Below are 124749 nucleotides of genomic sequence, written 5' to 3'. Positions count from 1 at the left end.
TCCCTCTTCTGTGTGTGTGTGTAATGCAGTAACTTGATTTATTCTATATTACTGTAACTTGATTTATTCTATATTACTGTAACTTGATTTATTCTACATTACTGTAGCTTGATTTATTCTGTATTACATCAATTTGATTTATTCTATATTACAGTAACTTGATTTATTCTATATTACATCAATTTGATTTATTCTATATTACAGCAATTTGATTTATTCTATATTACTGTAATTTGATTTATTCTATATTACAGTAACTTGATTTATTCTATATTACATCAATTTGATGATTCTATATTACTGTAACTTGATTTATTCTATATTACTGTAATTTGATGTATTCTATATTACTGTAATTTGATTTATTCTATATTACTGTAACTTGATTTATTCTATATTACTGTAATTTGATTTATTCTATATTACTGTAATTTGATTTATTCTATATTACTGTAATTTGATTTATTGTATATTACTGTAATTTGATTTATTCTATATTACAGTAACTGGATTTATTCTCTATTACAGTAACTGGATTTATTCCATATTACAGTAACTGGATTTATTCTCTATTACTGTAACTTGATGTATTCTATATTACTTTATTAAAACAGTGTTGTATCTGTCTCTCTATAACTGATGTCATTGGTGTTTTCTATATTTCTGATGAATATTCCCTGTGTGTTTGGATGTATTAAACTCCGTGAGATAGAGCAGTCTTTACTGATGCTGAGTATAACATGACTAATTTTACTGGGAACAAAATTGCACACGCGTACGTCCTCGTCTCTCTCTGAGTTAAAGAGATCCATCTTGGCTATTACAGTCAATTATGTCTGCAGTTCCCATGGCAACATATACCGTGTCTACATAAAACAGTTACACCTCACTGTGTGTCTGTCATCTCTGTTTCTGGTCTGTAACTATAATCTAATCAGACTTCTCTAAAAGATAGAAAACATGTTTACTGTCTATCTGTCTCTCTTTGTCTTTTTCTGAACTCTCTGAGAGGTAGAGAAAGAGGGAGAGAGAAAGGTTAGAGAAAGAGAGAGGGAGAAAGAGGGAGAGGGAATAAGAGAGTTAAAGAAAGAGGGAATAAGAGGGGTAGAGAAAGAGGGAGAGTATGGGAAAGTAGGAGAGAGGTAGAGAAAGAGGGAATAAGAAATGTAGAAAAAGTTAAGTAGAGGAAGGGAAAGAGGGAATAAGTAGGGTAGAGAAAGAAAGCGAGGTAAAGAAAGAGGGGTAGAGAAAAAGAGGGAGAGTGGTAGAGAAAGAGAATGAGAGAGAGAGAGAGAGAGAAAGACAGAGACAGGTAGAGGGAGAGAGGTAGAGAATGAGAGAGAGAGCGGTAGAGAAAGAGGGAGAGAAAGAGGTAGTGAAAGGGGGAGAGAGAGTTAAAGAAAGAGTGACTAGAGAAAGGAAGAGATAGAGAAAGGTGGAGAGCGAGAGGTAATGAAAGACGGAGAGAGGTAGGGAGAGGTAGAGAAAGATGGAGAGAGGTAGAGAAAGAGGAAGAGAGAGAGGTAGGAACAACTGGTCTAAAGCAAGAGAAGAGTCCATCAGAGAGAGAGAGGAAGAGAGATATGGACAAGAGGTAAAGGGAAGCATTGAATGTGGAAATTGAGATAAAGTGGTTGCAAAGGAGGAAGAGTGATATTTATGGATCAGCTCAGAGGTTGAATGGACTTAAAACCCCTAAAGAATACACACTGTGTGCGCACAGTTCTGCAGCATCAAACCTTTTCCCTCCCTGGTCTTTACCTCTCTGCTCATCTATCCATCAGCTGTGTGTGGATGGCTGCAGATGTGACATCAGACTCTGGAGGATTAATTCAGTTCAGAAATGTTTTTGTCTCCCTGTTGTCTCTCTTTCTGCTCCTCTGTTCATTAGTAGCAGTGTTGTGCTTCTGCTATTTACATGTTGTTAAACTGGCCATTTTTCCAGTGTGAGTTAGTGGTGCCTACATTTTCTTTCTTGTCCCCTTTGGGAATTGAACCCACAACCCTGGTATTGCAAGCTCTACCAACTGAGCCACTTGTCACACTCACTCTCACTGTTATAGACTCAGGGGTTAAAGTTCTCCGTCACTGCACGGATTTCTAGATTCTGGAGAGGTTGTTTTTGAGGGGATACAAATCCATGCCTTGCTGCTAGTTTCCTTTGTGCCCTTATTCTGAATATACTGTATAATGAACAAAAATAGAACCGCAACATACAACAATTTCAAAGATTTTACCGAGTTACAGTTCATATAAAGAAATCAGTCAATTGAAATAAATTCATTAGGCCCTAATCAATGGATTTCACATGACTGGGAATACAGATATGCATCTGTTGGTCACAGATACCTTAAACAAAAGGTAGGGGCGTGGATCAGAAAACCAGTCAGTATCTGGGGTGACCACCATTTGCCTCATGCAGCGCGACACATCTCCTTCACATAGAGTTGATCAGACTGTTGATTGTGACCTGTGGAATGTTGTCCCACTCCTCTTCAAAGGCTGTGTGAAGTTGCTGGATATTGGCTGGAACTGGAACACGCTGCCGTACATGTAGATCCTGAGCATCCCAAACATGCTCATTGTATGACATGTCTGGTGAGTATGGAGGCCATGGAAGAACTGGGACATTTTCAACTTCCAGGGAATTGTGTACATCATACTGAAACATGAGTTGATGGCGGTGGATGAGTGGCATGACAATGGGCCTCAGGATCTCATCACGGCTGTCACGTCCTGACCAGTAAAGGGGTTATTTGTTATTGTAGTTGTGGCAGGAGGTGTTTGTTTTATGTGGTTCGGGGTTTGTTGGGATATGTTCTTATGTAAGAGGGGTATTTGTTTTATGTGTTCCGGGGTTTTTGGGTATTGTTCTGGTTTTGTATTTCTATGGTTTTCTATGTTGTGTATTTCTTTGTTGGCCTGGTATGGCTCTCAATCAGGAACAGCTGTACATCGTTGTTGCTGATTGGGAGTCATACTTAGGTAGCCCTTTTGTCACCTGTGGTTTGTGGGAAGTTGTTTTTGCATAGCTGTGTGTGTAGCCTGTAATACCGTGCGTTAGTACGTTTTCTTGTTTTGTTACGTGTCTCAATAAAAGTTAAAATGAGCTCTCAACCCACTGCACCTTGGTCTACTCCGTACGACACTCGTTACAACGGTATCTCTGTCCATTCAAATTGCCATAGATAAAATACAATCTGTTCAAAACGTTGACATCCACAAACCGCTCGCCCACACGACACAAAACACGCGATCTGCGGTTGTGAGGCCGGTTGGACGTACTGCTAAATTCTCTAAAACAAAGTTGGAGGCGGCTAATGGTAAAGAAATGAACATTCAATTCTCTGGCAACAGCTCTGGGGGACATTCCTGCAGTCAGCATGCCAATTGCACGCTCCCTTAAAACTTGGCATTGTGTTGTGACAAAACTGCACATTTTAGAGTGGCCTTTTATTGTCCCAAGCACAAGGTGCACCTGTGTAATAATCATGTGGTTGAATCAGCTTCTTGATATGCCACACCTGTCAGGTGGATGGATGATCTTGTCAAATGAGAAATGCTCACTAACAGGGATGTAAGAAAATTTGTGCAAAACATTTGAGAGAAATCAGCTTTTTGAATGTATGGAACATTTCTGGGATCTTTTATTTCAGCTCATGAAACATGGGACCAACACTTTACATGTAGTGTTTATATATGTCAGTGTAGTACCCTAATTATAATGCCCTTTGATTGTTTATTTTTATTCATTCCCCATAACATATATCACCAGTAGTAAATGTACCGTTCAACCCGGTCATTTGGTTACATTCATTTCTGTTACCCCATGTATTAATTACAGTAATTTACCATTCTCATTCTGGGAGTGTGGAAAGGTTTTCAGAGATCACAACCTGCTACACTTGTGAGAAACAAGTTTTGGTTCTTCTGTCCTGTTAATGTTGAGGGAGTGCACTCGCCTGAGCATGCATAGAAGTGTACGTACAATATATACAAAAGTATGTGGACACCCCTTAAAAGGAGTAGATTTGTCTATTTCAGCAACACCCGTTGCTGACAGATGTGTAAAATCAAGCTGACAGCCATGTAGAATGGCCTTACTGAAGAGCTGTGACTTTCAATGTGGCACCGTCATATGATGTCACCTTTCCAACAAGTCAGTTCGTCAAATTTCTGCCCTGCTAGAGCTGCCCCCGGTAGAGCTGCCCCGGTAGAGCTGCCCTGCTAGAGCTGCCCCCGGTAGAGCTGCCCCGGTAGAGCTGCCCTGCTAGAGCTGCCCCGGTAGAGCTGCCCTGCTAGAGCTGCCCCCGGTAGAGCTGCCCCGGTAGAGCTGCCCCGGTAGAGCTGCCCCCGGTCAACTGTAAGTGCTGTTATAGTGAAGTGGAAACGTCTAGGAGCAACAACAGCTCAGCCACGAAGGGGTAGTCCACACAAACTCACAGAACGGGACCGCCGAGGGCTGGAGCGCGTAGCATGTAAAATCGTCTTTCCTCGGTTGCAACACTCACTACTGAGTTCCAAAGAACTTGACTGGCCTGCACAGAGGCCTGACCTCAACCCCATTGAACACATTTTGGATGAATTGGAACGCTGACTGCGAGCAAGGCCTAATCACCCAACATCAGTGCCCGACCTCACTAATGCTCTTGTGGCTGAATGGAAGCAAGTCCCCACAGCAATGTTCCAACATCTAGTGGAAAGCCTTCCCAGAACAGTAGAGGCTGTTATAGCAGTAATGTTCCAACATCTAGTGGAAAGCCTTCCCAGAACAGTAGAGGCTGTTATAGCAGTAATGTTCCAACATCTAGTGGAAAGCCTTCCCAGAACAGTAGAGGCTGTTATAGCAGCAAAGGGGGACCAACTCCATATTAATACCCATGATTTTGAATGAGATGTTCGAAGAGCAGGTGTCCACATACTTTTGGCCATGTAGTGAACCTGGCCTGCTGCGGCCAAATGTTGGAAAGTGCCCATTTGGGCACATGTTCGATTTCGGATTGTCTTAACTCACCACATCCACCACTAGTCAGCTGAGCTTCTCAGTCATTTTTTCTTCACCTCACACAGTAAGTCAATGAAGTCTGTTTTTTTTAGTTCCTCACAGTAGGCCTATTTCAAAAATCTTTCCAACAATCTCCCCCTTCATAATCAGCAAGCCTCGGAGTGAAAGAGCAAAATATCTGATGATCACATATCATCATTGGGGCGGCAGGTAGCCGAAAAGGTTGCATGATTGAATCCCCGTGCTGACAAGGTACAAATCTGTCGTTCTGCCCCTGAACAAGGCAGTTAACCCACTGTTCCTAGGCAGTCATTGAAAATAAGAATTTATTCTGAACTGACTAGTTAAATAAAGGTTAAATTAAAAATATATATATATCCAGTGGAAATGTTATAAAATACCTGAACACTTTACCCGCACAAACACAGCTGTCTGTCCAAGCTCACAGGCTGGCAGCGGTGGCCGCTGATTGACTGAATACCCGAGGCGCAAGATGGTGGGAGGTGTCAACAAAGCAGAATGACAGAAATATGATGCCAACTTTTTGAAGTATCGGTAGTTTCTTTGAGAAGATATATAAAGCAGTTTGAACAACAGCATAAATACAGTTATTTTAAAACCGCGTGACTGCTGTACAAGCTGCCACTGTTTTGAACAGATATTTAACATGAGCAGCCAGCTCACAAACGAACGAGTGCACCGGGGATAATGCAACAAGCACACAGATGCAATGAGTGAAAACACATGATCTAACTGGGGATAGCTAGCCTGTTAGGGCTAGGGGGCAGTATTGACACGGCTGGATAAAAAACATACCCGATTTAATCTGGTTACCACTCCTACCCAGTAACTAGAATATGCATATACTTATTGCATATGGATAGAAAACACCCTAAAGTTTCTAAAACTGTTTGAATGGTGTCTGTGAGTATAACAGAACTCAAATGGCAGGTCAAAACCTGAGAGATTCCTTTACAGGAAGTGGCCTGTCTGACCATTTCTTGAACTTCTTTTCCATCTCTATCTTTTACTAAGGATCTCTGCTCTAACGTGACACTTCCCACGTCTTCCATAGGCTCTCAGAGCCCGGGAAAAAACAGAATGTCGTCATTCCAGCCCCAGGCTGAAACACATTATCGCCTTTCTCAAGTGGCCGATCAAGGGACTCTGGGCTTATGCGCTTGACCCGACCGCCCCCGCCTTTGTGATTTTTTCCTCTGTTTGCCGAAAAGGAGATTCCCTGTCGGAATATTATCGCTTTTCTACGAGAAAAATGGCGTAAAAATTGATTTTAAACAGCGGTTGACATGCTTCGAAGTACGGTAATGGAATATTTAGAATTTTATTGTCACGAATTGCGCCATGCGCGCGACACTTCTTTACCATTTCGGATAGTGTCTGGAACGCACGAACAAAACGCCGCTATTCGGATATAACGATGGATTATTTTGGACCAAACCAACATTTGTTATTGAAGTAGCAGTCCTGGGAGTGCATTCTGACGAAGACAACAAAAGGTAATCAAACTTTTATAATAGTAAATATGATTATGGTGAGTGCTAAACTTGCCGGGTGTCTAAATAGCGAGCCCGTGATGCCTGGGCTATGTACTTAGAATATTGCAAAATGTGCTTTCACCAAAAAGCTATTTTAAAATCGGACATATCGAGTGCATAGAGGAGGTCTGTATCTATAATTCTTAAAATAATTGTTATGCTTTTTGTGAACGTTTATCGTGAGTAATTTAGTAAAATGTTAGCGAATTCCCCGGAAGTTTGCGGGGGTATGCTAGTTCTGAACGTCACATGCTAATGTAAAAAGCTGTTTTTTTATATAAATATGAACTTGATTGAACAAAACATGCATGTATTGTATAACATAATGTCCTAGGGTTGTCATCTGATGAAGATCATCAAAGGTGAGTGCTGCATTTAGCTGTCTTCTGGGTTTTGGTGACATTATATGCTGGCTTGAAAAATGGGTGTCTGATTATTTCTGGCTTGGTACTCTGCTGACATAATCTAATGTTTTGCTTTCGTTGTAAAGCCTTTTTGAAATCGGACAGTGTGGTTAGATTAACGAGAGTCTTGTCTTTAAATAGCTGTAAAATAGTCATATGTTTGAGAAATTGAAGTAATAGGATTTTTAAGGTTTTGAAAATCGCGCCACAGGCTTAAAGTGGCTGTTGAGTAGGTGGGACGCAAGCGTCCCACCTAGCCCATAGAGGCTAGCTAACATAATGTCATAAAGCATGTGCTATCCAGGTAACGTTCATTCTGAAATAACTTCATATTTAGGAGTTAGTAAGTATTGAGTTTTGAAAGACTTAATTGGAATGGGAGCTAACTAGCTAGCAAGCTACCAGCTAGCTGCTTATCAAAGGTAGATAACACTGACTACTTGCTCTGCAATGGCAAAGCATAGGCCTAGCATCCCTGCTCAAACCCCTTTAGCTCATAGTGAACCTCGAAGATTTCAAATAGTTTATGTGGTGCTTCTCTCTTAAAAACAGTTTTCAGTTGGTTCATTCAACTGACTTGGCTACTCTTATACAATTCTAAATAGCCAACATACTAAAAAAAAAACATTTGTAAACAGGCATTAATTATCATCTTATCACATACATACATTTTCATCATTTTTCAACATATCCCCAAAACAGCAACTTTAAAATCAAATCAAATCCTATTGTATTTGTCACGTGTGCGAATACAACATGGGGAGAGCTTACAGTGAACTATTTACTAAAATAAACTGAAGTAAAATAATAAAAATGTAACAAAATAATAATTAAGGAGCAACAATACATTAACAGCAGCGCGGCTATATACAGGGAGTACCGGTACAGAGTCAATGTGCGGGGGCACTGGTTAGTCGAGTTAATTGAGGTAATATGTACATGTAGGTAGAGGTAAAGTGACTATGCATGGATAATACATCACTGGGGCTAAGCTGCCTGCCATCCAGGACCTCTACACCAGGCAGTGTCAGAGGAAGGCCCTAACAATTGTCAAAGACCCACCCCAGTCATAGACTGTTCTCTCTACTACCGCACGGCAAGCGGTACCGGAGTGCCAAGTCTAGGACAAAAAGGCTTCTCAACAGTTTTTACACCCAAGTCATAAGACTCCTGAACAGGTAATCAAATGGCTACCCAGACTATTTGCATTGTGTGTGTAACCCCAACCCCCAACGCCCACCTCTATTGGGCCACACCAACCAGTGCTCCCGCACATTGGCTAACCGGGCTATCTGCATTGTGTCCCACCACCCACCAACCCCTCTTTTTACGCTACTGCTACTCTCTGTTCATCATATCTGCAGTCACTTTAACCATATCTACATGTACATACTACCTCAATCAGCCTGACTAACTGGTGTCTGTATGTAGCCTCACTACTTTTATAGCCTAGCTACTGTATATAGCCTCTCTACTGTATATAGCCTCTCTACTGTATATAGCCTCGCTACTGTATATAGCCTCGCTACTGTATATAGCCTGTCTTTTTACTGTTGTTTTATTTCTTTACTTACCTATTGTTCACCTAACACCTTTTTTGCACTATTGGTTAGAGCCTGTAAGTAAGCATTTCACTGTAAGGTCTACACCTGTTGTATATCGGGCCACTTGACAAATAAACTTTGATTTGATTCGATAATAAACAGAGAGTAGCAGCAGTGTACAAATGGTGGTGGGGGGACAATGCAAATAGTACGGGTAGCGATTTGATTAGCTTGTTCACACGTTTTACAGCTTGGGGGTAGAATTAAGAAGCCTTTTGGACCTAGACTTGGCACTCCCGTACCGCTTGCCGTGTGGTAGCAGATGGAACAGTCTATGACTAGGGTGGCTGGAGTCTTTGGCAATTTCTAGGGCCTTCCTCTGACACAGCCTAGTATAGAGGTCCTGGATGGCGGGAAGCTTGGCCTCAGTGATGTACTGGGCCATACGCACTACCCTCTGTAGTGCTTTGCAGTCGGAGGCCGAACAGTTGCCATACCAGGCGGTGATGCAACCAGTCAGGATGCTCTTGATGGTGCAGCTGTAGAACCTTTTGAGGATCTCAGGACCCATGCCAAATCTTTTTAGTTTCCTGAGGGGGAATAGGCTTTGTCGTGCCCTCTTCACGACTGTCTTGGAGTGTTTGGACCATTCTAGTTTGTTGTTGATGTGGACACCAAGGAACTTGAAGCTCTCAACCTGCTCCACTACAGCCCCGTCGATGAGAATGGGGGCGTACTCGGTCCTCCTTTTCCTGTAGTCCACAATCATCTCCTTTGTCTTGATCACGTTGAGGGAGAGGTTGTTGTCCTGGCACCACACGGCCAGGTCTCTGACCTCCTCCCTATAGGCTGTCTCATCGTTGTCAGTGATTAGGCCTACCACTGTTGTGTCGTCGGTACACTTAATGATGGTGTTGGAGTTGTGCTTGGCCACACATTCGTGGGTGAACAGGGGGTACAGGAGGGGACGAAGCACACACCCCTAATGGGCCCCTGTGTTGAGGCTCAGCATGGCAGATGTGTTGTTACCTACCCTTACCACCTGGGGGCGGCCCGTCATAAGGTCCAGGATCAAGTTGCAGAGGGACGTGTTTAGTCCCAGGGTCCTTAGCTTAGTGATGAGCTTTGAGGGCACTATGGTGTTGAATGCTGAGGTGGGAAAGGGCAGTGTGGAGTGCAATAGAGATTGCATCATCTCTGCATCTGTTGGGGGGCAGTATACAAATTGGAGTGGGTCTAGGGTTTCTGGGATAATGGTGTTGATGTTATCCATGACCAGCCTTTCAAAGCACGTCATGGCTACAGACGTGAGTGCTACAGGTTGGTAGTCATTTAAGCATGTTACTTTGGTGTTCTTGGGCACAGGGACTATGGTGGTCAGGAACAGGTTGAAAATGTCAGTGAAGACACTTGCCAGTTGGTCAGCGGGTGCTTGGAGTACACGTCCTGGTAATCCGTCTGGCCCTGCGGCCTTGTGAATGTTGACTGTTAAAAGGTCTTCCTCGGCTACAGAGAGCATGATCACACAGTCATCTGGAACAGCTGATGCTCTCATGCACGCTTCAGTGTTGCTTGCCTCAAAGCGAGCATAGAAGTGATTTAGCTCGTCTCGTCGTGTCACTGGGCAGCTTACGGCTGTGCATCCCTTAGTAGTCCATAATAGTTTGCAAGCCCTGCCACATGCGACGAGCGTCAGAGCTGGTGTAGCATGATTCAATCTTAGTCCTGTATTGATGCTTTGCTTGTTTGATGGTTCGTCGTAGGGAATAGCGGGATTTCTTATAAGCATCCTTGTTAGAGTCCCGCTCCTTGAAAGCAGCAGCTCTACCATTTAGCTCAGTGCGGATGTTGCCTGTAATCCATGGCTTCTGGTTGGGGTATGTACGTACGGTCACTGTGGGGACAATGTCATCGATGCACTTATTGATGAACCTCGTGACTGATGTGGGGTACTCCTCAATGCAATCGCGGAACATATTCCAGTTTGTGACAACAAAACAGTCCTGTAGCTTAGCATCTGCGTCATCTGACCACTTCCATATTGAGCGAGTTACTGGTACTTCATTTGACCACTTTTTAATTGATCTAATCGCTGGTGCTTCCTGCTTTAATTTTAGCTGTAAGCAGGAAACAGGAGGACAGAGTTATGGTCAGATTTGCCAAATGGAGGGCGAGTTAGCGCTTTGTACGCATCTCTGTGTGTGGAGTAAAGCTGGTCTATAGTTTTTTTTCCCCTTCTGGTAGTCAAGGAGTAAACGGATAAAAATTTCCCTGCATTAAAGTCCCCGGCCACTAGGAGCACCACCTCTGGATGAGCATTTTCCTGTTTGCTTATGGCCGTATACAGCTCGTTGAGTGCCGTCTTAGTGCCAACATCGGTTTGTGGTGGTATACAGACAGCTACGAAAAGAGCTTGAGCTTGTCATGAGATACATGATCAAAACCAATATTAGATTTTGTGCACAAGTTGTTATTTACAAATATACACAGACCGCAACCCCTTGTCTTACCGGATGCAGCTGTTCTATCTTGCCGATGTACCGAAAACCCAGCCAGCTGTATGTTATCCATGTCGTCATTCAGCCAAAACTCTGAAAAATACAATCTTATCAAATTTTATTGGTCACATACACATGGTTAGCAGATGTTATTGCGAATGTAGCGAAATGCTTGGAACATGTCGGACGCATAATATATTCGTTTTAATGTCCCGTTGGTAGGATAGTCTTGATCGGCGCTCATCCATTTTGTTATCCAATGATTGCACATTGGCTAATAGGACTGATGGTAGAGAGGGATTACTCACTCTCCGTCAGATCCTAACAATGCACCCCGATCTACGTCCCAGATATCTCCGTCTCTTCTTCATGCGAATGACAGGGATTTGGGCCTTGTCGGGTGTCTGAAGTAAATCCTTCTCGTCCGTCTCGTTAAAGAAAAAATCTTTGTCCAACACGAGGTGGGTAATCGCTGTCCTGATATCCAGAAGCTCTTTTCGGTCATTAGAGATGGTGGCAGAAATATTATGTACAAAACAAGCTACAAATAACACAAAAAAACACAATTTGTTAGAAGCCCGTAAAACGGCAGTCATCTCCTTCGGCGCTATCAATAACAATGTTCCCCTTTGTTTACATTCTGTGTGAACGTTCATTGGTCCTATCACCATGACGACAGGCTAGCTTGACTGGAGCTAACTTTAGCCAACGTTAGCTTCTATGCTAATGGTTTTTATAAGTTCATGAAAATATCAAAACATCATAAAAAAAATTACAATAATTATATCATTACACTCTGCTTAACTTCGTGTTTCATATCCCATGCTGTATAACTCGCTCACCGTGATGATAACATTTTAAATATTTATTTATCTGGTGCTTCTCTCTTCAGTTTTTAGTTGGCTTGGCTCCCTCATTCAACTGACTCTCTGACTAGGCAGGCTAGCGCGAGAGCCAACTAGTATGAGAGCGTGTAAAGCTACCACTAGAGTGAGAGGCTCCCACTGCAGACCGAAACAAGCACAGCACCCCTTGACTATAAATACTGTAAATAATAAATAATGATTACAAAATGCCAAAGATTAAGCTACCATGCAGTGCATTCGGAAAGTATTCAGACCCCTTGACTTTTTCCACATTTTGTTACATTATGGCCTTATTCAAAAATTGATTAATTTGTTTTTCTTCCTCATTTAAAACATTTTTTATTTCACCTTTATTTAACCAGGTATGCCAGTTGAGAAGAAGTTCTCATTTACAGTAGCAGGATAGATAGATAGATAGATAGATAGATAGATAGATAGATAGATAGATAGATAGATAGATAGATAGATAGATAGATAGATAGATAGATAGATAGATAGATAGATAGATAGATAGATAGATAGATAGATAGATAGATAGATAGATAGATAGATAGATAGATAGATGATAGATAGATAGATAGATAGATAGATAGATAGATAGATAGATAGATAGATAGATAGGTAGATAGATAGATAGATAGATAGATAGATAGATAGATAGATAGATAGATAGATAGATAGATAGATAGATAGATAGATAGATAGATAGATAGATAGATAGATAGATAGATAGATAGATAGATAGATAGATAGATAGATAGATAGATAGATAGATAGATAGATAGATAGATAGATAGATAGATAGATAGATAGATAGATAGATTAGATAGATAGATAGATAGATAGATAGATAGATAGATAGATAGATAGATAGATAGATAGATAGATAAACAGGAGTAATAGTTGCAGGATAGATGGATACAGTTGAAGTCGGAAGTTTACATATACTTTAGCCAAATACATTTAAACGTCGTTTTTCACAATTCCTGACATTTAATCCGAGTACAAATTCCCTGTCTTAGGTCAGTTAGGATCACCACTTTATTTTAAGAATGTGAAATGGCAGAATAATAGTAGAGAGAATGATTTATTTCAGCTTTTATTTCTTTCGTCACATTCCCAGTGGATCAGACGTTTACATACACTCAATTAGTATTTGGTAGCATTGCCTTTACATTGTTTAAATTGGGTCAAACATTTCGGGTAGGTTCCCACAAGCTTCCCACAATACGTTGGTTGAATTTTGGCCTATTCCTCCTGACAGAGCTGGAGTAACTGAGTCAGGTTTGTAGGCCTCCTTGCTCGCACACGCTTTTTCAGTTCTGCCCACACATTTTCTATAGGATTGAGGTCAGGGCTTTGTGATGGCCACTCCAATACCTTGACTGCCACAATTTTGCAAGAATGCTTGTGGTCATTGTCCATTTGGAAGACCAATTTGCTACCAAGCTTTAACTTCCTGACTGACGTCTTGAGATGTTGCTTCAATATATCCACATAATTTTCCTGCCTCATGATGCCATCTATTTTGTGAAGTGCACCAGTCCCTCCTGCAGCAAAGCACCCTCACAACATGATGCTGCCACCCCCGTGCTTCACGATTGGGATTGTGTTCTTCGGCTTGCAAGCGTCCCCCCTTTTTCCTCCAAACATAATGATGGTCATTACGGCCAAACAGTTCTATTTTTGTTTCATCAGACCAGAGGACATTTCTCCAAAAAGTACAATCTTTGTGTCCAAATGTGCAGTTGCAAACCGTGGTCTGGCTTTTTTATGGCGGTTTTGGAGCAGTGGCTTCTTCCTTGCTGAGCGGCCTTTCAGGTTATGTCAATATAGGATTCGTTTTACTGTGGATATAGATACTTTTATACCTGTTTCCTCCAACATCTTCACAAGGTCCTTTGCTGTTGTTCTTGGAATTGATTTGCACTTTTCGCACCAAAGTACGTTCATCTCTAGGAGACAGAACGCATCTCCTTCCTGAGCGGTATGACGGCTGCTTGGTCCCATGGTGTTTCTACTTGCGTACTATTGTTTGTACAGATGGCCGTGGTTCCTTCAGGTGTTGGGAAATTGCCCCCATAGATGAACAAGACTTGTGGAGGTCAACACATTTTTTTTCTGAGGTCTTGGCGGATTTATTTTGATTTTCCCATGATTTTAACTTCTATGGTCCCACCCTAGTCAGCAGCCAGTGGAATCGCATGGTGCGAAATACAAATACCTCAAAAATGCTATAACTTCAATTTCTCAAACATATGACTATTTTACACCATTTTAAAGACGAGACTCTCGTTAATCTAACCACATTGTCCGATTTCAAAAAGGCTTTACAATGAAAGCAAAACATTAGATTATGTCAGCAGAGTACCCAGCCAGAAATAATCAGACACCCATTTTTCATGAGCATATAATGTCACATAAACCCAAACCACAGCTAAATGCAGCACTAACCTTTGATGATCTTCATCAGATGACAACCCTAGGACATTATGTTATACAATACATGCATGTTTTGTTCAATCAAGTTCATATTTATATCAAAAACCAGCTTTTTACATTAGCATGTGACTAGCATGTGACTAGCATTCCCACCGAACACTGCCGGTGAATTTACTAAATTACTCACGATAAACGTTCACAAAAAGCATAACAATTATTTTAAGAATTATAGATACATTACTCCTCTATGCACTCGATATGTCCGATTTTAAAATAGCTTTTCGGATGAAGCACATTTTGCAATATTCTGAGTAGATAGCCCGGCATCACGGGCTAGCTATTTAGACACCCGGCAAGTTTAGCCTTCACCAAAATCCCATTTACTATAACAAAAATGGTCTTACCTTTCCTGTTCTTCGTCAGAATGCACTCCCAGGACTGCTACTTCAATAACAAATGTTGGTTTGGTCCAAAATAATCCATCGTTATATCCGAATAGCGGCGTTTTGTTCGTGCGTTCCAGACACTATCCGAAATGGTAAAGAAGTGTCGCGCGCATGGCGCAATTCGTGACAAGAAAAATCTAAATATTCCATTACCGTACTTCGAAGCATGTCAACCGCTGTTTAAAATAAATTTTTATGCCATTTTTCTCGTAAAAAAGCGATAATATTCCGACCGGGAATGTCCATTTAGCTAAACAGAGGAAAGTAAACAAAGCTTTCGGTCGACGCGGGCACGAGCCTGAGTCTCACAGTACTGTAACCAGCCACTACCCAAACGCGCTACTTTGTTTCAGCCAGAGCCTGCAAAGCCACGATTCAACTTTTTGCCGCCTTCTGAGACCCTATGGGAGCCGTAGGAAGTGTCACGGGACAGCTAAGATCCTCACTCTTCAATAAACAGAGACAAGAAGAACGACACCTTGTCAGACAGGCCACTTCCTGCATGAAATCTTCTCAGGTTTTTGCCTGCCATATGAGTTCTGTTATACTCACAGACACCATTCAAACAGTTTTAGAAACTTTAGGGTGTTTTCTATCCAAAGCCAATAATTATATGCATATTGTAGTTACCGGGCAGGAGTAGTAACCAGATTAAATCGGGTACGTTTTTTATCCGGCCGTGTCAATACTGCCCCCTAGCCTTAACAGGTTAAGAATTACAGATACAGAACTCCTTTATGCAATCGTGGTGTCAGATTTTAAAATAGCTTTTCGGCGAAAGCACATTTTGCAATATTCTCAGTACATAGCTCAGCCATCACGGCTAGCTATTTTGACACCCACCAAGTTTGGGGCTCACTAAACTCAGAATTACTATTAGAAAAATTGGATTACCTTTGCTGTTCTTCATCAGAATCCACTCCCAGGACTTCTACTTCAACAACAAATGTTGTTTTGGTTTCAAATAATCCATAGTTATATTCAAATAGCTCCGTTTTGTTTGTGCGTTCAGGTCACTATCCGAAGGGTGACGCGCGAGCGTACTTCGTGACAAAAAAAATCTAAATATTCCATTACCGTACTTAGAAGCATGTCAAACGCTGTTTAAAATCAATTTTTATGCGATTTTTCTCGTAAAATAGCGATAATATTCCAACCGGGCAACGTTGTATTCATTCAAAGGCTGAGAGAAAAAAATGGAGTAGTCTCGTGAACGCGTATCTCAATCTCACTGTCCCCAGGCACTCACAAACTCTCCTGTTGTTCTTCCCCCAGAGACAGCAGACACCCCATTCCACTTTCTGGCGGCTTTAGAGAGCCAATGGAAGCCTTTGAAAATGTCACGTTACAGCACAGATGCTGTATTTTTGATAGAGATGCAACAGAAGGACAACAAATTGTCAGACAGGGCACTTCCTGTATGGAATCTTCTCAGGTTTTGGCCTGCCATATGAGTTCTGTTATACTCACAGACACCATTCAAACAGTTTTAGAAACTTTAGAGTGTTTTCTAACCAAATCTACTAATTATATGCATATTCTCGTTTCTGGGCAAGAGTAGTAACCAGTTTAAATCGGGTATGTTTTTTATCCGGCCGTGCAAATACTGCCCCCTATCCCCAACAGGTTTTAAGCAAAGAGGCACTGAGTTTGAAGGTAGGCCTTGAAATACATCCACAGGTACACCTCCAATTGACTCAAATGATGTCAATTAGCCTATCAGAAGCTTCTAAAGCCATGACATAATTTTCTGGAATTTTCCAAGCTGTTTAACTTTTGACCCACTGGAATAGTAATACAGTGAATTATAAGTGAAATATAATATGTCTGTAAACAATTTTTGGAAAAATTACTTGTGTCATGCACAAAGTAGATGTCCTAACCGACTTGCCAAAACTATAGTTTAACAATAAATTGTAGAGTGGATGACAAACAAGTTTTAATGACTCCAAACTAAGTGTATGGAAACTTCCGACTTCAACTCTATATTTAATTATTTCCACCTTTATTTAACCAGGTAGGCCAGTTGAGAATAACATCTCATTTCTAACTGCGACCTGGCCAAGATAAAGCAAAGCAGTGTGACAAAAACAACAACCCAGAGTTACACAACTGTAGATATTAATATATACATGTCAGCAGGAGTACTAGTGACCAGTAGCAGGATAAATAGATGGATACTAATGGTAATATATACATTTCAACAGGAGGAATAGTGGCCAGTAGCAGGATAAATAGATAGATACTAACATATACATGTAAACAGGAGGAATAGTGACCAGTAGCAGGATAAATAGATAGATACTAATATATACATGTAAACAGGAGGAATAGTGACCAGTAGCAGGAAAAATAGATAGATATTAATGGTAATTAATGGTAAACATGAGTAATAGCGGCCAGTACAGGATAAATAGATAGATACTAATGGTAATATATATCTATGTAAACATGAGTAATAGTGGACAGTGCAGGATAAATAGATAGATACTAATTGTAATGACAATAAATAATCATTGAACAGCAGCGTAATGGAGTACTAAATCTAATCAATACTCTTTGTAGCAGCAGCGTAGGTTTTTGTCTGAGTGGGTAGAGACCTGTGGATGGGCAAAGAGTCAGTGTGGATAGTCTGTGGGAGAGGGAGAGCAGTAGTTTTTAGCCATATAACAGTCTTATGGCCAGGGGATAGAAGCTGTTTAGAAGTCTGTTTGTGAGAGCCTTGATGCACCAGTACCACATGCCGGATGGGATCATGGAGAACAGTCCTTGTCTCGGGTATTCAACAGGGTAGATGCAAATTGACAACCCCATGCTTCAGCCCATGTATTTATAGACAATATGTTGCATCAGTTATTGGGCTCATATTTTAAATATAATTTTAGACGTGGTCAGCATCATTTTATTTTCATTCATTTTGGAGTAGAATGTCAATCTAAAAAGTCACCAGAACTGAGCTTCTCAGTCCTTCTACATAAAACAAATTATACCGGTGAGGACCGCGGACCCCTTAAGTAAGAGGACTGGAATTGCGCAAACTTACAGTTTAATACATGTACAAAATGATCCTCTTTCCCTAAAAGCAAGATGGTCATGACTTTCTGACATTAAAGAGGGGTTTAACTTGGCCCCAGACAATCCATCTGAGATTAGGTTCAGTCATGGGATTTTCTTTTGCTTTAACAAATCAAATCAAAGTTTATTGGTTGCATACTGTCCTGTTTGTCGTATGATGAAGACCAAGGTGCAGCGTGTGTATCGTTCCACATTTTATTTTAACTGTGAAACTATGCAAGACACACAAATAAACTCATAAACAAAACAACAAACCGTGACGAAGAGGTGCAACATACACTTACTCAAAACAATCTCCCACAAACCCAGGTGGGAAAAACATCTAGTTAAATATGATCCCCAATTAGAGACAACAATGACCAGCTGCCTCTAATTGGAGATCATCCCCCCCAAAAAACATAGAAAAACATAAACTAGAACCACACAACATAGAAAAAACTAGACAAAACCCTCTGTCACGCCCTGACCTACTCTACCATAGAAAATAAAAGCTTTCTATGGTCAGGACGTGACACATACACAGTTTAGCAGATGTTATAGCGGTGCAGTGAAATGCTAGCTCCTATCAAACCTCTGGCCTGCTCGCCTCCCTACCTCTGAGGAAGCACAGTTCCCGCTCAGCCCAGTCAAAACTGTTCGCTGCTCTGGCACCCCAATGGTGGAACAAGCTCCCTCACGACGCCAGGACAGCGGAGTCAATCACCACCTTCCGGAGACACCTGAAACCCCACCTCTTTAAGGAACACCTGGGATAGGGTAAAGTAATCCTTCTAACCCCCCCCTAAAAGATTTAGATGCACTATTGTAAAGTGGTTGTTCCACTGGATATTATAAGGTGAATGCACCAATTTGTAAGTCGCTCTGGATAAGAGCGTCTGCTAAATGACTTAAATGTAAAAATGACTTAAATGTAAATGTAAAATGTCAAACAATTAAAATGTAAAGAAAAATAAATACAAAAAGGCAAGAACGGCAGGACGAATCCAATTAACAACCCAAATAGCACTGTCGCAGTAACAAAATGCAATCACTGGGAAATTATACAAGATAAACTAAGAATAATATGTACAGCAGTAGATATATTAGAGTAAGCTATGTCAAGAATCCAGTATATAAATAAATATGCAATGTGTATGAACAGTGTAACTAAAATCACATTTATAGTAGTAGAAATATTATGACGGGATCCAGTATGTAAATACACAGTGTGAAATGGGAAGTGTCCTGTGCTTTAGTGTCTCGATAACATGGGACAGCAGCGTTGCCTGTTAGTGTGTGTTTGTGAGTATAAGGTTTTTTGCAGACGTTTACTGACACAGGCCATATACACATGTCACATAACGTTAGCTAACGAGCAGCTACCTAATGTTAACTAGTTAAACAAAAATGAACAAAGTGCCAACAATGAACAAAGTGCCAACAATGAACAAAGTGCCAACAATGCCTAACATTAGGCTCTAAATAAAAAAGCAAACAGCTCTGGAAAATGAATAATAGCATCCGCTAGGGAGCCAGTCAGCTAACATTAGCTAGCTAGCTAACAGTACACTTTAGCTGAAGCTTAAGACATATAAGCTTAAGACATAAGACATATAGCTAACTAGCTTGGTAAACAATGACCCTAGCTAGTTAAACAACGTTTAAGATCACACACGTCACACAACGTTAGCTAACGAGCCAGCCAACTAACGTTAGCTAGTTAAACAACAATGAACAAAGTGCCAGCAATGAACAAAGTGCCAACAATGAACAAAGTGGCAACAATGCCTAACATTAGGCCAACAATGCCTAACAATGCATAACATTAGGCCAACAATGCCTAACAATGCCTAACATTAGGCCAACAATGCCTAACAATGCCTAAGAATGCCACAGTGCTGGGAGTTAACCAACCAGGTCCAATGTTAGCTAGCTAACATTAGGCTCTAACTAGAACAGCAAATGGCTCTGGGAAACAAATAATAACGTCAGCTAGGGAGCCAGCCAGCTAATCGTAGCTAGCTAGATAACAGTACACTTTAGCTTGAAATGAAACCCCTTTCTTTCAAAATGTAGATACGTGTAATATCTGAAAATGTAACTATCTATCTTGCCTGTATACATCATCACATATGATGGACACGTCTCCCTGTCAGGAATGCCATACCACGGTTGCCCTTAATTTGAAGATGTAATCCGGAGACAGGTGTTTTCTCCATCTCTTTAGCTATCAGACTCTAATTCCACTGATTTCAAAACTTGATCCTCCAGAAAGTGGAGGATGCAGCTCCATGACACAAAACATTTTTTTTAAATGTTCGACAAGATTACAAACACAGACTGACAAAATCAAATAGACAGAAGCCTTCAGTATGGCAGACTAATCCAAACTCCTCTCTCGGCATGTCCAGCCCACTCACTATCTCAGCCAATCATGGCTAGTGGGAAGGTTGCTGACTTTTTCTGTGGCTTAACCAACAAGGCTCGTAATTTAACAATTGTATTCATATTTACAGACGGCATACACGTTTGTTATTAAGGCACATGAAAATTCACATGTTCGAGAAGGCATTTCTGCCAACAACAAAAAAACGCATTTTGATAAAAAATTTAAAAAACGTTCAAACGACTCTCCTGTGAAGTCGTGACTTGCGACATACACCTAGTTTTCTGAATCGGATCACATATGGTCATACATTTGGCAGGAGGTTAGGAAGTGCAGCTCAGTTTCAACCGCATTTTGTGTGCAGTGTGCACATAGCCTGTGTTCTCTTGAGAGCCAGGTCTGCCTATGGCGGCCTTTCTCAATAGCAAAGCCCACTGAGTCTGTACATAGTCAAAGCTTTCCTTAAGTTTGGGTCAGTCACAGTGGTCAGGTATACTCTGTTTAGGGCCAAATAGCATTCTAGTTTGTTCTGTTTAAAAAAAATATATATATTTTCAATGTGTCAAGTCATGATTTGTTTGGGGCTAATTGTGTTACTCTCTCTCTCTTCTCTCTCTTCTCTCTCTCTTCTCTCTCTCTCTTCTCTCTCTCTGCTCTCTCTTCGCTCTCTCTTCTCTCTCTGCTCTCTCTTCTCTCTCTCTTCTCTCTCTCCTTCTCTCTCTTCTCTCTCTCTTCTCTCTCTCTTCTCTCTCTCTTCTCTCTCGTCTCTCTCTCTTCTCTCTCTCTTCTCTCAGTCTTCTCTCAGTCTTCTCTCTCTCTTCTCTCTCTTCTCTCTCTCTTCTCTCTCTCTTCTCTCTGTGTGTGTCACCGTAGCACCAGGAGCCATCACCATGGGAACCAGGGCTTGTCAAAGAAGAAGTGATCTGTCTGGTTACTATGGAAACAGCTAAATACATTCCAACAGTAAACATACAGTACAGTTGCATTCAGAGTGACCAGAGGAGCTAAATATCAGAACCAAACCGAGCGATGAGAGAGGAAAACACAATCTGATTACATTCAGTTACTTTTGGATTACTTTCCCTTTAAGAGGCATTAGAAGAAGACAAAAGGAGCCATCAAATGCATTTTTGTGTGTCATCATACTAGACTCTGACTTGTTCTCTCTCAGGTGGAACAAATTTAACCAATTTAATTTAATTTAATTTATACGTGTGACTTTTTTCAATGACTAATTGAATGTCAGATTTTTTTTGACACAATCATTCTTTTGAATTTAAAAGTAATCGAATAAGTAATCATCTACTTTTTGAAAAGTCTCTGTAATCTGATTGTAATATTTTAGCTGGTAACTGACTGGCGCTCCCACTGACTGCCTGAAATAAATGATATTCGGAGTTTGAGTCTCTGCATTACCAGCGAGGCGAGAGAGAGGCGGGGCACGGGAAGCTGTGACACCAAGAGGTGCATCAGTAACGGAATCACTGTTTACCAGCCAGCCGGTAATTAGTGATGTCAGTTTGTTAGAGCGTGAGGACAACGGAGAGGAGCGGCCAGTGGAAGAGAGAGTGGCGTGGAGCCACCGGGGTGATAGTGGGGCAGTGGAGCGTGAGGAGGCGATGACAAAGCCTTCACCGCTGCAGCGCGACCTAACCGGATAACATCACCTACACACACCGGGAAATCTTTTTTTCGCCTAGTCTTACCGAGCCTGCACTCTCTGGGCCAGTGCTACTGGATTACCGAGTTACCGAGCTAAACAGGCGGTTTTATCTGTCTTGGCTACACCCAGAGACGGGCTGGATGAGGTGGGAGATGTGAGGGTCCACTGCGCCCACTCTGGGTTATAACGTCACCATCTAGCTGCTTTAAAGGATAGGCTATCGCTTCTCTTGGCTGCTTTCACTGGATCTCTGTTGCCTTCATTTACCCATGTAGGTTAGTTCGAGTTCTGTCGTCTATCTATGGAGCTGTCGCTATATAAGTGCCATTATCTCCCGGTATCTGCTGCTCTCTAGGCTACTGTGTCTACTGTCTGCTGCACCCAACCTGTAGAGAGAGGGAGAGTTGGGGGAGAAAAGGTAGAGAGTTGGGGGAGAGAGAGGAAGTGGGGGGGGGGGGGAAGATAGAGCAAGTTGGGGGAAGAGGGAAATAGAGGGGTAAATATATATATATAGAGAGAGACAGAGACAGAGATCTGCAGGTTATTTATCTGTTGGAGCTACAGTCTGCCGCCAGGGGCTCTGATGAGTGAAGCCCTGAGAAGGAGCTGTCTGACCAGGGAGAACTAGGCTGTCCTCCTGTCTGTCTGTCTGTCCTCCTTCCTGTCTGTCTGTCCTCCTTCCTGTCTGTCTGGCTGTCTGTCTGTCTACCGGAGAACACTGGGACAGTAGTGCCTGTGGACCCGATGCTGTGTGCACCTGATGGTCGGCGTGCCCACTGTTTCCTCTCGCTGGTGGGAGAGGCTCAAGACGCTGTGGCCAGAGCGCGCTAGGAGGATGCTGCGCCAGGTGTGTTTGTGAGAGAGAGAAGGATGTTTATGTGTGTGTGAGAGAGAGAAATTATGTTAATGTGTTTGTGTGTGTTTGTGAGAGAGAGAAGGATGTTTGTGTGTGTTTGTGAGAGAGAGAGAAGGATGTTTGTGTGTGTGTGTGAGAGAGAGAGAAATGATGTTCATGTGTGTGTGTGTGTGTATCTATGTGTGTGTGTGTGTGTGTGTGTGTGTGTGTGTGTGTGTGTGTGTGTGTGTGATTCAGGTGTTGCAAGCAGGCCTGAGGAGCTCCTTCCAGGCTCTGGGTCGGTTTGTGGCGAGCCACCCAGTATTCTTCGCTTCCGCCCCCGTACTGGTGTCTGTCCTGCTGGGGGCCAGCTTCAGGTAACAGACACCCCTACAGACACACAACTCAATGTTAGATGTTTTTATTCAGAAAAAGAAGCCACATGGTGTGAAGGGCCGCAGCATGTTTATTGGTGCAGGCCTGTAGCAGACTCCTCCTCCATGATGACATGTTGATTGGTGCAGGCCTGTAGCAGACTCCTCCTCCATGATGACATGTTGATTGGTGCAGGCCTGTAGCAGACTCCTCCTCCATGGTGACATGTTGATTGGTGCAGGCCTGTAGCAGACTCCTCCTCCATGGTGACATGTTGATTGGTGCAGGCCTGTAGCAGACTCCTCCTCCATGGTGACATGTTGATTGGTGCAGGCCTGTAGCAGACTCCTCCTCCATGATGACATGTTGATTGGTGCAGGCCTGTAGCAGACTCCTCCTCCATGGTGACATGTTGATTGGTGCAGGCCTGTAGCAGACTCCTCCTCCATGGTGACATGTTGATTGGTGCAGGCCTGTAGCAGACTCCTCCTCCATGATGACATGTTGATTGGTGCAGGCCTGTAGCAGACTCCTCCTCCATGATGACATGTTGATTGGTGCAGGCCTGTAGCAGACTCCTCCTCCATGTTGATTGGTGCAGGCCTGTAGCAGACTCCTCCATGTTGATTGGTGCAGGCCTGTAGCAGACTCCTCCTCCATGATGACATGTTGATTGGTGCAGGCCTGTAGCAGACTCCTCCTCCATGGTGACATGTTGATTGGTGCAGGCCTGTAGCAGACTCCTCCTCCATGGTGACATGTTGATTGGTGCAGGTCTGTAGCAGACTCCTCCTCCATGGTGACATGTTGATTGGTGCAGGCCTGTAGCAGACTCCTCCTCCATGATGACATGTTGATTGGTGCAGGCCTGTAGCAGACTCCTCCTCCATGATGACATGTTGATTGGTGCAAGTCTGTAGCAGACTCCTCCTCCATGATGACATGTTGATTGGTGCAAGTCTGTAGCAGACTCCTCCATGGTGACATTTTGCACAAAGTTATTCTGCTACTGTATGTTTGTGTGTGCGCGTGTGTGCGTTTCAGTCGGTACAGAGTGGAAGGTAACGTGGAGTCGCTCCTGGTTCCTAAACACAGTCTGGCGAAGATAGAAGGAAACCTGGTGGACTCCCTGTTTCCTGTAAACAGGTCTGTTATCTACTATTATTGTCTAATAGCTCTGTTTCTACTAGTATCTACTGTTATCTACTATTATCTACATATCTACTAGAATCTACTATTATCTACTAGAATCTACTATTATATAATATTATCTACTAGAATCTACTATTATCTACATATCTACTAGAATCTACTATTATCTACTGTTATCTACATATCTACATATTATCTACTGTTATCTACATATCTACATATTATCTACTGTTATCTACATATCTACTAGAATCTACTATTATCTACTATTATCTACATATCTACTAGTATCTACTATTATCTACTGTTATCTACATATCTACATATTATCTACTGTTATCTACTATTATCTACATATCTACTAGAATCTACTATTATCTACTGTTATCTACATATCTACATATTATCTACTGTTATCTACTATAATCTACTTTTATCGACTATTATCTACACATCTACTAGAATCTACTATTATATAATATTATCTACTAGAATCTACTATTATCTACTGTTATCTACTATAATCTACTATTATCTACTATTATCTACATATCTACTAGAATCTACTATTATATAATATTATCTACTAGAATCTACTATTATCTACTGTTATCTACTAGAATCTACTATTATCTACATATATACTAGAATCTACTATTATCTACTGTTATCTACTAGAATCTACTATTATCTACATATCTACTAGAATCTACTATTATCTACATATCTACTAGAATCTACTATTATATAATATTATCTACTATTATCTACTATTATCTACTAGAATCTACTATTATCTACATATCTACTAGAATCTACTATTATCTAATATTATCTGCTAGAAGCTACTATTATATAATATTATCTACTAGAATCTACTATTATCTACTGTTATCTACTATTACTGTCTAATAGCTCTGTCTCTACTATTATCTACATATCTACTAGTATCTACTGTTATCTACGATTACTGTTTAATAGTGCTGTCTCTACTATTATCTACTATTAGTCTCATAGCCTGTTTCTACTATTATCTACTATTATCTACATATCTACTATTATCTACACATCTGCTATTATCTACTATTATCTACATATCTACTATTATCTACTATTATTTACTGTTATCTACATATCTACTATTATCTACATATCTTCTATTATCTGCTGTTATCTACTGTTATCTACATATCTACTATTATCTACTGTTATCTAAATATCTACAATTATCTACTGTTATCTATATATCTACAATTATCTACATATCTACTGTTGTCTACATATTATCTACTATTATCTACACTTTATCTACATATCTAATATTATCTACATATTATCTACTATTATCTACATTTTATCTACATATCTAATATTATCTACATATTATCTACTATTATCTACATTTTATCTACATATTATCTACTATTATCTACATATTATCTACTGTTATCTACATATTATCTACATATCTACTTTTGTCTACATATTATCTACATATCTACTTTTATCTACATATTATCTACATATTATCTACTATTATCTACATTTCTACTTTTATCTACATATTATCTACATATTATCTACTATTATCTACATATCTACTATTATCTACTATTATCTACATATTATCTACTTATTATCTACATATTATATACTATTATCTACATATTATATACTATTATCTACATATTATCTACATATTATCTACATGTTATCTTCTATTATCTACTATTATCTACATATTATCTTCTATTATCTACTTATTATCTACATATTATCTTCTATTATCTACTTATTATCTACATATTATCTACATGTTATCTTCTATTATCTACATATTATCTTCAATTATCTACATAGTATCTACATATGATCTACTATCATCTACATGTTATCTACAGATTGTATACTATTATATACCATTATCTACGTATTATCTACATATTATCTACTCTTATCTACATATTGTATACTTATATATACCGTTATCTACTATTATCTACATATTATCTACATATTATCTATATATCTACTATTATCTACATATTATCTTCTATCATCTACATATTATCTACTGTTTTCTACATATTATCTATTATTATCTACATATTATCTATTATTACCTACATATTATCTACTATTATCTACATATTATCTACTATTATCTACATATTATCTATTATTATCTACATATTATCTACTATTATCTACATATTATCTACTATTATCTACATATTATCTATTATTACCTACATATTATCTACTATTATCTACTGTTATCTACATATTATCTATATATCTACTATTATCTACTGTTATCTACTATTATCTACATATTATCTACATATTATCTTTTATTATCTACATATTATCTACTATTATCTACTATTATCTACTATTATCTACATATCTACTTTTATCTACATATTATCTACTATTATCTACATATTATCTTCTATTATCCACTTATTATCTACATATTATCTACTATTATCTTCTATTATCTTCTATTATCTACTTATTATCTACATATTATCTACTATTATCTACATATTATCTTCTATTATCTACTTATTATCTACATATCATCTACTGTTGTCTACATATTATATACTATTATCTACATATTATCTACTGTTATCTACATATTATCTACTATTATCTACATATCTACTTTTATCTACATTATCTAAATATCTACTATTATCTACTGTTATCTACATATTATCTACATATTATCTACATATTATCTACCTATTTTCTATTAACTCTGCGGCCCATGGGAGACTCGACACTCGCAAGGCATAGGAGATCGGCGAGGCAGTCTGGCCACCCTTCATCTATCCGAGAAGATCCAATTGCCACCCTCTGATCTGTTTCACCTGTTCTTGTGATTGTCTCCACCCCTCCAGGTGTCGCTAATTTTCCCCAGTGTATTTATCCCTGTGTTTCCTGTCTCTCTGTGCCAGTTCATCTTGTATGTTTAGTCAAGTCAACCTGCGTGTTTTTCCCATACTCCTTTTGCTATTCTCCTTTTTCTAGTCCTCCTGGTTTTGACCCTTGCCTGTTTCTGGACTCTGTACCCACCTGCCTGACCATTCTGCCTGCCTTGACTACAAGCCTTTCTGCCACTGTACCTCCTGGACTCTGATCTGGTTTTGACCTTTTGCCTGTCCACGACCATTCTCTTGCCTACCCCTTTAGATTATTAAACATTGTAAGACTTCAACCATCTGCCTCCTGTGTCTACATCTGGGTCTCGCCTTGTGCTTTGATACCAATCCAACTATCAAGGAACTTTGCCCCGCTTGAGATGGACCTATCAGCCCCCTTAGCCCCCTCTTCGTTCCACATCAGATTCCATCACGTTGGCAGCTCGATGGTGAGATATATTGGCCTGCCTACAATCTGTGGACCGACCAAGGTCCGCTATCACCCAAGAGCCAGTGCCCACAACATCAACTCCCTCCTGTCCACGGTTCTGGCCAACCACTCCAATATTGAAACCATTGTCACTCACGAATGTTTAACCTTAGTTTTAGGCGATCTGAGGGAGGACTACAATTTTTTTTTTTACATCTTTGCTAGCACAGTGAAGAGAATAATTTTCTCTAGCTCTGAAATTTTAAGCTGACTCGTTGCCCTAAACAAGTACCTGAAAAAACTTTTTGTGACAACTTTGATTTGCTGTGGAAGCTACCAGCACTTTTTAAAAGAGACTGGATTTACCCTAACCGCAGGGTTCCAGGATTATTTCCAGCAACATCGCAAACTGTTTTAGAGACTGACTGACAGGGTCTGGTAGTGCTCCAGTCCCAGCAACATCAAACTGTTTTAGAGACTGACAGACAGGGTCTGGTAGTGCTCCAGTCCCAGCAACATCAAACTGTTTTAGAGACTGACAGACAGGGTCTGGTAGTGCTCCAGTCCCAGCAACATCAAACTGTTTTAGAGACTGACAGACAGGGTCTGGTAGTGCTCCAGTCCCAGCAACATCAAACTGTTTTAGAGACTGACAGACAGGGTCTGGTAGTGCTCCTACCCAGCAACATCAAACTGTTTTAGAGACTGACAGACAGGGTCTGGTAGTGCTCCAGTCCCAGCAACATCAAACTGTTTTAGAGACTGACAGACAGGGTCTGGTAGTGCTCCAGTCCCAGCAACATCAAACTGTTTTAGAGACTGACAGACAGGGTCTGGTAGGTCTCCAGTCCCAGCAACATCAAACTGTTTTAGAGACTGACAGACAGGGTCTGGTAGTGCTCCAGTCCTCCCTGTCAGAATAACCAACAGAGGACTTGAAAACCATATAAATTCCTTTAGGAATGGCACTATGGTTATTGTGAGTAACCTAATGTGTGGTCTTATAACACCGCGTTCTTGTGAGTTTATACAAACTGTCATCTCCTACTATTCTGATACATTGAAGACTGTCAGAAAAAGTGGTTGTAGCATTAATAATTTGGTTGTTATTCGATTGGTTACCTCAATCCAGACGGGTTAGGGTTAGGACCTGGTAATTACCAAGGGGTTAGGGTTAGGGTTAGGACCTGGTAATTACCAAGGGGTTAGGGTTAGGACCTGGTAATTACCAAGGGGTTAGGGTTAGGACCTGGTAATTACCAAGTGGTTAGGGTTAGGACCTGGTAATTACCAAGGGGTTAGGGTTAGGACCTGGTAATTACCAAGGGGTTAGGGTTAGGACCTGGTAATTACCAAGGGGTTAGGGTTAGGACCTGGTAATTACCAAGGGGTTAGGGTTAGGACCTGGTTATTACCAAGGGGTTAGGGTTAGGACCTGGTAATTACCAAGGGGTTAGGGTTAGGACCTGGTAATTACCAAGGGGTTAGGGTTAGGACCTGGTAATTACCAAGGGGTTAGGGTTAGGACCTGGTAATTACCAAGGGGTTAGGGTTAGGACCTGGTAATTACCAAGGGGTTAGGGTTAGGACCTGGTAATTACCAAGGGGTTAGGGTTAGGACCTGGTAATTACCAAGGGGTTAGGGTTAGGACCTGGTAATTACCAAGGGGTTAGGGTTAGGACCTGGTAATTACCAAGGGGTTAGGGTTAGGACCTGGTAATTACCAAGGGGTTAGGGTTAGGACCTGGTTATTACCAAGGGGTTAGGGTTAGGACCTGGTTATTACCAAGGGGTTAGGGTTAGGACCTGGTAATTACCAAGGGGTTAGGGTTAGGACCTGGTAATTACCAAGGGGTTAGGGTTAGGACCTGGTAATTACCAAGGGGTTAGGGTTAGGACCTGGTAATTACCAAGGGGTTAGGGTTAGGACCTGGTAATTACCAAGGGGTTAGGGTTAGGACCTGGTAATTACCAAGGGGTTAGGGTTAGGACCTGGTAATTACCAAGGGGTTAGGGTTAGGACCTGGTTATTACCAAGGGGTTAGGGTTAGGACCTGGTAATTACCAAGGGGTTAGGGTTAGGACCCGGTAATTACCAAGGGGTTAGGGTTAGGACCCGGTAATTACCAAGGGGTTAGGGTTAGGACCTGGTAATTACCAAGGGGTTAGGGTTAGGACCTCGTAATTACCAAGGGGTTAGGGTTAGGACCTGGTAATTACCAAGGGGTTAGGGTTAGGACCTGGTAATTACCAAGGGGTTAGGGTTAGGACCTGGTAATTACCAAGGGGTTAGGGTTAGGACCTGGTAATTACCAAGGGGTTAGGGTTAGGGTTAGGGTTAGGACCTGGTAATTACCAAGGGGTTAGGGTTAGGACCTGGTAATTACCAAGGGGTTAGGGTTAGGGTTAGGACCTGGTAATTACCAAGGGGTTAGGGTTAGGACCTGGTAATTACCAAGGGGTTAGGGTTAGGACCTGGTAATTACCAAGGGGTTAGGGTTAGGACCTGGTAATTACCAAGGGGTTAGGGTTAGGACCTGGTAATTACCAAGGGGTTAGGGTTAGGACCTGGTAATTACCAAGGGGTTAGGGTTAGGACCTGGTTATTACCAAGGGGTTAGGGTTAGGACCTGGTAATTACCAAGGGGTTAGGGTTAGGACCTGGTTATTACCAAGGGGTTAGGGTTAGGACCTGGTTATTACCAAGGGGTTAGGGTTAGGACCTGGTAATTACCAAGGGGTTAGGGTTAGGACCTGGTTATTACCAAGGGGTTAGGGTTAGGACCTGGTTATTACCAAGGGGTTAGGGTTAGGACCTGGTAATTACCAAGGGGTTAGGGTTAGGACCTGGTAATTACCAAGGGGTTAGGGTTAGGACCTGGTAATTACCAAGGGGTTAGGTTTAGGACCTGGTAATTACCAAGGGGTTAGGGTTAGGACCTGGTAATTACCAAGGGGTTAGGGTTAGGACCTGGTAATTACCAAGGGGTTAGGGTTAGGACCTGGTTATTACCAAGGGGTTAGGGTTAGGACCTGGTAATTACCAAGGGGTTAGGGTTAGGACCTGGTAATTACCAAGGGGTTAGGGTTAGGACCTGGTTATTACCAAGGGGTTAGGGTTAGGACCTGGTAATTACCAAGGGGTTAGGGTTAGGACCCGGTAATTACCAAGGGGTTAGGGTTAGGACCCGGTAATTACCAAGGGGTTAGGGTTAGGACCTGGTAATTACCAAGGGGTTAGGGTTAGGACCTCGTAATTACCAAGGGGTTAGGGTTAGGACCTGGTAATTACCAAGGGGTTAGGGTTAGGACCTGGTAATTACCAAGGTCCAGGAGAGGGGGGTTGGCCTCCGGTCCAGGAGAGGGGGGTGGCCTCTCCGGTCCAGGAGAGGGGGGTTGGCCTCCGGTCCAGGAGAGGGGGGTTGGCCTCCGGTCCAGGAGAGGGGGGTGGCCTCTCCGGTCCAGGAGAGGTGGGTTGGCCTCCGGTCCAGGAGAGGGGGGTTGGCCTCCGGTCCAGGAGAGGGGGGTGGCCTCCGGTCCAGGCGAGGGGGGGGTGGCCTCTCCGGTCCAGGAGAGGGGGGTTGGCCTCCGGTCCAGGAGAGGGGGGTGGCCTCCGGTCCAGGCGAGGGGGGGGTGGCCTCTCCGGTCCAGGAGAGGGGGGTTGGCCTCCGGTCCAGGAGAGGGGGGTGGCCTCTCCGGTCCAGGCGAGGGGGGGTGGCCTCTCCGGTCCAGGCGAGGGGGGGGTGGCCTCTCCGGTCCAGGAGAGGGGGGTTGGCCTCCGGTCCAGGAGAGGGGGGTGGCCTCTCTGGTCCAAGAGAGGGGGGTGGCCTCTCCGGTCCAGGCGAGGGGGGTGGCCTCTCCGGTCCAAGAGAGGGGGGTGGCCTCTCCGGTCCAGGCGAGGGGGGGGTGGCCTCTCCGGTCCAGGAGAGGGGGGTTGGCCTCCGGTCCAGGAGAGGGGGGTGGCCTCTCTGGTCCAAGAGAGGGGGGTGGCCTCTCCGGTCCAGGCGAGGGGGGTGGCCTCTCCGGTCCAAGAGAGGGGGGTGGCCTCTCCGGTCCAGGCGAGGGGGGGGTGGCCTCTCCGGTCCAGGCGAGGGGGGTGGCCTCTCTGGTCCAAGAGAGGGGGGTGGCCTCTCCGGTCCAGGCGAGGGGGGGGTGGCCTCTCCGGTCCAGGAGAGGGGGGTTGGCCTCCGGTCCAGGAGAGGGGGGTGGCCTCTCTGGTCCAGGAGAGGGGGGTTGGCCTCCGGTCCAGGAGAGGGGGGTGGCCTCTCTGGTCCAAGAGAGGGGGGTGGCCTCTCCGGTCCAGGCGAGGGGGGTGGCCTCTCCGGTCCAGGCGAGGGGGATGGCCTCTCTGGTCCAAGAGAGGGGGGTTGGCCTCCGGTCCAGGAGAGGGGGGTTGGCCTCCGGTCCAGGAGAGGGGGGTGGCCTCTCTGGTCCAAGAGAGGGGGGTTGGCCTCCGGTCCAGGAGAGGGGGGTTGGCCTCCGGTCCAGGAGAGGGGGGTGGCCTCCGGTCCAGGAGAGGTGGGTTGGCCTCCGGTCCAGGAGAGGGGGGTTGGCCTCCGGTCCAGGAGAGGGGGGTTGGCCTCCGGTCCAGGAGAGGTGGGTTGGCCTCCGGTCCAGGAGAGGGGGGTTGGCCTCCGGTCCAGGAGAGGGGGGTGGCCTCTCCGGTCCAGGAGAGGGGGTTGGCCTCCGGTCCAGGAGAGGGGGGTGGCCTCCGGTCCAGGCGAGGGGGGGGTGGCCTCCGGTCCAGGAGAGGGGGGTGGCCTCCGGTCCAGGCGAGGGGGGGGTGGCCTCTCCGGTCCAGGAGAGGGGGTGGCCTCTCCGGTCCAGGAGAGGGGGGGTGGCCTCTCCGGTCCAGGCGAGGGGGGGGTGGCCTCTCCGGTCCAGGAGAGGGGGGTTGGCCTCCGGTCCAGGAGAGGGGGGTGGCCTCTCTGGTCCAAGAGAGGGGGGTTGGCCTCTCTGGTCCAAGAGAGGGGGGTGGGGGGGTGGCCTCTCCGGTGCAGGTAAAAATCCTAGGTGTCATTTTAGATTCGGAACTCAATTTCGAATCACACGTTAGGAATGTGACCAAAATAGCTTTTGACCAACTGAGGAACGTTGCCAAGGTGCGGCCGTTTCTCTCTCAGGCTGATACAGAGACTCATCCATGCTTTTATTACAAGCAGGCTTGACTACTGTAATGCTCTCCTGTCTGGTCAACCCAAGAAAGCCATTGGTCAACTGCAAAACATACAGAATGCTGCAGCACGGGTACTGACCAAGACCAGACGGAGAGAACACATTACACCAGTTTAATGGTCTCTGCACTGGCTGCCTGTCAGTTTTAGAATTAATTTTAAGATTCTTCTATTGGTTTTTAAATCAATCCATGATCGTGCAGCCCAATACATATCAGACATGCTTTTAAGTTATGTACCCAGTAGGTCCCTCATGTCCTCTGGCACTGGCCTTTTAACTATCCCAAAGCCCAGGACCAGGAGGCATGGAGAGACAGCCTTTTAACTATCCCAAAGCCCAGGACCAAGAGGCATGGAGAGACAGCCTTTTAACTATCCCAAAGCCCAGGACCAAGAGGCATGGAGAGAGCAGCCTTTTAACTATCCCAAAGCCCAGGACCAAGAGGCATGGAGAGACAGCCTTTTAACTATCCCAAAGCCCAGGACCAAGAGGCATGGAGAGAGCAGCCTTTTAACTATCCCAAAGCCCAGGACCAAGAGGCATGGAGAGACAGCCTTTTAACTATCCCAAAGCCCAGGACCAAGAGGCATGGAGAGACAGCCTTTTAACTATCCCAAAGCCCAGGACCAAGAGGCATGGAGAGAGCAGCCTTTTAACTATCCCAAAGCCCAGGACCAAGAGGCATGGAGAGAGCAGCCTTTTAACTATCCCAGCCTAGGACCAAGAGGCATGGAGAGACAGTTATTATGCCCCCAGCCTGTGGAATAGCCTGCCAGAGAACCTGAGAGGTGCCGAAACTGTGGACATATTTAAAAGAGATCTTTTAAATATTTTTAGCTTTGCTTTTCCTTAGGTGCTGTTTAGTCATTCAGTTCTTATTGTTATTCTTTTGTTTTTTATCCTCGTGTGTTTGCTGTGTAGTAAATATGAATGTTTTTTTTAATTAGTTTTTCCCAATGAAGCACATAGCAATGCATTCCATGTCTGAAATGTGCTGTACTAATGAAGCTTTATTTAACCATTCCAAACACAAAGACTGGGAAAATAAACAAAAATCCAAAACACAGCAGAATAGAAAGTGGACAGCACCACATGGGAGGAGACAGTCCTTATTGTAATATACAGTGCATTTGGAAAGTATTCAGACCCCTTTCCAAGCCTGTAGCGTCATACCCAAGAAGACTAGAGGCTGTAATCGCTGCCAAAGGTGCTTCAACAAAGTACTGAGTAAAGGGTCTGAACAATTATGTAAATGTAATATTTCACACCACCCCCCAAAAAAATTACATTTCCAAAAATGTATAAATCGTGTTTTTGCTTTGTCATTATGGGGTATTGTGTGTAGATTGATGAGGGATAAAACACGATTTAATCCATTTTAGAATAAGGCTGTAACATAATAAAATGTGGAAAAAGTCAAGGGGTCTGAATACTTTCCCCGAATGCACTGCAATATATATTTTAGTAATGGTGGACTGAAAGGTCTGTTTGTGTGTTTGTTGCCAACAGATCTAAACACACCCTGTACTCTGACCTGCAGACTCCTGGCCGTTACGGCCGAGTTATAGTCACCTCTAGGAGAGGCAGCATCCTGGACCCTCTACACACAGACCTAGTACTCAAGGTAACGCTGTGCGTGTGTGTGTGTGTGTGTGTGTGTGTGTGTGTGTGTGTGTGTGTGTGTGTGTGTGTGTGTGTGTGTGTGTGTGTGTGTGTGTGTGTGTGTGTGTGTGTGTGTGTGTGTGTGTGTGTGTTGGTCGGAGAACGATATAGCGGCCTATTTTATGTTTGCTTAACACACTCTTCTCTCAGTGTAAAAACCACACAGCACAGGGCCAGCCAGATGAGCAGTCAGTCAGTCAGCCAGGCCAGGCAGTGTATATATAGTCTGAACCAGTCAGTCAGTCAGCCAGGCCAGGCAGTGTATATATAGTCTGAACCAGTCAGTCAGTCAGCCAGGCCAGGCAGTGTATATATAGTCTGAACCAGTCAGTCAGTCAGCCAGGCCAGGCAGTGTATATATAGTCTGAACCAGTCAGTCAGTCAGCCAGGCCAGGCAGTGTATATATAGTCTGAACCAGTCACTCAGTCAGCCAGGCCAGGCAGTGTATATATAGTCTGAACCAGTCAGTCAGTCAGCCAGGCCAGGCAGTGTATATATAGTCTGAACCAGTCAGTCAGTCAGCCAGGCCAGGCAGTGTATATATAGTCTGAACCAGTCACTCAGTCAGCCAAGCCAAATCAAATCAAATTTTATTGGTCACATACACGTGAATAGCAGATGTTATTGTGGGTGTAATGAAATGCTTGTGCTTCTAGCTCCCACAGTGCCATAATGTCTAACAAGTAATATCTAACAAATTACACCCAATACATATACCCAATACCCACACATCTGAGTAGGAATGAATTAAGACTATATACATATCGACAAATGATGTCAGAGCAGAACGGACTAAGATACCCGTAGAATAGTATGGAAAACAGTATATACAAATGAGATGAGCAATGCGAGATCTGTAAACATTATTAAGTGACTAAGATACTGTAGAATAGTAGGTATATATAAGCCAGGAGGTATATATAGTCTGAACCAGTCAGTCAGTCAGTCAGGAGGTATATATAGTCTGAACCAGTCAGTCAGCCAGGAGGTCTATATAGTCTGAACCAGTCAGTCAGCCAGGAGGTCTATATAGTCTGAACCAGTCAGTCAGCCAGGAGGTATATATAGTCTGAACCAGTCAGTCAGTCAGCCAGGAGGTATATATAGTCTGAACCAGTCAGCCAGGCCAGGAGGTATATATAGTCTGAACCAGTCAGCCAGGCCAGGAGGTATATATAGTCTGAACCAGTCAGTCAGGAGGTATATATAGTCTGAACCAGTCAGTCAGTCAGCCAGGAGGTATATATAGTCTGAACCAGTCAGTTAGTCAGAAGGTATATATAGTCTGAACCAGTCAGTCAGGAGGTATATATAGTCTGAACCAGTCAGTCAGCCAGGAGGTATATATAGTCTGAACCAGTCAGTCAGGAGGTATATATATAGTCTGAACCAGTCAGTCAGTCAGGAGGTATATATAGTCTGAACCAGTCAGTCAGCCAGGAGGTATATATAGTCTGAACCAGTCAGTCAGTCAGCCAGGAGGTATATATAGTCTGAACCAGTCAGTCAGTCAGCCAGGAGGTATATATAGTCTGAACCAGTCAGTCAGTCAGCCAGGAGGTATATATAGTCTGAACCAGTCAGTCAGGAGGTATATATAGTCTGAACCAGTCAGTCAGGAGGTATATATAGTCTGAACCAGTCAGTCAGCCAGGAGGTATATATAGTCTGAACCAGTCAGCCAGGAGGTATATAGTCTGAACCAGTCAGTCAGCCAGGAGGTATAAATAGTCTGAACCAGTCAGTCAGTCAGGAGGTATATATAGTCTGAACCAGTCAGTCAGCCAGGAGGTATATATAGTCTGAACCAGTCAGTCAGTCAGGAGGTATATATAGTCTGAACCAGTCAGTCAGGAGGTATATATAGTCTGAACCAGTCAGCCAGGCCAGGAGGTATATATAGTCTGAACCAGTCAGTCAGCCAGCCAGGAGGTATATATAGTCTGAACCAGTCAGTCAGCCAGGAGGTATATATAGTCTGAACCAGTCAGTCAGGCAGGAGGTATATATAGTCTGAACCAGTCAGTCAGCCAGCCAGGAGGTATATATAGTCTGAACCAGTCAGTCAGCCAGGAGGTATATATAGTCTGAACCAGTCAGCCAGGAGGTATATATAGTCTGAACCAGACAGTCAGCCAGGAGGTATATATAGTCTGAACCAGTCAGTCAGCCAGGAGGTATATATAGTCTGAACTAGTCAGCCAGGAGGTATATAGTCTGAACCAGTCAGTCAGCCAGGAGGTATATATAGTCTGAACCAGTCAGTCAGCCAGGAGGTATATATAGTCTGAACCAGACAGTCAGCCAGGAGGTATATATAGTCTGAACCAGTCAGTCAGCCAGGAGGTATATATAGTCTGAACCAGTCAGTCAGCCAGGAGGTATATATAGTCTGAACCAGTCAGTCAGCCAGGAGGTATATATAGTCTGAACCAGTCAGTCAGTCAGCCAGGAGGTATATATAGTCTGAACCAGTCAGTCAGTCAGCCAGGAGGTATATATAGTCTGAACCAGTCAGTCAGTCAGCCAGGAGGTATATATAGTCTGAACCAGTCAGTCAGTCAGCCAGGAGGTCTATATAGTCTGAACCAGTCAGTCAGTCAGCCAGGAGGTATATATAGTCTGAACCAGTCAGTCAGTCAGCCAGGAGGTATATATAGTCTGAACCAGTCAGTCAGTCAGCCAGGAGGTATATATAGTCTGAACTTGTCAGTCAGGAGGTATATATAGTCTGAACCAGTCAGTCAGGAGGTATATATAGTCTGAACCAGTCAGTCAGCCAGGAGGTATATATAGTCTGAACCAGTCAGCCAGGAGGTATATAGTCTGAACCAGTCAGTCAGCCAGGAGGTATAAATAGTCTGAACCAGTCAGTCAGTCAGGAGGTATATATAGTCTGAACCAGTCAGTCAGCCAGGAGGTATATATAGTCTGAACCAGTCAGTCAGTCAGGAGGTATATATAGTCTGAACCAGTCAGTCAGGAGGTATATATAGTCTGAACCAGTCAGCCAGGCCAGGAGGTATATATAGTCTGAACCAGTCAGTCAGCCAGCCAGGAGGTATATATAGTCTGAACCAGTCAGTCAGCCAGGAGGTATATATAGTCTGAACCAGTCAGTCAGGCAGGAGGTATATATAGTCTGAACCAGTCAGTCAGCCAGCCAGGAGGTATATATAGTCTGAACCAGTCAGTCAGCCAGGAGGTATATATAGTCTGAACCAGTCAGCCAGGAGGTATATATAGTCTGAACCAGTCAGCCAGGCCAGGAGGTATATATAGTCTGAACCAGTCAGCCAGGCCAGGAGGTATATATAGTCTGAACCAGTCAGTCAGCCAGGAGGTATATATAGTCTGAACCAGTCAGTCAGCCAGGAGGTATATATAGTCTGAACCAGTCAGTCAGCCAGGAGGTATATATAGTCTGAACCAGTCAGTCAGGAGGTATATATAGTCTGAACCTGTCAGGCACTGTACAACATTCTTGAGATTGTGATTTTTTCTGAATGGGTCGTAAGGGAGATAAAGAACAGAACACGTACAAATAGAGTTGTGTTTGATTATTATTCCGTTTCTAAAAAATCCACAACAAGCCGAAGATCACCATGCGCAATGCCAAGCGTCGGCTGGAGTGATGGAAACACGTTCTCTGGAGTGATGAATCACACTTCACCATCTGGCAGTCTGACGGACGAATCTAGGCCCGAATGCATAGTGCCAAATGTAAAGTTTGGTGGGGGAGGAATAATGGTCTGGGGCTGTTTTTCGGTCTAGGTCCCTTAATTCCGGTGAAGGGAAATCTTAACGCTACAGCAAACAATTACATTTTAGTTGATTCTTTGTTTCCAACTTTGTGGCAACAATTTCCTGTTTCAGCATGACAATGCCCCCGTGCACAAAGCAAGGTCCATACAGAAACGGTTTGTCGAGATCGGTGTGGAAGAACTTCACTGGCCTGCACAGAGCCCTGACCTCAACACCTTTGGAATGAATAGGAGCACCGACTGCAAGCCAGGCCTAATCGCCCAACATCAGTGCCCGACCTCACTAATGCTCTTGGGACTGAATGGAAGCAAATCCCCACAGCAATGTTCATTGTCAGCTTGGGGATTCGATCTTGCAACCTTTCGGTTACTAGTCCAACGCTCTAACCACTAGGCTACCTGCCACCCCAAAAGTGGAAAGCCTTCCCAGAAGAGTGGAGGCTGTTATAGCAGCAAAGGTGGGACCAACTACATATTAATACCCATGACTTTGGAATGAGATGTTCGACGACCATGTTTCCACATACTTTTGGTCATGTAGTGAGCTTCATTCTATACCTAGAGGACTCCTGATATCTCCAGGAGTAATAAGTATAATTAATTTTGTCTTAATCTGTTGTGGTCTAGTTCTGTGTTTTGCTAGCTAGGGCCATCTACTTTAAGTGTTTCCTGTTTTCCCAGTAGCCTACTTAGTGTGAACTGCTGACTGATCATCATTTGCAGTTAGTTGTTGACACATCAACCATAATGAAGGAGCAGGGCAATTTGTTACTGTTGTTTTGTTGGTAATCAGAGGCTGTATTGGAGGGGTAGTGGTTTCACCTCTCCTTGTCAATCAGTAATTAGTACAAGGAGGTGTGCTCTCCACCTCTGCTAGGCAATTAGGAAGTAGTGTTAGTACTACAGTCTCCCCTGGTTTCTCAGCGGTAGCTGTAAGAACCGTTCGTGTCAGTGGCGGTTTTGTCGCAAAACTAAGACCGCTGGTGAAACAGACTGTTCTGCCAAGTTTTTGGAGGAAAGAACGAAATGAAGGCTCTCACTTGCGAATCTTACCTAGTTATTTGCAGATTATCTAATTTTGCTCTTTTGTAACTTTGTCAACTATGTGTGTGTTTTCTATACCTCTTTGCACCTCTCCCTGTAGGCTTTACAGACGCTCCCCACCCCTTGGCTGCAACCCTTCTAGTTTAGTGTACCCTGCGCACACAACACGTGGAATTCTGGGTCTCAGGCAGCTTTTGGAAGTGCCGATCTGCGTTCAAGAACGCCAAGTTCATCTCAGCCTATGCTGCCCTTCAGTCCCTTGACTTTTTTGCCCAGACGGAGACATGGATCTCCCAGAGAACACTGCTTCTCCAGCTGCTCTTTTTTCACCTGACTATGTTTTCTCTCATATTCTAAGAGTATCTGGTCGTCACGGTGGTGGCACCGGTCTACTCATTTCTCCTAAGTGGAGTTGTTCGCTCTCTTACCTGTCCATCTCCTCATTTGAATTCCATGCTATCACTGTCACTTGCCCACTCAAGCTTAACATTATTGTCATCTATCATTCACCAGGTGCCCTTGGAGAGTTCCTCAATGAGCTTGACACCTTGATAAGCTCATTTCCTGACGATGGCGCACTACTCTTCATACTTGCGACTTCAACCTTCTGACATCTGCCTTAGATTAACTCTCTCTTTCCCCTCCTTGCCTCTTTTGACCTCACCCTTTCCCAATCCCCTCCAACTCACAAGCACAGCAAGGACAGCACACTCAACAAGCACAGCACTTACACGAATGACTTATGATTGGCTGAGAGAAATTGATGATAAAATTATTCTGGGAGCTGTCTTGTTAGACTTCAGTGAAGCTTTTGAACTTTATTGATCATAGTCTACTACTGGAAAAACATGTGTGTTATGGCTTTACACGCCCTGCTATAATGTGGATAAAGAGTTACTTGTCTAACAGAACAGAGGGTGTTCTTTTATGGAAGCCTATCAAATATAATCCAGTTAGGATCAGGAATTCCCCAGGGCAGCTGTTTAGGCCCCTTGCTTTTTTCAATTTTTACTAACGACATGCCACTGACTTTGAGTAAAGAGTTTCTATGTATGCGGATGACTCAACACTATACACGTCAGCTACCACAGCAACTGAAAGGACTGCAACAATCAACAAAGAGCTGAAGTTAGTTTCAGAGTGGGTGGCAAGGAATAAGTTAGGCCTAAATATTTCTGAAACTAAAAGCATTGTATTTGGAACAAAACACTTACTAAACATTAAACCTCAACTAAATCTTGTAATAAATAATGTGGAAATTGAGCAAGTTGAGATGACTAAACTGCTTGGAGTGACACTATATTGTAAACTGTCATAGTCAAAACGTATTGATGCAGTAGTAGCTAAGATGGGGAGAAGTCAGTCTATAATAAAGTGATGCTCTGCCTTCTTAACATCACTATCAACAAGGCAGGTCCTACAGGCCCTAGTTTTGTTGCACCTTGACTACTGTTCAGTCGTGTGCCACAAAAAAGGACTTAGGAAAATTGCAATTGGCTCAGGACAGGGCAGCAGGGCTGGCCCTTGGATGTACACAGAGAGCTAACATTAATAATATGCATGTTAATCTCTCCTGGCTGAAAGTGGAGGAGAGATTGACTTCATCACTACTTTTATTTATGAGAGGTATTGACCTGTTGAATGCACTGAGCTGTCTGTCTAAACTACTGACACACAGCTCGGACACCCATGCATACCCCACAAGACATGCCACCAGAGGTCTCTTCACAGTCCCCAATTCCAGAACAGACTATGGGAGGCGCACAGTACTACATAGAGCCATGACTACATGGAACTCTATTCCACATCAAGTAACTGACACAAGCAGTAGAATCAGATTGAAAAAACAGATACAAAAAAAACACCTTATGGAACAACGGGGACTGTGAAGCAACACAAACATTGGCACTGACACATGCATACACACACACTGCGTTCATTTTGCTGGACCCCAGGAAGGGGATCCATAATATATACAAATACAAGGCAGGCAATAGGCTTGACCTCATCTCTACTAGAGGCTGGTCTCCTACTAATCTCACTGCAACCGCCCCTCAGGTCTCTACTTTATTTCCTTTTCTGTCTCCCTTTTCTCCAACCCTAACTACTCAGCCCCTACCCTGATGTTAGTCATGCGGTGTTGCAATCTTCACTCTCTCTCCCCCACCACTCTCTTCTCCTCTATCCTATCATCTCTCCCTTCTGCTAAATCCTTCTCCCTCCAGCCTCCTGATTCGGCCTCATCAACCCTACTCTCCTCCCTTTCCGCATCCTATAACTCGCACTGTCCTCTTTCCACACGGCCGGCTTCGCCCTCCTCTCTTGCCTCGTGGCTGAGTGACTCATTGCGAGCTTACAGAACAGTTGAGGAAAACTAAACTTCCGGAGGACCTAGAATCCTTTCATTCCCTCCTCTCTACCTTCTCTTCTTTTGTATAGGCTGCTAAAGCCACTTTCTACCACTCTAAATCTCAAACTTCTGCCTCTAACCCTAGGAAACCTTCTCCTCCCTCCTTAATCCTCCACCCCCTCCTTCCTCCCTCTCTGGACAACTTTGTCAACCACTTTGAAAAAAAGTTGACATCCGCTACTCATTCACTCTGCCTATTGAGTCCACTGGTCTCCCTCACATAGCACTACCCTACGCCTTGACCTCTTTCTCCCCTCTCTCTCCAGATGACATTCTGCGACTAATGAGGTCTGGCCGCCCGACAACCTGCCCGCTCGACCTCATCCCTTCTCCAGACCATCTCTGGAGACCTTCTCCCATTCCTCACTTCACTCATCAATTCATCCCTGACCACTGGCTGCGTCCTCTGACTTCAAAATGGCCTGAGTTGCTCCCCTCCTCAAGAAACCAACACTCGACTCCTCTGACGTCCAAAACTATAGACCTGTAACCCTTCTTTCTTTTCTTTCCAAAACACTTGCGTGTGCTCTTGGTGATCAACTCTCTCGTTATCTCTCTCAGAACAATATTCTTGACCCTAACCAGTCAGGCTTCAAAATGGGTCACTCAACTGAGACTGCTCTCTGTCATGGAGGCTCTCCACACTGCCAAAGCTGACTCTTTCTCCTCTGTTCTCATCCTCCTAGATCTATCCACTGTCTTCGACACCCTGAACCATCAAATCCTCCCCACTCAGGGCTGGGCATCTCAGGCTCTGCACAGTCTTGGAGTGCATCCTACCTGACAGGCTGCTCTGACCAGGTGATGTGGAGAGGACTACTGGTGTCCCCCAGGGCTACTGGTTGTCCCCTCCTCTTCTCTCTATACACCAAGTCATCCGGCTCTGTCATACATGGTCTCTCTTATCATTGCTATGGGGATGCCACTGAACTACTTTTCTCCTTCCCCCCCTTCTGACACCCAGGTGGCGACACGCATCTCTGCGTGCCTGGCAGATATCTCAACTTGGATGTAGGTCCACCACCTCAAGCTCAACAAGACAGAACTGCTCTTCCTCCCAGGGAAGGCCTGCCCGCTCAAAGACCTCTCCATCACAGTTGACAACTCCAGTGTCGCTCTCCCAGAGTAAAAATAACCTTGGCGTGACCCTGGACAACACCCTGTCATTCTCTGTAAACATCAAAGCAGTGACCCGCTCCTGCAGGTTAATGCTCTACAACATCCATAGAGTACGACCCTATCTCACACAGGAAGCGGCGCAGGTCCTAATCCAGGCACTTGTCCTCTCCCGACACGACCACTGTAACTCTTTGTTGGCTGGGCTCCCCACTTGTGCCATTAAACCCCTGCAACTTATCCAGAACGCTGTAGCCCGCCTGGTTTTAAACCTTCCCAAGTTCTCTCATGTCACCCCACTCATCTGCACACTCCACTGGCTTCCAATCGAAGCTCACATCCACTACAAGACAATGGTGCTTACCTACGGAACAGCAAGTGGAACTGCCCCTCCCTATCTTCAGGCTGTGCTCAAACCCTACACCCCAACCCAAGCACTTCATTCTACCACCTCGGGTCTCTTGGCAATATTGCCCAGTCCAAGCTCTTCTCTCTTCTAGCACCCCAATGGTGGAACCAGCTTCCCCCTGAAGCTTGAACAGTGGAGTCCCTGCCCATCTTCCGAAAGCATCTGAAACCCTACCTTCAAACAATATCTTAACCTCTTACATCTAGATGTGCCGCTAGCGGAACGCCTCGCCAATATCCAATGATAGAGCGTGGCGCGAATTACAAACACCTCAGAAATCCAAAAACTTCAATTTTTCAAACATATGACTATTTTACACCATTTTAAAGACAAGACTCTCCTTTATCTAACCACATTGTCCGATTTCAAAAAGGCTTTACAACGAAAGCAAAACATTAGATTATGTCAGGAGAGTACCCAGCCAGAAATAATCACACACCCATTTTTCAAGCTAGCATATAATGTCACAAAAACCAAAATGATCTTCATCAGATGACACTCCTAGGACATTATGTTATACAATACATGCATGTTTTGTTCAATCAAGTTCATATTTATATCAAAAACCAGCATTTTACATTAGCATGTGACGTTCAGAACTAGCATACCCACCGAAAACTTCCGGTGAATTGACTAAATTACTCACGATAAACGTTCACAGGGCACTTCCTATATGGAATCTTCTCAGGTTTTGGCCTGCCATATGAGTTCTGTTATACTCACAGACACCATTCAAACAGTTTTAGAAACTTTAGGGTGTTTTCTATCCAAATCAAATAATTATATGCATATTCTAGTTTCTGGGCAGGAGTAATAACCAGATTAAATCAGTTACGTTTTTTATCCGGCCGTGAAAATACTGCCCCCTATCCTAAACAGGTTAAATAATCCTCCTCCCCTCCATTTAACCAGCACTTGACCCCTTCCATCCAGAGGTTGCTCTCCTAGTTGCCAGGGACTTTATTGCAGGGAAACTTAAATCAGTTTTACCTAATTTCTATCAGCATGTTAAATGTGCAACCAGAGGTAAAAAACTCTAGACCACCTTTACTCCACACACAGACACGTGTACAAAGCTCTCCCTCGCCCTCCATTTGGTAAATCTGACCACAATTCTATCCTCCTGATTCCTACTTACAAGCAAAAATGTAAGCTGGAAGCACCAGCGACTCGGTCTATAAAAAAGTGGTCAGATGAAGCAGATGCTAAACTACAGGACTGTTTTGCTATCACAGACTGGAATATGTTCCGGGATTCTTCCGATGGCATTGAGGAGTACATCACATCAGTCACTGGCTTTATCAATAAGTGCATTGAGCACGTCGTCCCCACAGTGACCGTACGTGCATACCCCAACCAGAAGCCATGGATAACAGGCAACATTCACACTAAGCTAAAGGGTAAAGCTACCGCTTTCAAGGAGTGGGACTCTAACCCGGAAGCTTATAAGAAATCCCACTATGCCCTCCGATGAACTGTCAAAGAGGTAAAGCGTCAATACAGAACTAAGATCGAATCGTACTCCACCGGCTCCGACGCTCGTTTGATGTGGCAGAGCTTGCAAACTATCAGACTACAAAGGGAAGCACAGCCACGAGAGCTGCCAAGTGACAGGAGCCTACCAGACGAGCTAAGTAACTTCTATGCTCGCTTCAAGGCAAGTAACACTTTAACATGCATGAGAGCATCAGCTGTTCCAGACGACTGTGTGATAACGCTCTCCGCAGCTGATGTGAGTAAGAACTTTAAACAGGTCAACATTCACAAGTCCGCAGGGCCAGACGGCTTACCAGGACGTGTACTCAGAGCATGCGCTGACCAACTGGCAAGTGTCTTCACTGACATTTTCAACCTCTCCCTGTCTGAGTCTGTAATGAAACATGTTCAAGCAGACCAAAATAGTGCCTGTGCCCAAGAACACTAAGGTAACCTGCCTAAATGACTACTGACCCGTAGCACTCACATCTGTAGCCATGAAATGCTTTGAAAGGCTGGTCATGGCTCACATCAACACCATCATCCCAGAAACCCTAGACCCACTCCAATTTGCATACCGCCCCAACAGATCCACAGATGATGAAATCTGTATTGCCTCCACACTGCCCTTTCACACCTGGACAAAAGGAATACCTATGTGAGAATGCTATTCATTGACTACAGCTCAGCTCATCACAGTCCCCTCAAAGCTCATCACTAAGCTAAGGACCCTGGGACTAAACACCTCCCTCTGCATCTGGATCCTGGACTTCCTGACAGGCCGACCCCCAGGTGGTAAGAGTAGGTAACAACACATCTGCCACGCTGATCCTCAACACGGGGGCCCCTCAGGGGTGCGTGCTCAGTCGCCTCCTGTACTCCCTGTTCACTCATGACTGCATGGCCAGGCACAACTCCAACACCATCATTAATTTTGGCGATGACACAGCAGTGGTAGGTCTGATCACCGACAACGATGAGACGGCCTATAGGGAGGAGGTCAGAGACCTGACTGTGTGGTGCAATTATAACAACCACTCCCTCAAGACAAAATAGGTGATTGTGGACTACAGGAAACGGAGGACCAAGCACGCCCCCATTCTCTTCGACGAGGCTGCAGTGGAGCAGGTTGAGAGCTAAAGTGCTTTGGCGTCCACATCACCAACAATCTAATATGGTCCAAGCACACCAAGACAGGCGTGAAGAGGGCACGACAAAACCTATTCCCCCTCAGGAGACTGAAAAGATTTGACATGGGTCCTCAGATGCTCAAAAGTTTTTACAGCTGCGCCATCGAGAGCATCCTGATGGGTTGCATCACTACCTGGTATGGCAACTGCTCGGCTTCCGACCGCAAGGCACTACAGAGGGTATTGCGTACGGCCCAGTACATCACCGGGGCCAAGCTTCCTGCCATCCAGTACCTCTATACCAGGCGGTGTCAGACGAATGCCATAAACATTGTTAGACTCCAGCCACCCCAGTCATAGACTGTTCTCTCTGCTACCGCAAGCGGTACCAGATCGCCAAGTCTAGGTCAAAGAGGCTTTTAAATAGCTTCTACCCCCAAGCCATACGACTCCTGAACAGCTAATCAAATGGCTACCCAGACTATTTGCATTGCCCCCCCCCCTCTTCTACGCTGCTGCTACTCTGTTATTATCTATGCATAGTCACTTTAACTCTACCTACATGTACATATTACCTCGACACCGGTACCCCCTGTATATATCCCCGCTATTGTTATTTACTGCTGCTCTTTAATTATTTATTCTTATCTCTTACCTTTTTGTAGGTATGTTCATAAATCTCTATTGTTGGTTAAGGGCTTGTAAGTAAGCATTTCACTGTAAGGTCTACACCTGTTGTATTTGGCGCATGTGACAAATAACATTTGATTTGATTTATATCCAGTCAGTAACAACACATTGTTTACAAATTTGATCAATATTAGGTTTTAAAGCTCTGTTGTTGAGGGTGAGGTATGGTATGTAATGGGTAGTCTAGTGACCATACACAAGCGCTGGTAGATGCAGCATTCCAAGGTGTGTGATAACTCCGCCCACACACTGTGAATGGCATCGCTGTTTCCTAGTAACTAACCACGCACATGATCCCTATTGTCTTCTTGCAATGGAAACAGAACAGAATGCTTCCTAATCTGTGGATACTTCTCCCAATACAGTGTTTATACTGTATTATTGGACATATACAAACAGTATTATTATAGGAACATAATTATATACATACAGGTACATATGGCAGTAGGTAGATTATAGTATAGGTGCATACAGTGCATTCAGAAAGTATTCAGCCCCCTTCCCTTTTTTCAATTTTTTTTACAGCCATGTTATAAAATGTATTAAATACTTTTTTTTCCCTCATCAATCTACAAACAATACCCCATAATGACAGAGCGAAAACAGTTTTTCAGAAATGTTTGCATATATATATTTTTTTAATTAACAGAAATACCTTAAGTATTCTGACACTTTGCTATGAGACTCAAAATTGAGCTCAGGTGCATTCTGTTTCCATTGATCATCCTTGAGATGTTTCTACAACTTGATTGGAGTCCACCTGTGATAAATTCAATTGATTGGAAATGATTTGGAAAGACACACACCTGTCTATATAAGGTCTCACTTTTGACAGTGCATGTCAGAGAAAAAAAAACAAGCCATGAGGTCGAAGGAATTGTCCGTAGAGCTCAGAGACAGGATTGTGTCGAGGCACAGATCTGGGGAAGGGTACCAAAACATTTCTGCAGCATTGAAGGTCCCCAAGAACACAGTGGCCTCGATAATTCTTAAATCAAAGAAGTTTGGAACCCCCAAGACTCTCCCTAGAGCTGGCTGCCCGGCCAAACTGAGCAATCGGGGGAGAAGGGCCTTGGTCAGGGAGGTGACCAAGAACCCAATGGTCACTCTGACAGAGCTCTAGTGTTCCTCCGTGGAGATGGGAGAACCTTCCAGAAGGACAACCTTCTCTGCAGCACTCCACCAATTAGGCCTTTATGGTAGAGTAGCCAGACGGTAGCCACTCCTCAGTAAAAGGCACATGACAGCCTGCTTGGAGATTGCCAAAAGGCACCTAAAAGACTCTGACCATGAGAAACAAGATTCTCTGGTCTGATGAAACCAAGATTGAACTGTTTGGCCTGAATGCCAAGTGTCACGTGCTGGAGGAAACCTGGCACCATCCGTACGGTGAAGTCATGGTGGTGGCAGCATCATGCTGTGGGGATGTTTTTCAGCAGCAGGGACTGGGAGACAAGTCAGGAATGAGGGAAAGATGAATGGAGCAAAGTACAGAGATCCTCGATGAAAACCTGCTCCAGAATGCTCGGGACCTCAGAATGGGGCGACGGTTCACCTTCCAGCAGGACAACGACCCTAAGCACACAGCCAAGACAATGCAGGAGCGGCTTTGGGACAAGTCTCTGAATGTCCTTGAGTTTCCTAGCCAGAGCCCAGACTTGAACCTGATCGAACATCTCTGGAGAGATCTGAAAATAGCTGTGCTGCGACACTCCCCATTCAACCTGACAGAGCTTGAGAGGATCTGCAGAGAAGAATGGGAGAAATCCCCAAAATACAGGTGTGCTAAGCTTGTAGCGTCATACCAAATAAGACTTGAGGCTGTAATCGCTGCCAAAGGTGCTTCAACAAAGTACTGAGTAAAGGGTCTGAATACTTAAGTAAATGTGATATTTCAGTTTTAATAAAGGTGTACACATTTCTAAAAACCTGTTTTTGCTTTGTCATTATGGGGTATTGTGATGTCATTATGAGGTATTGTGATGCCATTATGGGGTATTGTGATGTCATTATGGGGTATTGTGTGTAGATTAATGATGGGAAAATAACGATTTAATACATTTTAGAGTTATGCTGTGACATAACAAAATGTGGAGAAAGTCAAGGGGTCTGAATATTCTCTGAATGCACTGTATATTATATGCATACAGGTACTTCCATGTTCCAAAATAACAGGCTTGTTTCCTGTGTAAAGGCAGTGACATCGCTACTGATTGAATGGATTGGTAAAGAGAAACACAGAAATAAAGAATTCTCTCTCTCTTCAGCTCCATCGTGCTGTCGTTCAGCTCCAGGTTCCAGTGTTGGGCTTCAACTACTCTTTCTCCCACCTCTGTCTTCTCGACGACAAGAATACCTGCATCATCGATGACATCATCCGAGCCCTGGAGGACAGCCAATCAGCGCGCTTCGCTAACCGTTCTTCCCTTCCTCTGCGCTACCCAATCACACGTCTGGCTGACGGGCGGATGGCCTACATTGGTCACCAGTTAGGAGGGGTGTGTACTGTATATTTTCATTGGTCACCAGTTAGGATGAGTGTGTACTGTGTATTTTCATTGGTCACCAGTTAGGATGGGTGTGTACTGTGTATTTTCATTGGTCACCTGTTAGGATGAGTGTGTACTGTGTATTTTCATTGGTCACCAGTTAGGATGAGTGTGTACTGTGTATTTTCATTGGTCACCAGTTAGGATGGGTGTGTACTGTGTATTTTCATTGGTCACCTGTTAGGATGAGTGTGTACTGTGTATTTTCATTGGTCACCAGTTAGGATGAGTGTGTACTGTGTATTTTCATTGGTCACCTGTTAGGATGACTGTGTACTGTGTATTTTCATTGGTCACCTGTTAGGATGAGTGTGTACTGTGTATTTTCATTGGTCACCTGTTAGGATGAGTGTGTACTGTGTATTTTCATTGGTCACCTGTTAGGATGAGTGTGTACTGTGTATTTTCATTGGTCACCTGTTAGGATGAGTGTGTATTGCTTCTGATTTGAGATTAGAGTTGTACAATTCTGGCAACTTTCCCCAAAGTTCCCAGGTTTTCCTCAAATCCAAGTTGGAAGATTTCTAGAATCAGAAGGGAATGAGCAGGAAATAAGTCTTCCAACCAGGATTTCTGGACAATTCGAGGGGTATCTTTACAAAGAAAGATACTCAGGGTTTTCTAAAGCTAACCAGCTTCAGTTAACTTCACATTCCATCCAAGTACTACACCGGTGGATATGGCTCGTCCTCCTGCCTCTAACTCTAGCAGGCTTGTAACTTTGCCTTCATGTCACACATGGCTATTCGAACGCTCTTCATGGACACTATGCTGAAACATCAATCCATGGCTGAGTCAGTGCCACATTTTAATTTGTGCTGAAATCAAAATGAAAGAAAATGATCTTGCAAATTCAGCAGGTTATTGAGTGAAATAGACTTTTAGAAGTGCTTTTATTTTAGTACTTGTTGTTATTGCCGTCTTAGGAGTGGGGAAAAAGGTGCTTGTGCATTGATAAGCACACCAATCACTCCTATCTGTGGAACAGCTTGTTGCGTTGTGGCCATAGACATATAATCCATAGAAGGGTTTTGGAACCTCTAAACCTGAGAATTTAACTGTTAAACTCATGGGTTCACTAGTAATATCTGCCAGTCCTGGCTTGAATGGGAACTGGTGTCTATGGTTACGGCTGTTAGTTTGCCTTTAACAAATGTGAAAATATAATTGCGAGAAAAACATTCAGTTTGGAAAGCAAATGTTGTCCTTACTTAATGTGTCATGTGATACATATTTTAATGACTTTTTTTACACACAAAAAAAAACATTTGATTAGTAAAATATTGAATCAGTAGTCTTCCTCAAATGAAGGGGATGATGACACAATCATTGCTAGAGGGAGAGAATCTAATTTCATTGGTCCTCAACTCGTGGCTCAGACACTTACAGTAATTCAGGATAAATGGAGTTAGCCCTGAGTTAGCCCTGAGTTAGCCCTGAGTTAGCTCTGAGTTAGCCCTGAGTTAGCCCTGAGTTAGCTCTGTGTTAGCTCTGAGTTAGCCCTGAGTTAGCCCTGAGTTAGCCCTGAGTTAGCTCTGAGTTAACCCTGAATTAGCCCTGAATTAGCCCTGAGTTAGCTCTGTGTTAGCTCTGAGTTAGCCCTGAATTAGCCCTGAGTTAGCCCTGAATTAGCCCTGAGTTAGCTCTGAGTTAACCCTGAATTAGCCCTGAATTAGCCCTGAGTTAGCCCTGAGTTAGCCTGCACCCGAGCAGGATAGTTCTGAATGACTTGTTGCCATAGAAATGTACCTGGCTCTCTCCTCAGTTACCTCGCTAACTCCTCAAACCTGTTTCTTAGGATATCCCTTTTTGGGAAAGTTTATATGAATTTTGCAACCTATAAACGCAGCCTTTCTTCTGCGAACAACCCTTTACTGGCCCTTACTACCGCCCTCAGGTGACCTTTCCCTTCTTTAGACGCAGCCTTTCTTCTTTTCCAGGTGCAGGCGTGGGGGGCGGGGCCTGCAGTACAGGGTCCAGGGGGTGTGTCTGGTCGAGGCCAGGGAGTCCGGAGCGCTAGGGCTCTGCAGCTGACCTACTACCTGCAGGCTCGCGGCGCCCTGACGGACAGGGTGGCTAGCCAATGGGAGCAGGCGTTCTGTGGCGAGCTGGGCCAGTTTGGAGCGGGACACCCTGAACTGAGCTTATACCCCTTCACTTCATCCTCTCTAAGGTGTGTGTGTGCATATGTGTGTGTGTGTGTGTGTCTCTCTCTCTTCTCGCTACCCCTCTAACTCAGCCCTCTCTCCCCCCAGGACAGACTTCCAGGCGTCGTCAGTGCTGGCTCGGCGCCCCCTGCTGGCCAGTGTATGTGTGTGTTTGGTGTTAGCCGTGGGCTGTTGTTCAATGAGGGACTGTGTGAGAGCTAAACCCTGGCTAGGGCTTTTGGCTCTGCTGTCTATCGCTCTTTCTGGTCTCACTGCTGCTGGCATCCTTAACCTGACTGGAACCACTTACAACTCAACCTACCTGGGGGTACCATTCATACTGCTGGGTGAGTTATAATTACCTGTCTACCAGGGGGTACCATTCATACTGCTGGGTGAGTTATAATTACCTATCTACCTGGGGGTACCATTCATACTGCTGGGTGAGTTATGACTACCTATCTACCTGGGGGTACCATTCATACTGCTGGGTGAGTTATGACTACCTATCTACCTGGGGGTACCATTCATGGTGCTGGGTGAGTTATAATTACCTATCTACCTGGGGGTACCATTCATACTGCTGGGTGAGTTATAATTACCTATCTACCTGGGGGTACCATTCATACTGCTGGGTGAGTTATAATTACCTGTCTACCAGGGGGTACCATTCATGGTGCTGGGTGAGTTATAATTACCTATCTACCTGGGGGTACCATTCATACTGCTGGGTGAGTTATGACTACCTATCTACCTGGGGGTACCATTCATACTGCTGGGTGAGTTATGACTACCTATCTACCTGGGGGTACCATTCATACTGCTGGGTGAGTTATAATTACCTATCTACCTGGGGGTACCATTCATACTGCTGGGTGAGTTATAATTACCTATCTACCTGGGGGTACCATTCATACTGCTGGGTGAGTTATAATTACCTGTCTACCAGGGGGTACCATTCATGGTGCTGGGTGAGTTATAATTACCTATCTACCTGGGGGTACCATTCATAGTGCTCCACCACTCTAACTGTTCTTAAACGCTAGTAAAACTAAATGCATGCTTTTCAACCGATCGTTGCCCGCACCCGCCCGCCCGACTAGCATCACTACTCTGGACGGTTCTGACTTAGAATATGTGGACAACTACAAATACCTATGTGTCTGGCTAGACCGTAAACTCTCCTTCCAGACTCACAATAAGCATCTCCAATCCAAAATTAAATCTAGAATTGGCTTCCTATTTCGCAACAAAGCCTCCTTCACTCACGCTGCCAAACATACCCTCGTAAAACTGACTATCCTACCGATCCTTGACTTCGGCGATGTCATTTACAAAATAGCCTCCAACACTCTACTCAGCAAATTGGATGTAGTCTATCACAGTGCCATCTGTTTTGTCACCAAAGCCCCATATACTACCCACCACTGCGACCTGTATGCAAACCCACTGGCTCCAGGTCATCTAGAAGTCTTTGCTAGGTAAAGCCCCACCTTATCTCAGCTCACTGGTCACCATAGCATCACCCACCCGTAGCACGCGCTCCAGCAGGTATATTTCACTGGTCATCCCCAAAGCCAGCTCCTCCTTTGGCCGCCTTTCCTTACAGTTCTCTGCTGCCAATGACTGGAACGAATTGTAAAAATCACTGAAGCTGGAGTCTTATATCTCCCTCACTAACTTTAAGCATCAGCTGTCAGAGCAGCTTACCGATCACTGTACCAGTACACAGCCCATCTGTAAATAGCCCATACAACTACCTCATCCCCATATTGTTATTTATTTTTGCTCTTTTGCACCCCAGTATCTCTACTTGCACATCATCATCTGCACATCTATCACTCAAATGTTAATGCTAAATTGTAATTATTTCGCCACTATGGCCTATTTATTGCCCTACCTCCCTAATCTTGCTACATTTGCACACACTGTACATAGACTTTTCTATTGTGTTATTGACTGTACGTTTGTTTATGTGTAACTCTGTGTTGTTGTTTTTGTCGCACTGCTTTGCTTCATCTTGGCCAGGTCGCAGTTGTAAATGAGAACTTGTTCTCAACTGGCCTACCTGGTTAAATAAAGGTGAAATAAAAACAACATATATATATATGTTATAAATATATATAAATATATATATATATATATATATATATATATTTATAACTCACTTTATTTATATATATATATAGTGCTGGGTGAGTTATAACTACCTACCTACCTGGGGGTACTCTCTCTATCTATCTATCTATCTATCTATCTATCTATCTATCTATCTATCTATCTATCTATCTATCTATCTATCTATCTATCTATCTATCTATCTATCTATCTATCTATCTATCTATCTATCTATCTATCTATCTATCTATCTATCTATCTATCTATCTATCTATCTATCTATCTATCTATCTATCTATCTATCTATCTATCTATCTATCTATCTATCTATCTATCTATCTATCTGAACTCAGGATAAGACCCAAATGCAGACAGCTAGAGTCACAGATCTGTATTGACCCAAACAGGGGGCAGGCAAAAGACATGTCAAAGGAAGGCAGAGGTCTGTAATCCAGGGCAGAGTCAATAAGGTATTGAACAGCAGGCAGGCTCGGGGTCAGGACAGTCAGAGGTTTGTAAACTGGTCAGAGTCAGGGAGATACAGAATGGCAGGCAGGCTCAGCGTCAGGGCAGGAAGAATAGTCAGAACCGGGGAAACTAGGAAACATAACTTGAGAAAGCAGGGAGATGGGAAAACAAGCTGGCAAGACCTGACAAGACGAACTGGCAACAGAGAACACACGTATAAATACACAGTGGATAATGAGGAAGATGGGCGACACCTGGAGGGGGTGGAGACCAGCACAAAGACAAACAGATCAGGGTGTAACACTCTCTCATCATCTCTCTCTCCTCATCTCTCTCTCTCCATCTCTCTCTCTATCTCTCTCTCCTCATCTCTCTCTATCTCTCTCTCTCCTCTCCTCATCTCTCTCTCTCTCCATCTCTCTCTCTCCTCATCTCTCTCTTCTCATCTCTCTCCTCTCTCTCTCTCTCTCTCTCTCTCCTCATCTCTCTCTCTCTTCATCTCTCTCTCTGCATCTCTCTCTCTCTCTCTCTCTCTCTCCTCATCTCTCTCTTCTCATCTCTCTCTCTCTCTCTCCCTCATCTCTCTATCTCTCTCTCTCTCCTCCATCTCTCTCTCTCTCCTCATCTCTCCCTCTCTCTATCTCTCTCTCTCCCTCATCTCTCTCTCTCTCCTCATCTCTCTCTCTCTCCTCATCTCTCTCTCTCTCCTCATCTCTCTCTCCCTTATCTCTCTCTCTCTCCTAATCTCTCCTCTCCTCATCTCTCTCTCTCTCCTCATCTCTCCTCTCTCTCCTCATCTCTCTCTCTCCTCATCTCTCTCTCTCCTCCTCATCTCTCTCTCTCTCTCTCTCTCTCTCCTCTCCCTCATCCTCTCTCTCTCTCTCTCTCTCCCTCTCTCTCTCTCTCCTCATCTCTTTCTCCTCATCTCTCTCTCTCTCCTCATCTCTCTCTCCTCATTTCTCTCTCTCCTTATCTCTCTTTCTCTCTCCTCATCTCTATTTTTTTACGTTCTTTTCCCAGACCCCACTTAAGCTGTTGGTGTGTGTCATTACTCTCTCTCTTTCTCTTTCTCTCTCTCTCTCTATTTCTCTCTCTCTCTCTTTCTCTCTCTCCGTATGTCCTCTGTTATTTCAGTCCCAACAGCAGCGCTCCTCCCACACATGACACTAATTACAGTGAGCATGTGCTTGTATATGTGTGTTTGTGCGTGCGTGTGTGTGTGTCTCAAACATAGACTGTATTCCTGATAAATATAGAGACAGACAGAGGATGTTTAGTTTTTGTCTAACCCTATGAATACATTGTGACGATGGAAGCTTCCAGTCCCTTCCACCCCTGAGCACCTCCCTACAAACACTTACTGTACTGCTTTACAATACACAGCTCTTAGAGAGAGGGCGAGGTTCAGACTACAGTAAATCTAAGACCCTGGCAGTCTACTTCCCCACTACTCTCCCTTTCGTCCACCTCTCTTCTCCCTTGCTCCCCTGTCTCTCTCTGATTTTTATCCAAAGTGACAGTAGTGTGTGCATAAATTTTCATATGGGTGGCTCCAGTGGGAATCAAATCCACAATATTGTCTTTCCAAGCAGCTTGGGCTACCGACTGAGCCACACAGGATAATGTCTGCTAGGATGGTCAGAGACAGGATAATGTCTGATAGGATGGTCAGAGACAGGATAATGTCTGATAGGATATTCAGAGACAGGATAATGTCTGCTAGGATGGTCACAGACAGGATAATGTCTGATAGGATGGTCAGAGACAGGATAATGTCTGATAGGAGGGTCAGAGACAGGATAATGTCTGCTAGGATGGTCAGAGACAGGATAATGTCTGATAGGATGGTCAGAGACAGGATAATGTCTGATAGGATGGTCAGAGACAGGATAATGTCTGCTAAGATGGTCAGATACAGGATAATGTCTGATAGGATGGTCAGAGACAGGATAATGTCTGCTAGGATGGTCAGAGACAGGATAATGTCTGCTAGGATGGTCAGAGACAGGATAATGTCTTATAGGATGGTCAGAGACAGGATAATGTCTGATAGGAGGGTCAGAGACAGGATAATGTCTGCTAGGAGGGTCAGAGACAGGATAATGTCTGCTAGGATGGTCAGAGACAGGATAATGTCTGCTAGGATGGTCAGAGACAGGATAATGTCTGCTAGGATGGTCAGAGACAGGATAATGTCTGATAGGATGGTCAGAGACAGGATAATGTCTGATAGGCCACCTAGATTTGTAGTAGTAAAAAACATTATCATAATCCTACACACACACACACACACACACGCACACACACACACACACACACACACACACACACACACACACACACACACACACACACACACACAGAGAGAGAGAAGAGATTATCTCAGAGCTTCACAGAAGGAGGGGGTCAGTGTCACTGATGAGTCACAGGTGCCATGGCAACCACAGAGGTGAAAGCCATCTGCCCCCCCCACACCTCCCCCAGCACACACACAGTAGCAGTGCGTGGGTAAAATCACTGGGGAAGCCAAGCCAGGATAAAAGCCATATGTGACCGACGGTGCTCGATTCGGTCTTATGTAGGAACATTTCAAATTGTGTTTTTTTTTTTACATTGGATAACAGTAGAGACTCCGCTACAAAATGGTATATCATACTCTACAGTTGAGGAACAATGGGAAAGTAATTCTGCTTTGAAAGTTGATGAACTTCTCACCCCACTTTTGAGAAAATGGCCCCTTGAATATTTGGGACACCTTCTGGAGAGCTCTTCTTTGTCTACACCCATTCAGCATTGTTCACACTCTCTTAAGAGCCCCTCATCTCTTTAAGGATTCACATGTGAGGCCATGTACTAAACAGAGTAAGGTAGTGTAGTAAACAACCAAAGATTTCAAGACTAAAAGTGGGGAAAGTAGTAGAAAAAATACACTCTATCTAGTCCTTGGCCTATATCCTAATCTGACTTGGTGCATGTAATTTTCTTCTTCACATACCGTCTCTGGTAAACACACACTATATCAAATGAAATCAATGTTTATTTGTCACATGCACAGGATACAGAAGGTGTAAACGGTACAGTACATTGGTTACTTGCATATTTGCATAGTAGCAATATCAGAAATAGTAAGTGTCCAGATAAATATTGTATAAATATTGTATTATTATTAGGTGACTCTTACCCGACGCACTTGTCTAAATTGATGGCTATAACCACGCCGCAGCCACATCTAGCTGTTGTCTAGACATCTACACATGTTCATCAAATGCAATAGATGGCCATAATCACCCCCAGACACACCTGGCTAACTTGATGGGTCATGTCGTCATCTGGTGAAGAATCTTTTGTTTAGACATGTAGCTAGCTAGCTAGCTAAACAATGAGCCTAAAGGTGCTTTCAAAACAACAGGGAACTTGAAAAAATATGAGGTCAAATCATGGCGTCAGTGATCTTCAGGTCGGAAAGTCTGGGCTCTTGAAAGAGGCCGAGTTCCCAAGTTGGAATTCCGAGTTGAATGACAGTTAAAACGATTTTTCCTAGTTGGAGTTCCAAGTTGTCTTCAACGCATCAACAACCCATATACTACTAGCAATACAAACTGATTGTAATAGCTAGTCACCATGCTTGAATCTGCAGGTAGCTAAAGCTAACCAACTAGGTTCAATGTTAGCTAGCTAGGCAACATTTGGCTATAATTCTGCACTTTGATTGGAAATATGCGGAGGGAATCGAAAAGAGAACACTGTTGTGTAAAACACCTGACTACGGATTACATCTTCAAATTAAGGGCAACCACGGCAACCATGGCATCCATTTTTACATTTACATTTTAGTCATTTAGCAGACGCTCTTATCCAGAGCGACTTACAGTAGTGAATGCAAACATTTCATACATTTTTTTCCCGTACTTTTTTTCGCATCCGTGACTCCGTGACAGAGAGGGAGAAGCGTACACCCATGTATATGTGTAAGAGAATCTAGCTAGCTAAATTTTCTGATATTATACGTTTCTAATTCTGTCAGAAAGCTGTTTGCAAATGGATTTCTGAGATACAAACAATATTACTACACAGATCATACACGTAACGTTAGCTAGCGAGCCAGCCTGCTAACTTTAGATAGCTAGCTAAAAGTACGCTTTAACTTTCAAATAAAAATACTTTCTGACAAAATTAGAAACTTATAATATTTGAATGTAGCTAGCTTTACTCTCTTACCCATATACATGGACGAATGCTTCTCCCTCTCTGTCATGGTTGCCTTTAGTTTGAAGATGTAATCCGTAGTCAGGTGTTTTATACAACAGCCTTCTGTGTGTTCTCTTTTCGACTCCCTCTGCATATTTGCAATCAAACTGCAGAATTTTCTCCATCTCCTTAGCTATCATACTCTGCTTCCACCAGGCATTCCACTGACTTCTAAACTCGGTGTCACGTGGGCTCCCTCTCTGGCCTCCAGGCCACCAGGCTACTCGTTATGGCGCACACCTGTCACCATCATTAAGCTCATCTGCGCATAATGACACTCACCTGGACTCCATCACCTCCTTGATTACCTGCCCTTTATATGTCACTCCCTTTGGTTCCTTCCCTAGTCGTCATTGTTTCAGTTTCATGTCTGTGCGTTGTTCGTGTTTCTTGTTTTGTATTATGTTTTAATTTATTTATTAAACGATTCACTCCCTGAACTTGCTTCCTGACTCCCAGCGCACACATTACACTCGGTCAACTGCTTCCGTGACAAGAATGTTGATCGTTGTTTCAGAAGACTCTACCATGTCTGGTTCTATGAATTCTTTTGGGATCTAAATCAGGGATTTCCTCATAGTCTGATTCATTTTCAGAGTCAGCGAGAGTCAGCACAATCGGTGCTCCAGAAAGCGCCTTATTAACAACACTTTGGCGGTTCTTCGTGATTTCTTTCAAAAAAGACATCATGTTATATTATCTACACATATTGAGCAGCTCATGTTATAGACAGAAGCATGTTACATGCCAGACCAAGCTGAACTTATCTCTCGGCATGTCCAGCCCATCCATTATCTCAGCCAATCATGGCTAGCGGGAAGCTTCCTGACTTTTTCCGTGGCTAAACCAACTAGGCTCGTAATTGTATAATTTCATTCATATTTACGCATGGCATACGAGTTTGTTATTAAGGCACATGAAAGTTCATATGTTCCTGAAGGCAATTTGATAAAAAATTTATGTTTACGTTCAAATGCCTCTCCTGTGACGCACGACATACGCCTAGTTTCCTGAAACGAGTCACATAGTAAAACAATGTGTTGTGATAATTGTGTTGTTTGCTCAATAAGCTGTTAGCTCATATGCCTTGGGACCGTGTAACACTACATTACCAAAAGTATTTGGACACCTGCTCGTCAAACATCTCACTCCAAAATCATGGACATTAATATGGAGTTGGTCCCCCATTTGCTGCTATAGCCTCCGCTCTTCTGAGAAGGATTTCCACTAGATGTTGGAACATTGCTGCGGGGATTTGCTTCCATTCAGCCACAAGAGCATTAGTGAGGTTGGGCACAGATGTTGGGCGATTAGGCCTGGCTCGAAGTCGGCGCTCCTATTCATTCCAAAGGTGTTCAATGGGCTTGAGTTCAGGGCTCTTTACAGGCCAGTCAAGTTCTTCCACACCGACTTTGACAAACCATTTCTGTATCGACCTCAATTTGTGCACAGGGGCATTGTCATGATGAAACAGGAAAGGGCCTTCCCCAAACTGTTGCCAAAAAGTTGGAAGCACAGAATCATCTACAATGTCATTGTATGCTGTAGCAGTAAGATTTCCCTTCACTGGAACTAAGGGGCCTAGCCCGAACCATGAAAAACAGCCCCAGACCATTATTCCTCCTCCACCAAACATTACAGTTGGCACTATGCAGCTGGGGAGGTAGTGTTCTCCTGGCATCCGCCAAACCCAGATTCATCTTTCAGACTGGCAGATGGTGAAGTGTGATTAATCATTCCAGAGAACGCGTTTCCACTGCTCCAGAGTCCAATGGCGGCGAGCTTTATACCACTCCAGCCGATGCTTGGCATTGCGCATGGTGATCTTTGGCTTGTGTGTGGTTGCTCGGCCATGGAAACCCTTTTTATGAAGCTCCCAACGAACCGTTTGTGTGCTCACGTTGCTTCCAGAGGCAGTTTGGATCTCGTTAGTGAGTGTTGCAACCGAGGACAGTACTCGGAGGTCTCGTTCTGTGGATTTGTGTGGCCTACCACGTTGTGGCTGAGCCGTTGTTGCTCCTAGATGTTTCCACTTCACAATAACAGCACTTACAATTGACCGGGGCATCTCTAGCAGGGCAGAAATGTGAAGAACTGACTTGTTGGAAAGGTGGCATCCTATGACGGTTCCACATTGGAAGTCACTGAGCTCTTCAGTAAGGCCATTCTACTGCCAATGTTTGTCTATGGAGATTGCATGGCTGTGTGCTTGATTTTATACACCTGTCAGCAACGGGTGTGGCTGAAATAGCAAAATCCACTAATTTGAAGGGCTGTCCACATACTTTTGTATATATTGTGTACATCCTATCAAACCTGTTGTCTGGTTTGTTTGGCTTGCTTGCTAACTATTAGCCAAGCAAGCAAGCAAGGAAGTTAAGAATTTAGCTAGCTAGTCTGTTATGCTAGCGATGACGCTAACAGCTAGCTAACAGCTAGCCAGCTAGCTAACCACTTTGTGCAGCTCAACCTGCACTATCAGCTCCAATATAAATAACATGAGCAAAGTTCAACTGCCTCACCTAAAGCCTATTATTGTGGGAAGCTGCTATAGACCACCAAGTGCTAACAGTATCTGGATAATATGTGTGAATGCTTGATAATGTATGTGATATCAACAGAGAAGTATATTTTCTGGGTGATTTAAATATTGACTGGCTCTCATCAAGCTGCCCACTACAGAAAAAACTTCAAACTGTTACCAGTGCCTGCAACCTGGTTCAGGTTATCAGTCAACCTACCAGGGTAGTTACAAACAGCACAGGAATGAAATCATCAACATGTATTGATCACATCTTTACTAATGTTGCAGAAATGTTCTTTAAAGCACTATCCAAAACCATAGGATGTAGTGATCACAATATAGTAGCCATATCTAGGAAAACCAAAGTTCCAAAAGGCTGGGCCTAATATAGTGTATAAGAGGTCATACAATACGTTTTGTAGTGATTCATATGTTGATGATATTATTATTCATATGTAAATAATATGTGCTGGTCTGTGGTGTGTAATGAGGAGCAACCAGACGCTGCACTTGACACATTTATGAAATTGCTTATTCCAATTACTAATAAGCACGAACCCATTAAGAAAATGACTGTAAAAACTGTTAAATCCCAGTGGATTGATGAGGAATTGAAAAAGTGTGTGGTTGAGAGGGATGAGGCAAAAGGTATGGCAAATAAGTCTGCCATACCTTTTGGCAAACGTATGGCAAATACAAAAATCATGTGACTGAAGTAAATAATGAACAATAAACTATACTATGAAACAAAGATAAATTATAGAAAGAATGATAGTTAAAAGCTTTGAGGCACCTTAAATTTAATTTTTGGGAAAAAAGCCAACTCGGCTCCTTCATTCATTAAATCAGATGGTTCATTCATCACTAAACCCACTGATATTGCAAACTACTTTAATTACTTTTTCATTGGCAAGATAAACAAACTTAGGGATGACATGCCAGCAACAAACGCTGACACTACACATCCAAGTATATCTGACCAAATTATGAAAGACAAGAATTGTACTTTTGAATTCTGTAAAGTCAGTGTGGAAGAGGTGAAAAACGTATTGTTGTCTAGCAACAATGACAAGCCACCGGGGTCTGACAATCTGGATGGAAAATTAGGATAATAGTGGACAAGGTTGCCACTCCTATTTACTGGCTCAAATAACCAACCAATCAGTCTGTTACCAACCCTTAGTAAACTTTTGGAAAAAATGGTGTTTGACCAGACACAATGCTGTTTCACAGTAAACAAATTGACAACAGACTTTCAGCATGCTCATAGGGAAGGACACTCAACAAGCACAGCACTTACACAAATGACTGATGATTGGCTGAGAGAAATTGATGATAAAATGATTGGGGGGGGGACTGTCTTGTTAGTCTTCAGTGCAGCTTTTGACATTATCGATCATAGTGTCACGACTTCCGCCGAAGTCGGTTCCTCTCCTTGTTTGGGCAGCGATCGGCGGTCGACGTCACCGGTCTTCTAGCCATCGCCAATCCACCTTTCATTTTCCATTTGTTTTGTCTTGTTTTCCCACACACCTGGTTTACATTCCCTCATTACTTGTCGTGTATATAACCCTCTGTTCCCCCCATGTCTGTGTGTGGAATTGTTTGTTGTAAAGTGTATGTGCACTTCTGACTGGTTCGCGACTGGTATTTTGTACCCATATTTTGTTGTTCTGGATGCCGTTGGTTTTGCATACTAAACTGCTCCGGTTATTACCCAGTTCTGCTCTCCTGCGCCTGACTTCCCTGCAGCCAGTTACGCACCCCTTACAGAATTCCACACCCGAATATGGAGTCAGCAAGAGCAGGTGCCCCTGGTATATATATTACACATAGTCTGCTGCTGGAAAAACATGTGTTATGGCTTTACATCCCCTGCTATAATATGGATAAAGAGTTACTTCTTTAACAGAACACAGAGGGTGTTCTTTAATGGAAGCCTCTCAAACATAATCCAGGTAGAATCAGGAATTCCCCAGGGTAGCTGTTTAGGCCCCCTTGCTTTTTTCTATCTTTACTAATGACATGCTTTGAGTAAAGCAAGTGTGTCTGTGTGCGGATGACTCAACACTATACACGTCAACTACTACAGCGACTGAAATGACTGCAACACTTAACAAAGAGCTGCAGTTAGTTTCGGAATGGGTAGCAAGGAATAAGAGAGTCCTAAATATTTCCAAAACTGACTGCATTGTATTTGGGACAAATCATTCACTAAACACTAAACCTCAACTACGTCTCGTAATGAAAAATGTGGAAATTGAGTAAGTTGAGATGACTAAACTGCTTGGAGTAACCCTGGATTGTAAACTGTCATAGTCAAAACGTATTGATGCAGTAGTAGCTAAGATGGGGAGAAGTCAGTCTATAATAAAGTGATGCTCTGCCTTCTTAACATCACTATCAACAAGGCAGGTCCTACAGGCCCTTGTTCTTGTTGCACTATGACTAGTGGTCATTCGGGGGGATTAGGTTCCACAAAGATGGATTTGGGAAAATTGCAGTTGGATCAGAACAGGGCAGCACGGCTGGCCCTTAAAAGTACACGGAGAGCTAACATTAATGACATGCATGTCAATCTCTCATGGCTCAAAGTGGAAGAGAGATTGACTTCATCATTACTTGTTCTTGTTTTTGTAAGAAGTGTTGACAAGCTGAATGTACCGAGCTGTCTAAAATACTGGTACACAGCTCGGACACTCATGCATACCCCACAAGACATGCCACCAGCGGTCTCTTCACAGTCCCCAAGTCCAGAACAGACTATGGGAGGAGCACAGTACTACATAGAGCCATGACTACATGGAACTCTATTCCACATCAGGTAACTGATGCAAGCAGTAGAATCAGATTTAAAAAGCAGGCACAAATACACCTTATGGATCAACAGGGACTGTGAAGAGACACACACGAAGGTGCAGATACATGCATACAAAATCAAATCTAACTGTATTTGTCACGTGCCGAATACAGCAAGGTAATCTGTACATGTTGTTGGGGGGGGGGGGGATTTACTATGCATAGGTAACAAACAAACATCTAGTAGCAGCTGTGTACAAAAGTTAGGGGGGGGTCAATGTAAATTGTCCGGTGGCAATTTTATGAATTGTTCAGCAGTCTTATGGCTTAGGGGTAGAAGCTGTTGAGGAGCCTTTTGGACCTAGACTTGGCGCTCCGGTACCGCTTGCCATGTGGTAGCAGAGAAAATAGTATATAACATGGTTGACTGAAGTCTCTGACAATTTTCGAGGCTTACCTCTGACACTGGATGGCAGGAAGCTTGGCCTCAGTGATGTACTGGGCCATTCGCACTACCCTCTGTAGTGCCTTACGGTCAGATGCCGAGCAGTTGCCATACCAGGCGGTGATGCAACCGGTCAGGATGCTCTCGATGGTGCAGCTGTAGAACCTTTTGAGGATCTGGGGACCCATGCCAAATCTTTTCAGTCTCTTGAGGGGGAAATGTTTTTGTTGTCCTGGCACCACACTGCCAGTTCTCTGACCTCCTCCCTATAGGCCGTCTCATTGTTGATGGTGATCTGGCCTACCACTGTTGTGTCATCAGCAAACTTAATGATGGTGTTGGAGTTGTGTTTGGCCACGCAGTCGTGGGTGAACAGGGAGTACAGGAGGGGACTAAGTACACACCCCTGAGGGGCCCCAGTGTTAAGGATCAGCATGGCAGACGTGTTGTTGCCTATTCTTACCACCTGGGGTCGGCCCGTCAGGAAGTCCAGGATCCAGTTGCAGAGGGAGGTGTTTAGTCCCGGAGTCCTTTTCTTAGTGATGAGCTTCATGGGCACTATGGTGTTGAACGCTGAGCTGTAGTCAATGAACAGCATTCTCACATAGGTGTTCCTTTTGTCCAGGTGAGAAAGGGCAGTGTGGAGTGCGATTGAGATTGCATCATCTGTGGATCTGGTGGGGCGGTATGCGGATTGGAGTGGGTCTAAGGTGTCCGGGAGGATGCTGTTGATGGGAGCCGTGACCAGCCTTTCAAAGCACTTCATGGCTCCCGACGTGAGTGCTATGGGGCGGTTATTATTTAAGCAGGTTACCTTCGCTTCCTTGGGCATAGGGACTATGGTGGTCTGCTTGAAACATGTAGGTAGTACAGACTCAGTCAGGGAGAGGTTGAAAATGTCAGTGAAGACACTTGCCAGTTGGTCAGCGCATGCTTTGAGTACACGTCCTGGTAATCCGTCTGACCCAGCGGCTTTGTGAATGTTGACCTGTTTAAAGGTTTTGTTCACATCGGCTACCAAGAGCATTATCAGACAGTCATCCAGATCAGCTGGTGCTCTCGTGCATGCTTCAGTGTTGCTTGCCTCGAAGTGAGCATAAAGGGCATTTAGCTCATCTGGTAGGATCACGTCACTGGGCAGCTCGCATCTGGGCTTGTCTTTGTAGTCCTTAATAGTTTTCAAACCCTGCCACATCCGACGAGCATCAGAGCCAGTGTAGTAGGATTCAATCTTAATCCTGTTTTGACGCTTTGCTTGTTTGATGGTTTGTCTGAAGGCATAGCGGGATTTCTTATAAACATCCACTGTGGGGACGACGTCATCGATGCACTTATTGATGAAGCCGATGACTGAGGTGGTGTACTCCTCAATGCCATTGGATGAATCCCGGAACATATTCCTGTCTGTGCTGCAAAATAGTCCTGTAGTGTAGCATCCGCTTCATCTGACCACTTCCATATTGAGAGAGCCACTGGTACTTCCTGCTTTAGTTTTTGCTTGTAAGCAGGAATCAGGAGGATAGAATTATGGTCAGATTTGCCAAATGGAGGGCGGGGGAGAGCTTTGTATGCATCTCTGTGTGTGGAGTATAGGTGGTCTAGGATTTTTCTCTCCCCTGGTTGCACATGTGACATGCTGGTAAAGATTTGGTAAAACTGATTAAAATTTGCCTGCATTAAAGTCCCCGGCCACTAGGAGCGCCGCTTCTGGGTGAGAATTTTCTTCTTTGCTTAATCACACATTGTGATATTGTTGCATGGTGGTATTGGCAGCAGCTAATGGGGATCCCTAATAAATACAAATACAAATACCTGGCTAAAATGCTTGCTCGCTAGGCTAACTTCCTTTCATGGGAAACGTCGAGCCAGCTAGCTAACATTAGTCTACTACATCTAGCTACATATTGAACTTTCATCCTCTCATAGCAGGTACACAATTTTTATGAATGGTTGGATCAGAGTCCCCGTTATAATCATTGGCCAGTACGGAGAATTAAGGAAAACCACGAGTCCAAATCCATAGCTCCATTCATTACCAATTTAGGAAAGGTACGATTTTAGCTAGCTAGACACTGTAGGACAACGATACAACGAGATGCAACAATTCACGTTTTTTCTGTCAATGACGTTTTGCTTTTGATGTGATCTGATTGGTGTGAAGCCAAATCCAAACTGGCTTCCTTTAAAAACATTTTTTGCTGCACAAGGACAATTCACAGTTAAACTTACCCAGTTTAGCTCAACGCTGATTCGCTATTCTTTTAGTTTTTTTAATTATGTAGGCCAAATGCTCGCTGGCTTGTCTTGCTATTGAATTCAATGCTACAGGTGGCAACAATGTCATACTCTTTTTGACCAGACAGCATCAGATATTTGGGCTACACTTTCTGAAAGGGAGGAGTGCTGTTTTGCTCGCTCAGATGCTTTATACAGTGACATACAATCAGCCTCTTGCGAATTGAAGGAAAATTTAGAATTGCAGAGAGACGAAAGATACATGTTAAAAAGGAAATGTTAAATACATTTTATTTTTATTTGCTAACATTTTTGGGGAAGTCTGGCTTTCTTTGGCATCCAGGAATACACAAAACACATTTATTTCTATGTGTGTGTCTGTCTCCAGGTCACGGACTGTTTGGCACATTTGAGATGCTATCGTCATGGAGAAGGACACGTGAGGACCAACATGTTAAGGAGCGTGTAGCTAGCGTATTCTCTGATGTCATGCTGCGTTACTCAGGAGCTACACTGCTACATCAGGTCAGTCTGTGTGTGTGTGTGTGTGTGTGTGTGTGTGTGTGTATGTTTGTCTTTGTGTTTGTCTAGCCATGCTGTGACACTCTAAAGCCTTGAATTCAATCTGGGTTGGGCTGGCCTTGGTGGGCTGGCCTTGGGGTTCTAGATGGCCTTGATGGTCTGGCTGGCCTTGGGATTCTAGATGGCCTTGGGGTTCAGATGGCCTTGGGGTCTAGATGGTCTTGGTGGTTTGGCTGGCCTTGGGGTTCTAGATGGCCTTGTGGGTTTAGATGGCCTTGTGGGTTTAGATGGCCTTGTGGGTTTAGATGGCCTTGTAGGTTTAGATGGCCTTGGGGTTCTAGCTGGCCTTGATGGTCTGGCTGGCCTTGGGATTCTAGATGGCCTTGGTGGTTTGGCTGGCCTTGGGGTCTAGATGGCCTTGATGGTCTGGCTGGCCTTGGGATTCTAGATGGCCTTGGGGTTCAGATGGCCTTGGGGTCTAGATGGTCTTGATGGTTTGGCTGGCCTTGGGGTTCCAGATGGCCTTGGGGTTTTAGATGGCCTTGTAGGTTTAGATGGCCTTGGGGTCTAGATGGTCTTGGTGGTTTGGCTGGCCTTGGGGTTCTAGATGGCCTTGTGGGTTTAGATGGCCTTGTGGGTATAGATGGCCTTGTGGGTTTAGATGGCCTTGTAGGTTTAGCTGGCCTTGATGGTCTAGCTGGCCTTGATGGTCTAGCTGGCCTTGGGGGTCTAGCTGGCCTTGATGGTCTGGCTCGAATTGCGTTTAGAAATGATGTCATGTTAATAGGTAGACATTACTGTGCAGCTTAACTAACTAATTAGCTCCACTAATGTTGCTCGCTGTAACTAATGTTACCCCCATCCTCCTGCCACTGCCAACTAGCCAAATGTTTAGCTTGCTGGCTAGATAGCTAGAACTGGACCATCGTGTGCTGAAGCGTATAGCTCATAGAAATCGTCTGTCCTCGGTTGCAGCACTCACTACCAAGTTCCAAACTGCCTCTGATGTAAAGATAGCCGCCATTGAACTCTTGAGCAGTGGAAACGCTTCTTTGGAGTGATGAATCATGCTTCACCATCTGGCAGTGCGATGGACAAATCTGGGTTTGGCGAATGCCAGGAGAACTGTACCTGCCCCAATGCATATTGCCAACTGTAAAGTTTTGTGGAGGAGGAATAATGGTCTGTGGCAGTTTTTCATGGTTCGGGCTAGACCCCTTAGTTCCAGTGAAGGGAAATCTAAACGCTACAGCATTCTAGACGATTATGTGCTTCCAACTTAGTGGCAACAGTTTGGGGAAGGCCCTTTCCTGTTTCATGACAATGCCCCAGTGCACAAAGCAAGGTCCATACAGCATACAGAAACGGTTTGTCGAGATCGGTGTGGAAGAACTTCACTGGCCTGCACAGAGCCCTGACCTCAACCCCATCAAACACCTTTGGGATGAATTGGAACGCTGACTGTGAGGCCAGGCTTAATCGCCCAACATCAGTACCCGACCTGACTAATGCTCTTTCGCTGAATGGAAGCAAGTCCCTGCGGCAGTGTTCCAACATCTAGTGGAACGCTTTCCCTGTCACGTCCTGACCAGTATAAGGGTTATTTGTTATTGTAGTTTGGTCAGGACGTGGCAGAGGGTATTTTGTTTATGTGGTTCGGGGTGGTGTTTTATGTAGTAGGGTGTTTGATCTATTATTTCCGGGTTTTTGGGGTTATGTTCTAGGTTTGTATTTCTATGTGGTCTCTAGTCTTTTGTATTTCTATGTCTAGTTTATTGGTGTTGGACTCTCAATTGGAGGCAGGTGTTTTCTAGTTGCCTCTGATTGAGAGTCCTATATATGGGTATGTGTTTGGTTAAGTGTTTGTGGGAGATTGTTTCTTGTTTTGCCTGTGTGAGCCTGACAAGACTGTTTTGTTGTTCGTGCGTTCTTCGTTTTGTTATTTTGGTGTTTTCTTTATTTAAAATAAATAACAAGATGAGCATCCACATTCCTGCTGCGTTTTGGTCCTCAATTCCCGACGACAACCGTTACATTCCCAGAAGAGTGGAATCTGTTATAAACTCAGCAAAAAAAGAAACATCCCTTTTTCAGGACCCTGTCTTTCCAAGATAATTCCTAAAAATACAAATAACTTCACAGATGTTCATTGTGAAGGGTTTAAACACTGTTTCCCATGCTTGTTCAATGAACCATAAACAATTAATAAACATGCACCTGTGGAACGGTCGTTAAGACACTAACAGTTTACAGACGGTGGGCAATTATAGTCACAGTTATGAAAACATAGGACACTAAAGAGACCTTTCTACTGACTGAAAAACACCAAAACAAAGATGCCTAGGGTCCTTGCTCATCTGCGTGAATGTGCCTTAGGCATGCTGCAAGGAGGCATGAGGACTGCAGATGTGACCAGGGCAATATATTGCAATGTCCGTACTGTGAGACGCCTAAGACAGCGCTACAGGGAGACAGGACGGACAGCTGATCGTCCTCACAGTGGCAGACCATGTGTAACAACACCTGCACAGGATCGGTACATCCGAACATCACACCTGCAGGACAGGTACAGGATGGCAACAACAACTGCCCAAGTTACACCAGGAATGCACAATCCCTCCATCAGTGCTCAGACTGTCCACAATAGGCTGAGAGAGGCTGGACTGAGGGCTTGTAGGCCTGTTGTAAGGCCTGTTGCCGGTGATGTCACCAGACATCACCGGCAACAACGTCGCCTATGGGCACAAACCCACCGTCACTGGACCAGACAGGACTGGCAAAAAGTGCTCTTCACTGACGAGTCACGGTTTTGTCTCACCAGGGGTGATGGTCGGATTTGCGTTTATCGTCAAAGGAATGAGCGTTACACCGAGGCCAGTGCTCTGGAGCGGGATCGATTTGGAGGTGGAGGGTCCGTCATGGTCTGGGGCGGTGTGTCACAGCATCATCGGAATGAGCTTGTTGTCATTGCAGGCAATCGCAACGCTGTGCGTTACAGGGAAGACATCCTCCTTCCTCATGTGGTACCCTTCCTGCAGGCTCATCCTGACATGACCCTCCAGCATGACAATGCAACCAGCCATACTGCTCGTTCTGTGATACAGTGAGAAGCTTCCTCTTGAGTGGACAGCTTGATGATAACCAGTCAATATTCAGGTCCCCAAGAAAGTAGACCTCTCTGTTTACATCACATACACTATTAAGCATTTCACACATGTTATTTAGATACTGACTGTTAGAACTTGATTGCCTATAGCAACACCCCAAAAGAAAAGGCTTTAGATGTGCCAAGTGAACCTGCAACCAAAACACTTCAATAACACTTGACATTTTCAGCCCTTTCCTGGGTAGCTTATCAGAGATACACAGTTGAAGTCGGAAGTTTACATACACTTAGGTTGGAGTCAATAAAACTCGTTTCTCAACCACTCCATAAATGTATTGTTGACAAACTATAGTTTTGGCAAGTCGTTAAGGACATCTACTTTGTGCATGACACAAGTAATTTTTCTACAATTGTTTACAGACAGATTATTTCACTTATAATTCAATGTATCACAATTCCAGTGGGTCAGAAGTTTACATAAACAAAGTTGACTGTGCCTTTAAACAGCTTGGAAAATTCCAGAAAATTATGTCATGGCTTTAGAAGCTTCTGAGTGGCTAATTGACATCATTTGAGTCAATTGGAGGTGTACCTGTGGATATATTTCAAGGTCTACCTTTAACCTCAGTGCCTCTTGCTTGACATCATGGGAAAATCAAAAGAAATCAGCCAAGACCACAGAAAAATAATTTTAGATCTCCACAAGTCTGGTTCATCCTTGGGAGCAATTTCCAAATGCCTGCAGGTACCACGTTAATCTCTACAAACAATAGTAAGCAAGTATAAACACCATGGGACCACGCAGCCGTCATACCGCTCAGGAAGGAGACGCATTCTGTCTCCAACAGATGAACGTACTTTGGTGCGAAAAGTGCAAATCAATCCCAGAACAACAGCAACGGACCTTGTGATGCTGGAGGAAACAGGTACAAAAGCATCTATATCCACAGTAAAACGAGTCCTATATCGACATAACCTGAAAGGCCGCTCAGCATGGAAGATGCAACTGCTCCAAAACCGCCATAAAAAAGCCAGACTACGGTTTGCAACTGCACATGGGGACAAAGATCTTACTTTTTGGAGAAATGTTCTCTGGTCTGATCAAACAAAAAAAAGGGGGAAGCTTGCAAGCCGAAGAACACCATCCCAACCGTGAAGCAGGGGGTGGCAGCATCATGTTGTGGGGGTGCTTTGCTGCAGGAGGGACTGGTGCACTTCACAAAATAGATGGCATCATGAGGAAAGAAAATTATGTGGATATATTGAGGCAACATCTCAAGACATCAGTCAGGAAGTTAAAGCTTGGTCGCAAATGGGTCTTCCAAATGGACAATGACCCCAAGCATACTTCCAAAGTTGTGGCAAAATGTCTTAAGGACAACAAAGTCAAGGTATTGGAGTGGCCATCACAAAGCCCTGACCTCAATCCTATAGAAAATGTGTGGGCAGAACTGAAAAAGTGTGTGCGAGCAAGGAGGCCTACACACCTGACTCAGTTACACCAGCTCTGTCATTAGGAATGGGCCAAAATTCACCCAACATATTGTGGGAAGCTTGTGGAAGGCTACCCGAAACGTTTGACCCAAGTTAAACAATTGAAAGGCAATGCTACCAAATACTAATTTAGTGTATGTAAACTTCTGACCCACTGGGAATGTGATGAAAGAAATAAAAGCTGAAATAAATCATTCTCTCTACTATTATTGACATTTCACATTCTGAAAATAAAGTGGTGATCCTAACTGACCTAAAACAGGGAATTTTTACAAGGATTAAATGTCAGGAACTGTGAAAAACTGAGTTTAAATGTATTTGGCTAAGGTGTATGTAAACTTCCGACTTCAACTGTACATAATATGGAAATGAGCAAACAAAGCACGAGAAAAAAATATACATTTTACATCTATTCATCCGTTGGTGTGTGTGTGTGCTGCGGGGTTGAAGCTACGAACCCATAGTTTTGGCTCTCTCATCTCTTCCAGGCTTTTGAGGGGGAGCAGGGACAATGAGCTTGTCATCGCAGATGTAAGCAAAGTCCCCACGCGCTCTGGTAGCTTTCATGTCTGGGATCAGTTCTTTCCTCTTCTGGCGCCCAGCTTCAGGATGGTCCTCGTTGAGGAAGATATACCTTCCTCTCACGTTTTTGGCTTTTTCCAGAACAGCTACCTAGTCAGCTCGGCCATTCTTTTTTTAGTTGACTCCACCAGTATTTTGACAAAATACTTGAAGCTATTTTTTGGTTGTAACAATTGCTTGTAGAACTATTTTTGTTTATTTAAAAGATCCCTCACCTGTGATTGACACCACTGTCCTTAACGGTACTCCCGCCGGCTTTGGTCTTTGTCATGGTAGCAATGTAGGTTACGCTGTTACTCCTCATAGTGCCAGAAAGTTCAGGTCGCAGGGAAGATTGAAAACAACAACGACAACAAACTGCAGGGATCTATACAGCCACAGGCCCGTGACAATCCACTGTCCCAGCCACAATGGCTAACTGTGTCGCGGGCTGCGTTCAAGCCCTCAAGAAAACCCTGCTAGGCTAGCTGCTACGCCAAACGGTTCCTCAGACCCGGCATTGGTAGGCAGGATCACTGGATAGATGATAGAGGTCCCAGCAACTGATGCCAATCGTGTCGCGGGATCCAAACTGAAGAGGTAGCTAACTAGTAACCAAACTTTTTCAATAGACTTTAAAAACTTTCCAAAACAACAAACCGAGCTCTCCCTTGTTCGGTGTGTGGTGGAAATTCAACACCAGGGACACCTGAAGTCAATATTAAACAAATCACTCTCTATTATCAGTTACCTGGAGAGGTTATAACAAACTCTGCACACTCAGTACAGGTCAGAAGTTCCTCCAGGGCGGTCCCTTGAGTTATATTATATTCTGTTTACACAGACAAGCTATATTTGCTTGATTTACATTATTAATTATTCATCATTAACATTGGTTCCTGCATGACTGACCAATACCTCACAAGGCTTCATCTCTCCAAGCTGAGACCTTGAAACTGAGATTCCCTGTTTGGTTCCCAGACCAATGTTCTTGGTATACTGCCAAATTGCTTATACAGTGATTGTGAGGATTCCTCCCATGTGCAATCAATCAGTCACTTGCATGAACCCAGCCAAGTTGGTTGTTAGAAAAGCAGCATTTATGCTAAACATATGATCTGTGTACAATCTGATACACAAAGACATTTTCCCTCACACACTTTCAACAGGAAGTGAACAGCGATGACAGAAACGGGGAGGCTTTCACAGAAGAAGGGAGACATACTTTTGGTCATGTAGTTAAGGGAGCTAGCTTTCAATAATGTATGAATATGACCCGACTAGCTAAAATACCTGCTAGCTAATGTTAGCTCGCTAGCATTTGAGGGCTGATAACCAAACAACATGACTGCCTCTGTTCTCATGAAAGTTTGTGTAGTGCAAAAATAAATTAAGGATCCAGCTATGGTGGTACTTCCTGTCATATCTGGTTACTGCAGTGCTGCTTGTCCATGTGCTAGCTAACCTCAACAAACTCAGGCAGGCTAAAAGGAACAAACCCAGACATGTCAGCATTCAGCAGTGATCAGCTAGCTGGTGGTTGCATACAGTAGTAACAGCGTCACCAGCCCAAATCTAATCAGGCTAGCCCCAGTTGTGAAACTTGTCTGCGCTGGCCCGGGTTTCCTCCGACCCAACTGGAATTTTGCCCTGACTTAAAGTGCCAATGGAAACGGTGTGTGTGTGTGTGTGTGTGTGGTGTGTGTGGTGGTGTGTGTGTGTGTGTGTGTGTGTGTGTGTGTGTGTGTGTGTGTGTGTGTGTGTGTGTGTGTTGTGTGTGTGTGGTGTGTGGTGTGTGGTGTGTGTGTGTGTGTGTGTGTTCCCAGGTGTCTCTGGGTCTGGCTGCGTCTCCTCTGACCAACCTGGAGGCTGTCCGGCTGTTCTGTCGCTGCGCTGCGTTGGGCGTAACCGTTGGTTACCTTTACACCTTGTCCTTCTACGCCACCTGTCTGGTTGCCACGGGTTACCTGGAGACAGGGTACAGACACGGGTGTTTCTGTCGCCGAGTCCCCAAGAAGGGAGCGCTGGACACCAAGCCACGCTGGTACCGCTGTCTCATGTACACACACTACCAGGACGAGACACACTCACAAACTCACTCACACACACCCAACTCTACACACACACACACGCCTAATGCTGCGCATGCCTACACACATACAGCGAATCCTGCACACACACACGCTCACACACACACTCCCAACACTACACACACACATGATCATACACCTAACACTACGCACGCTCACACACACACTCCCAACACTACACACACACATGCTCACACACACGTTCCAAATACGCACACCCCAACCACCATCTCTGAACTGCGACCCCAGGACTCACACTTGTTGCTAGGCTGCGTGCAGCGTTGCTATGGAGACTGGATCACCAACACCTATGTGAAGCCCTTCATGGTTCTGCTCTACCTCGTATACATCTCCTTTGGCCTGATGGGCTTCCTACAGGTAACACACACACACACACACACACACACACACACACACACACACACACAAACTACTAATCCACTGACTACTAACTCTACTAACTCTACTGGCTACTAACTCCAATGACTACTAACTCTACTGACTACTAACTCCACTGACTACTAATTCTACTAACTCTACTGGCTACTAACTCCACTGACTACTAATTCTACTAACTCTACTGGCTACTAACTCCACTGACTACTAATTCTACTAACTCTACTGGCTACTAACTCCACTGACTACTAATTCTACTAACTCTACTGGCTACTAACTCTACTGACTACTAACTCTATTGACTACTAACTCTACTGACTACTAACTCTATTGACTACTAACTCTACTGACTACTAACTCCACTGGCTACTAACTCCACTGGCTACTAACTCTACTGACTACTAACTCTACTGACTACTAACTCTATTGACTACTAATTCTACTAACTCTACTGACTACTAACTCTACTGGCTACTAACTCTACTGACTACTAACTCTACTGACTACTAACTCCACTGACTACTAACTCTACTAACTCTACTGACTACTAACTCTACTGAATACTAACTCTACTGACTACTAACTCTACTAACTCTACTAACTCTACTGACTACTAACTCTATTGACTACTAACTCTACTAACTCTACTGACTACTAACTCTACTGGCTACTAACTCTACTGACTACTAATTCCACTGACTACTAACTCTACTGACTACTAACTCTACTGACTACTAACTCTACTGACTACTAACTCCACTGAGTACTAACTCCATTGACTACTAACTCCATTGACTACTAACTCTACTGACTACTAACTCCACTGACTACTAACTCTACTGACTACTAATTCTACTAACTCTACTGACTATTAACTCTACTAACTCCACTTACTACTAACTCTACTGACTACTAACTCTACTGACTACTAAATCTACTGACTACTAACTCTACTAACTCCACTGGCTACTAACTCCACTGGCTACTAACTCCACTTACTACTAACTCTACTGACTACTAATTCTACTGACTACTAACTCTACTAACTCTACTGGCTACTAACTCCACTGACTACTAACTCTACTGACTACTAACTCCACTGACTACTAACTCTACTGACTACTAATTCTACTAACTACTGACTACTAACTCTACTGACTACTAACTCTACTGACTACTAACTCCACTGACTACTAACTCCACTGACTACTAACTCTACTGACTACTAACTCCACTGACTACTAATTCTACTGACTACTAATTCCACTGACTACTAATTCCACTGACTACTAACTCTACTGGCTACTAACTCTACTGACTCTACTGACTACTAACTCTACTGACTACTAACTCTACTGACTACTAACTCTACTGGCTACTAACTCCACTGACTACTAACTCTACTGACTACTAACTCTACTGACTACTAACTCTACTAACTCTATTGACTACTAACTCTACCGACTACTAACTCTACTAACTCTACTGGCTACTAACTCCAATGACTACTAACTCTACTGACTACTAACTCTACTGACTACTAACTCTACTGACTACTAACTCTGCTGACTACTAACTCTACTGACTACTAACTCTACTAACTCCACTGACTACTAACTCCATTGACTACTAACTCTGCTGACTACTAACTCCACTGACTACTAACTCCATTGACTACTAACTCTGCTGACTACTAACTCTACTGACTACTAATTCCACTGACTACTAACTCTACTGACTACTAACTCTACTGACTACTAACTCTACTGACTACTAACTCCACTGAGTACTAACTCCATTGACTACTAACTCCATTGACTACTAACTCTACTGACTACTAACTCTACTGACTACTAACTCCACTGACTACTAACTCTACTGACTACTAATTCTACTAACTCTACTGACTATTAACTCTACTAACTCCACTTACTACTAACTCTACTGACTACTAACTCTACTGACTACTAAATCTACTGACTACTAACTCTACTAACTCCACTGGCTACTAACTCCACTTACTACTAACTCTACTGACTACTAATTCTACTGACTACTAACTCTACTAACTCTACTGGCTACTAACTCCACTGACTACTAACTCTACTGACTACTAACTCCACTGACTACTAACTCTACTGACTACTAATTCTACTAACTACTGACTACTAACTCTACTGACTACTAACTCTACTGACTACTAACTCCACTGACTACTAACTCTACTGACTACTAACTCTACTGACTACTAACTCCACTGACTACTAACTCTACTCCGACTACTAATTCCACTGACTACTAATTCCACTGACTACTAATTCCACTGACTACTAACGTCTACTCGGCTACCAACTCTACTGACTCAACTGACTACTAACTCTACTGACTACTAATTCTACTAACTCCACTTACTACTAACTCTACTGACTACTAACTCTACTGACTACTAACTCCACTGACTCCACTGGCTACTAACTCCACTGACTACTAACTCTACTGACTACTAATTCTACTAACTCCACTGACTACTAACTCCCTGACTCCCCGACTACTAACTCTACTAACTCTACTGGTTACTAACTCCACTGACTACTAACTCTACTGACTACTAACTCCACTGACTACTAACTCTACTGACTACTAACTCCACTGACTACTAACTCCACTGACTACTAACTCCACTGACTACTAATTCTACTAACTCTACTGGCTACTAACTCTACTGACTACTAACTCTATTGACTACTAACTCCACTGACTACTAACTCCTGACTCCCCGACTACTAACTCCACTGACAACTAATTCTAGTAACTCTACTGACTACTAACTCTCCTGACTACTTACTAACTCTACTAACTCTACTGGCTACTAACTCTACTGAATACTAACTCTACTGACTACTAACTCTACTGACTACTAACTCTACTAACTCCACTGACTACTAATGTTAATAATTCTACTAACTCTAAGCCCTAACAGTTATAGAATATATCTGATATATGACATCATGTGTGTTGCAGGTGAGCCAGGGCTCGGAGCCCAGTTCTCTGGTTGCTATGGATACAGGGACATTGCTGTATGCTCGCGCCCAGCAGCGCTACTTCTCCTCCTATTCTCCTGTGATTGGCTTCTATGTCTATGAGAGCGCCCCCTATTGGAACACCTCGGTACAGCGAGACCTGCTGGAGTACGCTAAAGGTACTGACCTCCAACCCTAACTCTAACCCGAACCCTGCTGGAGTAGCTAAAGGTACTGACCTCTGAACTCCAACCCTAACTCTAACCCGAACCCTGCTGGAGTAGCTAAAGGCACTGACCTCTGAACTCCAACCCTAACTCTAACCCTAACCCTGCTGGAGTAGCTAAAGGCACTGACCTCTGAACTCCAACCCTAACTCTAACCCGAACCCTGCTGGAGTAGCTAAAGGTACTGACCTCTGAACTCCAACCCTAACTCTAACCCTAACCCTGCTAGAGTAGCTAAAGGTACTGACCTCTGAACTCCAACCCTAACTCTAACCCTAACCCTGCTAGAGTAGCTAAAGGTACTGACCTCTGAACTCCAACCCTAACTCTAACCCTAACCCTGCTAGAGTAGCTAAAGGCACTGACCTCTGACCTTTAACCCTAACCGCAGGTTTTCAAAACTTGGTTCTGGTGCCCCCCCTGTGTGCACGTTTGGTTTTTTGCCCCCAGCACTACACAGCTGATTCAAATGATCAACTCATCATCCATCTTTCATTATTTGAATCAGCTGTGTAGAGCTAGAGCACGTGCACCCAGGGGGGCCCCAGGACCGAGTTTGGAAAACACTACCCTAAAACTAACCCTGCTTGAGCACGCTAAAGGTGTACTGAGCTCTGACCCTGACGGAGAACCTTAAAAGTACTAACCCTAAAGGCCATGATACACTGGCAATTTGTTGTGGCAATATTACCAGGCAATGTTGCTGGCAACGAGATGGGGTATGAGACAGCGGAGCAGTGATGGGCAACAAGTAACATGGACATGAAGAATAGATTTCATATAAAGCATAGATCAATTTAATGAAATGTCCCATATATTAATGTACGCCTTCAGGAAGTATTCACACCCCTGGACTTATCACACATTGTGTTACAGCCTCAATTCAAAGTGGATTAAATTTATAAAAAATCTCACCCATCTAAACACAATACCCCATAATGAAAAAGTGAAACATGTTTTTAGACAATTTAGCAAATTTATTGAAAATGAAATACAGAAATATCAAATGTACATATGTATTCAAACCCCTTTGCTCTGCAACTCAGGGGTATCCAATTTCCTTTGACCATCCATGAGATGGTCAACTACAACTTGATTGGAGCCCACCTGTGGCCAATTCAACTGTTTGGACATGATTTAGAAAGACACACATCTGTCTGTATAAGGTCCCACAGTTGACAGTGCAGAAACTATACCATGAAGTCCAAGGAACTGTCCGTAGATCTCTGAGATTGAATTGTGATGTGACATATATTTGGGGAATGGTATAAAACAATTTCTAGTGTTGAAAGTTTCCAAGAGCATAGTGGTCTCCATCATTGGGAAACTACCTAGACTCTGCCTAGAGCTGGCCGTCCGACCAAACTGGGCAAGAAGGGAGGTTACCAAGCACCCAATGACCACACTGACGTAACTACAGAGCTTATTGGCTGAGATGGGAGAACCTGCCAGAAGGACAACAATCTCTACAGCTCTTCACCAATCAGTCCTTTATGGTAGAGTGGCCAGACGGAACTATTTGGCCTGATTGGTGGAGTGCTCCATCTCCACAGAGGAACTCTAGAGCTCTGTCAGAGTGACCATCGGGTTCTTGGTCGCCACTGTGATTTTGGGGTCCATCAATGCTGCAGGCGTTTTTTGCTACCCTTCCCCAGATCTGTGCCTCGACACAATCCTGTCTCGGAGCTCTACGGGCAATTCCTTCGACGTCATGGCTTTGTTTTTGCACAGTCAATTGAATTTACCACAGGTGGACTCCAATCAAGTTGTAGAAACATCTCAAGGATGATCCATGGAAACAGGATGCACCTGAGCTCAATTTCTAGTCTCATAGCAAAGGTTTTCAATTTTGAATACATTTGCTGAAATTTCTAAAAACCTGTTTTCGCTTTTTCATTATGGGTTATTGTGTGTAGATTGAAGAGGAATTTATTGGATTTTATACATTTTAGAATAAGGCTGTAATGTAACAAAATGTGGAAAAAGTCAAAGGGTCTGAAAACTTTCCAAACGCGCTGAATGTGGTTGCTTCAAGTTGTGCGTTTACAGTCTTTTATGTATTGCCTTGGTATTTCCCTCCAATTCCAATGGTAGTGTGTTTATAGTCTTTTATGTATTGCCTTGGTATTTCCCTCCAATTCCAATGGTAGTGTGTTTATAGTCTTTTATGTATTGCCTTGGTATTTCCCTCCAATTCCAATGGTAGTGTGTTTATAGTTTGTTCAAAAGCTTACAGAAACCAAAAATATAGACCTGTCCCATTTTTGAAAAATTCTAATCAAAAGCCTAAACAACATTAAACAACATCTTGTTTTAAACAGGCTGTGTCTAAACACACTCACAGTGTATAATATTAAAACAATACAGTCTATGAAGGGTTTTACACACATCCAAACATTTCACAGTAGCTGGCAAAGATCCAATATAAAGAGAGAGAGAGAGAGATGTCCAGTGTTTTACTGCTCCTTATTAGGCCTGTTTTATAAACCTAATCAGAACCATCGATCAGATCAGATTCACACATCTCCATATGTCGCATTGCAAGCCCTCCACGGATGATGTCACCGGTAAACCAGGAAGGTGAATTATTCTAATAAGTTTGATTGTAATAAAATTTAACAAAAAACAAGCAATCCATTTTTATTAAACAACAACAACAGCAATGAATACATGTAAAATGTAATGATATCATACAATCGCAAGGGTAAAAATGATATGCATTGCTGTGGAACCAGCCTTCATTATAGTAGGCCTAAGGAAGGGCTTGTGTTTTGAACATATGAAACGGAAAACAATCCATTTTTACAGGTTACAGATAACTACTAACCACGAGGTTGACCGGTATTCCCCGAGGTTCTCTGGGTTCATGATGGGCATGGACAGGTAGCCTACATCATGGAGGGGATTTACAGGCATCCAAAACGGGACCTGCGTGGCTAAAATAATGTGGGCCTAATAAAGCTTAGGTGATTAAGATTTATTTCCAAGTGGTCTCAGGAGCCAAAACCTTTATCGACAGTCTTGACTACTTCGCATTGGGCAGGCAAACAAATCAACTTCATTGAGAGGAGGGGAGGCAATGCTTGGTTTTGAACCAAATAAAATAAAATGAGGAAAAACATTTGTTTTTTTATGTTTCTAAATAGGCAGTATACAGGCACCAAAAGCACTTTAGGCTGCTGTTGTCCCATGTTCATATGGGCAGTGTGCGTCACCGAGTTTCCACTGTCAGAATTCATGACATAACCAACTGCGTTACCACTAAAACCAGCTTTTGGTTGTTCTTAACCTCTTATGGCTAGGGGGCAGTATTTTCACGGCTGGATAAAAAACGTACCCGATTTAATCTGGTTACTAATCCTACCCAGTAACTAGAATATGCATATACTTATTATATATGGATAGAAAACACCCTAAAGTTTCTAAAACTGTTTGAATGGTGTCTGTGAGTATAACAGAACTCAAATGGCAGGTCAAAACCTGATAGATTCCTTTACAGGAAGTGGCCTGTCTGACCATTTCTGGAACTTCTTTGCCATCTCTATCTTTTACTAAGGATCTCTGCTCTAACGTGACACTTCCTACGTCGTCCATAGGCGCTCAGAGCCCGGGAAAAACCTGAATGTCGTCATCCCAGCCCCAGGCTGAAACAAATTATCGCCTTTCTCAAGTGGCCGATCGAGGGACTGTGGGCTTAGGCGCGTGACCTGGCCGCCCCCGTCTTTGTGATTTTTTCCTCTGTTTGCCGAAAAGGAGATTCCCGGTCGGAATATTATCGCTTTTCTACGAGAAAAATGGCATAAAAATTGATTTTAAACAGCGGTTGACATGCTTCGAAGTACGGTAATGGAATATTTAGAATTTTTTTGTCACGAATTGCGCCATGCGCACGACCCTTCTTTACCATTTCGGATAGTGTCTGGAACGCACGAACAAAACGCCGCTATTCGGATATAACGATGGATTATTTTGGACCAAACCAACATTTGTTATTGAAGTAGCAGTCCTGGGAGTGCATTCTGACGAAGACAACAAAGGTAATGAAACTTTTGTAATAGTAAATCGGAGTTTGATCAGGGCTAAACTTGGTCGGTGTCTAAATGGCTAGCCGTGATGGCTGGGCTATCTACTGAGAATATTGCAAAATGTGCTTTCACCGAAAAGCTATTTTAAAATCGGACATATCGAGTGCATAGAGGAGTTCTGTATCTATAATTCTTAAAATAATTGTTATGTTTTTTTGTGAACGTTTATCGTGAGTAATTTAGTAAATTCACCGGATGTTTGCGGGGGTATGCTAGTTCTGAACGTCACATGCTAATGTAAAAAGCAGTTTTTTGATATAAATATGAACTTGATTGAACAAAACATGCATGCATTGTATAACATAATGTCCTAGGGATGTCATCTGATGAAGATCATCAAAGGTTAGTGTTGCATTTAGCTGTGGTTTTGTTTTTTGTGACATTATATGCTAGCTTGAAAAATGGGTGTCTGATTATTTCTGGCTTGGTACTCTGCTGACATAATCTAATGTTTTGCTTTCGCTGTAAAGCCTTTTTGAAATCGGACAGTGTGGTTAGATAAAGGAGAGTCTTGTCTTTAAAATGCTGTGAAATAGTCATATGTTTGAAAAATTGAAGTTTTTGTATTTTTGAGGAATTTGTCATTCGCGCCACGCCCATCATTGGATATTGGAGCAGGTGTTCCGCTAGCGGAACGTCTAGATGTAAGAGGTTAAATATCCCCATCAGCGCTGCCTGAAATTAGCACTTTGGATGATGTTTTTAAGGACACACATCAAATATTTCCATCCCACCGATGAGAGCACAAGCGAGCTAATATAAGACAGGTAAGTTACCGAACCTGGCGTTGGGGTTGGAAAATGACAGGGCGCCAGCTTTTACATGACAAAATTGCAAACTAACGTGCGTTTGACACTTTGCCCCTTAAAGCCCAGATTTCAATCGCATTGAAAATCTGTGGAAAGTTTTGACGATTGCTATTCACCACCACTCCACATCTAACTTAACGGAACTAACCCTAACCCTAACCCTAACCCTAACCCTTAACGGAACTAACCCTAACCCTAACCCTAACCCTTAACGGAACTGCAAGGAAGAGTGGGAGAATATTCCCAAATCCAGATGTGCAAAGCTGATACAGACATACCCAAGACGACTCAGAGCTGATACAGACATACCCAAGATGACTCAGAGCTGATACAGACATACCCAAGACGACTCAGAGCTGATACAGACATACCCAAGACGACTCAGAGCTGATACAGACATACCCAAGACGACTCAGAGCTGATACAGACATACCCAAGACGACTCAGAGCTGATACAGACATACCCAAGACGACTCAGAGCTGATACAGACATACCCAAGACGACTCAGAGCTGATACAGACATAGCCAAGACAGCTCAGAGCTGATACAGACATACCCAAGACGACTCAGAGCTGATACAGACATACCCAAGACGACTCAGAGCTGATACAGACATACCCAAGACAACTCAGAGCTGATACAGACATACCCAAGACGACTCAGAGCTGATACAGACATACCCAGGACGACTCAGAGCTGATACAGACATACCCAGGACGACTCAGAGCTGATACAGACATACCCAAGACGACTCAGAGCTGATACAGACATACCCAAGACGACTCAGAGCTGATACAGACATACCCAGGATGACTCAGAGCTGATACAGACATACCCAAGACAGCTCAGAGCTGATACAGACATACCCAAGACGACTCAGAGCTGATACAGACATACCCAAGACGACTCAGAGCTGATACAGACATACCCAAGACGACTCAGAGCTGATACAGACATACCCAAGACGACTCAGAGCTATAATCTCCACCAAAGGTGCTTCTAGAAAGTATTGATTCAGGGGTGTGAATACTTAGATAAATTAGATTTCTGTATTTAATCTATTTTGTGTTTAGCCTTTTTCGCACATCATGTCCAAATCATCCAATAGTATCTGCAATTGATTGTGAAGCTCAACAAAGTCACTTATAGATGTTTTGTACATGATGTGGGAAAAATGCTAATATTGATCCCATGACTTGAATGGGATTTGTGCCACAAATGCTAAAACGTTAGCATGTGGAAACAGTGCCAGGGAAACTAACTAAACCAAAGCATTGACTGCTGTCATACCTTCCATAGACTGCTTACAGGGTAAGTAAATCAGTATGTCATTTTGTAGTTTGGGTGAAATATCCCTTTAATATAGGCTTCGATTAGCAGGCTGATCGTTTAGCAGGCTGATCGATTAGCAGGCTGATCGTGTAGCAGGCTGATCGATTAGCATGCTGATCGTTTAGCAGGCTGATCGTTTAGCAGGCTGATTGTGTAGCAGGCTGATCGTTTAGCAGGCTGATCGTGTAGCAGGCTGATCGTTTAGCAGGCTGATCGTTTAGCAGGCTGATCGTGTAGCAGGCTGATCGTGTAGCAGGCTGATCGTGTAGCAGGCTGATCGTGTAGCAGGCTGATCGTGTAGCAGGCTGATTGTTTAGCAGGCTGATCGTTTAGCAGGCTGATCGATTAGCATGGGCACTACAGTGTATATGTCTGGCAGTTAAACATGACAAACTGAACACACTGTGTATATACTAACATATTGTGATCAAATATGGCAGTGAGGCAACATATGAGACATTAATGACCAACATTTCACTCCAAAACCAGAGATGATTTTAGGTTTTAGGTATTTTCTCTCGCTTCATCTAAAAAATGGCCGCCATGTTTTCCGAAATATTTTAAAACGGCTAGACTGATCACAGGACCGAGATCTAAGCTCTGATTGGAGGAATATAGAAAATTACCCACTAGGTGGCGCTGCCAATCAAAACTCCCCAGATTATTATTTTAAATGTTCGTCTTCCAAAATTTCCAGTGTATCACCATGGCTTTAACCCTATTTCTTCAAAGCTAATGGTCTTCTTTAAATCTCTTTTAAACCCTATTCCCTCAAAGCTAATGGTCTTATTTAAATCTCTTTTAAAAACACATTATCAGGAACTTGCTTTCGATTGATTGTTTTGATCAAGTGATTTAAAGTAATCAAATAAATCAACAATCAAATCAAATGCAGTTTTATTTGTCAGTTGATGCAACAGGTAGAACTGACCGTGAAATGTTACTTACAATCCCTTAACCAACAAAGCGGAGTTTAAAAAAAAAATAAGCTAAAAGAAAAATAATAACACAATAAAATAACAATAACGCGGCTATATACAAGGGGTACCGGTACCGAGTCAGTGTGCAGGGGTACGAGGTAATTGAGGTAATATGTACATGTAGGTAGGGGTAAAGTGACTATGCATAGATAATAAACAGAAAGTAGCATGACCCAGAAATCCTATGTCACCACCTGGTATAGGAGGTCCTGGATGGCAGGGTGCTTGGCCCCAGTGATGTACTGGGCCGTACACACTGTCCTCTGTAGCTCCTTGTGGTTGGATGCCGAGCAGTTGCCGTACCAGGCTGTGTTGCAACCAGTCAGGATGCTCTCGATGGTGTAGCTGTAGAACTAGTATTATATTGTATGAAAAGTGCTGTATAAATATTACTATTGGTATATTAATATAATTGTTATTATTGTTGAAGGGTTCCAGCGAATCAGCTGGTTGGAAAGCTACCTGGATTACCTGACAGAACGGAACCTCTCCACTACCAGCCAATCCCGTGATAGCTTTACGCGGATGCTCCGCCTCTCCTTCCTTCGCCAGCCGCAATTCGCTCATTTTGCCGATGACATCATCTTCGCTGAGCGCGATGAAGGGGAGGAGCCAGAGATGGCAGCGTCACGTGTCTTCCTGGTTGCCAAGACAACGGAGAACAAGAGGGAGGAGATGTCCGTCCTATTGGACACGCTGAGACGTCTGTCTCTGACATCACGCGTCCGCTTTCTCATCTTCAACCCCTCCTTCGTCTACCTGGACAGGTGGGACGGGAGTGTGTGTGTGTGTGTGTGTGTGTGTGTGTGTGTGTGTGTGGTGTGTGTGTGTGTGTGTGTGTGTGTGTGTGTGTGTGTGTGTGTGTGTGTGTGTGTGTTTGTGTGAGAGGAGAGAGTCTCAACTGATCTTTCTGTCTCTCCTCCTCTTTCCCTCTCCCCCTCTGTACCTGTCTTTCTCTCTCTCCTCCTCTCTCCCTCCCCCACTTGTCTTTCTATCTCTCTCTCTCCTCCTCTTTCACTCCCCCCTTTCTACCTGTCTTTCTGTTTCTCTCCTCCTCTTTCTCTCTCCCCCCACCTGTCTTTCTGCCTCTCTCTCCTCCTCTCCCCCGCACCTGTCTTTCTGTCTCTCTCTCCTCCTCTGTCCCTCCCCCCCTCTACCATCTTTCTGTCTCTCACCTCCTCTTTCCCTCCCCCTCTCTACCTGTCTTTCCCTCTCCCCCTCTACCTAACTCTCCTCCTCTCCCCATCTCTACCTGTATTTCTGTCTCTCTCCCTCTCTTTCCCTCTCTCCCCCTCTCTCTACCTGTCTCCCCCTATTCCCCCTCTTCCTTTCTCCTCCTCTTTAACTCTCCCCCACCTTTCTACCTCTCTCCTCCTCTTTCCCTCCCCCCTCTCTACCTCTCTCTCCTCTTTACTTCTCCCCCCTCTCTCTCCTCCTATTTCCCCCTCTCTTTCCTGCTCTTTCCCTCTCTTCCCACTCTACCACTCTCTCCTCTTTCCCTCTCCCCCCTCTCTACCTCTCTCTCCTCCTCTTTCCCTCCCCCTCTCTACCCCACTCTCTACCTGTCTCCCCTCCTATTGCCCCCTCTCTACCTCTCTCTCCTCCTCTTTCCCTCCCCCTCTCTACCCCACTCTCTACCTGTCTCCCCTCCTATTGCCCCCTCTCTACCTCTCTCTCCTCCTCATTCCCTCCCCCTCTCTGCCTGTCTTTTTGTCTCTCTCTCCTCTTCTTTCCCCCCCTCTCTGTCTCTCGCTGCTCCTCTTTCCCTCTCCCCCTCTCTACCTCTCTCTCTCCTCCCCTCCCCCTCTCTACCTTTCTTTGTCTCTCGCCTCCCCTTCCCCTCTACCTGTCTTTCTGTCTGTCTCTCCTCCTCCCACCCCTCTCTACCTCTCTCTCCTCTTCTTTCCCTCTACCCCCTCTCTACCTGTCTTTCTGTATCTCTTTCCTCCTTTATCTCTCTCCCCCTCTACCTGTCGTTCTACCTCTCTCTTTCCCTCCCCCCTCTCCTCCTCTTTCCCTCTCCCCCTCCCCCTCTACCTCTCTCTCCTCCTCTTCACCTAACCCCCTCTCTACCTCTCTCTCTTCTTTCCCTCTCCCCTCTCGACCTGTCTTTCTGTCTCTCCTCCTCTTTCCCTCTCCCCCTCTACCTCTCTCTCTTCTTTCCCTCTCCCCCTCTCTACCTGTCTTTCTGTCTCTCCTCCTCTTTCCCTCTCCCTCTCTGCCTCTCTCCCCTCCTCTTTCCCTCTCCCCCCTCTCTGCCTCTCTCTCCACCTCTTTCCCTCTCACCCCCTCTCCCTCCAACTTTTTATCTTCCTTTCTCTCCATCTCTCTCTGTTTCTCTCCTCCTCTCTCTAGGTATGCTACAGCAGTGAGCTCTCCTCTGCGCCACTCCCTGATGGCGGTGTTGTTCCTGCTGGGTCTGTCGTCTCTAGCGGTGGTGGAGCCCCTAGTGGCAGTGTGGCTCAGTCTCACCCTCCTCTCTGTCCAGTTTGGTGTTCTGGGCTTCATGACTCTGTGGGGCGTGGAGCTCGACTGCGTGTCCGTGCTATGTCTGATTTCAGCACTGGGTCACTCTGCAGACTGCTGTGGTCCTCTACTGGCCACCTTCTCCTCTGGCCGGGGGGACAGCCGGACCGTGTGGGTCAGACTGGCGTTGGAGAGACATGGCGTCCCGTCTCTACAGACGTTGATCTGCTACACCGCAGCGCTGCTCCCTCTGGCCGCCGTCCGCTCCAACCTTACACGCTCGCTGTTCCGTTGCCTAGTGCTGACGGCGTTCTGCTCAGCGCTCCATGCCTTGGCCTTCCTGCCCACGCTGCTCACCTTCCTGCCACCCGCCAAGAAGACAGGAAGTAGACAGGGAGACAGAGGGGAAGGGGAGGGGCTTAGAGAGGAAGTGGAGTGTGTGGAGATGGTTGACAGCACCAGGGTGGTCGACCAGATCACCACCGTTTGACCAACAGGATGTGATGTCACAGGTTTTGATGGGGTCACCGAGGATATGTTACCATGGCTACTGGCCTCTGTTGGCTGACAACTCACGGGGTGTGGCCAATCAGAGCAAGGAATCAACATGTTGCGTTTTCACATAGAGATAGGAAGAAACGGAGGAAGAGAGAGAGAGAGAGAGAGAGAGAGAGAGAGAGAGAGAGAGAGAGAGAGAGAGAGAGAGAGAGAGAGAGAGAGAGAGAGAGAGAGAGAGAGAGAGAGAGAGAGAGAGGAGAGAGAGAGAGAGGGTGAGAAAGTCAGATGAGAGATAGATGGGGAGAGAGAAAGAAAGTGGAAGGGAGAAAAAGTCAGAGGGAGAGAGAAAGAGAGTGAGAGACAGAGTGAGACAGAGGGGGTGGAGTAAGATTGAGAAAAAACGGAGAGGTGCTTTGTTTCCATGGTTACTCTCTTCTTGCCTCTTGTTGCAGTGCCATACAGTTATCAGGACATGCCCCCCCCCCTCCATTTTTTGCAGTCTGGATCTACTGCAGACTGGATCTACTGCAGACTGGATCTACTGCAGACTGGATCTACTGCAGTCTGGATCTACTGCAGTCTGGATCTACTGCAGACTGGATCTACTGCAGACTGGATCTACTGCAGTCTGGATCTACTGAACATTGAATCTACTGCAGTCTGGATCTACTGCAGTCTGGATCTACTGCAGTCTGGATCTACTGAACATTGGATCTACTGAACACTGGATCTACTGCAGACTGGATCTACTGCAGTCTGGATCTACTGAACATTGGATCTACTGCAGACTGGATCTACTGAACACTGGATCTATTGCAGACTGGATCTACTGCAGACTGGATCTACTGCAGTCTGGATCTACTACAGTCTGGATCTACTGCAGTCTGGATCTACTGCAGTCTGGATCTACTGCAGTCTGGATCTACTGAACATTGGATCTACTGAACACTGGATCTACTGCAGACTGGATCTACTGCAGTCTGGATCTACTGAACACTGGATCTATTGCAGACTGGATCTACTGCAGACTGGATCTACTGCAGTCTGGATCTACTACAGTCTGGATCTACTGCAGACTGGATCTACTGAACACTGGATCTACTGAACACTGGATCTACTGAACACTGGATCTACTGCAGTCTGGATCTACTGCAGTCTGGATCAACTGAACACTGGATCTACTGAACACTGGATCTACTGAACACTGGATCTACTGCAGACTGGATCTACTGCACACTGGATCTACTGCAGACTGGATCTATTTCAGACAGGATCTATTGCACACTGGACCTACTGAACACTGGATCTACTGCAGACTGGATCTACTGCACACTGGAGCTACTGCAGTCTGGATCTACTGCAGACTGGATCTACTGAACACTGGATCTACTGAACACTGGATCTACTGCAGACTGGATCTACTGAACACTGGATCTACTGCAGTCTGGATCTACTGAACACTGGATCTACTGAACACTGGATCTACTGAACACTGTATCTACTGCAGATTGGATCTACTGCAGTCTGGATCTACTGAAAACTGGTTCTACTGCAGACTGGATCTACTGCAGACTGGATCTACTACAGACTGGATCTACTACAGACTGGGTCTACTGCAGACTGGATCTACTGCAGACTGGATCTACTACAGACTGGGTCTACTGCAGACTGGATCTACTGCAGACTGGATCTACTGCAGTCTGGATCTACTGAACACTGGATCTACTGCAGACTGGATCTACTGTGGTCTCACAGAGACTTTGACGTCAATAAGAGTTTCCTGTATCAATGGAGGAAAGGTTTTAGTGATGTCAGAAACCCTTCATGAGCTATTGTCCAATCAGAGACTTCTAACCCTGTATGAGAGGGATGTCAGTCAGTTGTCATAGTAACTAATGACCTGTGGAACACTGTGTATGTTACATTCACCTGTGAATCATCTGTTTATCCCAAACTACAAAAAATACCGTATCGCAGGTAATAGAGCACCAGTTATACCGTATAGAGCTCCAGAGTGGAGGTGTCATAATACCCATAAAACCTGGTGGTCAAACAGGAAAATGGTTCAAATAGTTTTCCACCATTCATTTTTTTCTCATAAGGGATTTTAAAAACACTTATAATGAGGGCTATGTTTCATGTAGGCTTACCCTGGCGTGACACTTTGATAACCATGTAAAGACAAGGTGACTTTTAGCAATATATTTGGCTCTATTTACTCTCAGATTCAAATAAAATGCTAATTAGCATCAAAGATGCATGTCATCTCTAGCTGACACATTTGCTAACAGGTATTGTGTCAATTTAAAACTTATCCAAACAGTTAACAGAATTGTCCATTTAAAGAAATGTAGCCAATGTATTCATTACTACATTTAGCTAGCATTATATAGATAATCCAGAGATTCTTACCTTTGCCTCGATTTGGCAGTCTAGTCCAGAGCATCATGGCATTTGTAGTTCTTTATGATAGCCACATTAGCAGCTAATAAGCGTTTCATTTTTTTTTGTGGGGGGGGGGGGGGTAAATATATTGATAAAAGTCACGTTGTCCTAGAGAGATCAGTTATCAAAAAGTCACACCAGAGTAGGCCTACACGAAACACAGACCTTACTTTAAGTGTTTCTATAATCCCCTATGGGAAAAAATGAATGGTGGAAAAACAATTGGAACTATTTCTCTGTTTGACTTCTAGGTTTTATAGGAGTTATGACTTATACTGTGGTACTTTATAATTAAGCAATAAGGCACGAGGGGACGTGGTATATGGCCAATATACCACGGCTAAGGGCTGTACTTATGCACGACGCATTGCGGAGGCATAGACACAGCCCTTTAGCCGTGGTATATTTTCCATATACCACAAACCCCGAGCTGCCTTATTGCTATTATAAACTGGCTACCAACGTAATTAGAGCAGTAAAAATAAATGTTTTGTCATACCTGTGGTATATGGTCTGATATACCACGGCTGTCAGCCAATCAGCATTCAGGGCTTGAACCACCCAGCTTATAACAGGTAATAAAGGACCAGTGATAGTATTACAGGTAATAGAGGACCAGTTATATCGTATTACAGGTAATAGAGGAGTAGTGATACAGTTGTACAGGTAATAGAGGAGCAGTGATAGCGTATTACAGGTAATAGAGGAGCAGTGATAGCGTATTACAGGTAATAGAGGAGCAGTGATAGCGTATTACAGGTAATAGAGGAGCAGTGATAGCATATTACAGGTAATAGAGGAGCAGTGATAGCGTATTACAGGTAATAGAGGAGCAGTGATAGCGTATTACAGGTAATAGAGGAGCAGTGATAGCGTATTACAGGTAATAGAGGAGCAGTGATAGCGTATTACAGGTAATAGAGGAGCAGTGATAGTATTACAGGTAATAGAGGAGCAGTGATAGCGTATTACAGGTAATAGAGGAGCAGTGATAGCGTATTACAGGTAATAGAGGAGCAGTGATAGCATATTACAGGTAATAGAGGAGCAGTGATAGCGTATTACAGGTAATAGAGGAGCAGTGATAGCGTATTACAGGTAATAGAGGAGCAGTGATAGCGTATTACAGGTAATAGAGGAGCAGTGATAGCGTATTACAGGTAATAGAGGAGCAGTGATAGTATTACAGGTAATAGAGGAGCAGTGATAGTATTACAGGTAATAGAGGAGCAGTGATAGTATTACAGGTGATAGAGGAGCAGTGATAGCGTATTACAGGTAATAGAGGAGCAGTAATAGCGTATTACAGGTAATAGAAGAGCAGTGATAGTATTACAGGTAATAGAGGAGCAGTTCTGTATGGTATGTATTGCAGCTAACAGAGGAGCAGTGATAGCGTATTATAGGTAATAGAGGAGCAGTGATAGCGTATTACAGGTAATAGAGGAGCAGTGATAGTATTACAGGTAATAGAGGAGCAGTGATAGTATTACAGGTAATAGAGGAGCAGTGATAGTATTACAGGTAATAGAGGAGCAGTGATAGTATTACAGGTAATAGAGGAGCAGTGATAGCGTATTACAGGTAATAGAAGAGCAGTGATAGTATTACAGGTAGTAGAGGTCAGTGATACCATATTACAGGTAATAGAAGAGCAGTGATAGCGTATTACAGGTAATAGAAGAGCAGTGATAGTATTACAGGTAGTAGAGGTCAGTGATACCATATTACAGGTAATAGAAGAGCAGTGATACAGTATTACAGCTAACAGAGGAGCAGTGATACTGTATTACAGATAATAGAGGAGCAGTGATAGCATATTACAGCTAACAGAGGAGTAGTGATACCATATTACAGGTAATAGAGGAGCAGTGATAGTATTACAGATAATAGAAGAGCAGTGATAGTATTACAGGTAATAGAGGAGCAGTGATAGTATTACAGATAATAGAGGAGCAGTGATAGTATTACAGATAATAGAGGAGCAGTGATAGTATTACAGATAATAGAGGAGCAGTGATAATGTGTTACAGGTAATAGAAGAGCAGTGATACAGTATTACAGGTAATAGAGGAGCAGTGATGGTATTACAGGTAATAGAGGAGCAGTGATAGTATTACAGATAATAGAGGAGCAGTGATAATGTGTTACAGGTAATAGAAGAGCAGTGATACAGTATTACAGGTAATAGAGGAGCAGTGGTGTACGGCATGTATTACAGATAATAGAGGAGCATTGATGCCGTATTACAGTTAATAGAAGAGCAGTGATAGTATTACAGGTAATAGAAGAGCTGTGATAGTATTACAGGTAATAGAAGAGCAGTGATAGTGTTAGAGATAGTGAAGGAGCAGTGCTGTACTTATGTATTACAGCTAACAGAGGAGCAGTGCTACCATATTACAGGTAATAGAGGAACAATATTACCATATTACAGGTAATAGAGGAGCTGCTGCAGAGCTAATAATTATGATTATGGAGTCAAAAATATTCTAAATACTTTACAGACTTTAGAAATACAGCAACAACAGGAACATCTGCACTCAGAAATCAGACTAATGAATAAAATGAAATGTTTTTGAATCCTAAATCGACCCTTAGCCCCTGTTTCATAGGCCTATGCACTCCAGTATTCCAGTGCAGTACTGTATATCACCCTATTCTTTACATAGTGCACTACTTTTGGCCTGAACTCTGGATTAGGGACTTCTACAGGGATCTGTCTTGTGTTCTGTTGATGTTTCTGTTGGCTAGAAGAATAAAGACACACATGTTTCTGGGTCTTGGTGTCTTTTAGTGTGTGACGGACACTCACACACACACACACACACCCTAGTGTAGACTAGAAGATGTGATGGCCTCAGGTACCTTGTGTTGTTTGTATTCAGTTGTGATGTCACATTCATACTGCAGACTGGAGGGAAAAGAGAATGCGAGCATCTACCGGTTGGATCACTTCTCTACCGGTTGGATCAATTCTCTACCGGTTGGATCAATTCTCTACCGGTTGGATCACTTCTCTACCGGTTGGATCAATTCTCTACCGGTTGGATCACTTCTCTACCGGTTGGATCAATTCTCTACCGGTTGGATCACTTCTCTACCGGTTGGATCAATTCTCTACCGGTTGGATCAATTCTCTACCGGTTGGATCACTTCTCTACCGGTTGGATCACTTCTCTACCGGTTGGATCACTTCTCTACCGGTTGGATCAATTCTCTACCGGGTTGGATCACTTCTCTACCGGTTGGATCAATTCTCTACCGGTTGGATCACTTCTCTACCGGTTGGATCAACTTCTCTACCGGTTGGATCAATTCTCTACACCGGTTGGATCATTTCTCTACCGGTTGGATCACTTCTCTACCGGTTGGATCAATTCTCTACCGGATGGATCAATTCTCTACCGGTTGGATCACTTCTCTACCGGTTGGATCACTTCTATCAATCTAACTCTTCATATTAATGCACCTCACTTTGTCTGTACATTACCTCTCTCTCGCTCTCTTTGTCTACCTCTCTCTTGTTCTCCAGCTGTCTCTCTCTCTCTTTGTCTACCTCTCTCTCTTGTTCTCCAGCTGTCTCTCTCTCTCTTTGTCTACCTCTCTCTCTCGTTCTCCAGCTGTCTCTCTCTCTCTTTGTCTACCTCTCTCTCTCGTTCTCCAGCTGTCTCTCTCTCTCTTTGTCTACCTCTCTCTCTTGTTCTCCAGCTGTCTCTCTCTCTCTTTGTCTACCTCTCTCTCTCGTTCTCCAGCTGTCTCTCTCTCTCTTTGTCTACCTCTCTCTCTCGTTCTCCAGCTGTCTCTCTCTCTCTTTGTCTACCTCTCTCTCTCGTTCTCCAGCTGTCTCTCTCTCTCTTTGTCTACCTCTCTCTCTCGTTCTCCAGCTGTCTCTCTCTCTCTTTGTCTACCTCTCTCTCTCGTTCTCTAGCTGTCTCTCTATCTCAAATCAAATTGTGTTTGTCACATACACGTGTTTAGCAGATGTTATTACGGGTGTAGCAAAATGTTTCTGTTTCTAGCTCCAACAGAGCGGTCATATCGAACAATTCACAACAATACACACAATCTAAAGTAAAAGAATGGAATTAAGAATATATAAATATTTGGACAAGCTATGTCAGAGCGGTATAGACTAAGATACAGTAGAATAGGATAGAATACAGTATATACAGTTGAAGTTGGAAGTTTACATACACTTAGGTTGGAGTCATTAAAACTTGTTTTTCAACCACTCCACAAATGTCTTGTTAACAAACTATAGTTTTGGCAAGTCGGTTAGGACATCTACTTTGTGCATGACACAAGTCATTTTTCCAACAATTGTTTACAGACAGATTATTTCACTTATAATTCACTGTATCACAATTCCAGTGGGTCAGAAGTTTACATACACTAAGTTGACTGTGCCTTTAAACAACTTGGAAAATTCTAGAAAATGATGTCATGGCTTCAGAAGCTTGAGTCTAATTGACATCATTTGAGTCAATTGGAGGTGTACCTGTGGATGTATTTTAAAGCCTACCTTCAAACCTTCAGTGCCTCTTGTCTTGACATCATGGGAAAATCTAAAGAAATCAGCCAAGAAAATGGTAGACCTCCACAAGTCCGGTTCATCCTTGGGAGCAATTTCCAAACGCCTGAAGGTACCATGTTCATCTGTACAAACAATACTACGCAAGTATAAACACCATGGGTGTCACATGGGATGACGCTGGAGAGACTAAGCAGGTAAGGGGAGTCAAACATTTAATAAGGAATGGACATGGAACGAGACAGGAACAGTGTCAGCGAGATGCAGGGCAGCCTGGCGCCCTCAAGCGCCCTGGGGGAGGGAGTGGCAGCAGACCTGACAAATGTCAGGAATTGTGAAAACTGAGTTTAAATATATTTGGCTAAGGTGCATGTAAACTTCCAACTTCAACTGTACTTATGAGATGAATAATGCAAAATATATAAACATTATCATCTGACTCTTTCTCTCAAGTCAATTTCAATTTAAGAGTTTTTTTGGCATGGGAAACATATGTTTACATTGCCAAAGTAAGTGAAATAGATCATAAACAAAAGTGAAATAAACAATACACATTTTTACAGTAAGCATTACACTCACAAAAGTTACAAAATAATAAAGACAATTCAAATGTCATATTATGTGCAAATAGTTAAAGTAACAAAGGGAAAATAAATAAACATAAATATGGATTGTATTTACAATGGTGTTTCTTTCTATCTGTATTTATTATGGATCCCCGTTAGTTCCTGTTGCCAAGGCAGCAGCTACTCTTCCTGGGGTTTATTATGGATCCCCGTTAGTTCCTGCCAAGGCAGCAGCTACTCTTCCTGGGGTTTATTATGGATCCCCGTTAGTTCCTGTTGCCAAGGCAGCAGCTACTCTTCCTGGGGTTTATTATGGATCCCCGTTAGTTCCTGCCAAGGCAGCAGCTACTCTTCCTGGGGTTTATTATGGATCCCCGTTAGTTCCTGTTGCCAAGGCAGCAGCTACTCTTCCTGGGGTTTATTATGGATCCCCGTTAGTTCCTGTTGCCAAGGCAGCAGCTACTCTTCCTGGGGTTTATTATGGATCCCCGTTAGTTCCTGCCAAGGCAGCAGCTACTCTTCCTGGGGTTTATTATGGATCCCCATTAGTTCCTGTTGCCAAGGCAGCAGCTACTCTTCCTGGGGTTTATTATGGATCCCCGTTAGTTCCTGCCAAGGCAGCAGCTACTCTTCCTGGGGTTTATTATGGATCCCCATTAGTTCCTGTTGCCAAGGCAGCAGCTACTCTTCCTGGGGTTTATTATGGATCCCCGTTAGTTCCTGCCAAGGCAGCAGCTACTCTTCCTGGGGTTTATTATGGATCCCCGTTACTTCCTGTCAAGACAGCAGCTACTCTTCCTGGGGTTTATTATGGATCCCCGTTAGTTCCTGCCAAGGCAGCAGCTTCTCTTCCTGGGGTTTATTATGGATCCCCGTTAGTTCCTGCCAAGGCAGCAGCTACTCTTCCTGGGGTTTATTATGGATCCCCGTTAGTTCCTGCCAAGGCAGCAGCTACTCTTCCTGGGGTTTATTATGGATCCCCGTTAGTTCCTGCCAAGGCAGCAGCTACTCTTCCTGGGGTTTATTATGGATCCCCGTTAGTTCCTGCCAAGGCAGCAGCTACTCTTCCTGGGGTTTATTATGGATCCCCGTTAGTTCCTGCCAAGGCAGCAGCTACTCTTCCTGGGGTTTATTATGGATCCCCGTTAGTTCCTGCCAAGGCAGCAGCTACTCTTCCTGGGGTTTATTATGGATCCCCATTAGTTCCTGCCAAGGCAGCAGCTACTCTTCCTGGGGTTTATTATGGATCCCCGTTAGTTCCTGCCAAGGCAGCAGCTACTCTTCCTGGGGTTTATTATGGATCCCTATTAGTTCCTGCCAAGGCAGCAGCTACTCTTCCTGGGGTTTATTATGGATCCCCGTTAGTTCCTGCCAAGGCAGCAGCTACTCTTCCTGGGGTTTATTATGGATCCCCGTTAGTTCCTGCCAAGGCAGCAGCTACTCTTCCTGGGGTTTATTATGGATCCCCATTAGTTCCTGCCAAGGCAGCAGCTACTCTTCCTGGGGTTTATTATGGATCCCCATTAGTTCCTGCCAAGGCAGCAGCTACTCTTCCTGGGGTTTATTAGGGATCCCCATTAGTTCCTGCCAAGGCAGCAGCTACTCTTCCTGGGGTTTATTATGGATCCCCGTTAGTTCCTGCCAAGGCAGCAGCTACTCTTCCTGGGGTTTATTATGGATCCCCGTTAGTTCCTGCCAAGGCAGCAGCTACTCTTCCTGGGGTTTATTATGGATCCCCATTAGTTCCTGCCAAGGCAGCAGCTACTCTTCCTGGGGTTTATTATGGATCCCCATTAGTTCCTGCCAAGGCAGCAGCTACTCTTCCTGGGGTTTATTATGGATCCCCGTTAGTTCCTGCCAAGGCAGCAGCTACTCTTCCTGGGGTTTATTATGGATCCCCATTAGTTCCTGCCAAGGCAGCAGCTACTCTTCCTGGGGTTTATTATGGATCCCCATTAGTTCCTGCCAAGGCAGCAGCTACTCTTCCTGGGGTTTATTATGGATCCCCATTAGTTCCTGCCAAGGCAGCAGCTACTCTTCCTGGGGTTTATTATGGATCCCCGTTAGTTCCTGCCAAGGCAGCAGCTACTCTTCCTGGGGTTTATTATGGATCCCCATTAGTTCCTGCCAAGGCAGCAGCTACTCTTCCTGGGGTTTATTATGGATCCCCATTAGTTCCTGTCAAGGCAGCAGCTACTCTTCCTGGGGTTTATTATGGATCCCCATTAGTTCCTGCCAAGGCAGCAGCTACTCTTCCTGGGGTTTATTATGGATCCCCATTAGTTCCTGCCAAGGCAGCAGCTACTCTTCCTGGGGTTTATTATGGATCCCCGTTAGTTCCTGCCAAGGCAGCAGCTACTCTTCCTGGGGTTTATTATGGATCCCCGTTAGTTCCTGCCAAGGCAGCAGCTACTCTTCCTGGGGTTTATTATGGATCCCCATTAGTTCCTGTCAAGGCAGCAGCTACTCTTCCTGGGGTTTATTATGGATCCCTATTAGTTCCTGCCAAGGCAGCAGCTACTCTTCCTGGGGTTTATTATGGATCCCCATTAGTTCCTGCCAAGGCAGCAGCTACTCTTCCTGGGGTTTATTATGGATCCCCGTTAGTTCCTGCCAAGGCAGCAGCTACTCTTCCTGGGGTTTATTATGGATCCCCGTTAGTTCCTGCCAAGGCAGCAGCTACTCTTCCTGGGGTTTATTATGGATCCCCGTTAGTTCCTGCCAAGACAGCAGCTACTCTTCCTGGGGTTTATTATGGATCCCCATTAGTTCCTGCCAAGGCAGCAGCTACTCTTCCTGGGGTTTATTATGGATCCCCGTTAGTTCCTGCCAAGGCAGCAGCTACTCTTCCTGGGGTTTATTATGGATCCCCGTTAGTTCCTGCCAAGGCAGCAGCTACTCTTCCTGGGGTTTATTATGGATCCCCGTTAGTTCCTGCCAAGGCAGCAGCTACTCTTCCTGGGGTTTATTATGGATCCCCGTTAGTTCCTGCCAAGGCAGCAGCTACTCTTCCTGGGGTTTATTATGGATCCCCGTTAGTTCCTGCCAAGGCAGCAGCTACTCTTCCTGGGGTTTATTATGGATCCCCGTTAGTTCCTGCCAAGGCAGCAGCTACTCTTCCTGGGGTTTATTATGGATCCCCATTAGTTCCTGCCAAGGCAGCAGCTACTCTTCCTGGGGGTTTATTATGGATCCCCATTAGTTCCTGCCAAGGCAGCAGCTACTCTTCCTGGGGTTTATTATGGATCCCCGTTAGTTCCTGCCAAGGCAGCAGCTACTCTTCCTGGGGTTTATTATGGATCCCCGTTAGTTCCTGCCAAGGCAGCAGCTACTCTTCCTGGGGTTTATTATGGATCCCCGTTAGTTCCTGCCAAGGCAGCAGCTACTCTTCCTGGGGGTTTATTATGGATCCCCATTAGTTCCTGTCAAGGCAGCAGCTACTCTTCCTGGGGGTTTATTATGGATCCCCATTAGTTCCTGCCAAGGCAGCAGCTACTCTTCCTGGGGTTTATTATGGATCCCCGTTAGTTCCTGTCCAAGGCAGCAGCTACTCTTCCTGGGGTTTATTATGGATCCCCGTTAGTTCCTGCCAAGGCAGCAGCTACTCTTCCTGGGGTTTATTATGGATCCCCGTTAGTTCCTGCCAAGGCAGCAGCTACTCTTCCTGGGGTTTATTATGGATCCCCGTTAGTTCCTGCCAAGGCAGCAGCTACTCTTCCTGGGGTTTATTATGGATCCCCGTTAGTTCCTGCCAAGGCAGCAGCTACTCTTCCTGGGGTTTATTATGGATCCCCGTTAGTTCCTGCCAAGGCAGCAGCTACTCTTCCTGGGGTTTATTATGGATCCCCGTTAGTTCCTGCCAAGGCAGCAGCTACTCTTCCTGGGGTTTATTATGGATCCCCATTACTTCCTGCAAAGACAGCAGCTACTCTTCCTGGGGTCCAGCAAAATGAAGGCAGGTATACAATTTTAAAACATTACAATACATTCATTACAGAATTCACAACACACTAAGTGCCCTCAGGCCCCTACTCCACTCCCACATATCTACAATACACTGTGTTCCCTCAGGCCCCTACTCCACTACCACATATCTACAATACACTGTGTTCCCTCAGGCCCCTACTCCACCACTACCACATATCTACAATACACTGTGTTCCCTCAGGCCCCTACTCCACTCCCACATATCTACAACACACTGAGTGCCCTCAGGCCCCTACTCCACTACCACATATCTACAACACACTGTGTTCCCTCATGCCCCTACTCCACTCCCACATATCTACAATACACTGTGTTCCCTCAGGCCCCTACTCCACTACCACATATCTACAATACACTGTGTTCCCTCAGGCCCCTACTCCACTACCACATATCTACAATACACTGTGTTCCCTCAGGCCCCTACTCCACTACCACATATCTACAATACACTGTGTTCCCTCAGGCCCCTACTCCACTACCACATATCTACAATACACTGTGTTCCCTCAGGCCCCTACTCCACTCCCACATATCTACAACTGTCACGACATCTGCCGGAGTCGGTCCCTCTCCTTGTTCGAGCGGCGTTCGGCGGTCGACGTCACCGGCCTTCTAGCCGTCACTGACACCCACTTTTCATTTTCCATTTGTTTTGTCTTTGGTTTATTTCACACCTGGTTTTTAAGTCCCCCATTACATGTTCATTATTTAACCCTCTGGTTTCCCCCATGTTTGTGTGCGTGTTTGTTTTATTGTAAGGCTGTATCTGACGGCTGGTATATTTTTACCGGGTTTTGTTATTACTCCCGTTTATTTCATGGTACCGGTATTTTTCCAGCACCATAGTATTGTGTTTATACTGGTGTTATCTTGAATTAAATACCTTGTCCACGCATCTCTCCTGCGCCTGACTCCTTTCACCAGTTACCCACAGCCTTGACAACAACGCAAAATCCATGTGCATGTGTCTGTGCCTATGTTTGTGTTACTTCACAGTCCTTCACAGTCATGTATAGTGCGTATGTTATCGTGTGTGTGTGTGTGTGTGTGTGTGTGTGTGCGTGTGTGTGTGTGTGTGTGTGTGTGTGTGTGTGTGTGTGTGTGTGTGTGTGTGTGTGTGTGTGTGTGTGTGTGTGTGTGTGTGTGTGTGTGTGTGTGTGTGTGTGTGTGTCTATGTTTGTGTTACTTCACAGTCCCTGTTGTTCCATAAGGTGTATTTTTCCCTGTTGTTTAAATCTGATTCTACTGCTGCATCAGTTAACTGATGTGGAATAGAGTTCCATGTAGTCATGGCTCTATGTATTACTGTGCGCCTCCCATAGTCTGTTCTGGACTTGGGGACTGTGAAGAGACCTCTGGTGGCATGTCTTGTGGGGTATGCATGGGTGTCTGAGCTGTGTGCTAGTCATTTAAACAGACAGCTCAGTGCTTTCAACATGTCAATACCTCTCACAAATAGCAGTAGTGATGAAGTCAATCTCTCCTCCACTTTGAGGCATGAGAGATTTACCTGCAAATTATTCATGTTTGCTCTCTGTGTACATCCAAGGACCAGCCGTGCTGCCTTGTTCTGAGCCAATTGCAATTTTCCTAAGTCTCTCTATGTGGCACCTTACCACATGACTGAACAGTAGTTCAGGTGCGACAAAACTAGAGCATATTATTTTTGTCTTACTGAGATTTACTGTCTGGTCCCAGGTTTGACAGAATTTGCATCCCTGTCTTAGCCCACGGCCCTGTGGAAAGAAATGTGTGGGTTTTTTGCCAATTTGTGTACATGGATTTTATAATGTTGTATGTTTTTCCATCAACACAACTTCCCATCCATTTGTACAGCAGACCCTCAGACCCTCAGGCCAAACTGAGTGAAAAGCTTTTTTGAAATCAACAAAGCATGAGAAGACTTTGCATTTGTTTTGGTTTGTTTGTTTGTCAGTTATGGTGTGCAGGGTGAATACGTGGTCTGTCGTACGGTAATTTAGTAAAAAAAAACTATTTGACATTTGCTCAGTACATTGTTTTCACTGAGAAAATGTACAAGTCTGCTGTTAATGATAATGCAGAGGATTTCCCCAAGGTTGCTGTTGAAGCATATCCCACAGTAGTTATTGGGGTCAAATTTGTCTCCACTTTTGTGGATTGGGGTGATCAGTACTTGATTCCAAATATTGGGGAAGATGCCAGAGCTGAGGATTATGTTAAAGAGTTTATGTATAGCCAATTGGAATCTGTGGTCTGTGATATTTGATCATTTCATTGAGGAAACCATCAACACCACAGGCCTTTTTGGGTTGGAGGGTTTTTATTTTGTCCTGTAGTTCATTCAATGTAGTTGGAGAATCCAGTGGGTTCTGGTCGTCTTTAATAGTTGACTCTAAGATTTGTATTTGATCATGTTTTTGCTGTTTGTTCTTTGTTAAAGAGCCAAACATATTGGAGAAGTGGTTTACCCAGACATCTCTGTTTTGGATAGATAACTCTTCGTGTCATCGTTTGTTTAGTGTTTTCCAATGTTCCCAGAAGTGGTTGGATTCTATGGATTCTTCCATCACATTGAGCTGATTTCTGACGTGCTGTTCCTTCTTTTTCTGTAGTGTATTCCCATATTGTTTTAGTGATTCACCATAGTGAAGGCAAAGGTTCTCTGGGTCTCTATGTTTCTCAATTTCTTTGTTAGGTTTTCACATTCTTCATCAAACCATTTGTCATTCTTGTTCATTTGCTTAGGTTTTCTGTTTGAATTTTTTTTTATTTGATAGGGAAGTTGAGAGCTCAAATGTACTGTCTAGGTTTAGTTAACGCCTTCACTATTACAGTGAATCGTTTTGTCCAAGAAGTTGCCTAAAAGGGATTGAATTTGTTGTTGCCCAATTGTTTTTGGTAGGTTTCCACAATACTTTCCTTCCATCTATAGCGTTTCTTAATATTATTCAGATCCTTTGGCATTGATGCCTCATGACTGAGTATTGCTCTTTTCAGGTAGACTGATTTTACTGCGATACCCAGTAGTTCCTGCCAAGGCAGCAGCTACTCTTCCTGGGGTCCAGCAAAATTAAGGCAGTTATACAATTTTAAAAACATTACAATACATTCATTACAGATTTCACAACACATTAAGTGCCCTCGGGCCCCTACTCCACTACCACATATCTACAACACAAAATCCATGTGTACGTGTGTGTATAGTGCATATGTGTAATGGTCGTCGTAGTAATTGGACCAAGGCGCAGCGGGTTGAGTGCTCATCTTAACTTTTATTGTGAACACGACTAATAAACAAAACAATAAACGAACGAACAGTCTTGTAGGCTCACACAGCAGTACAAAGAACAACCTCCCACAATTCCCAAAACAAACATACTCCTAATTATAGGATCTTCAATCAGAGGCAACGATAACCAGCTGCCTCCAATTGAAGGCCCCAATCCCAAATACTAAACATAGAAATAAACACCCTAGAAACAGACATAGAACTATACAACATAGAACTAAACCAAAAACCCCGGAAACATAAATCAAACACCCCTCTACATAAACACACACTCAAAACCATATAAAACAAATACCCCCTGCCACGTCCTGACCAAACTATGATTACAAATAACCCCTTTACCAGTCAGGACGTGACAGTATGTTATCGTGTGTGTCTATGCATCTGTATGTGCCAATGTTTGTGTTGCTTCACAGTCCCGCTGTTTCATATGGTGTGTTTTTTTAACCTGTTTTTTAAAATCTGATTCTACTGCTGCATCAGTTACCTGATGTGGAATAGAGTTCCAATAGGTCCACTGATGATGCAAACGCCAATTCCTTATCCCATCTTGACAAGAGGAATACCTATGTAAGAATGCTGTTCATTGACTACAGCTCAGCATGTAACACCATAGTACCCTCCAAACTCATCATTAAGCTGTAGGCCCTGGGTCTGAACCCCGCCCTGTGCAATTGGGTCCTGGACTTCCTGACGGGCCGCCCCCAGGTGGTGAAGGTAGGAAACAACATCTCCACCCCGCTGATCCTCAACACTGGGGCCCCACAAAAAAACTATTGAATCCATTTTAAAACAAGGCTGTAACGTAACAAAATGTGGAAAAATTCTAAGGGTCTGAATACTTTCCAAAGGCGCTGTGTAATATATATATATATAATAATGAAACCCTGGTTGTGATGTAGGCAACAGATCACAATTCAGGGAATCCCCATTCCCCATTGAGCTCATTTTTGGAAATGGCAAGTTCACTTTCTCATCCATAAACGCATATCAAATGCCAGTGTGCTGTCCAGCAGCTCACACCAGCAGGATGAGGGCCTCTTCATTAGGAGACCATCTGACCTTTACTAGGCTGTCCAGCAGCTCACACCAGCAGGATGAGGGCCTTCTCATTAGGAAACCATCTGACCTTTACTAGGCTGTCCAGCAGCTCACACCAGCAGGATGAGGGCCTCTTCATTAGGAGACCATCTGACCTTTACTAGGCTGTCCAGCAGCTCACACCAGCAGGATGAGGGCCTTCTCATTAGGAGACCATCTGACCTTTACTAGGCTGTCCAGCAGCTCACACCAGCAGGATGAGGGCCTCTTCATTAGGAGACCATCTGACCTTTACTAGGCTGTCCAGCAGCTCACACCAGCAGGATGAGGACCTTCTCATTAGGAGGGAGGTCCAACGAACAATTGAAATATTATTCCTACGGGGACACCTGTACATTTGGCAGCCAGCACACATGATCATTATAGCCTTTTATCATATAGACGTTGAAATATCCTCATGTCTAGAATAAAAACCTCCAGAATTACAGGGGACAGTTTATAAAAACGAATCCAGTGTGAATCTTCTGGAATAATAATGACATAACCAACATCTCTAGTAATACTATAGCTGTCTCTCTCTCTCTCTCCCCCCTTTAAACTTTCCTTGTCAATTCATTTATTTTAGCATTAGTATATGCTATAATGGAGCCTAGACCTACTTTCTGATGGACTACAGCTAATTATTAGAATCAGGTGTGCTTGATTAAGGTTGGAGTGAAAACCCACAGGACGGTAGCTCTCCAGGAACAGGGTTGGAGAGCCCTGTGTTAGAGTGGGTGCGTGCGTGCGTGCGTGCGTGAGTTTGCTAATTCTCTCCATGTCCATTTAAAAACGTTCCTAAAGTAGTCTGAACTCTTAATAAGAGAGAACTGAAATTAGCATATATTTATATTTGTATGCAAATTATCAACATCTGTGTGAGGAATGGTGACAGTTCTGCGTTTCCTTCCTGTCAATTAATGGGATTCAACTGAAGCGAATGTAGTTTGCTAATATTTGCTCATATTTTCCATATTATTGTATCTCTTTCTCATTACGGAGTCCTCTCTAGCCACTTTGAAAAACATTATCTTGCATTGACACTGCCTTCTCACAAGAGAATGAAGCAGTAGTTGTAATGGTATTGTTTGTTGTTCTTAATATAATAATTCTATATTGCGCCAGATTTGTGCACACCCCGTGTTCAATAATGTTATCATGGAAAATATGAATGTTGTTTACTACCAATCAGCAACTGCGCTGTAAATCGTCGTGGAATGTTAGCTAAAGAGTGGAATGTCAGCTAAAGACAGGCTAGTGTTCTGGCAGCATTGTGTTCACTGACAGATTTGTCGTGATTCCCGGGCTATATGCCTCGTGATTAGGCTCCATTATAGGCCTAATCCTGCTGTACTGTTCTAAGACATTTCATTTCTTTCTGGACAGCAGTAATTCTATAACTTTGGCAAATGTATTTTAATTCATCAGGGATGTTGCGACACCTCCAACACCTCCAACACCCTTCCTATGATTCTTTAAGGAAATACGCTGAAGAGATGAGAGTTAAAGGCTCATTTCTAGCAGAGAAGTGGAGCACTTCTCTCTCCACAGCAATGGCTACACGTTGGTCTAAATCACATAATATAATGTTGCTCGATCCATAAGCCTGGGCACAAATTAATAGTTTAGAATATCAAGCACGGGCTGAAAATCTACATTTTCACGTGACATTTTTCTTGATGATCGCTTTTATTAGAATTTGTACATTGCAAAAAGTGTAGAGGTACCAGACAGGTTCGGGAACTAAACAATCCAAAGCGGAGAGGTGCTGGATCCTGATCCAGCAGACAGTTTTCAGAGACCTACCAGATCACAACAGTGAACAGTGAGATATAGAATAAATGATGGTTAAGGGGAGATCCACCACTAGGTGTCATCATATCCCCACAGATCACGTTGATTTCAACAGTACTTGATAGAATCCACTAGCTTGCTGAACTGGTATAAAATGGCCCTATTGCATATGATTTGTATAATAACATATCTGGGACATTTTGGAGAACACTTGTGGATCTGTTAGACATGTACATTATGGATTTTCTCTGTAAACTGATTTGACAACTGATTAGCATTTCCGGCCAGTAAGAGGCACCTTTTCCTCTGGTCTAAATATTCCAATGCCCCAGGGCAATGATTGGGAAGACATTGCCCTGTGTAGGGTGCTGTCTTTCGGATGGCATGTTAAACTGGTGTCCTGGCTCTCTGTGATCACTAAAGATCCCATGGCACTTATCGTAAGAGTAGGGGTGTTAACCCTGGTGTCCTGGCTAAATCCCGATCTGGCCCTCATACCATCATGGCCACCTAATCATCCCCAGCTTACAATTGACTCATTCATCCCCCCTCCTCTCCCATGTAACTATTCCACAGGTCGTTGCTGTAAATGAGAATGTGTTCTCAGTAAACTTACCTGGTAAAATAAGGGTAAAATAAAAAAAAAAGATATACATATATACAAATATCTTCACATTGGGATGTTTCAATTAATTATTAGTATGCATGAAACCATTGATGAAGACGAAGTACGTAGGCCACTACCTGCTGAGTATAGGAAAAGAAAGATACCATAGATGACATGGACCTGTCATTCACACTGATGAAAATCCCATCAGGTATAGGAGGACATCCAGACGTCACTTCATCCTCCGTCACTAGCTATTAGACATGTATATCCTGCTGGGTGAGTCCCGTTATCTATGCAGAAACACACAGCTAGAGATTTAATGCACTAGCATGCGATGCAAGGAGATATATTTGACGCAGGTATTTACTTTGCAACATGTATTGTCATTGACTAGAACAAAATGTATAATTCTATGAGTTATGCATCTGTGTACTGGCATTTTTTGTACCCCTTTACTCGCTAGCTATTACAAAACAAATAAACAGATGACATCACTACAAATACATCTTTCTCTGAAGAAACATAAAATAACATTAAAGTAAATAAACATAAACATAAACATAAAACAATAACTAAAAATCACAACACATTAATTGCCGAATAAATGGAATAAAGTCAGGGGGTCACGGTTATATAAACCTATTATAGAAGAAGGTCAGGGGTCACGGTTATATAAACCTATTATAGAAGAAGGTCAGGGGTCACGGTTATATAAACCTATTATAGAAGAAGGTCAGGGGGTCACGGTTATATAAACCTATTATAGAAGAAGGTCAGGGGTCACGGTTATATAAACCTATTATAGAAGAAGGTCAGGGGTCACGGTTATATAAACCTATTATAGAAGAAGGTCAGGGGTCACGGTTATATAAACCTATTATAGAAGAAGGTCAGGGGTCACGGTTATATAAACCTATTATAGAAGAAGGTCAGGGGTCACGGTTATATAAACCTATTATAGAAGAAGGTCAGGGGGTCACGGTTATATAAAGCTATTATAGAAGAAGGTCAGGGGGTCACGGTTATATAAACCTATTATAGAAGAAGGTCAGGGGTCACGGTTATATAAACCTATTATAGAAGAAGGTCAGGGGTCACGGTTATATAAACCTATTATAGAAGAAGGTCAGGGGTCACGGTTATATAAACCTATTATAGAAGAAGGTCAGGGGTCACGGTTATATAAACCTATTATAGAAGAAGGTCAGGGGGTCACGGTTATATAAACCTATTATAGAAGAAGGTCAGGGGTCACGGTTATATAAACCTATTATAGAAGAAGGTCTGGGGGTCACGGTTATATAAACCTATTATAGAAGAAGGTCAGGGGTCACGGTTATATAAACCTATTATAGAAGGTCAGGGGGTCACGGTTATATAAACCTATTATAGAAGAAGGTCAGGGGGTCACGGTTATATAAACCTATTATAGAAGAAGGTCAGGGGGTCACGGTTATATAAACCTATTATAGAAGAAGGTCAGGGGGTCACGGTTATATAAACCTATTATAGAAGAAGGTCAGGGGTCACGGTTATATCAACCTATTATAGAAGAAGGTCAGGGGGTCACGGTTATATAAACCTATTATAGAAGAAGGTCAGGGGTCACGGTTATATAAACCTATTATAGAAGAAGGTCAGGGGGTCACGGTTATATAAACCTATTATAGAAGAAGGTCAGGGGGTCACGGTTATATAAACCTATTATAGAAGAAGGTCAGGGGGTCACGGTTATATAAACCTATTATAGAAGAAGGTCAGGGGGTCACGGTTATATAAACCTATTATAGAAGAAGGTCAGGGGTCACGGTTATATAAACCTATTATAGAAGAAGGTCAGGGGTCACGGTTATATAAACCTATTATAGAAGAAGGTCTGGGGGTCACGGTTATATAAACCTATTATAGAAGAAGGTCTGGGGGTCACGGTTATATAAACCTATTATAGAAGAAGGTCAAGGGTCACGGTTATATAAACCTATTATAGAAGAAGGTCAGGGGTCACGGTTATATAAACCTATTATAGAAGAAGGTCAGGGGTCACGGTTATATAAACCTATTATAGAAGAAGGTCAGGGGGTCACGGTTATATAAACCTATTATAGAAGAAGGTCAGGGGGTCACGGTTATATAAACCTATTATAGAAGAAGGTCAGGGGTCACGGTTATATAAACCTATTATAGAAGAAGGTCAGGGGTCACGGTTATATAAACCTATTATAGAAGAAGGTCAGGGGGTCACGGTTATATAAACCTATTATAGAAGAAGGTCAGGGGTCACGGTTATATAAACCTATTATAGAAGAAGGTCAGGGGGTCACGGTTATATAAACCTATTATAGAAGAAGGTCAGGGGTCACGGTTATATAAACCTATTATAGAAGAAGGTCTGGGGGTCACGGTTATATAAACCTATTATAGAAGAAGGTCAGGGGGTCACGTCCTGACCAGTAATAGGGGTTATTTGTTATTGTAGTTTGGACAGGACGTGGCAGGGGTGTGTTTGTTTTGTGTTGTCGGGGTTTTTGGGTTGTGTTCTATGTTTTCTATTTCTATGTTCTATTTTCTAGTTGTTCTATTTCTATGTGTAGTTTATTGTTTTGACCTTCAATTAGAGGCAGCTGTTCCTCGTTGCCTCTAATTGAAGGTCCTATTTATTAAAGGGTGTTTTTTCATGGGTTTTTGTGGGTAGTTGTTCTTTGTATAGCCTAGTAGCCTTACAGGACTGTTTCGTCGTTGTTTTTGTATACGTGTTTATTTTTGTTTTCCTTCTTCAATAAAAAAAGAAGATGAGTATACACGTTCCCGCAGTGTTTTGGTCCAATCCCTACGACACCCGTGATAGAACTACCCACCACCAACGGACCAAGCAGCGGAGGAAGGAGCAGCAGCAGAGCTATAAGGAGTTTTGGACGTGGGAGCAGATACTAGCAGGAGAAGGACCATGGAGGAAGGCTGGAGAGGACAGAGAACGCTATGCTGGGACACGGCTGGCAAGGAAGCCTGAGAGGCACCCCCAATACATTTATTTTGGGGGGGCACATGGGTAGTTTGGCTGGGCCAAGGGTGAGCCCTAAGCCAACTCCCCGTGCTTATTATGGGGAGCGTGTGGAGTGGAGAGCGCCGGTGTATGCGGAAGTGCGCACGATCTCGCCCATGCGCACGCACAATCCGGTGCGAGTGATCCCAGCCCCTTGCAAGTGCCGTGCTAGAGTGGGCATCCAGTCGGGTAGGAGGATGCCTGCGCAGCACATCTGGCCACCAGTGCGCCTCCAAGGCCCAGGCTACCCTACGCCTGCTCTACGCATGGCAACCATCAGGCCTCTGCACAGCCCAGTTCGCCCTGTACCAGCACTCCGCTCGTACAGGGCTACTGTTACCATCCAGCCAGGACGAGTTGTGCAGGCTGTGCGCTCCAGACCTCCAGTGCTTGTTCATGGCCCGGTGTATCCAGTTCCTGCTCCTCGCACTAGCCCTGAGGTGCGTGTCTCTAGTCTGGCACCTCCAAAGCCAGCACCACGCACCAGGCCTCCAGTGCGTCAGCCCAGTCTAGTACGTCCTGTTCCCGCTCCTCGCACTAGCCTTGGGGTGCGTGTCTCCAGTCTGGTACCTCCAGTACCAGCCCCACGCACCAGTGCCCCGTCCAGAGTGTCCGGCAACAGTGCCCCGTCTAGAGACGGCCCACAGTCCGGAACCGACAGAGACGGCCCTCCAGTCCGGAACCGACAGAGACGGCCCTCCAGTCCGGAACCGACAGAGACGGCCCTCCAGTCCTTTTCGAGTCTTTGAACGGAAAGGACGTCTCCCGGTCGGAATATTAATGCTTTTTTACGAGAAAAATCGCATAAAAATTGATTTTAAACAGTGTTTGACATGCTTCGAAGTACGGTAATGGAATATTTAGAATTTTTTTGTCACGATACGCGTCCGCGCGTCACCCTTCGTCACCCTTCGGATAGTGTCTTGAACGCACAAACAAAACGCCGCTATTTGGATATAACTATGGATTATTTGGAACCAAACCAACATTTGTTGTTGAAGTAGAAGTCCTGGGAGTGCATTCTGACGAAGAACAGCAAAGGTAATCCAACTATTCTTATAGTAAATCTGAGTTTGGTGAGTACCAAACTTGGTGGGTGTCAAATTAGCTAGCCCGTGATGGCGAGCTATCTACTCAGAATATTGCAAAATGTGCTTTCACTGAAAAGCTATTTTAAAATCGGACATAGCGATTGCATAAAGGAGTTCTGTATCTATAATTCTTAAAATAATTGTTATGTTTTTTGTGAACGTTTATCGTGAGTAATTTAGTAAATTCACCGGAAGTGTTCGGTGGGAATGCTAGTTCTGAACGTCACATGCTAATGTAAAAAGCTGGTTTTTGATATAAATATGTACATGATTGAACAAAACATGCATGTATTGTATAACATAATGTCCTAGGAGTGTCATCTGATGATGATCGTCAAAGGTTAGTGCTGCATTTAGCTGTGGTTTTGGTTTTTGTGACATTATATGCTAGCTTGAAAAATGGGTGTCTGATTATTTCTGGCTGGGTACTCTGCTGACATAATCTAATGTTTTGCTTTCGTTGTAAAGCCTTTTTGAAATCGGACAGTGTAGTTAGATAAAGGAGAGTCTTGTCTTTAAAATGGTGTAAAATAGTCACATGTTTGAAAAATTGAAGTTTTCGGATTTTCGAGGAGTTTGTATTTCGCGCCACGCCCATCATTGGATATTGGAGTGGTGTTCCGCTAGCGGAACGTCTAGATGTATTAACTTGTGAGGTTACTAATCCTCTTACTGAGTGTTGCTGGACTGACTGTGGTATTGGTACTGGTACTCAAGGGGACCAGTTGTCCTACCGATTTATTCTGAAATATTATCTACCGGAACACATGATTGGAGCATTTTACTAGTTGTATTGTAGTTGAACCTACACATGGCAAGGAATGATTTTTGTTGCCATTTGTTTTGGAGGTGGACAAGTCCACTGGACTTCCTTTACGACCAGTGTGGTACACCTCCGTACTATCTTAGGTGTGTTCTATGATAATCCCCGTCTAGGGGCCTGTCTGCACCTCACTGAACTCAAAGGGGAGTTTACAACTATATTTGATTTATGCTCTGGCGGCCTCGTACGGGGGTTGTCCGTAGTCTTGACCCGCCCCCCGTCCTTGATAAGGCTCATCATGGGTCTGGGCTACTATTCCCCCCCTTTGTGCCTCGGGACCCCCCCACCAGCGGGTGGTGTTGGTAATCGAGGCGCAAACGAAAAGTTCGGACCCTATGTACGAGTTGCCAGTGGCCGCGTTATTATGAGAATGGCTGTAACCTTTCAACCAAATCTCCTGGTGTTTGTGCTTCAATACCCTCAGTGGCTGTTGAGGTCTGTCACTCACCACCGGGTCCGCGTGTGCCAACCTCTTCAGTACCTGCAGACTGAGACGAGGATATCGGTCTGTGATATCGCAAAGTGTTTTACCAGTGGGAGTCATCGGGTCAGTTGCTGGACTGACGCCATTAGTGTCATTGTAAGGGTTGACAGTCCCCAACAAAGAGGAAGGTGTATCATCGGAAGCAGAGTATACTCTGCGCATCGATGTTTTTCTTGCTGAGACGGCCGCAGTGCTTGCGGAAGTGTCCGAAGGGCAAGAGAAGTTCATCTCAACTACCGTATTGCACGACTGCAAGGAGGAGGGAAGTTGCTCATTCACAGAGACAGCTGGCTCGAAATCATGAAAAGAATGGTCAATCAGATTGACTGATGGAATGTGTCGAGATATCGTAATATCTCCTTGGATCGGATTCTGCACCAAGAGGTTTCTAAACGTCTTTTTCCCAAGGGGTGCTTTCGACAGATACCCCTTGTGAATGACTGTGTTGCAGCTAGCGTTAGGGGAAGACATTTAACATTAACATTATGTCATTTAGCAGACGCTCTTATCCAGAGCGAGTTACAAATTGGTGCATTCACCTTATGATATCCAGTGGAACAACCACTTTACAATAGTGCATCTAAATCTTTTAGGGGGGGGGTTAGAAGGATTACTTTATCCTATCCTAGGTATTCCTTAAAGAGGTGGGGTTTCAGGTGTCTCCGGAAGGTGGTGATTGACTCCGCTGTCCTGGCGTCGTGAGGGAGCTTTTTCCACCATAGGGGTGCCAGAGCAGCGAACAGTTTTGACTGGGCTGAGCGGGAACTGTGCTTCCTCAGAGGTAGGGGGGCCAGAAGGCCAGAGGTGGATGAGCGCAGTGCCCTCATTTGGGTGTAGGGACTGATCAGAGCCTGAAGGTACGGAGGTGCCGTTCCCCTCACGGCTCCGTAGGCAAGCACCATGGTCTTGTAGCGGATGCGAGCTTCAACAGGAAGCCAGTAGAGAGAGCGGAGGAGCGGGGTGACGTGAGAGAACTTGGGAAGGTTGAACACTAGACGGGCTGCGGCGTTCTGGATGAGTTGTAGGGGTTTAATGGCACAGGCAGGGAGCCCAGCAAACAGCGAGTTGCAGTAATCCAGACGGGAGATGACAAGTGCCTGGATTAGGACCTGCGCCGCTTCCTGTGTGAGGCAGGGTCGTACTCTGCGAATGTTGTAGAGCATGAACCTACAGGATCGGGTCACCGCCTTGATGTTAGTGGAGAACGACAGGGTGTTGTCCAGGGTCACGCCAAGGCTCTTAGCACTCTGGGAGGAGGACACAAGGGAGTTGTCAACCGTGATGGTGAGATCATGGAACGGGCAGTCCTTCCCCGGGAGGAAAAGCAGCTCCGTCTTGCCGAGGTTCAGCTTGAGGTGGTGATCCGTCATCCACACTGATATGTCTGCCAGACATGCAGAGATGCGATTCGCCACCTGGTTATCAGAAGGGGGAAAGGAGAAGATTAATTGTGTGTCGTCTGCATAGCAATGATAGGAGAGACCATGTGAGGATATGACAGAGCCAAGTGACTTGGTGTATAGCGAGAATAGGAGAGGGCCTAGAACAGAGCCCTGGGGGACACCAGTGAGAGCACGTGGTGCGGAGACAGATTCTCGCCACGCCACCTGGTAGGAGCGACCTGTCAGGTAGGACGCAATCCAAGCGTGGGCCACGCCGGAGATGCCCAACTCGGAGAGGGTGGAGAGGAGGATCTGGTGGTTCACAGTATCAAAGGCAGCAGATATGTCTAAAAGGATGAGAGCAGAGGAGAGAGAGTTAGCTTTAGCAGTGCGGAGAGCCTCCGTGACACAGAGAAGAGCAGTCTCAGTTGAATGACCAGTCTTGAAACCTGACTGATTTGGATCAAGAAGGTCATTCTGAGAGAGATAGCAAGAGAGCTGGCCAAGGACGGCACGTTCAAGAGTTTTGGAGAGAAAAGAAAGAAGGGATACTGGTCTGTAGTTGTTGACATCGGAGGGATCGAGTGTAGGTTTTTTCAGAAGGGGTGCAACTCTCGCTCTCTTGAAGACGGAAGGGACGTAGCCAGCGGTCAAGGATGAGTTGATGAGCGAGGTGAGGGAGAAGGTCTCCGGAAATGGTCTGGAGAAGAGAGTAGGGGATAGGGTCAAGCGGGCAGGTTGTTGGGCGGCCGGCCGTCACAAGACGCGAGATTTCATCTAGAATATGCATATAATTAGTAGATTTGGACAGTGTGGTCAGTGGAGAAGACACTGTAGCCTGTGACCATACCTGGTTGGTTTTCCAATCCATCAATGGGAGTAACCGATCCATCAAGTCTGCTCCAAGTAGCAGGGGTACAGTTTCGAGGCTGGTAACATACACAGGGTGAACAAGCGAGACGTCCTGGAAGTGTAGTTTCAGCATGACTCTCAATGTGAGAGGCGAGGTAGTCTGAGTGACCCCTCGAAGTGTAGTGTTGCATCGTTCCACTTTTAACCAACGTTTAGTTGGCTTCAAAGCCCTTTTGAGATCATCGAACAATGTTTGAGAGATGAGTGATATTGTCGCACCCGAATCAATTAGCCCATGACAAGTTAAGCAGTCCTCCAGGACTGTTTCCAGGTATGGTCGTTTCGATTCATGTTTAGTGGACATATTCCCCACAAAGTGGAGTGGTTGTTCGCAACGACGTGATGTGTCATTTCTGTTCAAAGTGGAAACAGATCAACTTTTCAGATTTTGAGTGGGCTTGGCTTTAACGAAGCGTTTTACCTTTTTTCTTCGCAACCTTTGTATCAGAGTCTATAGACAAAGCCCGTGGGCTTGTTTCTTGATCAAGCGGGCCCGGAATAGGGTCTTGAGTGAGAGCGGGAGAGATTTGAATTTTAACGTCCTTGCTATGGGGGTTAATTCCTGCGGCCCTGGTGTCCGGTAATTCCTTGTCTAGTCCTTGTTACTTATCTTTTATCCTTTTCTCAAATGTTTCTCGCTTTAGTTATTCACGTAGTGAAACTTCTGGAGAACATTGGTCTACGTTTTGATCGTCCTTCAACCCTTTGTTACCCTTGTGCTCTGACACTTTGTGTGGGTTGGATGCAGGAACGTAGCGAACGGGTCGATTGTAGCGGTAGTCATTTTGAAGGCAACGTACTTTACAGTTATTTCGACCGCGGCGGTTATTGGATTCGTGGTTTCGTGGTAGAAACCGTTGTTGTGCGTCATCTCTCAACGCTCCAATACCTGATAATGCACCCTCTAACTGGAGTGAGTGCTCCTGGTCAAACTTCAAAACCGAGTGGTTAGGGCTCTTGATGTTACGCACTTTTGATGCCTCAAAAGCTGTGCTCGCAAGCTCTATGAGTTGTAAGATAGGCAAGCCAACATGGGCTGCAGGGCCCAAGTAGGTAATGAAGGTGGGATACATGTTCGACAAACATTTGTTTGAATGGTAACAGCTCTTCCATTCCTGTTTCCGTGAGTAGGCCAAAGTAAGCTGAACGAAGCCTATGATAGAAAGCTTGTGGGTGTTCGTTCTGAGCTTGTTTGACCGTGTTAGCCAGTGAGCTATCGTGTTTGCGAGTCGCAGAACCACTGAATTCTAATTTCAAAGCTGTGGCAAGTTTAGTCATTTAGCACGTGTTGCTGTTGTAGGCGAATGAACCTCGTCACGTGTCTATTCGACGTTCGCTTCAACAGGTAAACCCTGTCAGAACCCGTAGCCTTCGGGTAGCCACCCAACGCATCCTCTATGTCAGCTAGGAACGTCTCAGTATCGTTTGGCTGACCTGGAACGGGGTCAAAGGTGGGGAAATTCTTGACGAGTTTGTCAAGGTATTCCGCATCAAGCGGGCGGAGAGGGTTGGCTTCATCCTGTGGGGAAATTGGGGCCGAAAGGCCAAGAGGAGAAGCCAAGCTTTGGCTTTGTTGGCCAAGAGGCGCCATATTACTCAGTGCCGAATGGCCAAGAGGAGAACACTGAGGGACACATGATGGAGGCAATGTCTGAAACCTATCGTCTTCACTCCTTTGAGTACCGGACTCCGGTTGCTTGGATGGATAGTCATGCTGGAGAGCGTGACCATTCTGGACTTCCTCCAGATGGTACCTAAGGGTGGTCTTCTGCTGCATTGCAGAGTCCACTTGAGCGCTTAGAGTACCGATTTTGGAGACGTGAGTGTCACACCTGCTCCTTTCGGTCTCAAACTTATCTGTCATGGTTTGTCTTGAGTACGGAGCGAGAGATTCAGTGATGAGATTTCCTCTGCTTGCTTAGAAATCAATATTTCCATCCTCATCACCTGAGTTCTCTCATCATTCATTTGGTCAGCGACTTCAATAAGTTCTGCTGATTTGTCATCCAACTTAGTCATTGTGTTCATCAACTGATCGTCTTTGGTCTGCAGAATTTGGAGTAGAACATTGTTACCTTGAGTAACGTTCAACAAAACTGCCTGCATGTTATCAAATTGTGCGCTCCTGTTTGTAGATAACTCGACAGATTTATCTAGTTTGGCGTGGACTACATCGCATTTAGTTTTGGCTAAATCGAGTTGTTCCTGCAGACAACGATTTTGTTGGAGAGTTTGTGCTCGTTCATCGTCATAAGTATTTGCAATTACTTTTAATTGTTCTGATTTCAAACGCAGTTCCTCGACTAGCAGAATGTTTTCATTTCCTGCTTTTGTCAATAGTTGCTCAGTTCTCTCCACCTGTGCCCTCATGTTAGCCATGTCTTGCACGTGCTTCAGCTGTGCACTGTGGTATTGGATCGATGCCAACCTTTGATGGCGATACATAAGTGCTAAAGTGGAGAGAATCGTCACAAAGCCTGTGTTTGACGGTTGAATTTGGAGAGCGTTCGCAATTTTGGCTGTTTTTTCGCTAATGGCATAATTAGGGTTGGTATCGCTGCTGAGGTCAGAGATCAATCCTTTTATGGGTGGAGGTTCACTAATTAGCGGAGGAGTGGTGACCACCTCCTTTGGTAGCTTGCACATTATTAGAAAAATTTAGAGGAAAAATGTTCCTATTTTTTTCAATGTTTGGGTTTGGAATTCATTGGAAGCTGCAAAGACAAGTTTAATCTATTTATAGATGTTGACGAACCATCAGTACTGTACCAGTAATGTGGAAGTTGGACGTGAATGAATTTGCAAAAGCAAATTGAATTAATTAATCAATGCCAATGATTAATCCTACCTGGGTAGGCTATCTGGGTATTAAACTTGAATTAACCTGAGAGGTTGCTTCATCCAGGTTAATATGAGAAGTTTAAAAGTTTCTCATTTGATTGGAAGAACATTAAGGTATGTTCAACAATTTAACTTATTAAATTGAATGAGACGATAATCCATACAATCTCCATTGATTGGATATCATAAGTGTAAACAGTAGATCAAATGTTGGGAACACTCCCCACTATGGTACATTTCTTCCTTGGGCCGAAGCCACATGGGATTGCCGCTGGGGCGGGACTTCTGTCAGTACTGGATTACTGAATGGTTTTGCAAAAACCAAATTTTACTGATTGATCAATTTTAATGATAAATCAAACCTGTATAGGCTATTTGGGATTTAAACTTTAATTAACCTGAGGTTTATTCATCTAGGTTAATGTGGAAAAAGGTTACAATGTCTCATTTAGAAAACTCATCAATTTGGATATTATTTAAAAGATCCACTTGAGAATGTAAATCTGGCAATTTCACTTATTAGTTCAATTGAATAAGACATCGATATCCGTCTGGATATCATGAGTAACGACTTGAGTGTCACCTGACTAATTCTTCTTGAAGGAAAGTACTGGTGACTCTTCAGAGGTCCTTGATTGCACACGCTGAAATCAAACGGAAGTACCCAGGGTGGGACTTCCGTTCCGCAAGGCGGAGGAATTACAATGTGGCACAAGACAAAATGGCTGTTTTCTCTTTTGTTAGCTTAGCATCTCGTGTAAGCTAATCCTACTTTATGCCTGAAAAATGCACAACATAGGATTCCCTTGGCAAGGGAAAGGTTTTACTTATAACTATTATGTTCAAACCCTTTTCGGCAATATTTGACGATGTTTTAACCGGAACTCGCGGCAAACAACGAAATGCACCGTGGTCTACTCGCATCGAAACGCGAGAGAGACAGAGAGATACTTATCGCTGGTCAAGCTAATATCTGCTCAATTTCAATCTGCTGGCTCTTTGTCCTCGCTCGAGAAATTAATAATGACCGAGCCTACACGCGTCTGAAACGCGCGAGTCAGAAATAGCCTTCCGTTCGGCCAAACGCTCTATTTCTCAGCTTTATCAGCCCTCATACAGAACTGTATAGCTTATGCTACCCACTGACTACTGACATATAGCTTATGCTACCCACTGACTACGTCAGAGCACAACATGGAGGCGGGGAATCTCCAGCACACACCACCAATAATTCCTGTCTACAATTCCCATAATGTATATAATAAACTTGGTATATTGTGTAATCTGCTTTTCAATTTTATATAGGCTGAATCAAAATGAAAGATTACTCGCACGGGGGATCCAATAATGTATTATCAAAATGACCCAAACGTGCGTTCTAGTTTTAGAGTCCTCACCGGAGGCGCCAATAATGTCGTGTTCGGACCCTTTTCGGATCATCGAACAATGTTAAATTCTTGGTTATCTTCACGAACCCTGGCTAACAAGTTGAATCAGCAATACAAAATTGGGTATAATTATTTATTTACCAAATAGCTAAACTAATCACACAGAATTACATATACACAGAATACAAATTATGTCATACAGAAAACGTCCCTGGTGGATGGAACCTGTATGAGGCTGTTACACAGAGAGGGGGTTGGGCTTGAACGAAAGAGCGGGAAGACTGAGGAACAAAGGGAGAAGCTCTGCTATCGTAAATACAGAATCTTATGCATTCTAAATTACCGCCCATTTGGAAAAGGAAAATGCAATAAATATTTACTCTGAGCTGCGCTTCGGTAGGTTGGTCGTAGATGCTGGCCGGGTTGGCCAACAGAGATCTTCCTGTCCTCGGAAGAATGTCTCTGGTGGTAAATTGGATACGTCGTAGTATCGTCGTTATGTGTTAGACTGGATCCGTCGTCCGTCCTTTCCTAGCCCACGTCTACAGCGGCCGCTGCTAACTCAACGGCTAGGAAGTATCACTTCTGTAGTGAATAAGAGTTCCAAGTTCATACCATTCGCAACCAAAGCTCACGCCGAGGTTGGCTTAGTTCTGTACTTGACATGTGTGTCCTTCTAACGTAGAGGCTGCAGACCTCCCGTACTGGAACAACTTTTTTATCTTTTCGTCAAAGGATTATATAGTGGAGAGGGAGAAGGGTGTGTTTCATCGTTTATAACCCATGTCTCTTCACAGGGGTGGGCCACTGATTAAGCAGGGCACTTTCCTTATGAAAACCCAATTCTCTCATTTGGAAGCTAAAATTACATTTAATCTTCTAACAAACAGTTTCAATATCAAACATTTAAATTGCACAACAATTCCATGTGAATCTGATAACTAGAATGTGTAGACTTTCCCAGGTACAGTTTATGTCGTCCTGTCATCAGTCATAATGTCTCAGATGACAACCGAACTGACATCCATACTCATTAAGTTCCAACGCATATTTCCAACTGGTTCTATTACTGAAATATGGTTCCTTTCCCCCACTTGTTTGATGTTCCCAGATTCTCCATGTTTAACAAGGCTATTTGAGAGTCCTTCAGTAGGGTCAGAGAGAGAGGGGAAGGGAGAAAGGTATTTATGGGGGGTCATAAACCTTACCCACATGCCAACGTCATGACATAAGTGACCCCAAACTTTTGAACGGTAGTGTATATTATAGAATACGACCTCAAGAAATGTAAGCAGCAGAAAATCCAGACATCTCCCAGAGGGTCGGCGAACAGGGACACCTCGTCCTCCAACACCACGACCAACTGGTGCAACTGGGTACAGCTATGGATGAGGTCCTCAGTGTTCTCCAACACCTCGACATCCCCCGAGGGAGGACCCTAGCGGAGGACCCTCTACCACAAGTTGTCCCAGCGAGCCAGTCCTCCAGCCCATCCAGCAGTCTGCCCAGGTCAGCGATGGCCCGATTGTTCCTCCCGGACAAATATGATGGGACTCCATCTAAATGCTGTGGCTTCCTACTCCAGTGCTCCCTCTATTTTTCCCATCAGACGGAAGGCCCTATGACTGAGAGGTCAAAAGGTGGCCACGGTCATTTCCCTTTTGACTGGATGGGCGTTACACGGCCGGGGCCCACTCCAGGAGAGAGGAGAGGAGGAGCTGGGTTCCTATGAGAGTTTCATGGCTCTGTTCAGGGCAGTCTTCGATCATCCTCCGGAAAGCAGAGACGGGGGTGAGCACCTACTCCAACTCCGGCAGGGTGCCCAGACCACTGCGGAGTACGCCCTCACCTTCCGGACCATGGCAGCCTCCAGCAGATGGAATGAGCCTGTGCTCCGCTCCCTATTCAGAAGAGGCCTGTGCGAAAAGGTCCAGACGGAGCTGGTGTGCTGAGATAACAACTGACATTTACTCCTGAGATGCTGACCTATTGCACCCTCGACAACCACTGTGATTATTATTATTATTATTTGACCCTGCTGGTCATCTATGAACATTTGAACATCTTGGCCATGTTACAATCTCCACCCGGCACAGCCAGAAGAGGAGCCCTCTTGGAAGGGGACCCCAACTGCCAGACCCCACCTGGCAGCTGCTGTACCAGGTGAGGATACAGCCCGACAGGATGCTCTCAATTGTGCATCTGTAAAAGTTTGTGAGAGTCTTAGGGGACAAGCCAAATTTCTTCAGCCTCCTGAGGTTGAAGCAACGCTGTTGTGCCTTCTTCGTCACACCGTCTTTGTGGGTGGACGATTTCAGATCAATGGTGATGTGTACACCGAGGAACTTGAAGCTTCTCAACTTCTCAACTGCGATCCCGTTGGATAGGGGTGTGCTCTCTCTGCTGTTTCCTGTAGTCCACGATCATCACCTTCGTTTTGTTGACATTGAGGGAGAGGTTATTTTCCTGGCCCCACTCCACCAGGGCCCTCACCACCTCCCTGTAGGCTGTCTTATCGTTGTTGGTAATCAGGCCTACAACTGTTGTGTCGTCTGCAAACTTGATGATTGAGTTGGAGTCATGCGTGGCCACGCAGTCATGGGTGAGCAGGGAGTACAAGAGGGGGCTGAGCATGCACCCTTGTGGGGCCCCTGTGTTGAGGATCAGCAAAGTGGAAGTGTTGTTTCCTACCTTCAACACCTGGGGGCGGCCCGTCAGGAAGTCAAGGACCCAGTTGCACATGGCGGGGTTTAGACCAAGGGCCCCGAGCTTAACCTCACTAGGGGGTGATTGCGCGCTGGACTCATGTCTGGAAATATCCAATGTCCACTCATTGAAAGTGCTGTATCTCCCTCATTTTTCAGAGTAAAAGCCTGAAACAATGCCTAAAGACTGGCGACATGAAGAAGAAGCCATAGAGATTGTGAACTGGGTCCTAAGTCTTTTTTGGTGGATAGGCTTTCAATGGAAAAACAGCCTTTCAAAATAATTGTACTTCCTGGATGGATTTTCCTCAGGTTTTCGCCTGCCATATCAGTTCTGTTATACTCACAGACATTATTTTAACCGTTTTGGAAACTTTAGCGTGTTTTCTATCCAAATCTACCAATTATATGCATATCCTAGCTTCTGGGCCTGAGTAGCAGGCAGTTTACTATGGACACGCTTTTCATCCAAGATTCTGAATGCTGCCCCCTACCCTAGTGAAGTTAATGATGAGCTTGGAGGTTACTATGGTGTTGAAGGCTGAGCTGTAGTCAATTATCAGAATTCTTACATAGGTATTCCTCTTGTCTGGATGGGATAGGGCATTGTGCAGTGCTATGGCAATTGCATCGTCTGTGGATCTATTGGGGTGGTATGTAAATTGAATTGGGTCTAGGGTTTCAGGCAAGAGGAGACATGATCTTTAACTAGTCTCTCATAGCATAATGACAGGAGTGAGTGGGGTGATAGTTATTTAGTTCAGTTACCTTTTTCTTTCTTGGGTACAGGAACAATCTTACATCTAGACGTTCCGCTAGCGGAACACCTGCTCCAATATCCAATGATGGGCGTGGCGCGAAATACAAACTCCTCAAAAATACAAAAACTTCAATTTTTCAAACATATGACTATTTCACAGCATTTTAAAGACAAGACTCTCCTTTATCTAACCACACTGTCCGATTTCAAAAAGGCTTTACAGCGAAAGCAAAACATTAGATTATGTCAGCAGAGTACCAAGCCAGAAATAATCAGACACCCATTTTTCAAGCTAGCATATAATGTCACAAAAACCCAGAAGACAGCTAAATGCAGCACTAACCTTTGATGATCTTCATCAGATGACACACCTAGGACATTATGTTATACAATACATGCATGTTTTGTTCAATCAAGTTCATATTTATATCAAAAAACAGCTTTTTACATTAGCATGTGACGTTCAGAACTAGCATACCCCCCGCAAACTTCCGGAGGAATTTGCTAACATTTTACTAAATTACTCACGATAAACGTTCACAAAAAGCATAACAATTATTTTAAGAATTATAGATACAGAACTCCTCTATGCACTCGATATGTCCGATTTTAAAATAGCTTTTTGGTGAAAGCACATTTTGCAATATTTTAAGTACATAGCCCAGGCATCACGGGCTAGCTATTTAGACACCCGGCAAGTTTAGCACTCACCAATATCAGGTTTACTATTATAAAAGTTTGATTACCTTTTGTTGTCTTCGTCAGAATGCATTCCCAGGACTGCTACTTCAATAACAAATGTTGGTTTGGTCCAAAATAATCCATCGTTATATCCGAATAGCGGCGTTTTGTTCGTGCGTCCCAGACACTATCTGAAATGGTAAATCAGGGTCGCGCGCATGGCGCAATTCGTGACAAAAAAAATCTAAATATTCCATTACCGTACTTCGAAGCATGTCAACCGCTGTTTAAAATCCATTTTTATGCAATTTTTCTCGTAAAAAAGCGATAATATTCCGACCGGGAATCTCCTTTTAGCTAAACAGAGGAAAGTAAACAGAGCTTTTGGTCGACGCGGGCACGAGCCTGAGTCTCACAGTACTGTAACCAGCCACTACCCAAACGCGCTACTTTGTTTCAGCCAGAGCCTGCAAAGCCACGATTCAGCTTTTTACCGCCTTCTGAGACCCTATGGCAGCCGTAGGAAGTGTCACGGGACAGCTAAGATCCTCACTCTTCAATAAACAGAGACAAGAAGAACGACACCTTGTCAGACAGGCCACTTCCTGCCTGAAACCTTGTCAGGTTTTTGCCTGCCAAATGAGTTCTGTTATACTCACAGACACCATTCAAACAGTTTTAGAAACTTTAGGGTGTTTTCTATCCATATGTAATAAGTATATGCATATTCTAGTTACTGGGTAGGAGTGGTAACCAGATTAAATCGGGTACGTTTTTTATCCAGCCGTGAAAATACTGCCCCCTAGCCATAACAGGTTAAAGCAAGTGGGGACAGCAGACTGGGATAGGAAGAGATTGATTACGTCCATAAACACTACAGCCAGCTGGTCTGCGAATGCTCTGAGGACGCGGTTAAGGATGCCGGCAGCCTTGGAAGGGTTAACACATTTAAATGTCTTATTCACGCGAGACATGGAGAATGAGAGCCCACAGTCCTTGGGAGCGGGCCGCTTCGGTGGCACTGTGTTATCCTCAAAGCGGGCGAGGAAGGTTTTTAGCTTGTCCAGGAGCAAGACGTCGGTGTCCACGACGTGGCTGGTTTTCCCTTTGTAATCTGTGATTGTCTGTAGACCCTGCCACATACGTCTTGTGTCTGAGCCGTTGAATTGCATCTCCACCTTGTCTCTGTACTGACATTTTGCCTGTTGGATTGCCTTACAGAGGGAATAACTAAACTGTTTGTATTCGACCATATTCCCAGTCACATTGATGTGGTTAAATGCTGTGGTTCGCGCTTTCAGTTTTGCGGTAATGCTGCCATCTCCCCACGGTTTCTGGTTTGGGTAGGTTTTAATAGTCACAGTGGGAACAACATCCCCTATACACTTCCTGATGAACTCAGTCACCTTGTCCATGTATACGTCAATGTTATTCTCACAGGCTACCTGGAACATTTCCCAGTCCACGTGATCAAAACAATCTTGAAGCATGGATTCCGATTGGTCAGACCAGCATTGAATAATCCTTAGCACGGGTACTTCCTGTTTGAGTTTCTACCTATACGAAGAGATGAGCAAAATGGAGACATGATTTGATTTACCGACGGGAGGGCCTTGTAGGTGCAATGGTTGAGTGTTTTCCCTAAGCGAGTACTACAGTCAATGTGTTGATAGAACTTCGGTAGTGTTTTCCTCAATTTTGTTTTGTTAAAATCTCCAGCTTCAATAAATGCGGCCTTAGGATATGTGGTTTCCAGTTTATACAAAGTCCAGCGTAGTTCCTTGAGGGCTGTCATTGTATCGGCTTGAGTAGGAATATACATGGCTGTGACTATAACCGAAGAGAATTCTCTTGGGAGGTAATACGGCCGGCATTTGATTGTGAGGTATTCTAGGTCAGGTGAACAAAAGGACTTGAGTTTCTGCACGTTATCGCAATCACACCATGATTAGTTAATCTTGAAGCATACACCCCCGCCTTTCTTCTTCCAGGAGATTTCTTTTTTCTTTCCTACTCAATGTACTGAGAAGCCAGCTGGCTGTATGGACGGGGACAGTATATCCAGAGAGGGCAATGATTCCGTGAAACAGAGTGTTACAGTCCCTGATGTTTCTCTGGAAAGAGATCTTCACCCTGAGTTAGTCTACTTTATTGTCCAGACACTGAACATTAGTGAGCAATATACTCGGACTAGAAGACCACTCTGAATACCTCTTCTCCGCCGGCGGTGTCTTGGAGCAGCCTCTGGGATAAGTTCAATTGCCCTGGGGGTACGAACAAAGGATCTAATTCGGGAAGGTTATATTCTTGGTCGTAATGTTGGTGATTTACCGCCGCTCAGATATCCAAAAGTTATTTCCGGCTGTATGTAATAACACAAAAAACATTCTGGGCAAATAATGTAAGAAATAACAACAACAACAACAACAACAATACTTTAAAGTTGCTTAGGAGCGAAAAGCAGAGCTGCCATGTCTGTCGGCACCACCTTTAATGTGTTGTGAAATCTGTTGTGAATGTATTGTAATGAAACAGCAGGCAGGCGCGCTATCGACTGTGCCGCAAAAGCATGCTCGTCCGGCAGAGTCGATTTCCGCGCTTATAAACCCAGGGTCGTTACAGTATTGTAATGTTTTTATGGTATAACTGCCGTATTAGCCACTCCTTTTGCCCCATCTCTTTCAACCATAGTTTTTCAATTCCTCATCAAGTCTTAAATGTTTTAACAGTCCATTTCTTAAAAGGTGCATGTTTGTCAATAATTGGAT

General features: G+C 44.1%; 2 protein-coding genes across 3 annotated transcripts in view; both read left to right on the top strand.

Annotated features, from left to right (window-relative positions):
* The window catches only part of phex (phosphate regulating endopeptidase homolog, X-linked), a 33583-nt gene extending 32694 nt beyond the window's left edge, over positions 1 to 889 (top strand). For both annotated transcript variants that reach the window (XM_082970845.1, XM_082970844.1), the window contains one exon: positions 1 to 889. This exon is cut by the window's left edge and continues 160 nt beyond it. The gene's annotated coding sequence lies outside the window, so the exon portion shown is untranslated.
* A 21445-nt stretch (positions 890 to 22334) lies between these two features.
* ptchd1 (patched domain containing 1) lies at positions 22335 to 87773 on the top strand. The gene is made up of 12 exons (XM_045710973.2): positions 22335 to 22711; positions 22958 to 23076; positions 24119 to 24220; positions 34275 to 34389; positions 48735 to 48965; positions 50957 to 51189; positions 51272 to 51510; positions 66389 to 66525; positions 73510 to 74151; positions 77191 to 77368; positions 85054 to 85390; positions 86979 to 87773. The coding sequence occupies exons 1-12, from the start codon at positions 22625 to 22627 to the stop codon at positions 87577 to 87579; spliced, it is 3021 nt and encodes a 1006-aa protein (XP_045566929.1). The 5' UTR covers positions 22335 to 22624; the 3' UTR covers positions 87580 to 87773.
* The last annotated feature ends 36976 nt before the right edge of the window (positions 87774 to 124749 follow it).

Source organism: Salmo salar, chromosome 29 (genome assembly GCF_965601325.2).
Source record: "Salmo salar chromosome 29, fSalSal1, whole genome shotgun sequence".
Taxonomy (NCBI): domain Eukaryota; kingdom Metazoa; phylum Chordata; class Actinopteri; order Salmoniformes; family Salmonidae; genus Salmo; species Salmo salar.
Note: the sequence above shows the minus strand (reverse complement) of the source record. Positions and strands in the feature narration are given on the sequence as shown.

Coding starts and splice junctions, on each gene's coding strand:
- ptchd1 (XM_045710973.2), top strand. CDS start 22,625: ATGGTCGGCGTGCCCACTGTTTCCTCTCGCTGGTGGGAGAGGCTCAAG. Junction 24,221..34,274: donor TCCCTGTTTCCTGTAAACAG/GTCTGTTATCTA, acceptor TGTTGCCAACAG/ATCTAAACACACCCTGTACT. Junction 34,390..48,734: donor ACACAGACCTAGTACTCAAG/GTAACGCTGTGC, acceptor CTCTCTCTTCAG/CTCCATCGTGCTGTCGTTCA.